At 41.7% G+C, this 121,896-nt stretch overlaps 1 protein-coding gene across 4 annotated transcripts; it reads left to right on the forward strand.

The window, feature by feature from the left end:
• The first annotated feature begins 15,437 nt into the window (after positions 1-15,437).
• PRTFDC1 (phosphoribosyl transferase domain containing 1) lies at positions 15,438-117,893 on the forward strand. 4 transcript variants are annotated; one of them, XM_081227734.1, is made up of 10 exons: positions 15,438-15,464; positions 16,432-16,497; positions 26,896-27,002; positions 32,698-32,881; positions 99,244-99,309; positions 108,640-108,657; positions 110,004-110,086; positions 110,566-110,612; positions 114,945-115,021; positions 116,645-117,893. In XM_081227734.1, exons 3-10 carry the CDS (start codon positions 26,899-26,901, stop codon positions 116,690-116,692), a joined length of 627 nt encoding a protein of 208 aa, XP_081083860.1. In that variant the 5' UTR covers positions 15,438-15,464; positions 16,432-16,497; positions 26,896-26,898; the 3' UTR covers positions 116,693-117,893. The 4 variants fall into 4 exon arrangements, with proteins under 4 accessions (XP_081083860.1, XP_081083859.1, XP_081083862.1 ...); XM_081227733.1 differs by lacking the exons at positions 15,438-15,464; positions 16,432-16,497 and adding an exon at positions 18,508-18,626; XM_081227736.1 differs by lacking the exons at positions 15,438-15,464; positions 16,432-16,497; positions 116,645-117,893 and adding exons at positions 18,508-18,626; positions 115,144-115,221.
• Positions 117,894-121,896: the final 4,003 nt, after the last annotated feature.

Raw genomic sequence — 121,896 nt, forward strand, 5'->3', positions numbered from 1 at the left:
TGCACGTCCGGAGCCTGTGCTCCGCAATGGGAGGGGCCACAACAGTGAGAGGCCCGCGTACCGCAAAAAAATAAAATAAAATAAAAATAAAACCCAGCTCAAACCCAGCTCTTTGTGGAAGCATCCACGATTATTACACCACTCAACACATCCCATTGCTCACAAAACCCCGAGTATCCACTTACGCAGTGGTATGTCACATTTGCTCCCTTTTTCAGAATAATTCTTAGGAACCAGGCTGTAAGAATCCTCTTTGATATTGCTTAGCATGGCTTTCAGCTGAGAGCTGGGGTGATGCCCTCCTGGGAAACTAGAGCAGAATAAAAAGCAGTGGGCATCAAAGTGCCCACTTTGATGGTTAGTTTAGCAAACTTACAGTTTGATCATTCGATGTGCAAACATTTCCCCTTATATTTAGAGCTCTTATCCTCCCTCTGTAACACCTGCCTGTTAAATCCACAATCTGTTGGATTTGACTCCTAACCGATGCTTAATTTGTGTAGCTTAGATATTTCTGTGAAAATTTACTACCATGATTACTCTACCATCTAATGGGGGGGAAAGTTTTGTTCCTATGGTAACTGTTGTAGAACAGTGCATACTTACTATACTTCTAAAATATGCAGCCCAACCTTGTGGGAATACACATCATCTTGAAAGAATTTTCTCCCTTCAATAAAGATTGATATTTTCCCCCATTTTCACCTGATTTCAGAATAAAATAAAACTTTGTAAGAATTGCTAAGGAAGAGCTTGAGGAAATGAGAAGCATGGATGGGTCTTGCCCCTGCAGCTGTCAACGGGAGAACAACACAGTCCTCAAGTGATTTCTGGGAATACATGTCCAATCCCTCTATGGCTGTATTCCTCCCAGACTCTTTCTGTTTTCCATGTCTCATCATGTTTGCTGTGTTTGGGATGTTGCTATGCAAAAATGATATAAAAGAGTGGGTTTTTTTCCTAAGGCAATCAAGCTTAGAAAATGCAAGTTTAGGATGATGCAGAAGTTTCTCAGAAAAATTATAGCGTTCCTTGGGGAATGATTTAAGAATGCTCATGATAAGAAAGGATAAATGTCAATAATGGCCTAAAATGTCCTTCCACATGAGAAAATTAATCAGTTCCAGGGTTTTTGTAAGTATTGATATCACTTAAACCCCAGTTCTTATTTGTATTTTTGCAAACGAGACTTTCTCCATCTTTTTTCTTCAAATTAATTACCCTCTATGAGTTTTTTCCCTTTAAAAATTATATGCTACAGGGACTTCCCTGGTGGCGCAGTGGTTAGGAATCGGCCTGCCAGTGCAAGGGATACGGGTTTGAGCCCTGGTCTGGGAAGATCCCACCTGCCGTGGAGCAACTAAGCCCGTGCGCCACAACTACTGAGGCTGTGCTCTAGAGCCCGCGAGCCACAACTCCACAACTACTGAAGCCCGCACACCTAGAGCCCGTGCTCTGCAACAAGAGAAGCCACCGCAATGAGGAGTAGCTCCCGCTTGCCACAACTAGAGAAAGCCCACGTGCAGCAACGAAGGCCCAACGCAGCCAAAAATAAATACATAATTTATTTAAAAAATTATATGCTACAATCTTATTAAAGCAAAGAAACAAATACATCAGAACTACAATTTTTAGTATTCGCTAGAAGATTTTGCATTATGGTCTCCTTTTTGTTTTATCTTTCCTTTTGTGTGTGTGAATTTTGGTCCAGAGCTTACTTAGAGATCTGTGGATTCTATAGTTCTGTGATAGAAGAGGAATTAGGAAAAATGTTCATAATATCTTAAGCACATAACCCCATCCTCAGCAAACATGACTTATAGACAGTAATGATGAAGGTAGCAGTCCCTGAGTACAGGTCAACCCTGTGGAAGGTGCAGGATTCCTAGGTGATATTATGGGTTTCCAAACATCCTGCCCTCTCATCAACATGTGACAGTGTCTGAAATTCCACCATCATGGTTTATCGGGTACTTCAGAATTAGATTATCCAAACAGGGAGGAGGGACCCAATAGAAGGAGTCAGAAGGCACGTTAAGAGAGTAGGGCAGCATAGGGGACTGAAAAAAAGCGCGGGTGCGCAGTTATACCATACAGGGCAGGTCCAGGGGAAGCGTGGACGGCAGAGGATATTATGAAGGATATTAGCTGCTTGATGAGTGACAGCGTGTCAGCATCTGTGTAAAGAGGTTGGCGGAAGACATAGAAAGCATTTCCTGCTTTCTAAGTTTGCCGTGTTGGCTCTGCAAGACCTCAGTTTTGTGCAGTCTCAGACCTCACAGGCAGGATCACCTCAGAACGGCTCAGCTTATGCTTTGTTTTCCTTGTTCGTCAGCCCCGGAAAAGGATTGTTGTCAGAGAGAAAGAAAACGGAGTTCTTCTTCCTCTTGGGCCTGGGAACACCCTGCTCCCTATATCCGGATAAGAAGGAAGAAGGAATGGGAGCCCAGGATCTTAACAGCATGTGGGTTTAAAAATCTACCAGGTAAAAACATTTTCCACCAATATTTTCCACTCTTTCAGTGTCCCAGTGATGATGTAGCTGATGGCCAGAAATACTAGAAGCCTGATCTCTGGTTAAAATCTTTTTTAGAAGACTATATATTACTTTACTACATTTTCTTATATTTTTAGGCTGCAGCTAATTTCTTTCAGTCTTGGGTGTGTGAAGCCGTAATTATTCAGTCAGCTGAGATATATATAACACACATATATACATATATAGATATTTACACAAAGGTATACAGACGTCATTACTCTAGGGCATAAAGAAGGGTCAGGATCATAGACTGCTGAAAAGTCTCTTGTAAAATTTTTGTTCAAGGATCTAAATGTAGAATTAAGCAAAGAGTAATGCAATGAGAAATACTAGGGCTTAACTGAAAGAAAAGACAGAATTCATGATCTTTCATGCCCTACCTCCATGATAAGTATTCAGTTCATTTGGAGGTTTATTCTCCTTTGTAAGAGCCAAAGCCTTTCATCATATCTGGGCATGGCATACCTCAGAGGCAGACAAGGTGGTACCAGCTGCACATGATGAAAGAAATCACAGGATTTCATTGTGTAGAGTAATGACAGGAATGGGCAGTTCAGACCAACTGGATCCATTTCTGCCACTTTTTCAAGCATGCACATGTGCACACACACACAGAGCAGAAAAAGAAGACTCTGAATTTGTGGAGGCAGGAATTGAACGCAGTACCCAAGGAGTCTTAAATCTTAAATCTTCTGGGTCTGTTATGGTGGGCAAAGCAGCAGGTCTTGCTCACAGTAAAGAGTAAATTTGTTTATTAAATTATCCCCCCCAAAAGCTAAATTATTACATGACTTTTCAAAGCCATGAATAGCCAGTAAAATGAGAAACAGATATTGCCACATTTGCTTCTCTAAAATAGTAATGATAGCAAACATATATAGCAGTTACTAGTTAAGTGCTTAAATAAATTCACTTAATGCTCATAATAACCTTATGATTATGGTTAAGTATGATTTTCCTCCTCTTCAAGTAACTGGAAAACTGAGGCACAGAGAGGTTAGGTAATTGTCCAAGAATGCACCATTACTGATTGGCAGTGGAAGTGTTGACAGGGGAGAGTGTGGATGCCCATTAATAGAGGCATCCCCTCAGGCACCTGAAGGGTAAATGACGTACACCTCGCCAAGATTCCACTTCAACTCCAGCATCTTTCTTGAACCATAGTCCATCCACTTGAATGCCAGTGTAAGTGAAGTGGCACATTCTAACAGAGCGAGATTGCACCATATGGAGAAGGCACCCAGGAACCAGGCTGGCAGCATAGGCTGCTCAGTGGGTGCTGGAAAGTGTCTCAGAAGAAAGTGTCCAGAAAAAGCCCCAAGGCACTGGGAGAAAAAAGGAAGGAAACTGGAGGGCATTACAGCCTACGAGAAAGTCGGCACTGCTTTCAAAATTAATGAGAAAGTTGCATATACCACACGCAATGGGGTCTCTCCTTTATTAGCCAGTTAAGTATTAAGGATTTTGCATGTTTCATTTTTCTTCTCTAATTACAAAGGTGGTTGTGCACCTATAGAATTAGTTTCATTGCTTTGTATTTGATAAATTCACATATCAAGTCTTTAAATGTAGCAAATGTATGACTTGCTGAGGGCTGTGTAGCTCATTAGTGGATAAAGAAGGAGATGCACTCGATGTTTTTCAGAAGAAAACCCAAAAGAGACAGGTTCAGGCAAGATCAGAACTTTCCAGTAATTAAAACTTCTCAAAAATGAGATGGGGTGCCTGCAAAGGGCTGAGTAGCCATCAGTAAAAGCATCCTGACCATAGGCCAGGAATCCCTGCTGGACCAGATGACTTCTAATATTCCTCCTGCCCCAGTGCTAAGACTTTGGTGATTATTTTCACAGAGAACTTGATTTTTTATATTCATGGACATCTAAACATTTGGAAATTTAATGAAACCATTTTAAGTAGTAAGAAATTGAAAGACAGAGCTCTCAGTTAATTTTATGAATCATGCAGTCTTCGTTTTCTAAATACCCTGGATAAGTTGGCAAGCCCTCTGCAGTGCTGGGGCTCAGAATCGGGGCTGACCAAGTATGTGAGGGCTGTGGTCCCTGAGGGCCTGAGTGCAAGGAATAGATACAGCGGAGAGGAAGGAAGGGGATGGAGGAAAAGAAGGATAATACAAGTGATAGTGATCCTGATACGAATGTAATCATTCCAACAGTCACATCAGAGAATCATGGCTGTTCTCATCTTTCACGTGGAGGAACTGAATCTCAAGGTCGTGAGTCCCAAGGCCATGCGGTAAGTGGCAGAGGCAGGGCACAAACTGCAGTGCTGTGACTCACCTGTGCAGTAGCTTGCTCAGCCTAGCATGGGTGGCTCTGTATTAAAGACAGGCCTGGGACTTCCCTGGTGGTCAAGTGGTTAAGACTCTGCACTCTCAGTGCAGGGGGCCTGGGTTTGATCCCTGGTTAGGGAACTAGATCCCGCATGCCACAACTAAAAGATCCCACACATGGCAACGAAGATCCCATGTGCTACAACTAAGACCCAGGGCAGCCAGATAAATAAATAAATAAATAAATAAATAAATTTTTAAAAAGAAGAGAAGAAGAGAAGCTTATTTCCGTATCCTGCCATAAGCCTCATGAATTTAAAATAGCAGTACTTTGGGAAGTCTTTATGTTGCTCAGCCTCACCTGAAACTCACCTTTCTTTACATGAGATGGAAATAATATTAATGAATCCTATAAGTCTATTAATTTTTTTTGCCATGCCACGTGCCTTGTGGGATCTTAGTTCCCCGACCAGGGATTGAACCTAGGCCACAGCAGTGAAAGTGCCATGTCCTAACCCCTGGACTGCCAGGGAGCTCCCTAAGTCTATTAATATTATAAACTCAAATTTCCATTTTGAAGGACTAAGAAAAAATGGAAAATGATTGAGTCCATAATAAAGAGAAAGTGTAGAAACCAAGTTTTGATTTTGCTCTTTGACCCAAGCTTTGATTTATATTTCTCTATGTCTGAAACATAATCAATGTTTTCTTTGTGTTTGGTTATGTTTCTCTATTCCAGAAAGCATGAAAGAAAGAAAACCCTCCCACAAACTTTTCTCACATTATTCCATTGAGAGAGGGCTACAGACTAATTAGCTGTGGGTCTACTGGCTATCAAACAAACCTTTTCCTTTATCTCTTCAAAATAGAGTAGAAACAGTTGAGACCAGCATAAGATCTATTACTCTAGGACAGTGATTCCTAACTAGAAATGATTTTGTCCTTTCCTCCCCTCCAGGAGGACATTTGACACTTTCTAGAGATATTTTTATTACCACAACTGGGAGTGGTACTGGCTTCTAGTAGGCAAAAGTCAAGGATGCTGCTAAACATCCTACAATGCACTGAACAGCCCAACAACAAAGACTTATTTGGCCCCAAATGTCAATATTGCTAAGGTTGAGAAACCCTGGTCTAAGACCTGGTAAAATGCTTGGGAGTTACGTACCTGGGCACACCCCTGGCAAAATCTTCTAGGCCTCCAAACCTAGGGAATCTCAGCACAGTGGAATTGCCTAGAGCTTTGTGGGAAGAGAACATTTTCCCTGTATTCTCTGTTAATTTTCACAGGTTCATAAATTGGGCTTAGATAATTATTTCCACTGTCTTCTTTCTCTATTTTTTCTCATTATGCAAAGGCAAACCAGATTTTGAGATTTTTGCTTGTCTGTTATTTTACATCATTTTTCATGGTTTGATTTTTAGGCCAGATTTTTCCTTTTCGTTAATTTTATTTTTTTTTACAAAGGGAAGAAAATGTGGAAGAAGATTTGGAAAACAGACTTTTAAATGTCTGATCTCTCTAAGAATAAGAACAATCATTGGAAATTTATGTTCCAAGTTTTCTGAATTAACACAAAATGGTTTCTGAACAACTACTCAAATGACAATTTCAGTAACCATTTTCAATATTTATAATTTTTTTTTTTTTTTTTTTTTGCGATACGCGGACCTCTCACTGTTGTGGTCTCTCCCGTTGCGGAGCACAGGCTCTGGACGCGCAGGCCCGGCGGCCATGGCTCACGGGCCCAGCCACTCCGCAGCATGTGGGATCCTCCCAGACCGGGGCACGAACCCGTGTCCCCTGCATCGGCAGGTGGACTCTCAACCACTGCACAACCAGGGAAGCCCTTCAATATTTATAATTTTTAGAAGTCTGCTATTTTTAAAAATTCAATCTAATTAGACAACTGGCCTGAATCCAAGAAGTATGCTGAAAGCAAGAACTCAGAAACACAAACTAGTTTTAAAACTTAAAAAAGAAATGTTGATAAAGAATGCAGAAAGTTCACAGGTAAGAAAAAAAGAAAACATAATACAAAAGGTGATAGAACTTGACTATCAAGGTGAAAAGGTAAAGAGTACAAAGTCCAGGTATGACATTTATGATTTTTGAGACAGTCTGTCTATATCACTTAAGCTTTGGCAAAATCCCCAGACTCATAGAGAAGACTGAGTCATCCCTCATTCCTTTATTCTCTGTAAAAAAGGTGACCTGGGTGTATATTCTGTGACTGACTGTGCTGAACATGCTGAAAATCTGAGAATAAAAAGCCATTGACATCAGTTGTAAAGTGAGAAAGAAATTATTTCCTGGTTACGCATTTGGCCTTATCATACAAACTAGATTTTTCTGGCCGCCTGTTTCTTTAAATGATCTTAACTTAAAGATGTGTTGAAAATATCTCACCTGTGCGACTTTTAGGGTTGTTGCTATGTGTGGGTTTGGTATGAACCAACAAAAATCTGAAGGTTATTTCTCAAGCCAAGAGACAAACTCAGATAATGACAAAGTTGGCCTGAGCTTTGAGTTCAAAAGGATCATGATAGTTTTGCTGAGCTCAGAAATAGTGGAGAATTTGAGGTAAAGTGAGTGCTAAAGCAAGAAAACCACTGACCACAGCAACCAAATAGCATCTAAAAATGGCCTGTAGAAACAGAGCATGGCTTCACCCAAATACTAATGCAATGCCCAGTCCTGCATTGAGGGGGGCAACTTTCCACTAAAAGACTTTCCCCAATTGCTCCTTACAGAGAAAATTAGAAAAATGTTAAGTGATTTTAAAATTTGATCCATTTATACTTGTTCCTTAGATGTAAGTTATAAATATTGAGATTATCAATGTATTTATGTTTGATGGAAACTTATCTGAAGTATATTCATTAATTTTGAAGTTAACTTTTATTGTTGTCCTTCATATTCCAAACATGAAGAGCATTAAGTCAAACTAATTTTTTTCTTTCTAATATAAAATAAAAAATAATAAAGCAATAAATTAAAAAATAGACCTCTTAATTAATTTGGATTCCATTACTATTTGTGCTAATTATACAGAGGCTTTTCTTGTAGCTTACTTTTGTTTTACATAGATGACATATATATATAGATTATATATATATATAAAGTTGATAACACAAGAATTATAATTTCATGGAAAATATTAGCTCATTTACATAAAGAAACTATAAATGATATAGAGTGTAGGTTTATTTATTTAAAACTTTTCGACTGATCTATTTATTAATGCAGAAATTCTAACTGACCAGGAATTCCATTTAAAATTATTCTTTTTTAATAATAGATAAAATGTATTGTGCACTCCTTAAGTATTTGGTACTCTGAATACATTATTTTATTTAAGACTCACAATAACCCTAAGAAGCAGGAACTAACATTATCTTCACTGAACAGGTGCAGAAAATAAGGCAAAGACGTTAAGAAACTTGCCCAAGGTCAGGTGGTAGGTAGTGGAGTCTGATTTTAAAGCTGAGTCTGCCTGACTTGGAGCCAAAAGCCTAAAACAGAGTACCATAAACTTTTCATTAGTCTAGGTATTACTTTATGGACTACAACAATAAAAGCACATTGTTTTTATAGTAGTCTATAGTTAAGAATTAATCACAAATTCAAACAGACTTTTCTTATTAGTTCCAATTACTAAGCTTTTAACATATGTTAGCTAATACTCTTCCCTCAAACCTCAAAGTATTTTTGCAATAAAATTTTATTCATGTTCAGTTAAAAATCCCATGGGATTTACTATAATTTTTCCATTGAAGAAAGACATTAATATTGCAAGCTAAATTTAGAACCATATATGAAGAGCCTTAAAATATTTACCTCCTATAACTTAGGAATTCAATTTCTAGAGAACTTATCCTCCAGAAATAGTTAAAATACATATAAATATTTTATTACAAACATAGTTATATGTTTTTATAAAATCAAAATTTGGAAGTAATAAAAATATATTGAGGAATGGTTAAATAAATGATGGCATTGCCATTCCAAGTGATATTTATAAAGAGCTTACTATACCATGGAAAACCACTTGAGTTATATGTTTATTTTACTTGGTGTGTGAAGCAGAGAAGCAGGGCATTATAGAGTAAGCATTTAGTCACAACCGTGTAAGATAAACTTCCCAGAATCGCAAAATTAGAAGATACCAAACATGTTTAAAATGCCTTTATATTGTACTCTTATTTTTCTGTATTTTCCAGTTTAAAATAATCTGTACATACTAATTTTCAAATGAAAAAACACATTTTAATTTTCTTTTAAAAAAGTTATAGGCCAGTAAGATGGCAGAATGAGAGCTCCCCAGCTTGTGTCCCCCACAACAACAGTAATTTGGTCATCCTCAGACAAAAGTGCCTTTGTGGGAGCTTTGGATCCAGGTAAGAGGTTGTGAAAGCCTGATGGGGCCCAAGATTGTTGAGGGCCGTTTTAAGAAGGCACGCCCACACCCAGGCGGCAGGCCCACGGACCGAGGTCCCAGTGACAGGCCCAGAAACAGCCTCTTCTCCCTGTGGACTTGCTACAGCCCCATTTGGCCTTGGGCCTGCCAACAGCACCATTCCCCAAGGGACTCAGGAGGATAACTGGCCTGCCAACCTCAGTCCCAGTTGTGGACCCTGAAGTGGCCTGTGACCCAGCTCCAGTCCCTCTGGGCCACAATCGAGAAGTAGTCCTGCGCACCCAGGGACCCATGCCCATCAGTGACCCTGGAGGAAGGCCCACCAACCTTGGTCTGATGGTGGAGCCTGAAGTGGCCCTACAGCTTGGCTCCAACCCTTCTCAACCGTGGTCTGAGAGGAGTCTTGACAACCCAGGGACATGATGGGAGACGTGGTCCTTCACATTCCTGATGGTGGGCCTGCTGACCTTGCTTTGTTTACATATCCTGAAGCAGCCCTGTGACCTCGCTCCAGCCCTACTTAGCCATGGTCCAGAGGCAGTTCGGGTCACCCAAGAACCCAGCAGGAGACATGCCTCCCCAGGCCCCTGGAAGCAGGCCTGCAGACCTCAATTCCAGCTGTGGATCATAAAGCAGCCTCTCATCTCAGCTCAGTCCCTCTCAGCCATGGTCCAGGGCAGTCCTGCATGCGCAGGGATCTGACCAGTGACCCAGCAGGATCTCTCCCAGGAACCTGGTGGGAGACACACCTGTCTGTGTACATGACAACAGGCCAGCTATCTGCAGACCCAACTGCAGACCCTGAAGTGGACACTTGTCCCAGCACCAGCCCTACTGACCAAGGTCCTGGAGCCATCCACCCAGAGACCAAACAGGATCCATGCCCACCTGAGCGCCTGGTAACAGGCCCACCAAAATCATGAAACACCACTGCGGACCCACACCCCTGAACAACCAATGGATCAAAGAAGAAATCAAACAGATCTTGAGACAAATGAAATGGAAATGAAAATGGAAACACATACCAAAGCTTATGAGATGCAGCAAAAGCAGTTCTAAGAGGGAATTTTTCAGTGATAAATATCTACATTAAGAAAAAAGAAAGATCTCAAATTTACACCTAAATTTATACCTATAGGAACTAGAAAAAGAAGAACAAACTAAGCCGTCAGTTAGCACAAGAAAGGAAATAGCAAGGAAGAGCATAAATAAATAAAACAGAGACCAGAAAAACTTTAGAGCAGATCTATAAAGCTAAGAGTTGGCTTTTTGAAAAGGTGAACAAAATTGGCAAACCTTTAGTGAGACTAACCAAGAAAAAAGAATAAATACATAACATAAATAAAATAATAATTTTATAATACAATAATTTAACAAAATTATAAATAAAATTATAAATGGAAGAGGGAACATAACTGATACCACAGAAATATAAAGGATCATAGGAGACTACTATGAATAATTATATGCCAACAAATGAGATAACATAGAAGAAATGGATAAGTCCCTAGAAACATACACCTCTCAAGACTGAATCATAAAGAAATAGAAAATCTGAAGAGTCCAGTAATGAGTAAAGAGATGGAAGCAGTAATCAAAAATCTCCAAACAAAGAAAAGCCCACGACCAGAAGGTTTCTCTAGTGAATTCTACCAAACTTTTACTGAAGAATCAATGCTAATCCTTTTCAGACTCTTCTAAAAAATTAAAGAGATGGAAACACTTCCAAACTCTGGTTATGAGACTAGCGTTACCCTCACACCAAAGCTAGATAAGGACAGTACAAGAAAAGAAAATTACAAACCAATATCCCTGATAAACATAGATGCAAAAATCTTCAACAAAATACTAGCAAATAAAATTCAACAGCACATGAAAAGTATCATACACCATGATCAAGTGAATTCTATGCCTGAGTTGCAAGGATGGTTCAACATACACAAATCAATGAATATGATATACCACATTAGCAAGGTAAAGGATAAAAATAATATGATCATCTCAATAGTTGGAGAAAAAGCGTTCAACAAAATTCAACATCCTTTCCTGATAAAAACTCTCAACAAATTAAGTATAGAAAGAATGTACTTCAACATAATAAAGACCATATATGATAAGCCCACAGCTAACATCATACTCAGTGGTGAAAAACTGAAAGCTTCTCCAAGATCAAGAACAAGAAAAACGTTCCCACTCTCACCACTTCTATTCAAGATAGTACTGGACATCTTAACCAGAGTAGGCAAGAAAAAGAAATAACAGGCACCTAACTCGGAAAGAAAGAAGTAAAACTGTCTCTCTTTGCAGATGACATGATCTTATATATAGGAAACCCTAAAGATTCCACCAAGAAACTGTTAAGAGCTAATAAACAGATTCAGTAAAATTGCAGGATACAAAATCAACATACAAAAATCAGTTGTGTTTCTATGCACCAGCAATGGACTATGTGAAAAAGAAATGAAGAAAACAATCCCATTTACAATAACATCAAAAAGAATAAAATACTTAGGAATAAATTTAACCAAAGAGGTGAAAGAAATATGTACACTGAAAACTATAAGACATTGATGAAAGAAATTGAAGAAGACACAAGTAAATGGAAAGATATCCCTTGTTCATGGACTGGTAGAATTAATATTGTTAAAATGTCCATTCTACCCAAGGCAATCTATAGACTCAATGCAATCTTCATCAAAATGTGAAATACCTTTACCTATATCTAATGGAATATAATGTAATATTATATGTTATCGATTATATTTATGTATTCCATTATAATATACAACATATCCTGTTTTATATATAAATTATATTTTATTTCATATATATGTATAATATTCCACTATATACATATAGTAGAATATTATTCAGCCATAAAAGAGAAGGAAATCCTCCCTTTTCTGACAACATGGATGCATCCGGAGGACAGTATGCTAAATGAAATAAGACAGACAAGACAAATACTGTATACTCTCACTTACATATAAAATCTAAAAAAGTAAACTCACAGAAGCAGAGAATAGAGTGGTAGTTTCTAAGGACTGAAGGTGTGGAGGTGGAAATTGGGAAATGATCAAAATGTACAACTCTCAGTTATAAGACAAATAAGTTCTGGCCATCTAATATACAGCACAGTGACTACAGTTAATAATACTATCTTGTACACTTTACATTTGCTGAGAGAACAGATCTTAAGTGTTCTCACCACACACACACACACACACACACACACACATACACACACACGAAGATAACTATGTGGATGTGCTAATTAGCATGACTATGGTAATCATTTCACAATGTATATCTCAAGTTACCACGTTTTACACCTTAAATATACACAATTTTTATTTGTCAATTATACTCAATAAAGCTGGAACAAAAACAAAAAATTCAAATTAAAAGTTATGAACAAGAGTAACTAAAACTTAGCAAATTCGACCGTCTGGGAGTCAAGTTCAACTTGCCATGAATCCCACTGGTGCAGCTGAGGTAGTGAGTGTAGTTAGAGATCCCGAGGTAGAAAACACAGAGAGAACTCAGCTCCTTCAAGTACAAACCACAGGACTATTAACGTGGGCATGGCAATAGATTCCCCTTGTCCTGGGTGTGATAGCTCCTTAGAAGCAACCACGAGCCCAGTATGCCCAGGCCCTTGTATGACTCGCTATATCACATCCCAACTTTGCCACTTGGTTCATCTGGATACCCTGTATGCTGGCAGTGTCTCAAAGCAATGGCCTTTGGAAGCCACCGCACTATCACTGAAGGAGACCAAAGGGAATTGCCACAATGAGATACCTTGCCTCTTTCTTGCTACTCTGAAGGCTGATCTTGTTCATAGCTGGGGGGAAAAAGAAAGTATGCATGGCAGAGGGAATGGGGGTGGGCATGGGGGTAAGTTCCTTGTCTTTTAGGACAAGTTCCATGTCAACTGGGAGGATGGCATAAATTGCAAAGTCATGGCCTTTCAGAGGTTGAGAAAGGCCTTAGCCGTGTCCATTTAAGTTCTTTTTGCATATTTTTAAAGAGAAAAAAAAACCCAGTGCATAGTTGGAAAACAATATTTTAAATATTTAGTCCTCTCAGATGTATCTTTAAGACCATATAAATTGCTTACTTCAAGATAACAAGTATAAATTTAAATAATTTATAATAATGAAATTTTTAAAAACTTTTATAAAACACCCTCTAAAAAGGTTTGCATGGCACAAAAAGTTTGGGAAACACTCCATTTTGCTACGGCCTTCTTGGATATTGACAGTGCATGTTGGCATATTAAAGGCTCCCAGGCATTCCACAAGATAGAAGGGTTTAGCTTTGCTTATCTCATTGTTTCTCAAACCTAATGAGTCACAACATCTTTTTCAAGCATAAAGAAAAGTGAATCAAGGACTTCTCTGGTGGCCCAATGGTTAAGAATCTGCCTGCCAATGCAGGGGACATGGGTTCGAACCCTGGTCCGGGAAGATCCCACATGCTGTGGAGCAACTAAGCCCGTGTGCCACAACTACTGAGCCCACGTGCCACAACTATTGAAGCCCACGCGCCTAGAGCCCACGCTCCCCAACAGGAGAAGCTACCGCGATGAGAAGCCTGCGCACCACAACGAAGAGTAGCACCCGCTCACTGCAGCTAGAGAAAGCCCGCGCGCAGCAACGAAGACCCAGCGCAGCCAAAAATAAATAAATAAATTTATTTTAAAAAAAGAGAAGTGACTTGAAACACACTTTGGGAAGTGTTTCTCTAGGTATGTCCGTGTCCAAATCTCTTTTTCTTTCTCAGTCTCTTTTCCCATGTGAGACAACATCAGACCTCAAACTACTTCTCCCCAGCCTCTTTCTCAAGCTCCCCCCACCTCGACCCTAAAATACCACCCAGAACCTGGCAAGAACTGGATCAGTTCCTGGGATATTGCTGGTGGGTTTCATATATCAACTCTGACCTGAAGAGAATCCATGTTCAGCCAAGAGAACATTCAGTTCCCATTCCACTTGGTCCTTAGTCTCCCCACACCAGCAAAAGTTTTCATCAACTAAGGTCTCCTTGTTTTGTGTGTGTGTGTGTGTGTGTGTGTGTGTGAAGTGGACATCTTTCCATTAGAAACTTGGCACTGGCTGAGGCACCAATTAATTTTGCATAAGCTGCCACTGCACCATTAGAGGCTAATCCGTTCATTCATAACCACAAGGTATTGTGTTAGGGTCATGTACATGACTTGTGCCTCCAGCACTATGGATTTATTTAGTCCTTAGCCTCTAGTTCCTGCAGCTGTGTCCTTTCAATGACTGCTTTATGGTGGCCAAGAGAGTTGAGGTCGCCTGCCAGGACTCTGAGATCTGGAGGAACACATGGACACATTATTCCTCTACTCTGAAGCTATCCAATTCCTGTTCCGGTCAGATGGGGAGATAGTGGGAGGATATCTCTGAAGCAGCCCAGCACTTACTGTTGATGATACTACTCATGCCTGACATTACTGCAGAAGAACAGGCAAATTTATCCTCCTTGTTCTTCAGTGGTTAATTACCAGTGAAAGTGTAATAATGCAAAACATAATTCTGAATGTAGCTCCTGGGTTTCTTTGTAAGAACCGTTATGGAGCCATTATTTTTTTTACTCTAAGACTACGCATGGGATCCAGTCTGCTTCAAACAAGAAGCCAGGAAAAAGGGCTTGCTATGCTAATTGAATATTAATTAGGCTTTTGCTTAAGTTATTGTGTGTTACAATTATTTGCAACTATATTTTTTTCTGTATTTATGTTGAGGGGGAAAAAAAGTACCTGAAAGGTAGCAAGATTCTTACTTAGCCTGAATATCTGGAAGAAAGTATCTTGCCACTTCTTTTTTTGTACTTGTAACATTTGTAAAGGGTTTTGTTCTGCACTAAGAAAAAGCAAAATATCATCATCATTATTACTGGCCTTTGTTCACAATGGATTTCATCCAGACTCTAATCAGTTACTCTGTGACTAACAATCTGAGTCACTAAGTTTCACATGTTTATGGATTTCAACACAATTCCCAGGCTGAGCATTTTTTTGTTTATTTTCATGTTTCAGGACTCAAAAAACTAAATGCCCTTCCGGATTTCAAATCTGGTGTCACTGAGTGACTGGCTCTGAACAACTCAGCACATAGACTGAATCACTCCTTCAACAACAGATTAACATTGGCAAAAGGTCAAGAACTGACCAAACTGGCAAAAGGTTAGTATATACTTTTAGGGCAAAGTCTTTAGCCTGGTGGAGAATTCAGGTAAACATAAATATTTGTGTTTACACCATGGTAATGGTACTAGACAGTTTCGGAATTGAAAATGCAGGAACCTCCAACTAAAAGGGGATTAAGAGAAGGACAAAAAAATGCAAGTATATTTACTGGTTATTAACTCTGTAAAGATCTACATCTTTATGCTTACAGCTTCTTCAAGGGAGTATCAGAAAATGGACAATCTGAGCTAAAATACCCTTTTTTATGGAAAATTCCATTATTTTAATAATTTTCTCTTTCTACTGTATCCATTCTCATACCAGTCCCATCTTGTCCCTAGATTATAACTGTCCGTGGTTGGTCACCCTACACCCATCTTAAAAAGGCAATTACCCTGTCATTTTCCCATCAAATAACTTTATAAACATTTGGTCACACATTGTCACAGCATCTCCAATTAATAACACCTTACAGTTTTATAGCACTCTTCAAAGGATTCTCTTGCATGTTAGCTCATGTTAATCTCATCTTCATATGCAGTAGAGCAGAAATGTATTGCCCCTCTTACCGATGAGAAAATTGAGGCATATTGATGGATGTAATTGGCTTAGCCTCAGTGGCTCACGTCATATGGATTAATGCTAGAAAAATCAGAATCCTGGTCTGAAGCCATTGCACTAGACACATAACAGAAATTTGAGATTTAAAAAGAATTTTTGCCTCTGAGTCCTCATATGCAAGATTAAGAGTAAAGTCTGGACAAATGATTTGTTATTCTTGGGTATCATCCGTTCTTGCAAATGCTATTTGTGATATCAAATGTATATTGTATTACATTAATGCTGTCCAAAGTATAGAAGTATAACTAGATCACACAAAATGTTACCAAAATATAAAAAGATAATAAATAAAATGAATTGAATTTTAAAAAACGATTTGTGCGTCATTCTGTATCCTTCACAGGATGTCCTATGGGTCTCTACGGGATGTTCTTGAGTGTGCATTCTTAAGATTCCTGTTGTCATTCAAGTAAGTGACTTTTTTTTTTTCTTGTGAAACTATTGGATTTTACATTTAATTAATGGCCTTTCTAAGAAAAGATTTATCTACCATATCCTTTACATCTTCCACAGTGCCTGGGCTGGGCACACAGTAGTAGCTTTTTTTTGTTTTTGCGGTACGCGGACCTCTCACTGTTGTGGCCTCTTCCGTTGCGGAGCACAGGCTCTGGAAGCGCAGGCTCAGCGGCCATGGCTTACGGGCCCAGCCGCTCCACGGCATGTGGGATCTTCCCGGACTGGGGCATGATCCCGTGTCCCCTGCGTCGGCAGGCAGACTCTCAACCACTGTGCCACCAGGGAAGCCCAGTAGTAGCTTTTTGATTTCAGTAGAGCAGCTACATCTGTAACCTAGTTTGAAGTTTCTTGTCCCTAAGGCCCATGTACCAACACTGAGCCTCCTATGGGTAAATTTGATTTTGCAGTAGTAAGACAGTGGGATTCCTTAAGGCATGGTTGGTGAACCATTGCATCACATTCACCTGAGTGTCTTGGTGCAGATGTCTGAGTCTGAACACAGAGCTTCTCCACCAAAACCTACCGAGTAGGCGGGTGGCTGCCTCCCCAGAAGAGTCTTCGGAACTCTAAAGTTGGATCACCACTTTTCAGTTTCTGGAAGTTTTAATGACTTTGGTTGTGAAGATGCTTCCTGGGCCTGGTCTTTGACAATGAAAATAGAAGATGGTCCCTCACCTTTGAGAAAAGAGGTCAGACTATAAAAATGGCCCGAAACAAGGACGTCTGACACTTACTGAGAGAAAATGTTTACCTGTGCAAGAAACACTGTCACCCAGTTTATGGGAGCCAGTCCACAAGCACAGCACCTAATTTCAGCAATCCACGAGGCTGCCTTCCTTCCACGTGCTGGCACTTAGGAGAGGACAAACAGGGCTGAGCACGGCCATGTCGGAATGACTAACATTTTTCCAACCCAGAGTGACATTACTGATTGATAACCATTTTCCCCTCAAACCAAGCAAAATAAGCATTCCTCTCCCTCCCTTGTGCCAGAACCCGAAGATGAACAAGATAGTCTTTCGGAGGGGCCCGAGTTCAGCTCGGGGCTTCAAACCTGAGCGGGGCTGCAAAGGATGAGGCGGGAGGGAAAAGACCAGGGCAATGAATGCATATAAAGGGAGAGCAGGGCCCTTGAGGAACAGACAAAGAACCGGGACCCTCATTCCGGGGAAGGCTGGGATCAGGGGATGAATTAACAAAAGATTCATAAAAGAAGGCTTCTGAATCTTAGAAGAGCGATGGCTTTAAGCTGCAACCTGAAACAGTTAAAATCTGACCATACGTTCCTACAAAAGTGGGAAAGTAGATGATGTGTCAAAACTTCTCTCTTTTTTCGCCCTGAAAGGGGTAAAGGAAAGGCCCTATTTCCCAGTCCACATCCTGTAACTGCGGGCATGGTTCAGGGATAAGCCACCGCACGGCTCTTTCAAACTCCTCCTGGCTGGGCAGTTCGAGGATTTTAAAAGCACATCATAGCTTCGCCCACAGCCGTACTTCGAGAACATCCTCTACCGCAGGCTCTTTCGCGGATTTACTTGGGATAAACAGCGCCTAAAAGCAGGAAGGATTCAAGGACCTTGTCAGCCTGAAAGCTGGGACGACAGACCTAGGGAGGCGGGGGAACTGGGCACGCCTTATGTTCCTGTAAAAACCGAGCCACGGGCAGCCCGGGTCTCGCGGGTCCCCGCGGGGCTCGGGCTGGGGGCTCGCAGACGGGCGGTGGCCGCAGGGGGACCCGCGCGGACGCCCGGGGGACGGCGCTCAGGTGGAGAAGACGCCGCTCCGCAGCTGCGCCCCGCGCCCCCGCCCCCGGCCCCAGCTCCCCGCCCCGCGCCCGAGGAGCCGCCCGGGTTGGGGGCGCGGGCCGAGGCGCTGGAGCCGCGCCAGGCGTGGGGTCGTCGGCGCGCCGCAGCTTGGTCGCCCGGCGGCCCGGGGCAGGCCCCCTCCCACGCCCTCCCCCCACCCTCTCCCGGCCCGTCACCGTCCCGGCTTCTTCCCGCGCGCTTCTTTCCTTGCCGCCTACCCCGGAGAAACATGGCCGGGAGCCGTGAGGAGGCGCCAGACTACGGGCGAGGCGTCGTGGTAAATGCAAACTCCGGTTTCGGGGCCGAGTCGCGCGCTCCCCGCCCCTCCCTTGTTGGCACCCCCGCCTTTTAGGTTAAAAGCTCGAAATGCATTCGGGAGAGAGCGGGCCACGGCTTTGTTCTTCCCTCCCGACGGGATCGCTTCCATCCTCCCCCTCCCCCAGTCTGACCCCGCGCTTAACATCCCTTCACCCCGTGTCCTCAGTGTCCCCCCCGCTCCCCCACCAGGAATCCGCTACTCCCGCGTTAAGTCTGGGTGGCGCCGGCTCCTCACTCTCGCTGGCCACCGGGAGTCACCCCCGGGCGCCGGGCGGGCCTGCGAGGACCCCCGCGGGCCGGTCTTGTGGGCTTCCTTCGTCTCGCGCTCCCTCCTGACTCCTCCAGCGCGGGCTTCACGTGCTGTTTTCAGAAAGGGTACTGAGGTCGCTCCGGGGCAGCCAGGAAGTAAAGGAGCTCTAGTGGACGGAGCTTGAGCTTGGAAACCCGGACGAGGGCTCTTTCTGTGGGGCCCCTGCGCGAGCTCGGGACACGCTAGCGCCGTCGAGCGAGCCTCCGGTTCGGCAGAAGGGAAACAGCACGCTGGGCCCGCTGAGCCAACTAGAGGGTGTGTACAGAGTAGCTAGTAGTGTGTCCGAATGAGAAGGTGGGGGAGGATGGGGTCCCAGGCCAGAGCCTCTTTATCCCTGGGGATCCCTCGAAGTCAGCCAGTGCCCGGTGGGTACCCATCGCTCGGTGTCCTGGAATGGCCGCCGGCTTCGGCTTGGTTTAGAATGGTCTCTATGAAAGGTGGTAGTTTTTTGGTTTTTAAAATTATTTATTTATTTATGGCTGTGTTGGGTCTTCGTTTCTCTGTGAGAGCTTTCTCTAGTTGTGGCAAGCGGGAGCCACTCTTCATTGCGGTGCGTGGGCCTCTCACTATCACGGTCTCTTTTGTTGAGGAGCACAGGCTCCAGACGCGCATGCTCAGTAATTGTGGCTCACGGGCCCAGCTGCTGCGCGGCACGTGGGATCCTCCCAGATCAGGGCTCGAACCCGTGTCCCCTGCCTTGGCAGGCAGATTCTTAACCACTGCGCCACCAGGGAAGCCCGAAGGGTGGTAGTTTTAACGCGGCAGGTTTAAAGTGACCTGCGGGTGCGGTGTGGGCTAACTTGCTACATTAAGAGTCTTTGTTCAGGGATCAGCCTGTAATGCCCAGATAATCTGTGTGTGACCGGGAAGAGACTACAGAAGTAGGAACGTTATGCTAGGAAACACCTCACAGCCTAACCGATCTGTTCAGGTTGAACCGTCTTGCCCAGTATTAATTTCAAAGCTGGGCCTTTCCTTCTTAAAGGAGGAGTTCATTTATTTATTCATTCCGCTCATGTTGACTGTCTTGCTGTGTTCCAGACCGTGTTCTAGGCTCTGGGGAAACAAAAAGCCCTGTGTTGGTGGAGCTTACATTCTAGAGCAGAACACAGGCAAGCAGTAAGAAAGCAAATACACAAAGAAGATACTTTCAGAGAGTGATATGTGCAGTGAAAAGACAAGAGCAGTGAGATAGAGAGTGGTTGGCGGAGGCCTGGGGATGCTGCTTTAGCTCAGGCAGAGCAGCCCCTCCGTGACATCAGAGCCGAGACCTGAAGGCTAAGCAGGAGGTAGCCACGTGAAGACTCTGAAGAAGGGTCTTCAAGACAGCACCTGCCAAGGGCAAAGAAATCATTACATTCTGAGAAGGAATCATGACATCCAGTTTATGCTTTAAAAAAAAAAAAAAAGGTCATTCCAGTTTCCATGGAGAGGATGGTCAGGCCTAGATTTGGGGTGAGTTGGAGGGGGATGAACATGTAAAAGGGGACATCACTAAGTTCAGTTCTGGACAAGTTGAGTCTCTAGTGCCTGTAAAGCCTATGGGTCAGTATGCACCGGAGGCAATTTGAAACTCCTGTTTGGAATTCAGGAAGGTGATTGGTTAGATTTGGAAATTGTCAGCAAATAGAAAAATATCTGATGCTTGGCAGTGGATAGGGATGCCCAATTGAACATGGAGAAGAAATGTGAAACTATTGTTAAGGGTAGAAAGCCCCAAATGTAACAGGCCGAGTGTCTGGGAGAAGCCAGATAAGGAGACCAAGAATGAGTAGCAAAGTAGGAGAGAGCAGACGGGGTGGTAGGTGCCTAGGGGACAGAGTTTTGTGGAGGTGAGGATAAGAGGTCAGCAGGAGGGGCAGATGCCTCAGGAAGAGCAAGTGGCATCGAGATAGAAAAGACGAAGCCATCGGAAGTGAGAATCTTTTTTTTTTTTTTTTTTTTTTTATGGTACGCGGGCCTCTCACTGTTGTGGCCTCTCCCGTTGCAGAGCACAGGCTCCGGACGCGCAGGCTCAGCGGCCATGGCTCACGGGCCCAGCCGCTCCGCGGCATGTGGGATCTTCCCGGACCGCGCACGAACCCGTATCCCCTGCATCAGCAGGCGGACTCTCAACCACTGCGCCACCAGGGAAGCCCAGAAGTGAGAATCTTTTAAACAACTATTCCATCAGTAGAACGGTTAAAATATAGTACTAGTATCTAATAATAGATAGTCTTAAAAATGAATGAGGTCAGTCGATATGACTAATAGGAACGGTAGATTGTTAAAGTCTAAAAAGCAAATGATGGAACAGTAAGTAGCCCGATCTATCACTGCTAAAAGAAGCTTTCTCAAAAGCAAGGTAATTTGGTGAAAGATGCAGGAAGGTAGTGAGAGGGTCCACCAAGGTTGGGAATAACCAAGGTATAATGGAGATCATCCCTGCATTTATGTCATTCTCTCCAGTAGAATTAATTACATTAATATCAAGTTGGATATGGGCAGGCAAGGGAAATGCAGAATGAATTCAAAGTGCTGATGGAAGGGTCTAGAGGAAAAGGAAAGCTCAGGAGGGTAGATATACTGGGAAAGCAGAGAGTGCTCAAGGATGGGTTGGAAAAAATCAAAGGGAAATTTTAGTACCAGTGGATAAGGGGGCAGGTAGTAATGGCAAGCATTTATTGAGCACTTACTATGTGGTTTTCCTGTATGATTCATTTAATCCTCACAAATCTTTGAGGTAGGGATATTATAATCCCCATTTTACAGAGGAGGAAACTGAGGCAATGATAAGCAATCGCCCAGGTCACATGATTAGCAAATGGCAGAAGCAGGAGTTGAAGCCAGCTTTCTAGCACTGTGCTACATGGGAAGCTGTGCTTCTGGAGAAGAATGTCAAAGTTGGGGAGGCTGCTGTGACGGACAGGATATGGCTAAGGTGGACTAGAGGCGAAGTCGTTTGAGCTAAGGTAGGTGAAGTTACTACAAGATGGAGTAGCTAGAAGGATCATCAAGGCGTGTATTGGAGTGTCCAGAAATGAGGTGGAGAAGAGAAGTCTGAGTTGGTAGAAACTTGGTGATAAACATGGCAGGGGACATAGAGCCAGATGACTTGAGCCTAAAACGAGAAATACAGTTCGTGCAAGAGAAGGGAAAATGAAGAGACTGAAGATGGCTCTTGCCTACAAATGGCTTTCAGCATACTCGGGGAGGTAGGACATTAGTAGATTATTAAAAGTAAATGGGAGCAAGTGCTAATTACCAAATTGGAGGTGTAGACCCTGAGTTCGGAAACTTTGCTCAGGGTAGACTGGCTGCCAGTGTCCCCCCTACCAGCTGCACACACACACCTCAGTTGGTATATCTTTGTTGCTTCTCAGGGAGAGAAAAGATTTCTCTACCTCTCTGGTCTTTGGGGATCAGGTTATTAGATATGGTTTACTTTTACAGAACCATTATCAAAGAAGCATAGTTAGTGCCTACACATGTGAGTTTGGTAGGAGTAAGGAGAAGAGAAAATCTGAAATGATTGTGCTTCTGTTATGGCATCTCCCTCCCCCTCCCCCCATGGAAACGTCTTTACTAGATGTGATGAGTTTCCCCTTCTCGGTACAGAACCCCCCACAGAAGAGGAAGGCCTGCAGGATACAGGGTGTTATTTGGTCTGTGGAGACCCCCCCTTCATTCCCCTGGGAATGAAGCAGAACCTGGGACCCTTCTTTGAGGACACAGCTTCGACTCAGTTTCTCAACGTGTGGCTCTGAGGCATCCCTCACAGTGCACCCCCTTCCCTGGCTCTGGGGCTGGACCAGTGACCCCAGCTGGGCCAGTTGACGTTCTTGTCTGGGATTCCCAGAAGCGGAGCTGTGGGACAAGACTCCCTTCCTCTCTAACAGTGGACGGGTGGATGTGAACCTGAAATTGGCGGCCGCCATGGTCACTGCCTGAAGGAGAGAGTAGGGCCCAGGCTTTGGGGCTTAGCAGCAGAGAGGAGCTGAGGTTAGCTTTTTTTTTTTTTTTTTAAGATGTTGATGCAAATACTTTTTAAAAAATTTAAAAAATTTTTTTGGTTGCTTTGGGTCTTCGTTGCTGCGCGTGGGCTTTCTCTAGTTGTGGCGAGCGGGGGCTACCCTTTGTTGGGGTGCGCAGGCTTCTCATTGCGGTGGCTTCTCTCATTGAGGAGCATGGGATCTAGGCGTGCAGGCTTCAGTAGTTGTGGCACGTGGGCTCAGTAGTTGTGGCTCGCGGGCTCTAGAGCACAGGCTCACTAGTTGTGGTGCACAGGCTTAGTTGCTCCGCGGCACGTGGGATCTCCCTGGACCAGGGCTCGAACCCATGTTTCCTGCATTGGCAGGCAGATTCTTAACTGCTGCGCCACCAGGGAAGTCCCCCCAAATTAGCTTTTTGTATGTGTTTCCGAACTATTTTTCTGCCTAGGGGATACAACTTGAAAAATAAGGCAAGAAATATTCTAAGCAAAAAATTTATTTCTGATGACTTAGAAAGAAGGTCTTCAGTATATCTTCCAATGGGGAAAAGAGAGTCCGAAGGAGTTCCGGGGTTTGGATGTGGTATAAAATGGCTCAGTGTGTTTGTCACTTCCCCAGCTTGGCCATATTTTGCGTCTTTGAACAGAGAAGGCATTGTTCTGAATAAACTTAGAGCATATTATCGTGATACTGAAACTATTTAAAGACTTCTTGTTTTGATTTTTCAAAAAGCAGATGAATAACATAATTATCTGCAGTTCCTAGCAGCCTCCATTCCTTCAGGTCTAGGACACATTTACAATGCAATTTGTATGCACTATTAAGGATAAACCAGTGGTTCCCTCATTTCTAATTGTCTTTTATCTCTACAGTGAAAACTCACTATTTCAGACTCATTGGGAAATAGTCTGGTTTGGCTTATAGGATAGTTTTAGAGAAACACGTTTCTTCTACTTTGAAATTTACAGCTTTAACTAGGGTAATAAGACTTTGGCAGATAGGTTTAAAGCACTTCTTTAAATTAATTAACACATGTAATTTGTAAGTAAACTATTGATGTTTCAGTACATCTAACTGGTTAACATTTACTGCAGCGTTCTGTAGACCAGATACTGATGTAAGAGTTTTATATCCATTATCTATCTTCTTTAATCCTTGAAATAGCCATATGAGGTAGTCATCGGCTCCATTTTATAGATGAAAACACTGTGACCCAGAGAGGTTAAAATGCCCAAGGTCCAACAGCTAGTAAATTCACCCCCGGGTGTGTTAGACTTCTAATCCATGCTCTTAATCATTACTCCGTGCTGCCTCTGAGCTACAGATAACCAGTACAGTTTTTATATGTAGGTTTGTTTTGTCATTTTATCATTCTTTTCTTTTTGGGGGCATCATTTATTAAGCATTTATTATATACCTGGAGATGTGCTAGGAACTCTAAGTACATTATCTGCTCTATCTTTTTATCCTCAAAACAACCCTGTCTGTGGGTTTTATTGTGTCTTATTTAAAGGAGGGGGAAATGAGTCTCAGGTGTAATTTTCCTAACATCATAGTAAGTGTCAGAGCTGAGCCCTAGAACATGGACTAGAGAATGGTCTCTGAGATTCAGCCAGGCAGGGGGTACTACAGGATTTACGTGGTGGGAGGAGTGGCCACTAGTTCATGCCGCTACCTCTGGGAGGGCTGCGAGAGGTAGGGTGGGTAGTGTGTGTGGTCTGGCAGGGGAGCCAGAAAGTGCTGTGCCCTTGGGTGATCTCCCTGGGGCCTGGTGCTGGTCAGGCTTCTTGTCTGGTCTTTGTCGTGGTCTGCCAGTGCATCTTCTGGAATCTCCTCATGTTCAGCTGGCGGTTCAGGCTCTGACCAGCCGTTGTGGTGTTGATGGTGACCGCAGACCCCAGGAGTTCTCAGGGTAGAAGCCAGAGTTACTCTGCGGATTCAACAGTTGCCACCAGCTGATTTGCTGGTCAAGGCAGAGCAGATGTGATGCTCTTCAAAAACGCAGATGACACATCATTTGACTGTCAGTCGGCCAACGGCAGATAGGAATTTCTAGAGCCATGAACGGTGGTGCTCTTTATCACAAGGAGATAAACTGAGGGTTTGGTAACGTGTGGATGTAGACTGTGTCATTTATTCACTCACTTAACATTTTTGAGCTCCTACCATATTCCAGGTCAGGGTTCTGAGCACTGGCGTTTCAACAATGAATGAGATAGACAAAGTCTCTACCAAAAGGAGCTAACATTCCAGTGGGAGGAGACAAGACAAAACACACATGCAGACGTACATATGTCACAAGCAGTGGGAACACACCGAGCTCTGAGGGGCACCAGGAGTTTGGGAGCCGTGATCAGAGCAGGAACAGTCAGCAAGGCCTCCAGAAAGAACTGGGGCCTGACCTGAGCTTCTGTGGAAGACGCTGAGTTTGGGATGCAGAGGTAGGGGGGACAGAGAGGGAGAGGGCATAGGTGCAAGACAAACGAGCAGAACACAGAGCTGGGAAGGATCCTGATTTGACTGGAGACCAATCTGAGGGCAGGAAGGGCTGCTATAGGCAACTGGGCTGGGAAATGAGGATAGGTCTGCATTATGAAAGGCCCCGGAAGCTTACAGCTGCATGGAGGAGTCTGGTGGAAGTGTACGGGAGTAACCAGAAATCCAGAGCCCATTCAGCTATGGCTTGTCTCGAGTGTCTAACACCTCCGTGTCACAGCCTTTCTGGAGGACCTGAGAGTAAACGTAACTTGGTCTTCACCGTCATTTCCTCCCCTGCCTCTTTGCTGTCTAACCATCAGACTTGCACATCCAGTCCTAAGCAAGAGGAAGACTTGCTAGGAGTCTGTCCGCTCTCTGAATATACCAATTTTCTGGAACAGTCAGCTCCCAACAGGACTGACTTAGGTTTCCACCATAGCACAGCCTTTTGCAGTCTTTACTGTAATGACCCGACCACTCAGAAGTTTGGGTCCACGATAATCCCAGGACACATGTACTTTTAGTAAGTAACCTTTCCCAGGCAGATGAGGCGATCACAGTGCACAGACATGTAGTAGTATATATAATAATATATTGTACTAAGGTGGGATGAGCCTGTCTCTATCAGTAGACAGCCAGACCTTGGAGGTACGGTGGGTTCGGCTCCAGGCCACCAAAATAAAGCAAATATCACAATAATGAGTCACAAATTATTTTGGTTTCCCAGTGCATATAAAAGTTATGTTTACACTATACCATGGTCTATTAAGTGTACAATAGCATTGTCTAAAAAAACAATGTACATACCTTAATTTAAAAATACTTTATTCCTAAAAAATGCTGAGCATCATCTGACAACACAAGGTTGCCATAAACCTTCAATTTGTAAAAAGCATACTATCTGCAAAGCGCAATAAAAGGTGTGCCTGTAATTACAAACATAATTTTACTTATAATATATTCGTGATAGTATTTGTAATTTAGATATAAATTGTATATTTACATATGTGCACTCTTACAAACAATGCTATCAGGTTAGCTGTATGGCATTAAATTGGTATTTTATCTTGTGACGCCAAAAGTCAGAAATGGAGTTCCCTGTTCACTTCAGTAGGTCCTTCGTCAGGTTACGTGAAACAAATTACCTTGTCCCACCTGGCTTCTCGTAGGTTGACAGAATATAACTTTTAAAAAAAATTTATTTGACTGTACCAGGTCTTAGTTGCGGCTTGCGGGAACTAGTTCCCTGACCAGGGATCGAACCCAGGTCCCCTGTGTTGGGAGCGTGGAGTCTTAACTGCTGGACCACCAGGGAAGTCCTATGAAATATAATTTAATGCCATATGGATTATCAGACCTAGTCTGTTTTCAATATTATTCTTTTTTTCAAAGGATGCTCTTGTTTATTTATGTTTCTTAAAATAAATTTCCAATGAAAAATATTGTAACCAAGATAATTTGATTTACAGATTATGGACGACTGGCCAGGCTACGACTTGAATTTGTTCACGTACCCACAGCACTATTACGGAGATTTGGACTCTGTCCTCATCCCTCACGGCATTGTTGTGGACAGGTGAGTGGTCTTTGCCGTGTAAGTTTTGTCTAGCCCTCTCTTGTGTGAATCAGACGGTACACTTGGGGACCCTACCCCGGAGTCTCTTCTATATAATGGTACACAGAACTTTTATACTACAGAGAATGTGGAATAAAATAAATCTGTGCTTTACATGAACTATTTCCTGGGATATTTGTGCAAGGGAAATGGTGAGAAGGCCATGCATACGGAAGGTGTTACATCACACGTAACAGCCTCAAAATAACAATGTCCTGTACAAACTGATGAAAATGAGGGTTGGGAAAGTGTTTGTCTCACGTTTTTCACAGACTCTTAACCAGGGACAGTTAAGAGGTGACCTTTGCTTTCACGGGCCACACCCCTGAAGGCTTTTCCTGCGACTTGTATTTATCTCAAATAAGTCTTTTCTCACAGGTCGGTCAGTCTGTGCACAATTACGTTTTCAGTGGTGATGTTTTAGAAATAGCAATATTTGCAGCTTAAAAATAGCAGCACAGAACTGTTTCTCAAGTAGTGTTTCTAGTTCTTTTGGACCCGTCGACATAGATATCCTCTGGCTCCTTCCTAGCCGACTGGCTTTTCGAAAGCCAACATTTTCTCTCCTGTTCTAAGCCCCTAAGTCACCCTCACTTGTTTTTTGGTTTTCAGAGAGCCCCCTCCAGTTCAGCCTACCACAGGCTTCAGGACAGATAGGTCCTATCCCTTTAACAAAGCTTCCTTAATGCCCTGATGCTTGCCTTTCCATGGACCTCTGATTTCTTGTACAGAGATCAAGTACTTAAGCCTTCACATTTATATGAAAAGCAAGCTTCCTGGATTTCAGACTCAGAAATTGGGGCAGGAGAGGCTCTGAGAAGCAGGAGAAACTGAGACTTCGGGCTCCCCGCTCTACCCTTTTCCTTTAGCCGTTGTATTCCTGCCTCTATTTTTTTATATTCTTCTGAGTTAAAATTTAACTTGTAAAATAGATCCTCAGCCAAAGGAAAGTTTGAAAAGCACTGGATGGTCACTATTCCCAGGATATTATCTTTCCATCAGTGCCTGTCTGTAAGCAAAAGGAAATGTCATTCTCTCACTCACATTCTAAGATTTTCCATTGGATAAGATCTGCACATTGTGTATTCTTTCAAACTATAGTTTATTATTAAAATAAGGTCTAGTTTGTGGTTTCTCACAGCCTCAGGTGGCCTTCCATGGTATACAAGTTTTGATCCTTGAAGGGAAAAAAGGTTCTGTGATGAAATAAATGTAAGAAATTTGGCGTCTCCCAACTTGATAAACCTCCGTGTTGGCAATTCATATTAAAGATACAGATTCCTGCAAAGAAAAAGGGAGGGGTAGGGAAGAAATCTGCTTGACTTTAGCAGTTAAAGCACCTTTTTTGTGTAGTGGGTGTCTTTGTACTCAATTCACTTCTTAATAACTCTCAGAAGCGTTTTCTCTTCACACGAGTTTGGGAACCCCTGGTTTAAACAAATTCCTGCTTTTCTGATCTGAAAATTAATGTATGACTTAAGTTAATTGCATCCTGATTTAGTACACGATTGAATCCTGGTAAGGGTACCAGTTCCCTCTACAGGAGACTTACCCAGTGAACTTGTAAAAATGCATAATCTTAAACTTTATGTCTAGAAATTCTGATTCAGTGGTCTGGAGTGGCATCCCAAGTATGCCCTTTCCCACCTTTAAAATGAATTTATTAAGATATAATTTACATACTACAAAACTCACCCATTGTAGGTAAATGACTCAATGATTTTTGGTGCATTTTTATGGTTAGGCAACCATCACCACCATCGTTTTACAATATTTCTATCATCACCAAAAGTTTGTTGTCAGTTTCTGCTCCTACCCCCACCATCAGGCAATCACTAATCTGATTTCTTTCTCTATAAATTTGTCTTTTCTGAGCACTTCATATAAATTAAATCATACAATATCTGATTATTGATTCATCAGTTGATGGACGTTTAGATTTCTAGTTTTGGGCTATTGTGAATAATGCTTCCCTGAACATTCACATATAAGTCTTTGTGTAGGCATATCTTTTCATTTCTCTTGGAGAGGAATTCTGAGTTTCATGGTAAGTTTAAGAAACTGCCAGTTGTTTTCCAAAGTGGCTCCACCATCTTACATTTCCCACCAGCAGTGTTTGAGGGTTCCAGTGTCTCCACATACTTGCCAACATTGAGTATTGTTTGTCCTTTTAATTATAGCCATTCTAGTGGATATATAAAGGTATTTCATTGTGGTTTAAATTTGCATTTTCCTAATGATTAGTGTGCTTGTTAGGTACTCATACATCTTCTTTGGACAGATGCCTATTTAAGTCTTTTGCTAATTTTGCAGTTGGGTTGTTTCTCTCCTTATTGAGTTGTAAGAGTTCTTTATATATTCTGGACACAAGTCCTTTATCAGACATATGATTTGCAAATATTTCCCACTAGTATGTGGCTTGTCTTTTCATTTTATTATTGATATCTTTTAAGGAGAATGTTGGGTGAAGCATTCTACAAATGTCAGCCAGGTCCAGTTGGTATATGGTACTGTTCCTTTCAACTGTATCCTTACTGGTTTTCTGCCTTGTTGGATCTGTCAAGTACTGAGAGAGGGGTGTTGAAGTCTCTAACTGCAATAGTGGATTCATCTACTTCTTACAGTTCTATAAGTTTTTTGATACTCTGTTGTTGGGTGCAGACGCATGAAGGACTGTTACGTCTTCCTGGAGAATTGACCTCTTTTTAATACACTAACGTCAGTCTTTATTCCTGACAATTTCTTTGCTCTGAGGTCTGTTTTGTCTCTAATTGATACAGCTACTCCAGCTTTCTTTTGATTATGTTAGCATGGTACATCTTTCTCAACCCCTTTAATCTATCTGTGTCTTTATATTTAAAATGGATTTCTTGTGGACAACATATATTAGGGTGTTTTTTTTTTTTTTGCAGTATGCGGGCCTCTCACTGTTATGGCCTCTCCCGTTGTGGAGCACAGGCTCCAGACGCACAGGCTCAGCGGCCATGGCTCACGGGCCCAGCCGCTCCACAGCATGTGGGATCTTCCCAGACCGGGGCACGAACCCATGTCCCCTGCATCGGCAGGCGGTCTGTCAACCACTGCGCCACCAGGGAAGCCCTAGGGTGTTTTTTTGATCCACTCTGACAGTCTCTGCCTTTAATTGGTGTATTTTGACAATTCACGTTTAAAGTGATGATGATTGATATACTTGGCTTAATCTCTACCATATTTGTAACTATTTCCTATTCATTGCCCTTCTTTTTTTAAAAAATAAGTTTATTTATATATTTATTTATTTCTGGCTGTGTTGGGTCTTCGTTGCTGTGCGCGGGCTTTCTCTAGTGGAGGCGAGCAGGGGCTATTCTTTGTTGCGGTGCGCGGGCTTCTCATTGCGGTGGCTTCTCTTGTTGCAGAGCACGGGCTCTAGGCATGCGGGCTTCAGTAGTTGTGGCAAGTGGGCTCAGTAGTTGTGGCGCACGGGCTTAGTTGCTCCATGGCATGTGGGATCTTCCCGGACCAGGGTTCGAACCCGTGTCCCCGGCATTGGCAGGCGGATTCTTAACTGCTGCGCCACCAGGGAAGCCCCTGTCCTTGTTCTTTGTTTCTTTTTTTGTCTGCCAGTCTGTGAAAACTGTCTCCCCCACAGTGTGTAGCCTCTGATGATGTGCAGTTTATTTTTCTTGTTTTTCCTTTTAAGTTTTTCTCACCAGAGTTCATGCTTGTGTCTGAACAGCTTAATCTTCAGCCTAAGATTGGGTAGAGATTGTACTCAAACACCTTGAGCCAGGGAGGCCTCCACTCTTTGCTGATGAATGTGTGTGGGAGCCTGGCAAGCATATTCAGATTTCCAGCCTTTGTCAAGCCTTCCCTGGCTTTTACTTTCCACTGAGCTTTCCTGTGTCTCTGCCGCACGGGTTTACAGGCTCCACCATCCAGGGATGTGTGGTGGCCTGAGCCCACACTAGTGTCTGCAGTGCATATGCACAGCTTCTGGTCAACTTGGGATATGTGGAGAGTTTATTATGTGCCCCTCTCCCGTGACTGTAACCTCACAGAACTCTCTATTAAATCTGTGACTAGTCTGCCAGGTAGTTGCTCAAACAGGACTGCAACTTTAGGATAACGGGGCCCCTGGCCCTCCCTGTTCTCATGCTACCAAGATGGCCGTGTTAACTGACGGTGCTCCCCATTGGGTGAGCAGTGCCCCACCCTGCTTGACTACCTGGTTGAACAGTAGAGCAGATTGGGGGCCAGGGAGAGGGGACCATTCTCAGACAAGAATACCACAGATCTGTGCTGTTTCTAGCCAGTGTTCAGTGTTTTCATGAATAAATGATTCTCAGTTTGGTGCATGCCTTTGGTTGATTTCCAGAGTGCTGAAATGGTTGCTTTTGACAGTTTTGTCCAACTTTCTACCTTCTTTTTGTGAAGAGGATGTGTTGACCTCCTCACTGCATCATGCTGGAAACAAGTGTCCCTTTTTATAGAATATCTGGCATGCTGGGGACTTCCTGGCGGTCCAGTGGTTAAGACTTCACCTTCCAGTGCAGGGGGTTCAGGTTCGATCCCTGGTTGGGGAGCTAATGTTCCACATGCCTCAGGGCCAAAAAACCCAAAACATAAAACAGAAGCAGTATTGTAACGAATTCAATAAAGACTTTAAAAATGGTCCACATCAAAAAAAATCTTTAAAAAAGGAATATTTGGCATGCTGATGTACATGTTTTGTTGATCATATTTTGAGACACATTACCTGAAACCGTGGTTGTCATTTTATATGTATATGTATGCACATATACACACACAAATAAAAAACCTATAAAAATACATAAAGTATATATATTATACATTTAGAACATATATGATATAATATTTTTTTTCACATCATTCACTTCATCTGTTTTAAATCTAATTCAGTTTGAGGTGCCAGTGGGAATATTTTAAAAAGTGTGCACCTTAGATCCTACCTCCATTCAAGGTTTTACTGTTGTATGGGTGTATGGGCAATGGACTTATACATAAGAAACAATGAGAAAAAATACAGTGACAGTTCCACATTAGGTGTGGGATGCCAGCCGAAGGCTGCATCATGGTAGAACTTCAGGAGACACCATTCAAACTGTGATCTGTGGAGATGGTGTCCACTGAGATTGTCCGGAGCACCTCTCATAGAGGTAACGTGTTATCTTCATCTAATATAAGTCTAATATTATTCTTTCGATAGTTATTATGGTCTTGACTTTTCCTCCAGTCTCATCTAACGTGGTCAGGTGGGTGAGTCATTCTCCATTTCCTTCTTCTCTGCTTTAAAGGGAACGTAATATCACCACATACCATCATAGCCTCGTTAAAGCTGACAACTAGGCTCTGTAGTGATCCAATAATAGCCTTCGTGATCTTTGACATCATATTTTACACCTTAATCATTTTTTGTGATGCGGAGGAGCAACAATGTAGGATTGACGATGTGGTTATATCAGAAGTATGTTTTGAGCACTTTGTCTTTGTCCAACTTTAACAAAGCTTCTTATCTGTAAGCTTCTGTCTCCCAAGCCCTTCTCCACATTCTCCTGCGTAATCTAATATGTAGAGTACATCATGCATTTTTTGGGAAAGGAACAAAAATGCTCAGAAGTAGTCATGCTTTAATATATCTTTTAATCCCTTCTTTCAGAATTGAACGGCTGGCTAAGGATATTATGAAAGACATAGGATACTGTGACATTATGGTCCTATGTGTACTTAAAGGAGGCTACAAGTTCTGTGCAGATCTGGTAGAGCACCTTAAGAACATCAGTCGAAATTCCGATAGATTTGTCTCTATGAAGGTTGATTTCATCAGACTGAAGAGTTACAAGGTAAGTTATGATTTACTCCATTTTCATTCTATGATGTTCAGAATGAGCAGTGCTATAAATCAACGAACTAATAATATTATGAAGATGAAGCATGTATTTTATTTTAATTTGCAAGATACTACAACCTGTAATTCAGATCATATTCTTGGGGCAGGGGGAACCCTCCTATTATATTTCCCATACAGGGAAAGATGGTTCAGGAATGATTCGTGCTTTTTTATGGTTATAAAGTTGAGTGGTTATTTCCTGGTGCCTAGTCTCACCGATGACCGTGTTAAGAATGAGTGTTAAGGAAGTCCAGTGAATACAGACGTGTTTCTGCTCTGGATGTCCACTGTTGGCCCTGGAGACCCGTGGGAAGGTGTCCCCCCGCCCAGAGAGGAGTGTTAGTACTTGGGTGACTGCAGTCAGGACCCGGAGGTAGAGAAGTAAAACCTGTAGGGACAGTGAGTCATCAAGAGCAATGAGACAGGACCAGGGAACCTCCCCCAGTCTGTGCTGGGTTTCCTTAGCCACCACTGGATGGAATTGAGAGAGATTATTCTCCAAAGACATCTGCCCTTAGCCTTCCCCTCTTTTCTCTATGCTGTTGCCTTTTGTGATGCTTTAAAGAAAATAAATAATAAATAAATAAATAAACTATTTATTTATTTATTTATTTATTTATGGCTGCACTGGGTCTTTGTTGCTGTGCACGGGCTTTCTCTAGTTGTGGCGAGTGGCGGCTACTCTTCATTGCAGTGTGCGGGCTTCTCATTGCAGTGGCTTCTCGTTGCAGAGCACAGGCTCTAAGGCACGCTGTGTCAGTAGTTGTGGCTCACGGGCTCTAGAGCGCAGGCTCAGTAGTTGTGGCGCACGGGCTAAGTTGCTCCGCGGCACGTGGAATCTTCCCAGACCAGGGCTCGAACCCGTGTCCCCTGCATTGGCAGGCGGATTCTTAACCACTGCGCCACCAGGGGACCCAGATAAATTCTTTTTTATGAACTCAGAGTCGATTGACTAATCGCCTAAACATGGGAGTGAATTCCTATTATGTCTACAAGTCACACCCACACGTAAGCGGAGGAGATTATACACAAAAGGTGTGTACACGGGGGATAGGGATGGGAGGGCATCTTAGAATTCTGCCTACCATTCTCTTTCTTTGACTCAGTTGCCTCAGCTTTTGAGTATCTGGCAAATTAGTTCTTATTTCTTAAGATACTGTATTTTCCTGATGACCTCTCAGGGCAGGATGAAGCTGGGGTTTTTTTCTTTTTGTTTTTTGTTTGTTTGTTTGTTTTTGCAGACATCTTAAGCCTAATTTATTGGTTTCATCTTCTCTTAAAAATCTTTTCTCTCTTGAGGTGTCTTTCATCCTGATTTAAGTAGCTGTGCTTCCTTCTTTTTTTTTTTTTTTTGCTGTACGCGGGCCTCTCACTGTTGTGGCCTCTCCCACTGCGGAGCACAGGCTCCGGACACGCAGGCTCAGCGGCCATGGCTCACCGGCCCAGCCGCTCCACGGCATGTGGGATCTTCCCGGACCAGGGCACGAACCCGTGTCCCCTGCATCGGCAGGTGGACTCTCAACCACTGCGCCACCAGGGAAGCCCTGTGCTTCCTTCTTAGAAGACATTTTTTTCTTTTTTATTTGACTCTGATTCTTACTGTATTTTTCCCCAGCAAACAGCTTTTTAAAAAAAATCTTTAAAAAATTAAAGAGAGGTTTATTGAAGCATAATTTATGTGCAATAGAATTGACCTCTTTTAGTTTGCAGTTCTGTGAGTTTTGACAAATGCATACAGTCATGTAAGTCACCACGATCAAGACATAGAACAGCCCTTACCACAAAAAATGCCCTTGTATCCCTTGGTAGTTAATCCTTTCCCCAGGCCCCAGGCTCTGGCAACCACTGATATATTTTCTGTCCCTAGAGTTTTGCTCTTTGCAGAATGTCATATAATGTAATCAAATATCATGTGGCCTTAGTAAATCTGTAAAGCTTAGCATCATTCATTTGATTTCATCCATATTGTTACATGTCCCAGTGGTTCATTTCTTATTGTCAAGTAGGATTTCATTGTATGGATATGCCAGTTTTAAAATCATTCATCAGCTGAAGGATATTTGGTTTGTTCCCTTTTTGGGGTGATTATGAATAAGGCTGCTATAAATATTCACCTGCATGTTTTTGTATGTACTTATGTCTTTGTTTCTCTTGAGTAAATTTGTCTTGAGATTCCTAGGTCATACGGGGAGTATACATAAGAAACTGCCAAACTGTTTTCCAAAGTGATTGAATAATTTTGCATCCCCACCAGTGTGTATGAGAGTTCCAGTTGCTTCACATTTTTGGCAACACTAGGTATTGTCAGGATTTCTTTATTTTCTCTGTTTTTTACCCATTCAGCCAGCTGATAGTATCTCACTGTGGTTTTAATTTGCATTTCCCCAGTGAATAATGATGTTGAGCATCCTTTCATTGAGTAATCTTTGCTTAATTCAAGGTCATGAAGATTTTATTCTCTATTTTCTTCACAAAGTTTCCTAGTTTTAAATTTAGATCTAGGTGTATGATCCATGTTGTGTTAACTTATTAATATGGTATGGATCAAGGTTTCTTTTTTTTTTTTTTTTTGGCAAGTGAATGTCCACTTGTTCCAAGATCATTTGACGAAAAGACTGTTCTTTTCCATTGAATTGCCTTTGATCTTTGACTGAAAATCAATTGACTGTATATGCATGGGTCTATTTCTGAGCACTCTGTTCAGTTCTGTTCATCTACGCGCTTATTCTTTGGTTAATACCACACTGTTTTGATTACTCTATCTGTACAGAAGTCTGGAAATCAAGTAGTGTGTGTCCTCCAACTTTGTTCTTCTTCATAACTGTTTTAGCTATTCTAGTTATTTGTGTTTCCATATAAGTTTAAAAATCATGTTGTTGATTTCTGCAGCATAACCTGTGTACTGCACAGGTGTATCTGAGTTGCATGCTTCTTCCTGGGACACATGTTCAGAAAATGACAACGTTAGGATGATCTGAGGGTGGAATTTTTGGTCCTATGACGTCAAATGGTCATCCATCAGATATTTGCACAGGACCAGTTTAATGGTTGGGGGTCTTGACTGCTGTGACCTGGGCAAGACTTACTCCGTGTTCCTGAAAAAACAACTGTACTATAGCAATCCATATGTCATCGGTGTTATCTATAGGGGGTGATGAAAGGCGTCTTGTGATATATTGTCTAAGCTACGTGAAGCTTGGAGTGTATGCAGTTTTTGAAAAGAAAGCAAGCTTCGTCAGTGAAGGCAAGTTACAGGATGTTATTTATTAAGCAAGTTATAGTTTAAGGGATCTAACTGATGACTGCCCTTGGTTTCACTATTATATATGGTAAGTTTTTCTTTGAATTTCAATTTCCAGTTGCCTATTGCCAGTATATAGAAGTACTACTGATTTTGTGCATCAAATACTATGACTTTTCAAAACTCTCTTATTAGTTTGAATAGCTTTTTTGTAGATGCTTTTGGATTTTTCTATGAACACCATCATTTCTTCTGTGAATAAAGATGGTTTTCCTTCTTTCTTTCTAATTTGTGTATTTATTTCTTTTTATTGCTTTATTGCACTGGCTTGAACTTCCTGTATAATTCTGAATAGAAATAGTGAAGGAAAACATTCTTGCCTTGCTCTCAGTCAGTATGATATTAACTGTTGCATCCTCAAATTTTTGATTTATTGTTTTCATTTTCATTCAACTCAAACTATTTTCAAATTTCCTTTGTGACTTCCTCTTTCACTCATGGATTATTTCTTGTTGTTTAATTTCCAAATATTTGGGGATTTTTCCAGAGATAGTTCTATATGATTTCTAGCTTAATTCTGTTGCAGAAAGGATACTTTGTATGATTTCAATTCTTTTAAAGTCTTTGAGTCTTGTTTTATGGTCCAGAATTCATCTATCTTGCCGAAACTAAAAGCATTAGGATCCATGTGAGAGTAAACAATGTTGCTAACTCTCACTGTCCATTTCTCTAAACATCCTCTGTTTCATCAATGTTTTAACCTAGAGGCACACATTCTAACACTTATTATCTCATGTTTATGTAATACTAGTTCTGAACAAGCATTTGCATTTGTATAGCTCCAAGACTATTGTGATCATTTTTGCTGCATCTCGACAGATATTTTCAAGTCAACATATTTTATTCCCTGGGGATAGGGCTATGGGGGCGCCTGCCCAGGATTCTGATGAAGGAGGAAGGCAGTAGTAGACTTTATTTATTATTTATTTTTGGCCGCGTTGGGTCTTCCTTGCTGTGCGCGGTCTTTCTCTAGTTGCGGGGAGCGGGAGCTACCCTTCGTTGCGGTGCGCGGGCTTCTCATTGCAGTGGCTTCTCTTGTTGCGGAGCACGGGCTCTAGAGTGCAGGCTCAGTAGTTGTGGTTCACGGGCTCTAGAGCGCAGGCTCAGTAGTTGTGGCACACGGGCTTGGTTGCTCTGCGGCATGTGGGCTCTTCCCAGACCAGGGCTCGAACCCGTGTCCCCTGCATTGGCAGGCGGATTCTTAACCACTGCGCCACCAGGGAAGCCCTAGACTTTCAATCTTTACCACCAGCGTCCGTTCTCACACACAGCACATTTTAGTTTTTGTCCCACCCTTAAATCCTGTAGGAGCCAAGGATAACTGTGGTGTCTCTTCTCTTCCCTTCTTACAAAATGTCCTTCCTCTTGTCCAGTACCAAGGTGACACAGATCATCTCCTGAGAGATGACCTCACATAAAAGCCTATCTGCTCACTCAGAGCCAGCTTTTCCCCTGATTAAATTTCTCAGAAATGGGTGGAAAACCAAATTGATAGACCAGGCTATGAGGTGAACAGCCCAGCTCTCTGCTCATAGAGCATAAGCTGTCCTCATCCAGAGGTGAATTCATTGCCCTCAGGTTAGTCTTGAGCTGACCATCCCTTTACACACTTGAGCTCTATCAACATTCCCGAGGACAGAGACCTATTAAGACACCACCAAACAAGGGGAACAGGGCTACAGCTCATTTTCCTCTGAGGGTGTCTGGTGCTCCTCCATACCTCCAAACCGACTCATCGTGAGCAGACATCTTGAAAACGTCTTAGCAGAAACAGTGGCCACTAAGGTGTTCTCTTCATTCCTTTAGAAATTCCTGGAGGGCAGTCAGGACTCTGGGCTGTTGTGAGTGCTGGTCAGAAGCATCATGTAGTTTTACTCCCTCCTATCCTTCTGCTCTGTGATTGTTTTTAATTAATTTTTTTTTTTTTTGAGGAAAAAAGTTGAAAGTTCAGTTTACTGAGAGGCAGTGTGTCTCCTGGTCACAGCCATCAGCATTCATAGTTCACTTTAGGGACTCTTTTCCCAGGAGGGGTCCCAGTTGTTTGAGCCCTCCACTGTTTACTAAGGGACCTTCCTGAGGGATGGATGGTCCAGATATCTCAAGGCTCTCGGCAATTTGACTTGCCTTTGTTTTGTATTAAACTTCCCATAAGACATGAAGTGAGTTTGCATGAGTGATAACCATCTAGACGAAGATTACTTAGAAATTAGCATTAGGCTAATTCATTGGAGAGCATGGCCTCACATACTCCCGTTCTTTAAATGAAATGAGAGGCACTGGCTGCCTGAATTCCTGAACATTTCAAGTTTTCCTTCCTCCTTCCCTCCGTTCTTTTTTCCTTCCGTCCCTCTTTCTGTCTTTTCACTAGCGTTCATTTAGCATTTGCTAGATGAATTCATTATCTCAGTTAATCCTGAGTGTAACTCTGCCAGGTATCTCTCATCTCTTCTTTTATTGATGAAGAAAAAGAGGCTTAGAGAGGTTAATTAACTCACCTAAGGTCACACAGCCAATAAATAGTAGAGATGGCACCAGAGCCCAGACCCATCTGTCTCTCAAGCCTGTGCCCTTTGCAACATAACACATTTCCCACAGTTTTTTCTAAGGTTTTCCACAAAATTTTACTGTTTCACGAGATATTAATATGTTTGCTAACATTTATAAAGGAGTTGGTTTTTTTCCTAAAATATATGTAAGACAAATATTAAGTTCATATATACAATTATTATCATTATGCAATAATTTGCCTTTAAGAAACGGTGACCTTACTTGAGAAAATCTGGAAGTTGCAGGAAGAAAGAACTTATTACATGTATTACACCCCATATGCCCACAAATGGCTATACTTTGTAGCTTGTCTTATAAGATCAACAAAACTAGTGAAAGTATTCAGTGTTTATTTTATTTAACAAAGAATCAAATATCAATTATTTCTCATAAAAATTTTTTTGTCTATGGGGCCTAGTTTTTCAGCTGATCTAATAATCCAAAGATAACACTACTACATGAGCACTTATTTGTGTTACACCATTATGTTACACATTTAAAAAATATTTTCTTTTTCTCAAAGTAATACATTCAAGTAGGTTAACAACCCAAACAAAGAATTTGACTGTGGTAGTTTTATGGAATAAACAACCTGAAAATCCTCTTGCTACAGACATCTAAAAATGCTAGGTGAATGTAATAACTTTTAAAAAGCCTTTTAAATGCTTTTTGGAGCTCACAGGAAGGTAGGGAATATCCAAGGGGCAGAAATGAAGATCTGAAAATCAGCACATAAGTGTGAACTGGGGGCTCCCAGGAGGCAGGGTTGGGAGTTGTCTCAGTAATCTGACTTTAACCCCCATGGAGAGGCAGATGGTAAAGCCTTGGACCCATATAAAATGGGAAGTTAGATGAGACCCTCGTGCAAAGCCAGTGCCTTCAAAGGTATATGCCCTTGCTGAAAAAAAATCCATCCTTTAGTAATGGGAGACCCTAACAAACTAGCTTGTCCTTCTTGGCCTGGGCTGGGGTGGGAAAGTGAAATATCCTGTGAGAACTTTTAAACAGGAGTCTGTACCACATGTGAGTTTGAGGCTTTCGTTTACTTTACCTGCATCATCTGGGAAATTCCAACCAGAGAATTTAATATTCAAATTGGTCTCAGACCACAATACTCCCAAATTCCCTGGTAGAAGCAAGTGGAAAACCTCTCTGGAGGGAATATCTCAACCTCGGCAGGATTCCACGGATAAGCCTCACTTAACCTGAGCTCACACACCCAAAGCACAACAGATGCGTAGAAACAATCTACCATAGGCCAGACCGGCTGGCAAAGTAAATAACAAAAATAGGTAAACAAGCTGTGTGAAAGAGAATATAACATAATTATACTTAACATGACTAAAGACATAAATTTAAAGATTTAAAGGAAAGATAAGACAACATGAGAAGAAAAAATAAATGAGAACTTTTGGAAGGGAAATTATAGAATGTCTAGCAAGGAAAAAGATACTAATTGAATGAATAAGAAAGTAACTTGAATGATAAACAGATTGAATGTTGTTATGGGTATGAATTTTGAACTGGAAGATAGATCTGAAAAAACTAGAAGGTAGCATGGATAGAGGTGGAATATAAGAAAGAGAGGATGGGAGACATGAAAAATTGAGTGAGAATATCAAAAATGTGTCACCTAGGAATTCCATATGGAAAGACTAGAGAGAATTGAGGAGAGGCAATTTTTGATAAGATAATGCCTAATCATATTCTAGAGCTGATAGGAGATGCGAATATTCAGATTCAGGAAGCACAGTGACACCACACATAGACACATCCTGGTGAAACTGAAAGGCAAAACCCCAGAGTCAAAGAATGGATTGTAAAAGTAACTGGGGAGAAAAGGAAAATTGCCTTTAAAGGAATTACCACTATCCTGTCAACAGACTTCTCAAAGGCAACAGCAGAAATCAGAAGATGTGGAGTAGTATCATTATTTTGAGAGAAAATAACTGTTAACTTAGATTTTCATTCCCAGCTGATCTTGAACTCAAGCGTGAGTGCCAGATAAAGACTTCAGTAGTCATATTCTAGAAGAGTTTCCTGATAACAGATGCTGACTGAAAACATCTCCTAATTTATTTTAGTATATTTAGGGTATATTTTAGTAAAAAGGAAATTGAACCCAAATGAATAAATGTGATGCAAAGAGATTGACAAGCATGTAGGTAAATCAACAAAGTTTTGATTGGTTCAAATAATTGATGAAACAATAACACTATAACTCATTTTGGTGGTAAAACAAAGTGGAATTTAAAAAGACCAGAATAATAGCATTCTAAGGTTGTGTATGGTTTAGGAGAAGCATCGAGAGGTTGATGATTTACAAAATTTCAGTTAGTTATGCCTGTTAAAAGTTTAAGTGTAACACTGAAAGAATAAGAATATTATGTATATTATGTATAACTTTCCAGCAAATAGAAAGGACGAGAAAGAATAAAGAAAACTCCAAACTTGATTGATTCAATAGTAGACAGAAAATGAGAAACAATTAGGTAACATTGTTATACCCATTTTACAGATGAGGAAACTGAGACCTGAGCTGTTAAGTAATGTGTCCAAGGTCAAACAGCTTGTAAGTGGAGGACTAATATTCAAACCCAAGTTCAACTCCAGAGCCCAAGATTGTTACCACTAAAACATACTGTCAATCTAGAGATGTGTTGATGTGTTGAGATATATTAGGCTAAAAGGAGGAAAATTTCACCAAACATATCAGCATAATTTTTTCCCGAGGTTTATTTTAATATTTACCTTACTAGGTTAAGCCAGCTCCTGTAATTGCTAGAAGAATGACAGTATCCATAGACAATTAACTGCTTATTTTTCTGAAATGTCTTATATTTGATATTAATAAACTATGAAGACATACCCTCCAAAAAAATGGATAATAAGTATTCACAGCTGGTTTTCTTGTAAATGATGGGAAGCTATGATTTTCTTTTCCTCTTTGCCCCCTACACTATGGAGATTTTCCAAAAGATAAGAACATTCCCTACACCTGCTCTCTCTCTGGATTCACTTAGAGCTGTTGCTCTTGGGAAGCCAGATCTAGCAGAATTTCAAAGGAACCTTGAGCACCAAGCTCCCTACCAACTCTGGTGGGTATAGAGACTTGAAGCAAAAAGAAACAGGCATCATTCAGCTACCAGTTGAGCTCCCCAGTTTAGTGTGTTCTGAGAAAGCTCTGTAAGGGTAGGGGTGGGAAGACTTTTGGAATATCTGTTCTAAGGGGCTTGGGAATAGAGAAATGAGAGGATTTGAGAGAAGTGGGATGGAGTATTAGTAGGTGCCAGCAAGTTACTTCTCAGCCAGTTTTTTGTACATGGATGTATTGTTTGCCAAATGTTTTTCCTTTATTCCCTCTGAAAATGTTGCCTTGATTTAAAGCTTCGTTAATTTGTGTACAAGCCCATGTTAAGATAAAGTGTATTTCAGGGAGCTATACCCTGATTTCTTTGTTTTCCACCAATTTGGTTAACTAACCTGTGAGCAAAGTGAAATCTTCATCAAACTTCAAGTCTTTACAAACTGAGACTTTAATTTTAGGCAAGTTGTTGTTGTCCTGGATCCCTCCCCCATGCTGCTTGCACATGCCCTGCTTGTATTCATTAATAATTCCTGTGTGTTGGCAGCGCCAAGGGAAAGCTTTCTAGAGATAAAATGGAATCCAGAGTGTGGCTGCAGTGGGACTGAAACATTTGCCATGCAGGGCATGTGGGCCCCTGGGGAAGCTGGAACCTTTATTAAAGAGTCTCATTAGAGCCAAGGGTTGGCCACAGACCTATTCCCATGAAGGAAGGGGAAAGCTAAAGTACGTTTCTTCTCTCTCATTCCCAGAGTTCAGAACAAAGGCTTTAAGTCAGTCCTTTATCATCCATGCTAGTGAGGAATGGGGACCCGTTAGATAAACCAGATCCAGCATCCTGAGTGTTAGTGAGTACTTTTCACTTCACCCTGCAACAGCCTTTCACTGAAAGTTTTCCACATAGTAAGGGGACCTCATGTTGAATGCCCCTTTCTTTTGTTTTTTTTTTTCAGTTTATTTAAACAAAAACAAAAACAAAAACTGTTCACCCGTTTCTTCTACCTCTCACCACCCTAGCCCCACTGCCGCTAATAACCACCAGTCTGTTCTTTGTATCAATGAGGTTTTTTTTTTTAGATTCCACATGTAAGTGATCATATAATATTTCTCTTTCTCTGTCTGACTTATTTCACTTAGCATAAAGCCCTCATGGTCCATCCACGTTGTCACAAATGGCAAGATTTCATTCTTTTTTATGGCTGAATAATATTCCACTGTGTGTGTATACTATATCTTCTTTATCCATTTATTTATAAATGCACACTTAGGTTGTTTCCATATTGACTATTGTGAATAATGCTGCAGTAAACATGGGGGTGCAGAAATCTTTTCAAATTGGTGTTTTCATTTTCTTCAGATAAATGCCCAGAAGTAGAATTGCTGAATCATAGGGTAGTTCTATTTTTAATTTGTTGGGGAACCTCCATACTGTTTTCCGTAGTGGCTTCATCAATTTACGTTCCCACCAACAGTGCACAAGGGTTACCTCTTCTCCACACCCTCACCAACACTTGTTATTTGAAATAGAAAATATGAACAGACCAGTTACTATTAAGAAGATTGAATCAGTAATCAAAATCCTCCCAAAAACCAAAAGTCCAAGATTGGACAGCTTCACTGGTGAATTCCCCTTTTCTTTTGGAGACAGACAGTCCACCTTTAGCAGTGTCCCATATCAGGCTTTAGGTGAAGAAAAGGACCCCAGTTCGATTCTGTAGAGAGGGACAGGTGGAGAAAAGAGGTCCTCAGTTCTTGGGGGTGCTGGATGGGTCCAAGACAGAGAGGAGAGTATATGTGTGTGTACGTGTGTGTGTATCTATAGTATGTATGTATATGTAATTTGTATATATCTATATACATTTTACATATATATGTGTATATATTATGTACATATATGTACACATGCCTTTTTAAGCTAGAAAGGGAGGAAAACTAAAGGAATAGAAAAGTAGAAGAAAATAAAGGAATGAAAGAGGGAAGGTAAGAGAAAAGAAACTCCAAAAGTTACATTTTGTTAAATCTGAGACATCATTGATGGTAAAGAACACCGTTACTTTACGTACTACTAAGAAAGAAAAAAAATGCTATAAATTAAGCCATGACGTGACATGATTGTAAGATGCATCTTGATTTTGGGTATATTAAAATTTAAGGAAAATGTACAACTTGGAATTGATGAATTGGTAGTTCCCCCCTTCTGGGCAGTACCAAGTGTTTCAATAGCTGACATGTGGCAGAAAACATTGTCCTTACCCTTTGGTTATTCTTAAACCTCAGGTCCTGTAATGTTATTCCAATATTCTTTTGCAAATGGTAGGATATTTCTTTGAGACTACAGATTTCTTCCACCTTAGTATCTAAAATATTTTTAATATCCTCAAAACATTTAGGCAGACTTCAAAGGGAGAGTTATTTAGTAAAGAATTAGACCAGGGAAGGCCTGGGTGGTTTGATTCAATCCACATAAATCCTTACGCGTCATCAAAAGCACGTATGAAAACCAGAACATAATTTCTCTGTGACCTCGGGATAGAGATGCTGAAACATCTGTCTTGTTTATATGTTTACTGAAACAAAGAGCGTTGACATTACTTGTTTTGTCTTTGACCTTTGGTTCTTAAGATATATTTACTGCTGGCTTTCAGGATGCATGGATGAAGAAACTTGGCATGAAGCAAATATCTAGTTTGATCTTAAAAGAGATCATCTACTGTTGCTCTAGGGAAGTTTACTTGGAGATTTCTAATTCTATCAAGTAAAATATATTTAAAAAAAAAAGTGAAACCAAACTGTGTAATAAAATGGTAGGGATTATAGCAACATCTTTAGTTATCATTCCTAGTCTTTATTTTGTAAATATCTATGCATTTTCTTAGTGTACATTCTTTGTATTCAAATTTAATTTTCTATAGAGATGCTTATTAGGATTTGTCTTTCCTTAGGAAGAGCAAAAACTGAGAGGGCAAATAGGAGAGTAATGCAGAAGCAATGATTAAATTGTAGAGGCAACCAAGTTTTCAGAGAACACTGGGGACAAAGCTGGGCTTAACTCTGTATCTGCCTCAGGCTGGGGTTGGGTCCGGGACAAGAAATCAGACCCAGCCTGGAGGGGGGCGTGCTGGGGAGCGGACTTTGCTGCCAGTGCAAGGTGAAGTCCAGTGCCGCAGGTGTAACAGGTAGTAGAAGGATGGGCTGAAGGACCACAGCCTTTAGAGCTCCAAGCACGAGGCTGGTAGTATCCGCCAGCTCATACCCTACTGTTGGTTCTACTATTAATAAAGCTGGATATTCGCTGAGTACTTATATATTACGGCAAACTATTGTTCTAAGTGCTTTATATGTATGAACTCTTTAAACCCTCACAAGACCCCCATGAAGTGGGTGCTCCTAATACCCCTTTTTCACAAGTAAGGACACTGAGGCCAGAGAGGTTAGTTGGAACCCCAAGGACACATGGCCAGGAAGTGGAGGTCTGTCAGACTCCTGAACTAGGGCACCACGGCAGCCTTTGGAGCTGTGGAGGAGGCAAAGGACCCCAGGGCCTAGGAGGTAGACAGGTAGGAGAAGGGAGCACCCCCAGTTCCTTAAGAGTGCTGGGCAAGTTTCAAACAGGACAAGCCACAGATCCAGAGTACAGTGGGTGTTGAATCTTGAGAACAAGGCAGAATGCCAAAGCCAGCAGGAAACGTACTACTGAGTCATGGGGCATTAGGTTCCAGATGCCTGCTCAACAGTTCCAAAGAGTTCCAGTCCGCATCTGAGGTTGGGTTTGTTCCTAGAGATTTGATGAGGTTGCGCCAGTAGGTGAGGTGTGGGCGGGAGTCAAGTGACTTAGCTATTAGAAGAGAAGGCTGCAGCACCTGCCAACGGGGCAGGGCCTGGCCCACAGAAGGCGTATGTACTAGGAGTATTGATGGCATCACATGCCCCAGGGTTCCAGTTATATTTCATGTCCCTGCCTTGCCCCATATATCATACACAGGCATGCTGGACCCGTGAAACTCGGGTGTCCTGCCTGTATACAGTAAAAATGCTGAAAACCATTTAAATCCATTTGTACCTGACCTTTCCCCAAAAAGATACAGCGTGTTGTTTTATTAATTATGTCGAGACAGTTTCTAATTTTTGGCACAAAAATAATTGCTGGCAGCAAAAATCCTTGCCCTTATTTTTCAGTTACATTATCTTAATCAACATTTTGTTACTGATATAGAATATGAAACCTAGCATCAAGACCATAAAGCCTTGGGGCTTCCCTGGTGGCACAGTGGTTAAGAATCCACCTGCCAGGGGACACGGGTTCGAGCCTGGTCCAGGAAAATCCCACTAAGAGCAAGTAAGCCCATGCGCCACAACTCCTGAGCCCATGTGCCACAACTGCTGAAGCCCGCACACCTAGAGCCCGTGCTCCACAACAAGAGAAGCCACCTCAATGAGAAGCCCGCACGCCACAACGAAGAGTAGCCCCCACTCGCTGCAACTAGAGAAAGACCTCGCGCAGCAACGAAGACCCAATGCAGCCAAAAATAAAATAAGTAAAATAAATAAATTTATTTTTAAAAAAATCCTTTATGATGGTCATTGTGCTATAACACAGTTTGAATTTAATGTTTTGATTCCATTTTAGATTATAATATGGGTTACTTTATGGCATGAGTTTGCCATTATTAAACACAAGATGATTAATAACTTAGGTAGTTTCAACACATATTAAAATGCTTGAGATTCATAGCTTTCAAGGACAAGAATGATTTCACTTTCTTTTTGTTAATTTGGCATTCGTTTAGAGGATAGTTTTGAAAATACTTCTTTTTTTGTTTGCCTAACATTATTTTCTCCTGGAGAACAGAAATGGAATTCAAACAGACATTGACAAATGAGAGTCTTCCATGAAAACAGGATGACTCTCAGGGAGGGAAAGGGCACAGCAGTACGTCAAGGGCCCTGAAACTCACGCCAGAGACAGAAATGACTGGTCAGAAACGCCTCCGGAAGAGACTCAGCAGTCACTCTAGAGCAGTAGTCGTGATGAATCAGCAATGCTTTTGCTACAAATGCTAATCTAATACAGTAGTGGGAAGTATGGGTAGGCATGTGACACTTGGAAGCCAGGAATTACTCCTTCCTTTCTCATGAGCCCCTGCAGAAGTGCCGGCGTGGGCTTAGTGCCCTACTAACCTCTGTGGGTTGTTTTGGTTGTAGAGCCTCTTCTAATTAGGAAAGGCAGCTGGAAGAGATGGCTTCCAGAAGCTGCCCCAATTAGAATTCTGGTAAGGGTGCATGTCTGAAGTTCATCTTGGCCTGTGTTTAAGAAATCTGAGAAGTGAAAATGTACAGTGTTAGCCCTCTTCCTATGAAGATAATTTATTTTAAAAAATTATCTTGGGGCTTCCCTGGTGGTGCAGTGGTTGAGAATCTGCCTGCTAATGCAGGGGACACGGGTTCGAGCCCTGGTCTGGGAAGATCCCACATGCCACGGAGCAACTAGGCCCGTGAGCCACAGCTACTGAGCCTGCGCGTCTGGAGCCTGTGCTCCGCAACAAGAGAGTCCGCGATAGTGAGAGGCCCACGCACCGCGATGAAGAGTGGCCCCCGCTTGCCACAACTAGAGAAAGCCCTCGCACAGAAACGAAGACCCAACACAGCAAAAATAAATAAATTAAAAAAAATAAAAAATAAAAATAAAAAATAAAAAATAAAAAATTATCTTAATTGAAGTATAGTTGCTGTGCAATATTATACGTTACAGGTATGCAATATTATATGTTACAGGTATACAATATAGTGATTCACATTTTTTAAAGGTTATACTCCATTTATAGTTACTGTAAAATATTAGCTGTATTTCCTGTATCGTACAGTATATTCTCGTAGCTTTTTAAAAAAATTTATTTATTTTTGGCTGCATTGGGTCTTCCTTTCTGCGCACGGGCTTTTCTCTAGTTGCGGTGATCGGGGGCTACTCTTTGTTGTGGTGCGCAGGCTTCTCATCGCGGTGGCTTCTCTTGTTGCAGAGAACGGGCTCTAGGCGCGTGGGCTTCAGTAGTTGTGTTACACAGGCTCAGTAGTTGTGGCTCGCCGACTTTAGAGTGCAGGCTCAGTAGTTGTGGCTCACGGGCTTAGTTGCTCTGTGGCGTGTGGGATCTTCCCGGACCAGAGATCGAACCCGTGTCACCTACATTGGCAGGCAGATTCTTACCCACTGCGCCACCAGGGAAGTCCTATCCTTGTAGCTTATTTTATACCTAGTAGTTTGTACCTCTACATCTCCTACCCCTATATTGCCCCTCTCCCTGAAGATAACTTCTTAAAGATGAAAATAGGATTTTCCCCTTATTCCACTGCTTTCTGAGCCCAAGTCACTCAGGAAGATATTAATTATGCCTCTATTGTTCAATTCTTTAAATCACTTCTAACTGTTGTTGAATTGTAGGCAGGGAAATAATTAACTATGAAAGAAACATAGCCTGGCTTTATTTCTTTATTTGAAGCAAAATCCACTCACTTTTAATGCAGATCAGTTTGGATCAGCAAAAAAGGATAATTTTTTCTGATGTTTTAAAGGTAGTGTTCATGTAAGAATTAGAATTGTTAGTCATTTTAGATGATTACTGAGTATGTTTTAATTTGAAAACCATTATGTAATTCAGCTTGTTTCTTTTATTGGATAAATTTAAACATATTTCGAAAGGATGGGTTAATGCAGACTTTTTCAGGGATAATGGTTTTTCTGTCAGCAGTATTGTTAAGCTAATCTCTCCATACAGAACACATATACTAGAATAAATTAGCCCTAATATTAGTTGTACAAATTCTTAAATTAAGATCTCTTTCTACTATAATAGTATTGCAATAGCACTATGCCTGGGTTTTTTTGAAAGTTGAGTTAGATTTATCCAAACTAATAATAGTAATATTGAATAATTGACTACAGTGTAAAAGTACTATTTTAAGTGCTTTACAAATATTAATGCATTAATGCCAACCACAGCCTGCTGAGTTAGGTATAATTATCCCCATTTTACATTTGAAGAACACGTGCCACAGAGAGTTCAAGAAACTGTCCCAGATCATGGAGCTGGTAGAGAATGGGGCTGAGATGCAAAACTAGGCAGCCTGCTCAACAGCATGGAGGCTGGACCACGTCTCTTGCTGCTCCCAGGAGGACCCCGTCACTACAGATCACTGTGGCAAGGACCTCATCTCTCTGAGCTTTCCTGTCTTCTTTTGTAAAATGACAAGGTCAGCTTTCGAGATCGGTAGGGTTCCTGACAGATTTGAATTTATAGAATCTTTAAAATCCTGGGATGTCTGCATTAAAATGACAGATTGACCACACGTATTTGATTTACATTCTCCCCTGAAATGACAGTAATATATTTTATATACACTATATATAAAACCTCACATGGCACACTGAACAGGAGACAAGATAATAGTGCCAGGGATAATGGACCTAATGGCACAGGGTGAACAGGCCCCAAATGCCCACAGGAATGACACGGAGAGCCTTGAGAGACTTAGGGCTCCAAAGGTGTCAGTGCAGCAGACAGTGGGCTCATATCTGAACAGACCATTTGGAGTTCCTGGTTGCACTACCCCACCTCCATAGTTTGAAGTCATGTGACTGCTCTCTTCCCCTTCCAACCCACCCTCATCTGCCTCTTCCACTGTTGCAGAAAATTGAGGATTAAATTTTCAGAAAAAATGAACCAAAAGGTGTCCAAAGTGTGGACATCAAGTAAAGCAGAGGCCTGGGGGAATTCAGCTAAAATTTCTATATAAGATTTGGGGACCATCACTCCCTTCCTTGGCAGTCAGGCATATTACTGCTCCCACCCCCATCTAGTAAATCCACCTGTCGTCACTCTCTGCCCCCAATGGACACATAACTCCTTACAGTGGACTTTTCGTGTGTCTCACTTTTAAATGCACTTTTAAAAACAAACAAGCAAAACAGTCTCTAACATGAAAGAGAAAGACTACACAACACGAAACAAAATAAAAGCAAAAAAACATATAAAGGGAACTCCAAGAAAATAGAAGTAAAGCAGGGAATAGAAGAAAATTTCAAAATATTATGTTTAATAATATTGAACATAGGTCAAAAATGAGATACTGTATCTCCAAAGCAAGAGCAAGACTCTGTAACAGAAAAAGAGAAGACAAATAAAAGGGGAAGAAAAATTCTTGGAAGTCAAAACTATTTGCACCGTAGCAGACACTCTTGTTTGCCTGTCCAGAAACCATTCCTACCCCGACCATAACTTCTCCACCTCCCACTGCAGAGGCTGCTGGTGCCGGCATCTCTCTTTCTTAGCCTTCTTTGCACTTAAGAAGTGGGCATTTGACACAGTAAAAGGAAGCCCATTGTGAGTCTTCTCAGGGGGAATAGTTTGTTTCCCTAACGAAAGACAAACCATGGGAGGAAACTCTCTCTCTAGCAAGGTGGGATTTTGTCACAGAGTGACTCGTGGAACTGCAGCAGTCTTCTCGGGACCACAAGAAGTGTAAGGACTCATCTAATCACTGAGGATGGCGGGAAGGAAAGAGGGATAGGGCCTGCGTCCTCCATGGCGCCACTGAGCCAAGGAGCTAACCCTGATCTCTAGGGCAACAGCAAGACAGGACGATGCGGCAATTGGGCCATAAGAGGGAAGGTCTGAAGTTTAGGTGGAGGAGACGGCCTTGTCAGGAAGTGGGAGATGATGCTTTTGGGGGTTCTTTGAGCACAAGATTGCCATAGGCTAGTCATTCAACAAATGATTATACTATGGGTCAAGCCCTGTTCTAGGTACTAGGGAGACAGGTGTGAACAAAACAAATTTCTTGCCATTTGCAGCTAACATTCTAGGTAAAACAGACAGGAAATTTAAAATAAGACAAAAACAAGAAAATGTGAAATGTGTCAAGTAGTGAAAAATACTTTAGGGAAAAATAAAGCTGAATCAGAAAGATAGGGTGAGCTAAAGAGGGTCATGGGAGTAGTCAGGGAAGGTGGACTTTAATTGAGGGTCATTTGAAGCAGAGACTGGAAAAAAACAGAGAGCAAACCATATGGATAAGGGAGGTAAGCCCCCAGCAAAGGAACAGCAAGTGTAATAACTCTTAGGTGAGAATGTGCTTGGCACCTTTGGAGAAAAGCAAAGGGGGCCAGAGAAGTGTAAGTGAGGGGAGATTGACAGATGAAGTCAAAGAAGTAACAGAACTAGAGTCTGGCAGGCCATTGTATGGACTTTGCCTCTTGCTTTGAGCAAGTGAGAAGACTTTGTTGGGTTTTGAGCAGACACGATCTTACTTATATTTTAAAGGTTAAGTCTGTCTGTTGTGTTGAGAATAGAAAGAATGGGGTAAAGGTTGAAGCAGGGAGACATCTGGAAAGCCATTACAGTAATTTGAAAGATAATAATAGCTTGAATCAGACTGGTTTCAGAAAACGTGGGGAGAAGTGTTTGGATTCTGTGTACGTCTTAGAGTAAAGCCAAAACCATCAGCCAGATTTGCTGCTGTGATGGATTTGATGTTGCGTTTCAAGAGCGACTCCCAGGTTTGGGGCCTGAGCAACAGTAAGAACTGGGCTGCCATTTGCCTAAAATGAGGAAGAGTGTGAAAAGAGGAGGTTTGCAAAGGAAACCAGGAGTTTGGTTTCAAGCTGTTTTTCCTCTTGCACATTTGAGACAAGCAGCAGCTGGATATGCCAGTCTGGAGTTCAGGGAAAGGTTGAGGATGAAGAGGTCAATGTATAGAAGGAATTTAAAGCCATGATAAAGGATGAGGTCACCCAGGGAGTAGGTGGAGAAGAGATCCAAGGACTGAGCCCCGGGACATCCTAATATTTAGAAACTAGGAGGGCAAGAAAAAACTAGCACAGGAGTCGGAGGAGAAGCAGCCAGGGAGTCATGTCCTGGAAGCCGAGTGAAGGTGGGGCTGATCAAAAATGCAGCTGATGGGGCTTCCCTGGTGGCGCAGTGGTTGAGAGTCCGCCTGCCAATGCAGGGGACACGGGTTCGTGCCCCGGTCCGGGAAGATCCCACGTGCTGCGGGGCGGCTGGGCCCGTGAGCCGTGGCTGCTGAGCCTGCGCGTCTGGAGCCTGTGCTCTGCAACGGGAGAGGCCACAACAGTGAGAGGCCCGCGTACTGCAAAAAAAAAAATGCAGCTGATCGATGAGTAAAAGATTGAAAGTTCACCTCCAGATTTAGCAAGATGGAACTTGTTATTGGCCTTGACAAGAGCCCAAGTGTCTTAAGGAACAAAGAGAGAAGGACAGGTTCAGCAAACGATGCTGTCAGCAATAGCAGCGAACCTAGACAGCCAGTCATCAGAAGTGGGGCACAACATTGGAAATGACTGCTTGCCTAGGAGGTGTGTGCAATTCTAACATTGCCTTCGGGGAAATAGAAGCCAAATGTAGGACAGAGTCATTAAGAGGAAAATAATGGTAAATAGTAATGGTTTTACCTTTAAGTTGAGTAGTAATTCTCTCTGAAGCTCTTATTTATTTGGAAGCATGGCTAAGGAAGCTAGAAGACCCATTTCCCTGTCCAGATGTCAGAGGTCTTTGAAAAAGGCAAGCATAATAAAGAAGAATGTGGAAACCATAAGCATAAACTTTAGAATAAGGATGCATCTGATGCAAATTCCAGTATCCCATACTAATTTTTGGTACCAAGTTACTAAACCTTTCTGAATCTGAGTATTCTCATCTCAGGCTGTTCATGCCCATCTCATGAGAGGACTTTATGAGCAATAAATTAGATAGCCTGTAGAAGACCCCTAGTACAGATTCATGCAAATGGATGATCAATAAATAACAACTCTGATTTATTATTATCATCATTATTCTTATTATTCTTATTATTATATCCTAGTTAGGGTCTGAGGTAGAGGCCACTTGCTTTGACGTGGAAAAGATGAAGCATTTGTTGACATGAACCTAGTTGGAGAAGGAGTTGGCTGTGCCTGCAGTTTCAGTAGAATTCTTTGACAGGCATTTCTCATGGCCCAGACCTTGTAAGAAGCGGAGCAGGGCTGAGGGCCATATCTTCTCGATATTTTCCAAAACAAATTTCCCTGACTTCTCTTAAACTCTCCTCTTTAAACCAGATCATAGCCTGTGTTGAGGTTAAGATAATACCACCCCCCTGGGATGCTGAGGGCAGAGACCTTGAGCAGGAGAGAACACCTTGCTGCCTAAGGATGTTGCCAGGCCAAGAAGTACATCTTCGTGAAGCACTCGATGGCTGTAAACCTCCATTCTATGTTTTCCTCTCACCCTTACGCATTTTTACTTTAGAACACTGTGTATACATGGGTGTTGGTTCTATTCTCACTGGTTCACAAAATAGAAGGCAGATAGCAAATGCCTAAGAAATAATTCTGTGGAAGTACATTATGGCTTTCTTTTTATTTTCACAGTAACTCAGACCAAGCTGGAATCTTTATAGTAGAAAGTGTCACATTCCTCACACTTGAGTAAAATATTTAGAAATTTAGCAGATGGGTTCTATGTCCTAAAACAATGTTTACTTGTAGCTATTATTGACTTCATTTTCTTATTTAAATATGTAATTTTGAGTCCTGGCTCCATGATTTGTTTTTTCTAACTGACTTGACTCTGAAACTTTATGGCATTGAAACACTTGAGCCAACAGGTTCGTAAGGCTGTGTTGGTTTTGGATTTTGTTTTTGTATTACAGTTCATGGTCATTTCATTTATCAACATAAAAAAATTCAAACAAACGGATATTCCCAGAAGTCAAGTAATTTCCCCAGAGGGAAAATAAAATACCATTAATTCCTAAAGTTTAAAATCTCCTAACTCTCTTTAATAATAACCATGGAAATCCTATTTCTTCACATGTGACTCAAAGAAAGATGTGTTTGTGCATCTTGAATGCACAGCTGCTTTGTATGCTTCCTGACCTTCACTTACATGCATTCTAGTCCCTATATGAGAGGCAAATAGATTCTAAAAATCTCTTTAAAATCACTGCCCAAGTGACCTTTACCCTTAGTAGCATCTGACTATAATCTGAATGAAAATACATTCTAATAGGGGCATTGGAAATCATTTAAGTTAACTCAAAAGGGTCATTTCTGGCTGAAATGACACAAGTTTATTATAATTAAAAATTGAATTAAGCATCTCACAAACCTAACATACACACGAAGTTATTTAATGGGTCAAGCTTAAAGGAACTTTAAGATTGCTTGATGTTATTCCCTGACAGCTTTACACTCCTCTCTCTTTGCTAACCTAACTTGGAACTAACAAGAGGAAGACAGTTACAAGGTTATCTCTTTTTCAGCATAGCGTTCCCCTACTGGGTGACTCTGCCTTGGAAATTGGGCAGCCCTAGAAAAGATAGTGTTTTCTCCATAAAGTAGCTGAAATTTCAATGGCAAATCGTATTAGAACCATTCAAGAGGCCATACTTGAAATCTTTCCTATTTGATTTAGTGAAAAGATTTTATCATACTGTATTGTCAAGCCTAATTTTAAAAAAAGTAAATGGGTAATATTTTCTGAAATGAAAATGTAAACATTTTCTCTGTTTTTACAACTGTAGTTTTTGACTTAGTAAAGGGAAGACTTTGGAGGGTTTTGAGTGGAAAGTGACAGGATCTGACTTTTGGTTTAAAAGGGTCACTTAGGGGCTTCCCTGGTGGCGCAGTGCTTAAGAATCCGCCTGCCAATGCAGCGGACACGGGTTCGAGCCCTGGTCTGGGAAGATCCCACGTGCCGCGGAGTAACTAAGCCCGTGTGCCACAACTACTGAGCCTGTGCTCTAGAGCCTGCGAGCCACAACTACTGAGCTTGTGTGCCACAACCACTGAAGCCCGCACGCCTAGAGCCCGTGCTCTGCAACAAGAGAAGCCACTGCAATGAGAAGCCCGCACACCGCAACGAAGAGTAGCCCCCGCTCGCCGCAACTAGAGAAAAACCCACGTGCAGCAATGAAGACCCAACGCAGCCAAAACTAAAATTAATAAATTAAAAAAAAAAAGGATCACTCAGGATGCTATGCTTAGAATAGAATGAAGGGGCAAGGGAGACCAGTTCAGAGGTTACTGCAGTAATCCCAGTGAGAGATGGTGGAGCAGAGTGGGAGCAGTGGAGGTAGTGAGAAGTGTCAGATCCTAGATACATTTTAAGGTAGAGCCAGGAGGATTGCATTGTGAAAGGAACGAGTATGAGAGGTGTCAAGGCTGACTCTAAGGTTTGGGACTTCGGCACCAGTTGGAGGAAAATATTTGCAAAGCATATCTGATAAAGGTCTCGTATGCAAACATATGAAGAATTCTTATAACTCATTAATAAGAGGACACATAACCCAATTTTTAAAAATAGGCAAAAGGATTGAATAGGCCGTCCACCAAAAAAGATAAACGAGTGGCAAATGAGAACACAGGAAGATTCCCAGCATCATTAGCCATCAGAGAAATGCACATCAAAACCACGAGATACGGGCTTCCCTGGTGGCGCAGTGATGAGAGTCCGCCTGCCGATGTAGGGGACGCGGGTTCGTGCCCCGGTCCGGGAGGATCCCACATGCTGCGGAGCAGCTGGGCCCGTGAGCCATGGCCGCTGAGCCTGCACGTCCGGAGCCTGTGCTCCGCAACGGGAGAGGCCATAACAGTGAGAGGCCCGCATACCGCAAAAAAAAAAAAAAAAAAAACAAAACCCACGAGATACCACTTCACACCCACTAGGATACCTATAATCAGAGTCAGAAGATGATGTCGAGAAATTGGAACCCTCATACACTGCTGGTAGGAATGTAAAATGGTATAACTGCTTTTAAAAACTCTGGTAGTTTCTTATATACACTTGCCATATGACACAACAGTTCTGCTCCTAAGCACTTATTCAAGTGAAATAAAAACGTGTTTTACACAGAGACTTGTATACAAATAATCATAGCAACTTTATTTGTAATAACTAAAGGTAGAAATAATCTAAGTGTCCATGATCCAGAGAAGGGATAAACTGTGGTACTTCCATGAATAGAATACTACTCAGCAATTAAAAAGAATGAACTACGTGCAAAGAATAATACACACAGCAACCTGGATGAATCTCAAATGCATTATGCTAAGTAAAAGAGCCAGACTAGAAAAGTTACATACTGCATGATTCCATTTCAGTGAAATTCTAAAAATACCCAAAACTATCATAACAGCAAGCAGAACAACGTTTGCCAAAGGCTGCAGGTAGAGGGGAGGGGAAAAAAAGGGGCACAGGGAGCTTTCAGGGTGATGGAAGTATTCTATATCATGATTGTCATGATGGAGACATAGCTGCATACATTTGTCAAAACTCATTGAATTATATGCTCAAAATTGGTATATGTAACTGAAACCTTAAAAGAGCAAATTTTTTAAAAAGTAGCTTTAAATATCACTGTCTTTATTTTTGAGGTTAGTATATTTTAATTGTTTGAGATTCAATAAATAAATGCACAGGTGTACAGTGCATAAACAATCTTGAAAAAAGCTACTAAAGGGCTTCCCTGGTGGCGCAGTGGTAGAGAGTCCGCCTGCCAATGCAGGGACACGGATTCGTGCCCCGGTCCGGGAAGATCCCACATGCCGCGGAGCGGCTGGGCCTGCGCGTCCGGAGCCTGTGCTCCGCAACGGGAGAGGCCACAGCAGTGAGAGGCCCACGTACCAAGAAAAAAAAGCTACTAAACTCTCTGGCCATCTGTCTCCTTACCTGTAAAATGAAGACCATTGTTCCTGATTTAGTGGGGGTTTTTTAATCTGAAAAGTCGTGTATAATAACTATTTTTGTAAATGGTTTTGAATTTTAATTGTCTCAAGTTCAGTTTTTATTTAATGGATCCAGTAGTGATTCATAGGGTTGGTATCCTTTTGCAGTGAAATAAGTGGGCTTGAATTATTTTGTAGACTTGCATTTTTGAATACTCTATTTTATTGAGGCTGAATAGATCTATAATCAGATATTCCTGAGGGGAGAAAAAGGCTTTTGCTGTCATACAAACAACCAGAAATTCTAGGTTTTTAGTTGACTCTCACAGGGCTAACATAGATTACAAGATTGACTGTGATCATACACTGCATTTTCACATACATTATCTTAATCTTCCACAGCCTTTGAGACGGCTATCATCGTCCCCATCATATACATAACGAGATAAAAATATATGAGTTGTTAGATGACTTGCTCGTGGTCACCCAGCTTGTGATTGGTAAAACCAGAATTAAATCTTAGTTTTTTGGGCTTTATGCCCTTTCCTCGACCAAAGGTGTATTCTTCCCCTAGTCCTTAAAATATATGTAAGTTGTCACGCTAATAATGGTTCTTAATTTGCTGAGACCCCATCTTCTGCCATGGTTCAGCTCATTAGACAGATTTTTTTTTTCATTTTGTTGGACTGAATCTGCGTGGGAACCCAGCAATGTTGATAGAATCTGGCCATAGCATTGAGAAAGGTCCTTGCACAGCTAAATTAGCCCCCTGCCTAATTTCATTGAAGTGTAAGTGTTTCATGGACTTTCAGTAGGAGGCAAGATGAAACAAAGTGTCATTTTTCCATATAGAGGGTAAATGTGGAATAAGAACCTTTGAAACCTAAATTTAGTACCAGGAAGAGCATACTAGACTTTCACTATTGGAAGAAAGGGACGTACCGCCCCCCCCTTCACAAAGCGGTAAAAATTAAGAAGAAATATACACAATATTTAAAAATTCATCCATTCGACTGGCATTTGCTGAAAGTCCGTGCATCAGTGATTCTGCTAGATCCTGCGAAAACACAAGCCCTACACAATCCCTGTCCTTAAAGGGACCCACAGCCTAGTAATGGAGACAGTGCTAACAGTGAACGCTGAGCAGTGAGATCACAGGTGATGGATATATGATCCCAGCTACTTACTAAAAGTCCTGCAATCTCTCTCTAAGCTTTGAGGTAGATGTGCTTATCGCTACTTAACTTACGAGGTGACTGAGGCCCAGGAAGGTTAGACACCCTGTTTAAGGTCGATCGCCCCAGGGTGGGAGTTGGTGTTTCAAACGGATGCCCTCTCTCCTGCATCCTCACTCCAGCCAGAGGTCTGTTTTCCTCGGGCGTAGCTGGATTTGAAGGGCTGTTTGGAAAGGGGATAACTCCTGACGTTTGTCTGTTGCCTCCCGAGTGGAAATAGGTCTCAGATCCAGTGAAGGGCACGGTTGCACGTGGAAAGTTCTGGCACTCAGCCCTTCCCAGCCCCTTCCAGCCCTGGCTATGCCGTCATTCCTTAGGGGATAAACTGGACACTTTGTCACTTGGTATATTTCTTCCTGCCTGAGACTGTGAAATATATCAAAATATGTAAAGAAACACTGTTTAGGCATTAAAAATATTGCCTTGAAATACAGCATGGAGTCTTCCAGCCCTTTATTTGATGAAGGATAGAAGGCATGTTCAATTAAATGCAGTTCATCAAAAATGTATTGAGGGTCTTCTGTACCACAGGGGTGGGCATACAAGCATGTGATGTAGCCTTGGGCCTTGGGGGACTTTGTTATAGATGGAGCCACAGTCAGTGAAACTTTATTCTAAAAGGCCCTGTTCAACATTCATGTTAAATGTCTTGGACCATATCCTAGAAAGCAGTGTTACCCTCAAGTAAAATTTTCCCACATTTAATACTCAAAACACTTGGTGGCTAGAAAACTCTGTAAAGAAATTTTACTGAAAATCAAACTCTGAGGGCAAAGGTCATGACATTTTGTTGCCTGGCTCCAGAATGAAATAGTCTTTTATTCTGTATTCTCTACTTATACTGGGTTAGAATACTTCACTTTGAAATGTATTTGGATGCAGTTTTAAAACGAAAAAGGACAGAAAGAGAAAGAAAGAAAACAATCATTCCAAATATTTTTTTTACCAAATATTTTTTTTATTGTTAAACATTACATTTGAAAGACTATAACTTCTTCAGTGGTGTTGAAGCTTTTATGGATTTTCAGAGCTCAAGTGAAAGTGTAATAGCTCCAAAAATGATTATGTTTCTATTTTCATAGAAATGATTTTTTTTCTGAAGAATTTGCCTTGAAGTGATTCAAGTCAGATACTTTTATCCTGTGGGAATTCTAACTCATAAACTCACTATCTCTCTGTCTCCATTTCTTGGGTCATTTTCCATTTTTATACTTATCTACACTATCCCATTTTTCCCTAATGTGTTCATGTGACTTTTATATTCAAGAAAGTAAGACATAAGCTGCTTTATATGCTGAGTGGATATAACTATGACATAACTATATGCTCATATTCCAAAGAAATCCATTTAAGGAAAGATACACTAGCAGCAAAACCAGGAAAAGTGCCAAGATCGCCTGACATCTTGTCCATTTCTCTATTCCTCTGACCTCATGCCATTCAGAACCAGGGCCTGTGATTCTTAAATGGGAGCATGCAGCCAGGGGCCCTCAGGACAGCTCTGAGGAGCAGCAGGGGCAAAGCTCTTATATGTGTGGCTCCCATGAAATGAAGTCTTGTAGCAATCTCACTTTTATTTCCTTGATAAATAAAACTGTTTCAGTTCACTGGCCTCTTAGCAGAAATGCCAAGGATATCAAAGAATTAAAGAGAGCCTTTTGTGCTCCTTCTGTGTGGTCTATATTCTGGCCATTTACCAAGGGAGATATTATTCTGTTTGTTTCACATGGTAAGACAAACTCATTCATTCACTCATCCGAGTCATTAGTTCCAGGTATCAGCGAGGCCCATCTGCATCTAGGAGTTTGTTAGTGTGTGTGTGCGTGTGTGCGTGCACACACGCGCACGCATGCATGCTAGTGTTCTGTTGGCATCCAAATTATACCACGTTTTTGTAATTCTGAGTATTTCTTCATATCCAACATATAAGGATCCTCATGTGATAGGCGACCCAGGCCTCCCTTGACTTTGGAGAGGACCTGGCAGCCACGCTGTCATCAGGCATATACACAAAGCATGGGGAGCAGAGAGAAGGTTGGGGAGGCTTTCTCCGCTGAGTTATGAAGGCAGAGTAGGGTTCTCTTTGCAGACAAGAGGAGAAAGCAGCATCTACCGCTGCACAGGGGCAGGAGGAAGCCTGGTCTGGGATGGATGGATGGAGGACCAGGCACATGGGGCGTGCTAGGAAACAGGCCTGCAAAGATGGGCCTGGGCAGCCTCTGAGGAGTTAGCCCCGTTGCTCTGGGCCTAGAGGATGAGTGTTATGTGTAGTGAACTAAGTTGGGCAGAGAAAGACAAATACTGTGTGATATCACTTGTATGTGGAGTCTAAAAAAACAAAAGCTAGTGAATGTAACAAAAAGAAACAAACTCACAGATACAGAGAGCAAACTAGTGGTTACCCGTGGGGAGAGGGAGGGGGGAGGGCAAGATAAGGGTAGGGGATTAAGAGGTACAAACTATACAGACTACTATATATAAAATACATAAGCTACAAGGGTATAGTGTACAGCACAAGGACTATAGCCAAGATTTTGTAATAACTATAAATGGAGTATAACCTTTAAAAATTTTGCATCACTCTGTTGTACATCTGAAATTTATATAATATTATAAATCAACTATACCACAACTTAAAAATGGAAAAAAAGTTTGAATTTAATGAAAATCTTTTATCGAAGTGTAATTACATTCAGAAAAGTGCTCAAATTGTGAGTGTACAGCTCACTGAATTTTTCACCAAGTGAATATAAATACACTTGTGTAATCATTACCAGTTAACTACAAACAGAACATTACCAATGGGTTCTTTATTACTTTTCAACCTTTTTATTAGAGTATAGTGGATTTCTAGATAGATAGATATAGCTAGATATTCTTTTTCAGATTCTTTTCCATTACAGATTATTACAGGATATTGAATATAGTTCCCTGTGCTATACAGAAGGCCCTTGTTGTTTTAGTTTTCAACTTTTAAGAGATGCTCAATAAATAACAATTTACCTAGTCTGTGAAGATGATCCAGTCATTTCTCACAGAAGTCTCTATACCGTGTTATTCCATTCATAGAGGGAAACTCGTGCCAAATAATCTACTCAGTCTTTTATGGTCTTAGGGGAATCAGTAGATATTTGTTGAAAGACTAAATGAATGACTACCCAAGCCAACAATTATGGTGGAGCAGCAAGAAAATGAGGGAGGAAACAATCTAACTATAATCTGGTTAGACGACATTTGCTTACTTTCTCTCCTAGCTCCTATTCCTAAGACTGTATCACTGGGTGGTGAGAGGAGAAAGCTCTCTAAGCTTTATTGTCACTCTCTTTGGTTCCAAGTAGGAAGAAAAATGTGAAAGGCAACTTCCTCTAGGGCTTCTAGAAAGAGCCAGAGAGGCTGTTTGCACTGGATTGGGTTTACGAGGACTAGATTCTAGTCCTGGTTCTGATGTGACCTTGTGAATCACAAGGTCTCGGACAGAAGTTGACTGGGTCTCTCGTCTGTGAAAGAACAGAAGTAGACAATTGCTAGAAATTACTTCTGCTCTAAGGTTCCAACACCCACTCTTTCGCAATGACTGGCTGTAGCTCAGGGTGCAGCCTTTGGCCATAGAGCAGATAAAAATGACCTGGGCCCCGCTGTAGAAAGCCGTTGGCATGGGTCCACGGCTCTGTGAGTTGGCCAATCCTACTAACCAGGCAGAGCTTCATGCCTGACTAGAATGTGAGTTGTTGCTTTGCAAAAGAGCAATTTCAAGATTAAGGGTGAAAAAAAAAAAAAATCCTGGGCAGTCACATCCCTCTACCATCCAGCTAAATGGGCAGCTTTGATGAGTAATCCATCCATTGCTCCAAGCCATCAGCCTTCTTCTTCCATCCGGATTTGCTGGTGCCGAATTTTCACTGCCAAAAGCAGCTCCGACTGTGTAGGCTCCCCTCAGATTAATGGTGCAGGAAATGCAGTGATGTCCGTGGTGGGGACTCTGGGGCTTTGGACCTTGTGGATGGATACCTCCTGTGACAAGTTGTCATGCCCTTAGACCATCTCATTTGGGGGAATTGGATATTCATAGATGCTCAAGAAGAGAAATTCACTGCAAGTGCATTGATCTAATACAGTAAGACATTCTGGGTATGACTAGAACCATGACACCACGACATGGGGAAGATTAGAAATATTCTGTTTCAGCCTTTTTTCAAACACACTTCAGTGTGTATTAGTGAGGTTACGCGGTGGTAGTCATCTCTCTTCCATCGGTAACTTCTGTTTTTGTCTTAGTGTGACACCATGCACACGCTCTCACCCTTGCCAGTTTCCTTCCTCTTCTAACTGCTGACATTCTGCCAGAAAAGATGGTTTCTTTCTCACACAGTTGCAGGTTCCTTTTTTCATAGTGACTTGATGTTACCCTGCTCGGCCATTCAAGAAACGGGAGCCTGACAATTGAGAGATTTTAACTGTGGCTTGCAATCCACTACACATACGTAAAGGAACCAAGATACAATTTCCTATTAACTTGTGTGATGATGTTTGAGGCATATGATTCTGAAGAATTTTAGAAGACTAGACACATTTCTGATGATAAATTATGATTTCCATAATGATATTATTCCATAATGAAATTCCATTATGATAAATTATGATAAATTATGATTTAATTACTTTGTACTATGATAGTTTGAGGTTCAACTTTCAGACTAGAAATTTCAAATTCTCATTTCAAACACCAATTCATGACAGGTGGCCATGAGGTAATTTCCTTTCTTAAGGACATGCACAGGAAGCAAGGTTCTTCCTTTTTAAATGCAGCCTTTATGCATAGATTTTATTTATATAAAATGTGCATCCCAAGTCTTTGTAAATAGCACTCAGCCCAGTTATTTTGTTTTTTTATAATTCTGAAAATAAACATGTACAAAATTTAGCAACTAAAATCCAAACTCACTGGGCTTGCAAGCAATGTTATATAGATTTGTTGATTTGGTTTGTAGGAGAAATGACTGATTTTTTTTTAAAAATTCAATGAATGAATTTGAGGAGACAATTTAAAATAAAGAGCTATGTATCCCAAAGACCATTTTTTTGGTCACCAGATTAGCACATTCTTCTTTCTTTACATCCACTCAAGACTCTAGAAGGGTCTGAGGAATTGCCTGTCTGTTAATTAGCCAAAGTAAGAGGGCTTCTCAGGAGCGGCAGAAGTTAATGGGAAAAATTCCGATGCAAAAATACTGTTACCTAAGGCTATATAAAAAGTCAGCTGCAGAGAAGCAATTTCAGAGTTTCTGATTTTTTTGGTTTCCATTTGGACCAACACTACTGCCATGGTCTTCTTCTCATGTCCCCTTGATATTGGTTTAGGTTTTCACAAGAATTCGTATTTGGAAAGAAACTCTGAAGAGGCAAATATTTAAGTTCTCTAAACTTAGCAACATAAGAAATAAAATAAATGGCATGTTTTTCAAAAGAGAGAATTAGGTTGCATCAGGTAATTAGGTGAGCTGTGGAATTCTGCCTATTGATGGGCAGTAAGCAATGACTAAAGTTGTTTTTTTTTTTCTGATTTTCAAACCTTCACCAGCTAGCAATCTCTACAGATCCGTTCTCTTCATAAATAAAATCTGTGTATTCATTTCCAATTAATCTTCAACCTACTTCCTGAATCCCCCAATTTTAGTAGGTAAGAGTCCACAGATATCCACGTCTGAACAATAAAGAAAATCTGTAAAAGCAGCAATATTGTTTAATTTGGAATACTTCCTGCAACATCGTTGGCTGTTCTCTAATGGAATTAGAGCATTTCACTGTTGTGGTAACATGTTTAAATGACCATGATTTGTCATGTGATTTGTCTCTACTGTCTTGAAATCTTGGTTTTTTAAAGACTCATGTCGTATTTCTCTCTCTTTTTCTTTCTAAAGTATGTGGTTCAAACACGGCATCTCTAATGATAGCATGATAGAGTCCACTTGCTGGTTAGTTAGAAATCAGTATGTTTTAGAAATGCTAGATTTCAATGTAGTAGATAAGTTGCTGTTTCCCATAACCAGCTCTTACCCACTGTGTTTTGTGGAAGATATGAAGCCTTTCATCAGTTCATCTGTCTGGTCCCATTCAAACAATATGGCCGGGGGAGTCATGCACAGGGTAACCCCTATCCAGTGCCCTTTATCCCAGAGCACTTCCCAACCACCAGAGGAATCCCCTTACATGAAATAAAGGAAGACAAAGTTCCTCTCTAACCTCGTAAAAAGCTCAGGCCCGGCTACTGTGGAGAGGAAGCACTGACAAATAATAATCACCAACTGAACTTGTGGGAGACACACATGGGAGTGGCTCCCCAGGTCCTAGCAGCTGGCCAGGTGGCCCTGACTGTGCGGTCCTATCCTCTCCACACCTCTCCCGGGGGCTCCAAATCGCCCCCTCGATCACAGTGGTCGATTTCAGAGTGGTTATCTGAGACAAGGCAGGCTAATCCTTCCAGGTCACGTATACAATGATTGCAATAGACATGTGATCCAAACCAAACCAGTCAAGTCTTCCTTGGAATTTATTACAGGGGGACATTGTTTTCTCTTGGATGATGAGGTTGTTAGGTTGAGCCCAGAGATGGAGTGGAAGCAGACACGTGAGAGGGAGAGGTCCTGAGGCTACCTGAGTCCCTGGTTCAAGATGCCCTGTATCCATCCCGCTATCCTATAAGCTTAGTCATTCAACTCTTCCTTTAATCAATCACCTTTCTGTTTAAATTAATTCAAATGAGGTTCCTATCACCTGCACTTGAGAAAAGCCTGAGTTGCACACGTATCAAAATGAAAAATTTCGGACTTCCCTGGTGGCGCACTGGTTAAGAATCCGCCTGCCAATGCAGGGGACACGGGTTCAAGCCCTGGGCCGGGAAGATCCCACATGCTGCAGAGCAACTAAGCCCGTGCACCACAACTACTGAGCCTGCGCTCTAGAGCCCGTGAGCCGAAACTACTGAGCCCATGTGCCACAACTACTGAAGCCCACGTGCCTAGAGTCCATGCTCCGCAACAAGAGAAACCACTGCAATGAGAAACCCGCGCACTGCAAGGAAGAGTAGCCCCAGCTCACTGCAACTAGAGAAAGCCCACGCACAGCAACAAAGACCCAACACAGCCAAAAATAAATAAATAAATAAATAAAAATTTTTGAAAAGAATAATTTCAAACTCACAGAAAAAGAGGTCAGATTTGTGGTTTCCAGAGGCAGGGGTTGGGAGGTGGGGGGAGGGGGAGGGGAGGGGGAACTGGATGAAGGTAGTGAAAAGGTACAAACTTCCCGTTACAAGATAAAAAAAGTACTAGTAATGAACAACATGATGAATATAATTGACGCTGCTTTCTGTTATATGGGAAAGCTGTTAAGAGAGGAAATCCTAAGAGTTCTCATCACAAGAAAAATATGTTTTTCCTATTTCTTTAATGTTGTGTCTCTATGAGATGTTGGATGTTCACTAAACTTACTGTGATCATCCCTTCATGACGTTATGTGGGAGTCAGACCATTATGCGATGTGCCTTATATGCGGTGCGCCTTGTATGCGGTGCGCCTTGTATGCGGTGCGTCTTGTATGCGGTGCGCCAGTGCTGTATGGCAATTATATCTCAATAAGAATGGAAGAAAAAATAAAAATAATAAAATATTTTTTTAGAAGAGTAATTTATGATAGCACCTTCAGTGGCTGGTAAGCATCCCATCATATGCGTATATTTACAGATTTTTCAGGTAGCCCACTATTATTAGACACTTAGATCCCTTAAAGGAGTGCTCCCCAACATTTTTGGCAGCAGGGACCGGTTCTGGGGAAGACAGTGTTTCCACGGAGGGTGGTGCGGGCGGAGGATGGTTCATTCAGGTGGTGACGCGAACGATGCGGAGCGGCACCTTCGCTCACCTGCCCGCTGCTTGCCCCCTGCTGTGCGGCCCGGTTCCTAATAGGCAGCGGAGCGGTACTGGTCCGCTGCCCGGGGGTTGGGGACCCCTGGCTTAAAGTGCTCCTGCGTGGTAACTAAGGCTGTGATACACATCCTTATTCACAAAATGTTGGGCGCATCTCTGATCCTTTCAGTCGGCTAGCTATTGAAACCGTGTGCCCTTTGAAAGCTTTTGATACCTTATCGCCCGATTTCCCTGTCAAACAGTTGCATTTAATGTGTATTCCCAACGGCGGTTCACGAAAGTGTCTGTTGTTTTCAGTGTCACCACCTCGGGATATTGTCATTCTATTTAATATGTTTCTCAATTTCATGGGCAAAAAGTGCCAACTCATTGTTTTTTCAGTTTGTACTTCTTGGGAAAAACAGGTCATTCTTACAAAGAAGTCCTGGATTTCCCTCACGTTGTAGAGCCTCATGCTGGTGGCCCTGTTATCACTCCACTGGGCCTCCGTGGCTGACTGACTCACGCTATCAAAATGCTAACAGAGTTTCCTGCTGTCAGAGGGTTCTGTCAGAACATCACTTGCCTAATTTTGATCCAAAATGCCAACAACCCTCTTGGTTCTGAGAGGAGGGGAAGAGAAAGGGCATCAAGCAAACACAGAAGGTAGCAGGAGCATTTCTGCTTTCATTTGTCTGGATTTGTTAAGTTCAGACGTGGTGACTGAGGGGCAGATGGGAAAGCCCTTTCTCTGGCAGGGAAACGGACCCTAAGGAGACTTTCTTTTGACCCAGAGTGCTCCCGACTTTTTAACGCATTCACAGTAGTTTCTCCTTCTCGTTTGGAGTTGGAATGACCTGGGATTTCACAGAGGCACAGGGCCCCTCCTTGCAGGTGGAATGACTCACGTCTGTCCTTCCTCTGTCGCGGTTCCAAATAGGGTGCGTTTGCTCTCACGTTTTTCCCTCCCTTGCATTAGGAACAGACTAAATCTAGCATTACAGTGTCAGAAGTTGAGCTTAGTGAACTCCGGGATTCTCATGAAGGGGCTCGAGCGAAGAAAGGCCAGGTCTCGTAATTAAAGGCTTCAGGAAGCATCCTTCAGGGCACGTGCCATTGGCTTCTGTGCCTTTTTGTCCAGCCAAAGCCCCTTCTCTGCATATTGCATTGTGAGTGTGATGTGGCCAAAGAGAGCTGATGCTTGAGCTTTTTCACCGTGACAGCACAGAATAAGAAAGAAAGGGGAGGCACTCTTTTCATTTTACTTTTAGATTAAGTGTGTGTTGTCCTAGCGTCCATTGGTCTGAGAATTACTGTATGAAAATTTTTTTTAATAAAGTCTGTACTATTATATCATTATTATTAATGTAATGGGTTAAAAAGATTGCATTAAGCCATGTTGATTTTCATTTTTAACCAGTCTATTATAACTAATATACATCTATATATTAAATATTAAATACGTATTTCTATATTTAAATATATATGTGTATATATATATTTTGGCCAGCTTCAACTCTATCCCTCGTAGATTTTCAGGCTTTCTTTCACTTGTATTCCAGAACTACAGCTTTCCCCTAAGCTTACATCAGGTCCCCTCATATATAGAAAACTACTTTATTTATTTGAATAAGAAAGTTTAGAGATTTCCAGAAGAAAGGAAAAAAGGTTCATGGACATAGAAACAGAATAGTTTATAGAATATACGTTTCTAATTTAATCTTGGTATAAGTCACAACTTCTCTAGACCTCAGATTTTATAATTATAACAGGAGAGTTTTATCATTAGAAGACACAACACAGGTAAACTTTTAGCTTCAGACCTGTCTGGGGAGCCAGGCCCCAACTCTTTCACAAACCAGGAACTATTTCCCCTTCTCCTGAGTTTTAACCCACTTGCCTCTAGTTCTTCACCTACTAATAGGGCCAGACGGTAGAGTTAATAACAACCACTGATTCCAGTTCTGGAGCCAGAAGAGGTTTGAGGTTCAGAGAGTGGATGAACTTGCTCTGGGGGGCACGTAGTCCAAGAGTGGTTGAACCTGGACTTGAACCCACGTTATCAAGCTACAAAGCCATGACCTCAACCACTGAACTGTGCCGTCTCCCAGCAGCCTGGTGGTTCTCAAACTTTTTTTTCAGCACTGAAACTTTTTAAGTGATATCTTCCCTAAAACCTCAACAGTGGAGCTGCTCTGGGTAAGTGGGAACCCAGGTCTCAGCAGCTTTGTCTCATCTACAAGCCTAGGTTGGCACCACGGTGCTTTCACAGAGCCCTGAGCTGCAGGAGGTGGGAAAAGAAACCACTGTATTCCCGTGACTACATGCGACCGTGATGGAGCAAAACTCACCTTCCCTCCTCCGCAGAGACTCTGGGTGAAGAACAAGCAGTCAGGGTCCACAGAGGCAGAGGCCCAAGAGCATGACTCACAGCTTAAGCAGCAGTGCCAAGAGCCAAAGGGCCATCAGAGCTGCCGTATTTTGATGCTTCCTTTGAGGGCCGCAGAAATGTTCTCAGGAGACAAGCAGCGTCTGCGCTTCCTCCGCCTTGACCCTGGCACATCTGCAGTGGACATGATAAGGAGGGAGCCCTCAGGCCTTCATTTTGGAGCACTGCTACCACTAGCATTGTCAGCTTCATTAGTGTGAATTTGTATCTTTTTAAAATTTTTACTTTTGGCCACGCCGCATGTCTTGCAGGATCTTAGTTCCCCAACCAGGGATCAAACCTGGGCCCCGGAGTGGAAGTGCTGAGCCCTAATCACTGGACCACCAGGGAACTCCCAAATTTGTATCATTTTCATGAAGTTCACCATAATGGTCAAGTGTGAGAACTCTGCCATGGGCAGGCCTGGGTTCCCATTCTGGCCCTGCCGATAAGTAGGTGAGCTTGGACCAGCTATTTAACTAAGATGCCATTTTCTCGTCTAGAAAATGACATAAAGCAAGTAAAACACAGCACAGCATCTATCACAATAAAGGGTAGCTATTAATAATATTATAAGTTAACAAAACATGTTTCTAGTTATAAGAAAATAAGAATCCAAAAACTCTATTAATATATATGGTTATTATTAAGAGATGGACCCATGAAAACTTTTTTTTTTTTTTTTTTTAGTTTGGATACTTTCCTTCTGAATTGCATTTGCATTTTTTTTAGTGATCTCCACAATAAGTCCAGTTAATATCCATGGCCACACAGTTACAAATTTGTTTTCTTCTTATGAGAACTTCTAAGATGTACTCTCTTAGCATGACGTAACGTACAGCCTGTTGACTATAGTTAATAATAATACTAGTAATAGTATTGTATATTTGAAAGTTGCATTTGAATTTTAAGTGAGTTTTCTCTCATTATGTAATATAAGATGTGCTACTTCTATTTCGTGGCATTTCAGTCAGAAGTGCCATTATGAAGAGGGATGTTATATGATCAGAGTTTGGGTGGATTTTATTATCTATTGATAAGCTAAATCCCAGGGTTTTAAGAGACTTTGGAAACTCCTCCTTCCTGTTCTTCTTAGCCAAATAAAAACCAGAGTTATAAAAATTGAACATCCTATGTGGCAGGTTTGGGAATCATTAATGCATCCTTAATATATCTAGCCATGTCTGCCAGTGGTAGCAAAATCTGCTTTTAGGTCTTTAATGCTCCAGAAATAACTAGTGCTTTAACAGAATCTGAAATGTCAGTTTTCTAGTGAAGAAGAATATTGCTTTCATTGCCTCTTGCCTCCTGAAATACCTCAGTCCCTTTCCAGTGTGGACCAGTGTATTTATAACACCCACAATTTGTTATTAAATTTCAGCTGTTGAGTTAGGTGTGCTGGAAGGGCCTGTGAGCACAGAACCACAGCTACACTACCTAATTGGCCCTGGCGGCATTAATCATTAGATAAATGGGAGGAGAAGAGAATTTATTTTGACTGTAGGGGTAAAAACCATAGTGCACAGCCAATGTGAGCAGATGAGAATCAGGGGTGAACATGCAGAAGAAACAGATGGTGGTGAGTCAAGAGGAGGAGGCCAAAAGTTTTACATAAAATGTGTGACTTAATCAGAGCCCTGGCAACTTGAATGGGATTTAAAAGCACATCTGAAAGAAGTTGGCCTTGTTGGTCTCTATGGTGGAAGCGGAGTTAGAGCACTTGGAGCAGCTTCCTAGAACTTTTGGCCACAGTAGGGTGTAAATTATGTAACATTAATCAAAACTGTTGATTGATTTTTAATTTTATATTTTTTAATTTATTAATTTATTTATTTTTGGCTGTGTTGGGTCTTCATTGCTGTGCGCAGGCTTTCTCTAGTTGCGGTGAGCGGGGGCTACTCTTTGTTGCGGTGCACGGGCTTCTCATTGCAGTGGCTTCTCTTGTTGTGGAGCATGGGCTCTAGGTGCACGGGCTTCAGTAGTTGTGGCATGTGGGCTCAGTAGCTGTGGCTTGCGGGCTCTAGAGCACAGGCTTAGTAGTTTTGGCACAGGGGCTTAGTTGCTCCGCGGCATGTGGGATCTTCCCGGCCCAGGGCTCGAACCCGTGTCCCCTGCATTGGCAGGCAGATTCTTAACCACTGTGCCACCAGGGAAGTCCCTGATTGATTTTCTTTTTTTTTTTTCCTAAGGTTCTGTGCACTTTATTTATTTATTTATTTATTTATTTTTTTCTGCTTTATAACAAATTTAATCAGTTATACATATACATATGTTCCCATATCCCCTCCCATTTGTGTCTCCCTCCCACCCTCCCTATACCACCCCTCCAGGCAGTCACAAAGCACCGAGCTGATCTCCCTGTGCTATGCGGCTGCTTCCCACTAGCTATCTACCTTGCGTTTGGTAGTGTATATATGTCCATGCCGCTCTTTTGCTTTGTCACAGCTTACCCTTCCCCCTCCCCATATCCTCAAGTCCATTCTCTAGTAGGTCTGTGTCTTTATTCCTGTCTTACCCCTATGTTCTTCATGACATTTTTTTTCTTAAATTCCATATATATGTGTCAGCATACAGTATTTGTCTTTCTCTTTCTGACTTCACTCTGTATGACAGACTCTAGGTCCATCCACCTCATTACAAATAGCTCAGTTTCGTTTCTTTTTCTGGCTGAGTAATATTCCATTGTATATATGTGCCACATCTTCTTTATCCATTCATCCGATGATGGACACTTAGGTTGTTTCCATCTCCGGGCTATTGTAAATAGGGCTGCTATGAACATTTTGGTACATGACTCTTTTTGAATTATGGTTTTCTCAGGGTATATGCCCAGTAGTGGGATTGCTGGGTCATATGGTTCTATTTGTAGTTTTTAAGGAACCTCCATACCGTTCTCCATAGCGGCTGTACCCATTCACATTCCCACCAGCAGTGCAAGAGTGTTGTTCCCTTTTTTCCACACCCTCTCTAGCATTTATTGTTTCTAGATTTTTTGATGATGGCCATTCTGACTGGTGTGAGATGATATCTCATTGTAGTTTTGATTTGCGTTTCTCTAATGAGTAAAGATGTTGAGCATCCTTTCATGTGTTTGTTGGCAGTCTGTACATCTTCTGTGGAGAAATGTCTGTTTAGGTCTTCTGCCCATTTTTGGATTGGGTTGTTTGTTTTCTTGTTATTGAGCTGCATGAGCTGCTTATAAATTTTGGAGATTAATCCTTTGTCAGTTGCTTCATTTGCAAATATTTTCTCCCATTCCGAGGGTTGTCTTTTGGTCTTGTTTATGGTTTCCTTTGCTGTGCAAAAGCTTTTAAGTTTCATTAGGTCCCATGTGTTTATTTTTGTCTTTATTTCCATTTCTCTAGGAGGTGGGTCAAAAAGGATCTTGCTGTGATTTATGTCATAGAGTGTTCTGCCTATGTTTTCCTCTAAGAGTTTGATAGTGTCTGGCCTTACATTTAGGTCTTTAATCCATTTTGAGTTTATTTTTGTGTATGGTGTTAGGGAGTGATCTAATCTCATACTTTTACATGTCCCTATCCAGTTTTCCCAGCACCACTTATTGAAGAGACTGTCCTTTCTCCACTGTACGTTCCTGCCTCCTTTATCAAAGATAAGGTGACCATATGTGCGTGGGTTTATCTCTGGGCTTTCTATCCTGTTCCATTGATCTATATTTCTGTTTTTGTGCCAGTACCATACTGTCTTGATTACTGTAGCTTTGTAGTATAGTCTGAAGTCAGGGAGCCTGATTCCTCCAGCTCCATTTTTCGTTCTCAAGATTGCTTTGGCTATTCGGGGTCTTTTGTGTTTCCATACAAATTGTGAAATTTTTTGTTCTAGTTCTGTGAAAAATGCCAGTGGTAGTTTGATAGGGATTACATTGAATCTGTAGATTGCTTTGGGTAGTAGAGTCATTTTCACAATGTTGATTCTTCCAATCCAAGAACATGGTACATCTCTCCATCTATTTGTATCATCTTTAATTTCTTTCATCAGTGTCTTATAATTTTCTGCATATAGGTCTTTTGTCTCCTTAGGTAGGTTTATTCCTAGATATTTTATTCTTTTTGTTGCAATGGTAAATGGGAGTGTTTCCTTGATTTCACTTTCAGATTTTTCATCATTAGTATATAGGGATGCCAGAGATTTCTGTGCATTAATTTTGTATCCTGCAACTTTACCAAATTCATTGATTAGCTCTAGTAGTTTTCTGGTAGCATCTTTAGGATTCTCTATGTATAGTATCATGTCATCTGCAAACAGTGACAGCTTTACTTCTTCTTTTCCGATTTGGATTCCTTTTATTTCCTTTTCTTCTCTGATTGCTGTGGCTAAAACTTCCAAAACTATGTTGAATAAGAGTGGTGAGAGTGGGCAACCTTGTCTTGTTCCTGATCTTAATGGAAATGGTTTCAGTTTTTCACCATTGAGGACGATGCTGGCTGTGGGTTTGTCATATATGGCCTTTATTATGTTGAGGAAAGTTCCCTCTATGCCTACTTTCTGCAGGGTTTTTATCATAAATGGGTGTTGAATTTTGTCGAAAGCTTTCTCTGCATCTATTGAGATGATCATATGGTTTTTCTCCTTCAATTTGTTAATATGGTGTATCATGTTGATTGATTTGCGTATATTGAAGAATCCTTGCATTCCTGGAATAAACCCCACTTGATCATGGTGTATGATCCTTTTAATATGCTGTTGGATTCTGTTTGCTAGTATTTTGTTGAGGATTTTTGCATCTATGTTCATCAGTGATATTGGCCTGTAGTTTTCTTTGTGACATCCTTGTCTGGTTTTGGTATCAAGGTGATGGTGGCCTCGAAGAATGAGTCTGGGAGTGTTCCTCCCTCTGCTATATTTTGGAAGAGTTTGAGAAGGATAGGTGTTAGCTCTTCTCTAAATGCTTGATAGAATTCGCCTGTGAAGCCATCTGGTCCTGGGCTTTTGTTTGTTGGAAGATTTTTAATCACAGTTTCAATTTCAGTGCTTGTGATTGGTCTGTTCATATTTTCTGTTTCTTCCTGATTCAGTCTTGGCAGGTTGTGCATTTCTAAGAATTTGTCCATTTCTTCCAGGTTGTCCATTTTATTGGCATAGAGTTGCTTGTAGCAATCTCTCATGATCCTTTGTATTCCTGCAGTGTCAGTTGTTACTTCTCCGTTTTCATTTCTATTGATTTGAGTCTTCTCCCTTTTTTTCTTTTCTTTTCTTTTTTTTTTTTTAAAGAAGATGTTGTTGGTAGGAGTTTATTGATTTATTTATTTATTTTTGCTGTGTTGGGTCTTCGTTTCTGTGCGAGGGCTTTCTCTAGTTGTGGCAAGTGGGGGCCACTCTTCATCACGGTGCGCAGGCCTCTCACTATTGCGGCCTCTCTTGTTGCAGGAGCACAGGCTCCAGACGCGCAGGCTCAGTAGTTGTGGCTCACGGGCCTAGTTGCTCCGTGGCATGTGGGATCATCCCAGACCAGGGCTCAAACCCGTGTCCCCTGCATTAGCAGGCAGACTCTCAACCACTGCGCCACCAGGGAAGCCCCTTCTCCCTTTTTTTCTTGATGAGTCTGGCTAATGGTTTATCAATTTTGTTTATCTTCTCTAAGAACCAGGTTTTAGTTTTATTTATCTTTGCTATCGTTTCCTTCATTTCTTTTTCATTTATTTCTGATCTGATCTTTATTATTTCTTTCCTTCTGCTAACTTTGGGATGTTTTTGTTCTTCTTTCTCTAATTGCTTTAGGTGCAAGGTTAGGTTGTTTATTCGAGATGTTTCCTGTTTCTTAAGGTAGGGTTGTATTGCTATAAACTTCCCTCTTAGAACTGTTTTTGCTGCATCCCATAGGTTTTGGGTCATCGTGTCTCCATTGTCATTTGTTTCTAGGTATTTTTTAATTTCCTTTTTGATTTCTTCAGTGATCACTTCGTTATTAAGTAGTGTATTGCTTAGCCTCCATGTGTTTGTATTTTTTACAGCTCTTTTCCTGTAATTGATATCTAGTCTCACAGCATTGTGGTCAGAAAAGATACTTGATACAATTTCAATTTTCTTAAATTTACCAAGGCTTGATTTGTGACCCAAGATATGATCTATCCTGGAGAATGTTCCATGAGCACTTGAGAAAAATGTGTATTCTGTTGTTTTTGGATGGAATGTCCTATAAATATCAATTAAGTCCATCTTGTTTAATGTATCATTTAAAGCTTGTGTTTCCTTATTGATTTTCATTTTGGATGATCTGTCCATTGGTGAAAGTGGGGTGTTAAAGTCCCCTACTATGAGTGTGTTACTGTCGATTTCTCCTTTTATGGCTGTTAGTATTTGCCTTATGTATTGAGGTGCTCCTATGTTGGGTGCATAAACATTTACAACTGTTATATCTTCTTCTTGGATTGATCCCTTGATCATTATGTAGTGTCCTTCTTTGTCTCTTCTAATAGTCTTTATTTTAAAGTCTATTTTGTCTGATATGAGAATTGCTACTCCAGCTTTCTTTTGGTTTCCATTTGCATGGAATATCTTTTTCCATCCCCTTACTTTCAGTCTGTATGTGTCTCTAGGTCTGAAGTGGGTCTCTTGTAGACAGCATATATATGGGTCTTGTTTTTGTATCCATTCAGCCAATCTGTGTCTTTTGGTGGGAGCATTTAGTCCATTTACATTTAAGGTAATTATTGATATGTATGTTCGTATTCCCATTTTCTTAATTGTTTTGGGTTCGTTATTGTAGGTCTTTTCCTTCTGTTGTGCTTCTTGCCTAGAGAAGTTCCTTTAGCATTTGTTGTAAAGCTGGTTTGGTGGTGCTGAACTCTCTCAGCTTTTGCTTGTCTGTAAAGGTTTTAATTTCTCCATCAAATCTGAATGAGATCTTTGCTGGGTAGAGTAATCTTGGTTGCAGGTTTTTCTCCTTCATCAATTTAATTATGTCCTGCCACTCCCTTCTGGCTTGTAGAGTTTCTGCTGAGAGATCAGCTGTTAACCTGATGGGGATTCCCTTGTGTGTTATTTGTTGTTTTTCCCTTGCTGCTTTTAATATGATTTCTTTGTGTTTAATTTTTGACAGTTTGATTAATATGTGTCTTGGCGTATTTCTCCTTGGATTTATTCTGTATGGGACTCTCTGTGCCTCCTGGACTTGATTAACTATTTCCTTTCCCATATTAGGGAAGTTTTCAGCTATAATCTCTTCAAATATTTTCTCAGTCCCTTTCTTTTTCTCTTCTTCTTCTGGAACCCCTATAATTCGAATGTTGGTGCATTTAATGTTGTCCCAGAGGTCTCTGAGACTGTCCTCTGTTCTTTTCATTCTTTTTTCTTTATTTTGCTCTGCATCAGTTATTTCCACTATTTTATCTTCCACCTCACTTATCCGTTCTTCTGCCTCAGTTATTCTGCTATTGATCCCATCTAGAGTATTTTTCATTTCATGTATTGTGTTTTTAATCGATGCTTGATTCATCTTTAGTTCTTCTAGGTCCTTGTTAACTGATTCTTGCATTTTGTCTATTCTATTTCCAAGATTTTGGATCTTGGAAATAGAATCTTGGATCATCTTTACTATCATTATTCTGAATTCTTTTTCAGGTAGACTGCCTATTACCTCATCATTTGTTAGGTCTGGTGGGTTTTTATCTTGCTCCTTCTCCTGCTGTGTGTTTTTCTGTCTTCTCATTTTGCTTATGTTACTGTGTTTGGGGTCTCCTTTTTGCAGGCTGCAGGTTCGTAGTTCCCGTTGTTTTTGGTGTCTGTCCCCAGTGGCTAAGGTTGGTTTAGTGGGTTGTGTAGGCTTCCTGGTGGAGGGGACTAGTGCCTGTGTTCTGGTGGATGAGGCTGGATCTTGTCTTTCTGGTGGGCAGGTCCACGTCTGGTGGTGTGTTTTGGGGTGTCTGCGGACTTTTTATGATTTTAGTCAGCCTCTCTGCTAATGGGTGGCGTTGTGTTCCTGTCTTGCTAGTTGTTTGGCATAGGGTGTCCAGCACTGTAGCTTGCTGGTCGTTGAGTGAAGCTGGGTGCTGCTGTTGAGATGGAGATCTCTGGAAGATTTTCGCCGTTTGATATTATGTGGAGCTGGGAGGTCTCTTGTGGACCAGTGTCCTGAAGTTGGCTCTCCCACCTCAGAGGCACAGCACTGACTCCTGGCTCCTCAATTTGGGATGATTTCTTGTCTATTCATGTATTCCACAGATGCAGGGTACATCAAGTTGACTGTGGAGCTTTAATCCGCTGCTTCTGAGGCTGCTGGGAGAGATTTCCCTTTCTCTTCTTTGTTCTCACAGCTCCCGGGTCTCAGCTTTGGATTTGGCCCCGCCTCTGCGTGTAGGTCACCGGAGGGCGTCTGTTCTTCCCTCAGACAGGACAGGGTTAAAGGAGCAGCCGCTTCGGGGACTCTGGCTCACTCAGGCCGGGGGGGACGGAGGGGCACGGAGTGTGGGGCGAGCCTGCAGTGGCAGAGGCCGGCGTGACGTTGCACTAGCCCGAGGCGCGCCGTGCGTTCTCCCAGGGAAGCTGTCCCTGGATCCCGGGACCCCGGCAGTGACGGGCTGCACAGGCTCCCTGGAAAGGGGGCGTGGACGGTGACCTGCACTCACACACAGGCCTCTTGGCGGCGGCAGCAGCAGCCCCAGTGTCCCACGCCCGTCTGTGGGCTCCGCGCTTTCAGCCGCGGCTCGCGCCCGTCTGTGGAGCTCCTTTAAGCAGCGCTCTTAATCCCCTCTCCTCGCACACCAGGAAACCAAGAGGGAAGACAAAGTCTCTTGCCTCTTCGGCAGCTCCAGAGATTTCCCAGACTCCCTCCCGGCTAGCTGTGGCGCATTAGCCCCCTTCAGGCTGAGTTCTCGCCGCCAGCCCCAGTCCTCTCCCTGCGCTCTGACCGAAGCCCGAGCCTCAGCTTCCAGCGCCGCCCGCCCCGGCGGGCGAGCAGACAAGCCTCTCGGGCTGGTGAGTGCCAGTCGGCACCGATCCTCTGTGCGGGAATCTCTCCACTTTGCCCTACCCAGGTACGGGGGGAGTTTCTTGCCTTTTGGGAGGTCTGAGGTCTTCTGCCAGCGTTCAGTAGGTGTTCTGTAGGAGTTGTTCCACGTGTAGCTGTATTTCTGGTGTATCTGTGGGGAGGAAGGTGATCTCCACGTCTTACTCTTCCGCCATCTTCCCCGGAAGTCCCTGATTGATTTTTTTAACTGAGTTTTTCATTTTGGTTTTTTGTTTTGTTTTTGTTTTTTTTACATTTTCTAATACTACAACTAGATGTGAAGTCCTCTTTGAAAATGGCCAGTCAGCAAGCACTGTTACAGGCACACATGGGCACAGCAGACTTAGCACAGGATCCTGTTTGCACATCCACTCATCCACTTGCCAGTGTGAGGCATTTCCGTTTCCTAGTGCACAGCACCCCCTTTGAGCCCGCCTCCTTGGCACTTGTTGATGGACATGACGGCAGTTTTTACTTTGGTGGGGCTGTTACAGACACAGCTGCTATGAAAGTCTGTAACAGCCCTTGTGTGGACATGAGCTTTCTTTTCTCCTGGGTAAATACCTAGTGGTGAATGCCTGGACTTTATAGCAGACGCATATTTAACTTTCTTAAAAACTGCTCAACTGTTTTTCAAAGTGGCTGCACAGTTTTATGTCCCCTTCAGCAGTATGTGAGAGTTCCAGTTGCTCTACATTCTCACCAACATTTGGTATGGTTTTCATTTTAGCCATTCAAAGGAATAAAGGTATCTCATTGTATTTTAGTTTGTATTTCTTCTTGTTTTTTTTTTTTTGTTTTTTTTTTGCGGTACGCGGGACTCTCACCACTGTGGCCCCTCCCGCTGCGGAGCATGGGCTCCCGACGCGCAGGCTCAGCGGCCATGGCTCACGGGCCCAGTCGCTCCGCGGCATGTGGGATCTTCCTGGACTGGGGCACGAACCTGTGTCCCCTGCATCGGCAGGCGGACTCTCAACCACTGTGCCACCAGGGAAGCCCCTGTATTTCTTTAATGAATACTGATGTTATATGTTTCTCTTTCCTTTTGCTTTTAACCACTTTGTTTCTTAATTTGTGAAGTTGGTTGTGAAGGCAGCATATATCCAAATACCTTCTACTAACTTTGCAACTTTTCTGTAAGTCTGAAATTACTCCAAAATTAAAAGTTTATGTTTTTAAAAAGACTTAAATACTAAGAGAAAAAAATCTTTTATATTTACTCATGTAGTTGCCATTTCCAGTGCTTTTCATTTCTTTGTGCAGATCCACATTCCCTTCTCATAATCATTTTCCTCCTGTCTGAAGTTCTTCCTTTAACAGTTTTCGTAGTACAGCTCTGCTGGTGATGAATTATTTCATCTTTTGTTTGTCTGAAACCATCTTTATTCCACCCTCAGTTTTTGAATGATAATTTTGGGGGGTATAGAGTGCTAGGTTGACAGTCTTTTTTCAGTACTTTAAATGTGTTTTTCCATTATTTCCTCACTTGATTTGTTTCTAATCAGAAATATATTGTCATTAGTATTTTTATGCTTTGGTGTAGTTTTCTTCATGTTGCTTGTACTTGGATTGCATTGAGCTTCTTAGATCTGTGGACTTACACTTTTCATCAAACATGGAAGTTCTTTAGCCATTATTTCTTCTAATGGTTTTTTCCCCAATCCTCGTCTTCAGGGACTCTACTTACATGTCTATTAAGCCATATCCTAAAATTGTTCCACATGTCTTTGATGATCTATTTGTTTTGTTTTGTTTAATTCTTTTTTTTTTCTGTTCCATTTTGGATACGCTGTCGTTGTCATCAAGTTCACTAATCATTTCTTCTGCAATGTCCCAACTGCCATTAATCCTATTCAGTTGTATGGCTTCTCTATTGCTGCATGACAAATTACTACAGATTTAACAGCTTAAAACAACATACAGGCGTAAGCTCGTTTCACTGTTTCCCTTTATTTAGTTTTGCAGCTAGTACCCTTTCTGAACATTGAAGTTTGTGGCCACCCTGTGTCAAGTAAGCCTGCTAGCACCCTTTTTCCAACAGCATTTGCTCCCTTTGTGTCTCTGTGCCACATTTTGCTACGTCTCATAATTTTTCAAACTTTTTCATATCATTATACTTGTTATGGTGATCTGTGGTCAGTGGCCTTTGATGTTACTGTTGAATTATTTTGAAGCACCGTGAACTGAACCCATGTAAGATGGCAAACTTAATTGTTGAAATGACAGCACAGGATTTAGAATATTACATAAAGTTACTTGACACAGCAGCAGCAGGGTTTGAGAGGATTGTCACCAGTTTAGGAGGAAGTTCTACTGTGGGTAAGGTGCTATCAATCAGCATTGCACGCTCCAGAGAAACGGTGCTTGAAAGGAAGAGTCGACCGATGCGGCAGACGTCACTGTGGTGCCATTTTAAGAAGTGGCCACGGCCTCTCCAGCCTTCAGCCACCGTCACCCTGATAGGTCAGCCGCCATTAATGTTGAAATAAGACCCTCCACCAGCAAAAATATTACAACTCACTGAAGGTTCAGATGACGGTTAACAAGTTTTAGGAACAAAGTATTTGTAAATTGAGGTATGTACATAGTTTTTTTTTTTGACGTAATGCTATTGCACACTTAATAGAGTACAATACAGTATAAACATAGCTTTTATATGCACTTTTGTGTGACTTGCAAGAGAGTAAATCTGGTCTTTTTTATTCTGTCTTGACAAGAAACAGAAGTCACAGAGCCTTATCCAAAGTATAATGAAATTTTGAAGCTACAACAGTAATAAAAATCATTGCCTCAACGTTTTTTAAAATTAGGAAAGCAAGATGTATGAGGAAATAGTTTCACGAACTCCATTATGTTAAAGACATCGTGACTTTTACAGCAAATGAGTGTGGCATAGCCAGAGGAAGATTATATAAATGCCAAATAAATACCTGAAATTTCCAAAACCCAAATGTCATTTTCTATGTAGCTTTGACCTTGGGCATTACCAGTCGGTAAATACAAAATTGGATCCACTTATGAGTACGCCCAAAGTTCATTGAATTGGGGTTGAACGTTTCCCATCTGCCCAGTCAAGAATGTAATCTTCAGTGATTTCTGAGGGTCCCCAAATGGGTCCTCACATGGGTACACAAATCAGTCTGTCAGCTGCACTTACCACAACGCATCTGCCACCTCCTCTGTCAGGCCCTGCTCAGTCTGTGCCTGAGAAGCCTCTTCTAGCATCATTAGTGAAGCCTTCGCTAATGGGCCCTATTGTGAGAGTGCCAGCCCTCTGGGTCCCAGGGCCGGGCCAGGTTTCTCACAGAGGCAGGGCGCCCCAGACAATTCTGAGCCTACCGTGCCTCAGACCTCTCACCCCTGCAAGAATCTTACAGTCTATAATGAAAGCAGTTCAGTCCTTCAGCAGCAGGGCTCAAATGCAGTCCAGGGAGCCAGACAGGGAACAGAGGCCACATCACCCTCCAGCCTCCTCTTCTCTCTTCCCCACCACCTCTGAGCCAATCAGACTTCTCTGTCTCCCCTTACAAAACAAGGGCCCTTGTGCTCATCAGCCAATGACAGCAAATATTCGACAGGGCAAAGGTAGAGAAAAGTAGGTGTTTCGTGCATTAGCAATATCTGGATGCAAAAACCCGACAGCCCAAGTGCCCTGTTCCATCGTTGCTGGAGCTCAGTAGCCCATGTCATGGGGACATTGTGACCTTCAGGGCACAGAGGTCATTAGGTCTGGAGCTCAGTTGAATGTCTCATTGAGTTGTTCTTGGATCATCTGGCAAAAGCTAAGAGCAAAAGCCCCCTCCCGGGGTGATTTGGCATTCTCCTTGGCAGTCTAGAATAAGGTACCCTCCCGGAGCCTCTACACTCCCCATCTTTAGAGAAGGCACGGCCTCTCTTGCATCAGACACAGCTGTGGACTTCTTCCTCCTGTCACTCCTCCTCCAGGCTTCCGCCAACAGATCGGTGCAGCGGAGTCTCATTTCCTTTGGTGTCCTTGACCTTCCTCTCCACTGTGATTATAAGAACATTTATTAGAGAATAATTTATTCCTCAGGCACATTAATGGAGTCCAGATTCTGTTTGTTTTATATGGACAGGCAGATGTGCAGCATTTTGGGCTACTTTTAGTTGAGCAATGCTGTTTATACGGAATTTTCCCGAGACCACCCAATTTAGTTCACATGACCTCTTCAGCTACTTCCAAGCCCTGGCTTCCAGAGGAAAAGAAAAAAACTTCATAACTCAGCGCCCCACCCAGTTTTGAAGACATGACTTAATACCGAAGGAATTTGCAAGCCTGCACTGCCAATCAACATGCCTACATCAAATAAATACATCTTTTCTTATTCTGAAAAGGGGAAGGTGGCTCTGGAAGCATTCTGCTCTCCAGCCTCCTCACATATGACTCATGTCTCGTTTAGATACTTGGAGCAAAGACCATCGATCTAAAAAGTACTAATAGTAGATGAAATACCTAATACTTGGTCCTCCACAAGCCTTCTACTCTCTATATGTTGCCTTTCCCCTCAGCTCAGGATTATGTCCAAAGATACTGTAAATGATTTTTTGCACATAGAAAGTTTGCTATATTTTTCATAGCATTTGCATAAATTGGCAATTTTTTGCTCATCACATGAACCCTGAGAAGCGAGTAAGGCGGTTGATAGTGTGTGCGTTTTCCAGATGAAGTAACTGAGAAATCAAGTGAGTTTGCCAAGGTGTCCCAGTGAGTAATTGGTGAAGGTAATCACTCTGGTTGATCATAATCATTCATTTTCTCTTGTATGATCATGTTTAATCTGGAACCATTTCCTATTGCTAAATTTGGTTGTTTTGAGTTACATAGACATACCATTACATTACAGATGGATATTAAATATATTATGTTACTTTATTGTTTACCAGGATGTGAGGATACATCAATGCCTTTTATTTGTAAGCTCTGTCTGAACTCTAGCCAGTGAAATCGTACAGAAAATGTGAACCAGGAAACAATATTCTAGGTTTCTTCTGTAAATAGCGATAAACTTTAGTCACACGAATGACTGGGAGTTACTCACATAACCAAAATAGAGCTTGATACAGTGGAAAAATGACTAGACTAGAATAAAGGTTAAGATACCTGGTATCAGGCCTGGCTCTGTCATTAACTCACCTCCACGCCCACGTCCTTTCTTTATTCAGATAATAAAAGAGGAAAATCCAGTTCAATAAATACTTATCAGGAGCTTACTGTGGGTGAGGCATTTTACGTATGACATTTAATTTAAACCTCACAACAATCCAAATGTGTGGGTGTTATTGTCCTATTTGATAGAAGAGAGGTCGAATATCAGGAAGACAAGGAAGGGGGCAAGGGAGGGTCATGTTCCTTTCTGCATACAAAGCCCTGCTCAGTGTTAAGGAACCTATGAAGATGAAAGAGAGTCCCCTCCTCAAGATGCTTTCAAAACAGCAGAAGTGAACAGATGCACAGCCAATGAGCAGGGAGACGCCAGTTAACAAGGAAGAAGCAAGCGCTGCATGAAATGGTGCTGAAGGCAAGGGAAGCACATCAGAGGGAGAAATTGACTCTGGCTGTTGGCGGGGGGTGGGTGAGGGTCAGGTGATGATTCATCATGAGAGTAGACTTTAATTTGTATATCTAAAGGAGATTATGATCTTTGACAAGCAGAGATGTGGCAGAAAGACATTCTTGGTGGAGGGAGCATCAGTAAGACACTGGTGATGATAAAACGCAGGGTGTGCACTGGACTCAGGCAGCAGGTTGGTGTGGGTGGAACACAGACCCTGGCAACTCAGTGTCCCCTCTGGACCTGCCCCATCCCTGTTGCCAGGGAGCTCGTTAGAAATGCAAGCTGTCAGGCCGTACCCCAGATGGGATCACAACCTGCCCAGGTGATTCATGTGCAGAAGGAGTAAAGGAGCAAGTCACACAGAGGGGTCGCTTCTCTAGGACGTATTGGTTAGATGGAGGCCTTGGAGCAAGACACAGGGTCAATCTCTGCTCTGTCTTCAGCTCCATCACTTTCCAGCTGTGGGACCTTTGGAAAAATTACTTACACTTTATTTAAGTTACCTGTTGCCTCATAAAATTTTTTTTTTTTAAGATTTTTTTTTAGGGCTTCCCTGGTGGCTCAGTGGCTGAGAGTCCACCTGCCGATGCAGGGGACGTGGGTTCGTGCCCCGGTCCGGGAGGATCCCACATGCCGCGGAGCAGCTGGGCTGAGAGCCATGGCCGCTGAGCCTGCGCATCCGGAGCCTGTGCTCCGCGACGGGAGAGGCCACGGCAGTGAGAGGCCCGCGTACTGCCAAAAAAAAAAAAAAAAAGATTTTTTAATATTTTAGAGCAGTTTCAGGTTCACAGCAAAATCCAGGGAAAGGAGAGAGAGTTCCTGTATACCCACCACCTCTACACACACTTAGCCTCTCCCGTTTTCAACATCCCTGACCAGAGTTACACCTGGGTTACAGCTGATGAACCTACATTGATTTATCATCATCACCCAAAGTCCATAGTTTACAGTAGTGTTCACTCTTCTTTTTTTCTTTATGGTGTTTTATTTAAGAAATGCTTTCTTCACTCCGTATCATAATGATTTGCCTTTCAATTTTTTTTAACATCTTTATTGGAGTATAATTGCTTTACAGTGTTGTGTTAGTTTCTGCTGTATAACAAAGTAAATCAGCTATATGCATACATATATCCCCATATCCCCTCCCTCTTGCATCTCCCTCCCACCCTCCTTATCCCACCCCTCTAGGTGGTCAAAAAGTACCGAACTGATCTCCCTATGTTGTGCAGCTGCTTCCCACTAGCTATCGGTTTGACATTTGGTAGTGTGTACGTATCAATGCTACTCTCTCACTTCGTCCCAGCTTACCCTTCCCCTCCCCATGTCCTCAAGTCCATTCTCTAAGTCTGTATCTTTATTCCTGTCCTGCCCCTAGGTTCATCAGAACCATTTTCTTTTTAGATTCCATACATATGTGTTAGCATACGGTATTTGTTTTTCTCTTTCTGACTTACTTCACTCTGTATGACAGACTCTAGGTCCATCCACCTCACAACAAATAACTCAATTTCCTTACTTTTTATGGCTGAGTAGTATTCCACTGTATATGTGTACCACACCTTCTTTATCCATTCATCTGTCGGTGGACACTTAGGTTACTTCCATGTCCTGGCTATTGTAAATAGTGCTGCAATGAACATTGTGGTACATGACTCTTTTTGAATTATGATTTTCTCAGGGAAAATCATAATTCAAAAAGGGAATCCCAGTAGTGGGATTGCTGTGTCGTATGCTAGTTCTATTTTTCGTTTTTTGAGGAACCTCCATACTGTTCTCCATAGTGGCTGTATCAATTTTACATTCCCACCAACAGTGCAAGAGGGTTCCCTTTTCTCCACACCCACTTCAGCATTTATTCTTTGCAGATTTTTTGGTGGTGGCTATTCTGACTGGTGTGAGGTGATACCTCACTGTAGTTTTGATTTGCATTTCTCTAATGATTAGTGACGTTCGGAGCATCCTTTCATGTGTTTGTTAGCAATCTGTATATCTTCTTTGGAGAAATATCTATTTAGGTCTTCTGCTCATTTTTGGATTGGGTTGTTTGTTTTTTTTTTGATATTGAGCTGCATGAGCTGCTTGTAAATTTTGGAGATTAATCCTTTGTCAGTTGCTTTATTTGCAAATATTTTCTCCCATTCTGAGGGTTGTCTTTTCATCTTGTTTACAGTTTCCTTTGCTGTGCAAAAGTTTTTAAGTTTCATTAGGTCCCATTTGTTTATTTTTGTTTTTATTTCCATTTCTCTAGGAGGTGGGTCAAAAAGGATCTTATTGTGATTTATGTCATAGTGTGTTCTGCCTATGTTTTCCTCGAAGAGTTTTATAGTGTCTGGCCTTACGTCTAGGTCTTTTATCCATTTTGAGTTTATTTTTGTGTATGGTGTTAGGGATTGTGCTAATTTCATTCTTTTACATGTAGCTGTCCAATTTTCCCAGCACCACTTATTGAAGAGGCTGTCTTTTCTCCATTGCATATTCTTGCCTCCTTTATCAAAGATAAGGTGACCATATGTGCATGGGTTTATCTCTGGGCTTTCTATCCTGTTCCATTGATCTATATTTCTGTCTTTGTGCCAGTACCATGCTGTGTTGATTACTGTAGCTTTGTAGTATAGTCTGAAGTGAGGGAGCCTGATTCTTTCAGCTCCGTTTTTCTTTCTCAAGACAGCTTTGGCTATTCAGGGTCTTTTGTGTTTCCATACAAATTGTGAAATTTTTTGTTCTAGTTCTGTGAAAAATGCCAGTGGTAGTTTGATAGGGATTGCATTGAATCTTTACATTGCTTTGGGTAGTACAGTCATTTTCACAATGTTGATTCTTCCAATCCAAGAACATAGTATATCTCTCCATCTGTTTGTATCATCTCTAATTTGTCTCATCAGTGTCTTATAGTTTTCTGCATACAGGTCATTTGTCTCCTTAGGTAGGTTTATTCCTAGATATTTTATTCTTTTTGTTGCAATGATAAATGGGAGTGTTTGCTTAATTTCTCTTTCAGATTTTTCATCATTAGTGTATAGGAATTCAAGGGATTTCTGTGCATTAATTTTGTATCCTGCTACTCTACCACATTCATTGATTAGCTCTAGCAGTTTTCTGGTAGCATTTTTAGGATTCTCTATGTATAGTATCATGTCATCTGCAAACAGTGACAGCTTTACTTCTTCTTTTCCAATTTGGATTCCTTTTATTTCTTTTTCTTCTCTGATTGCTGTGGCTAAAACTTCTGAAACTATGCTGAGCAATAGTGGCGAGAGTGGGCAACCTTTTCTTGTTCCTGATCTTAGAGGAAATGGTTTCAGTTTTTCACCATTGAGAACGATGTTGGCTGTGGGTTTGTCATATATGGCCTTTGTTATGTTGAGGAAAGTTCCCTCTATGCCTACTTTCTGGAGAGTTTTTATCATAAATGGGTGTTGAATTTTGTCGAAAGCTTTTTTCTATATCTATTGAGATTATCACATGGTTTTTATCCTTCAGTTTGTTAATATGGTGTATCACATTGATTGATTTGTATATATTGAAGAATCCTTGCATTCCTTAGATAAACCCCACTCCATCATGGTGTATGATCCTTTTAACATGCTGTTGGATTTTGTTTGCTAGTATTTTGTTGAGGATTTTTGCATCTATGTTCATCAGAGATATTGGCCTGTCGTTTTCTTTCTTTGTGACAACTTTGGTTTTGGTATCAGGGTGATAGTGGCCTCATAGAATGAGTTTGGGAGTGTTCCTCCCTCTGCTATATTTTGGAAGAGTTTGAGAAGGATAGGTGTTAGCTCTTCTCTAAATGTTTGAAAGAATTCGCCTGTGAAGCCATCTGGTCCTGGGCTTTTGTTATTGGAAGATTTTTAATCACAGTATCAATTTCAGTGCTTGTGATTGGTCTGTTTATATTTTCTATTTCCTCCTGGTTCAGTCTCAGAAGGTTGTGCTTTTCTAAGAATTTTGCCACTTCTTCCAGGTTGTCCATTTTATTGGCATATAGTTGCTTGTAGTAATCTCTCATGATCCTTTGTATTTCTGCAGTGTCAGTTGTTACTTCTCCTTTTCCATTTCTAATTCTGTTGATTTGAGTCTTCTCTGTTTTTTTCTTCATGAGTCTGGCTAATGGTGTATCAATTTTGTTTATCTTCTCAAAGAACCAGCTTTTAATTTTATTGATCTTTGCTATCATTTCCTTCATTTCTTTTTCATTTATTTCTGATCTGATTTTTATGATTTCTTTCCTTCTGCTAACTTTGGGAGTTTTTTGTTCTTCTTTCTCTAATTGCTTTAGGTGTAAGTTTACATTGTTTATTTGCGATGTTTCTTGTTTCTTGAGGTAGGATTGTATTGCTATAAACTTCCCTCATAGAACTGCTTTTGCTGCATCCCATAGGTTTTGGGTCATCATGTTTTCATTGTCATTTGTTTCTAGGTATTCTTTGATTTCCTCTTTGATTTCTTCAGTGATCTCTTGGTTATTTAGTTGTATATTGTTTAGCCTCCACGTGTTTGTATTTTTTACAGTTTTTTTCCTGGAATTGATATCTAGTCTCATAGGGTTGTGGTCTGAAAAGATTCTTGATACAATTTCAATTTTCGTAAATTTACCAAGGCTTGATCTGTGACCCAAGGTATGGTCTGTCCTGGAGAATGTTCCATGAGCACTTGAGAAGAAAATGTATTCTGTTGTTTTAGGATGTAATGTCCTATAAATATCAATTAAGTCCATCTTGCTTAATGTGTCATTTAAAGCTTCTTTTTCCTTATTTATTTTCATTGTGGATGATCAGTCCATTGGTGAAAGTGGGGTGTTAAAGTCCCCTACTATCATTGTGTTACTGTCGATTTCCCCTTTTATGGCTGTTAGCATTTGCCTTATGTATTGAGGTGCTCCTATGTTGAGTGTATAAATATTTACAATTGTTATGTCTTCTTGGATTGATCCCTTGATCATTATGTAGTATCCTTCTTTGTCTCTTGTAATAGTCTTTATTTTAAAGTCTATTTTGTCTGATATGAGAATTGCTACTCCAGCTTTTTTTTTGATTTCCATTTGCATGGAATATCTTTTTCCATCCCCTCACTTTCAGTCTGTATGTGTCCCTCGGTCTGAAGTGGGTGTCTTGTAAGCACCATATGTCTGGGTCTTGTTTTTGTATTCATTCAGCCAGTCTGTGTCTTTTGGTGGGAGCATTTAGTCCATTTACATTTAAGGTAATTATCTCTGTGTATGTTCCTATTACCATTTTCTTAATTGTTTTGTGTTTGTTTTTTAGGTCTTTTCCCTCTCTTGTGTATCCTGCCTAGAGAAGTTCCTTTAGCATTTGTTGTAGAGCTGGTTTGGTGGTGCCAAATTCTCTTAACTTTTGCTTATCTGTAAAGGTTTTAATTTCTCCATCGAGTCTGAATGAGATCCTTGCTGGGTAGAGTAATCTTGGTTGTAGGTTTTTCCCTATCATCATTTTAAATATGTCCTGCCACTCCCTTCTGGCTTTCAGAGTCTCTGCTGAAAAATCAGGTGTTAACCTTGTGGGGATTCCCTTGTATGTTATTTGTTGCTTTTCCTTTGCTGCTTTTAATATTTTTTCTTTGTGTTTAATTTTTGATAGTTTTATTAATACGTGTCTCGGCATGTTTCTCTTTGGGTTTATCCTGTATGGTACTCTCTGTGCTTCCTGGACTTGTTTGACTACTTCCTTTCCCATGTTAGGGAAGTTTTCGACTATAATGTCTTCAGATATTTTCTCAGACCCTTTCTTTTTTTCTTCTTCTGGGACCCCTATATTTCCAGTGTTGGTGCATTTAATGTTGTTCAGAAGTGTCTGAGACTGTCCTCAATTGTTTTAATTCTTTTTTCTTTATTCTGCTCCCTGGCAGTTATTTCCATCATTTTATCTTCCAGCTCACTTATCCATTCTTCTGCCTCAGTTATTCTGTTATTGATTCCTTCTAGAGTATTTTTAATTTCACTAATTGTGTTGATCATCACTGTTTGTTTGCTCTTTAGTTCTTCTGGATCCGTGTTAAATGTTTCTTGTATTTTCTTCGTTCTGTTTCCCAGATTTTGGATCATCTTTACTATCATTACTCTGAATTCTTTTTCAAGTAGGTTACCTATTTTTTGTTCATTTATTTGGTCTTGTAGGTTTCTACCTTGCTCCTTCATCTGTAACATATTTTTTTGTCGTTTCTTTTTTTTTTTTTAAATGGGTGGTGCTGTAGTCCTGTCTTACTGGTTGTTTGGCCTGAGACGTCCAGCACTGGAGTTTGCGGGCAGTTGAATAGAGCTGGGTCCTGGTGCAGAGATGAGGACCTCCAGGAGGCCTCACTCCTATTGATATTCCCTGGGGTGTGAGGTTCTCTGTTAGTCCAACAGTTTGGACTCAGAGCTCCCATCGCAGGAGCTCGGGCCCAACCTCTGGCCTGGGAACCAAGATTCCGCAAGCTTGGCACGTGATGAAGCCCATGGTGAAGACCGCGTATGATGCCAGCCAGGCTGATTTCTTCACCTGTTGAAACTACTACCGGATCAGTGATGGGCACTGGTCTTGACCACCTTGATGACAAGGACCACACTTGTTAAAGGATGTCAATCAAAAACAGACCTGGAGGAGAAGAAATGGCAGCTCTCACCGGGTCCACTCCTGGTGCTGTACATTCTAATGGGTTTAGATAAATGTGTAATAATATGTATCCATCACTGTGGTATCATAGAGTATTTTCACGACCCTAAAAATCACCTAAAAAATGTGCTCTGCCTTTTCATCTCTTCCTCCCCCCGAATCCCTGGCAACTACCAATCTTTTTACTGTCTCCGTAGTTTCGCCTTTTTAAGAAAGTCGTTTAGTTGGAATCATACAATATATACCCTTGTCAGATTGACTTCTTTCACTTAGTAATATGCATTTAAGCTTCTTTTCATGGCTTGATAGCTCATTTCTTTTTAGTGCTGAATAATATTCCATTGTCTGGATGTATCACAGTCTATTTATCTCTTTACCCACTGAAGGATATCTTGGTTGCTTCCATGTTTGTCAATTGTGAGTAAAACTGCTCTAAACATCCAGGTGTGAGTTTTTCCTTATTTTTTTTTCAGTTTTAATATTTTTTATTGAAGTATAGTTGATTTACAGTGTTACATTAATTTCTGCTGTACAGCAAAGTGATTCAGTTATACACATATATACATTCTTTTTAAAATATTCTCTTCCATTATGGTTTATCATAGGATATTGACTGTAGTTCTCTGTGCTGTACAGTAGGTCCTTGTTGTTTATCCATTCCATATATAAAGGCTTACATCTGCGGACCGCATTCTCCCACTCCATCCCTCCCACAACCCCTTGGCAACCACCAGTCTATTCTCTGTCCGTGATTCTGTTTCTGTTTCATAGATAGGTTCATTTGTGTTGTATTTTAGATTCTGCATGTAAGTGATATCATATAATATTTGTTCTTCTCTAACTTACTTCACTGAATATCATAATCTCTAGTTGCATCCATGTTGCTGCAAATGGCATTATTTCACTCTTTTTTATGGCTGAGTAGTATTCCCTTATTTGTGTGTGTGTGTTTGTGTGTATGTAGATCTTCTTTATCTTTCCTCTGTCAGTGGACATTTAGGTTGTTTCCATGTCTTGGCTATTGTGAATATTGCTGCTATGAACATAGGGGTGCATGCATCTTTTTGAATTATAGTTTTCTCTGGATATATGCCCAGGAGTGGGATTGCTTTATCATATGATGATTCTATTTTTAGTTTTCTGAGGAACCTCCATACTGTTTTCCACAGGGGCTAGGGTGCAAGTTTTTGTATGCACCTAAGTGTTCGATTCCGCAGGTAAATACCAAATAGCACAATGGCTGGATCACACCTCATGGGACTTTGTTAGGATTCATGTAAGCAATGGCCTTAGCGTAGTGCCTGGCACTTGGTAAATGGTTCTCAAAGTTCATTTTGCCCCTACTGTGTATGAGGCCCAAGGCAAGAGAACAAATGGAGATTCACATAGCATATACCTAAATAGTTAAGGTTTTGAAAATTTTTACAGCTTTGTCCATGGCCAGGCTCATGTTTCTAGCCAGATCACCTGAGCTGGAGGCTGCAGGAGCAGTGCTCATCCCTGCAGCCTACAAGCCCAAGCAGAGCCGTGTACCTGCTAGGCAGGGTGGGGCACCAGCTGGGCCCAGGACCAACTCCTGGATGGTGACTGAGTCTGCCTGAACCCCTATGGGACTGGCCAGGTTAAGCTTTCCAGGGAGTTGGGGCAGCTAGATTCTTCATGCCTCTCTTTTCCAACTCAGATGCCTCTGAGACCCTACTTCCTGAGCAGAGAGGCGGGAGGGAGCCCAGTTATCTGGGGAGTCCAGTCTCTGAGGCATCTGCTTTGGGTGATTTAGGGCAGCCAACTGGAAAATAGACCAGTGCCTCTTTGTCTGGCTTCCCAAGGGAGGCCACCACCACCTGCCCCACCACAAATTTGGCCCTGTGAGGGTCAGGGGTGGGAGGAAAAGCCCAGTTCAGCACACATGTCCCTATTGCATAATTCTCATTAGCTCAAACTATTCCAGAATTTTCCCCCAAAACTTCCTTTTAAGACCAAAAAGAAAAAAGCAAATGTCTTTGTGTTTTGGTATTTGTGATGTGCAAGACCTCTGTTGCCTGGCTCTAAGGATGGCCCTGCCCATCACGATGACACAATGAGACTTCATTCTGCAGGCATGGGCAACTGCAGAAATATTTTGAGCTGAGAGGTCACACAAGGAAGCAGGACCCTTTGGACCCAGAGTACAATTGGGTGGGAGCAAAGGCAGATCCAGTCTAATGCCAGAAAGCAATGTGTGTTTTGGAGGTCTCCCTGGCGCGGGATGTGCTACCCATCCTCTCCCTTGGCCCTTCCTGTTCACCGTCCCATCCCCTGGCAATCTTAAAACAGGTCTGTGAGAGCTGGCTTAAGATTTCTTTACTGTTGAAAAACAATTTCCATTTGGTTCTTTTTTTAAAAGTTATAATTATGAATCTTCCCTGGGTTATCTAGGGAAAAAAAATTGTGTGGAGAAAATGACCTTTCAAGAAATAGTCACCACTGGGATATGGTCATCCACATTTGAAAACATAGATTTTACTGAAGTCCTTTGGGGTCATTGAGTTGTGTCAAAGGTTCAACTTGTTTTTCTTTCTGACTCATAATTTAAAAACATAATTTAAACCAAAACAACAAATCCATACCGAGGTTTAAAACAGAAGGATATCCTGCTTCAAGGTTTCAGGGTCCATGTAAAGCAAAGTCACCGAATCTGTTTTTAAACTGAGTTTCCTCTTTCCTGGGGTCTTTTATAAATAAATTGAAGTAAAGGTCCATTTTCTTCTTTCTTCTCCCTTTTTCCTTTTTCTTGGTGACCCTTTATTATTCCTACCAGCCTGTAGCTTCTCATCATTGTGGTCGCTTCTTCTGACCCAAGATCGCTTTATTTCTCATAAAGAAAAGAGCTTTTCTCTGTTGGGTGGGGATTACTCTGAGCTAACCAGTACCCCTCTTAGAGACTGGGTGGTGTGGAATACCAATCACAATAGAGCAATAAATCATTGTCATTACACAGAAGGCCATTTTGTCCTTGAATAAAGTCTCATCCTGCTTGCAAAGTTACACACCAAATTCAGGAAATGCAAAACGTATGTGTTCTTTCAAATGAGCTAAATTGTACATGCTAACATATACATATTTTTTTCTGGGCTAAAATGCTAGTTTGGCTTTAAAATGTATCCTTTACTAATCATGAAATGAAAGACTGATATTAACCTACCTTACTAATTCATATTTTCATATGTTTCATGTTCAAAATTCACATGGATTTTCACATTTAGATTTTTCAAAGTACTGAGAAGGCTCCTTGATAACTGAGACAATAAAATACTAGTAATAAGAAGAAAGAAACATAGTTTGGGTGGGAATCATTCAGACATCACAGAGGAGGTTCTGTATTCTGTCAGTCTTCCCATCTTGCAAGTTACTCAAGTCAGTTTCATTTGTGCCCCTTTCAATTGAGCGTTACAGATATTTTCTCATATGTGTTTGTTTATAGTTTTTATTTTTTCTCCGTCTCTAATGGGCAGTAAGCTCCTTCCGTCTCCTGGACAGCTGGAGAAAGAACTTAAAGCAAGAGAAACCAAGTGCTGCCTGAGAACACTTAGTGTCTCCCATGGGTAGAGGAAGAAGTATTAAAAATATAGCAAACACATGTATGCAGATGCTTCAGTATAGCTCAACAAACACTGGATGCCACAGTGTGCCAGCCACTGGGGGTGCAGTTAGGATGAAAATAAAGCTGTTTGTGCTGAAGTTCTCATGCCATTGGCAATTGCTGCATTCACAGAAAATTCCTGTTGGACGTGGTCTATTGACATGCAGATATGCATAGAGTGTTACGGGGACACATCACATCCAGGGGACTCCTGGAAAGCTTCCTAGAAGAGATGATGCCTGAACTGAGTCTCGAAGAAAGAGTAGGAATTAGTCCTGTGAAGAAAGATGGGGAGGTGTGGCAGGAGCAGCCACGAGCTAAGACATGGAGGAGGAAGCAGTACGTTGTGTGCCGGGAGCTCTAGGGTCTCATGCAGCACAGTGATGAGTGTCCCTCAGTGATGAGTGATGATGTGTCACCAATAAGCTGTCACTAATAATATTTATCATAATTTGCAAATATTGACTTCTCCTGTAAGTTGGTGTGAAACCTTAGTCAAGGTTCTGTTATTGACAAGTAGTGTAAATCTATTTTAAATTACCTTAAGCTGAGGTGGTGGATTAAAGGAAAGAATTGGGGTATCTCATGATCCCCAAGGCAAAAATGGAGCCAGGCCTGGGAAAATTATCAGGAAACCAGCCATCCATTCTCTTTTTTTTTTTTGCGGTACGCGGGCCTCTCACAGTTGTGGCCTCTCCCATTGCGGAGCACAGGCTCCGGACGCGCAGGCTCAGCGGCTATGGTTCACGGGCCCAGCCACTCCGCGGCATGTGGGATCTTCCCGGCCCGGGGCACGAACCCGTGTCCCCTGCATCAGCAGGCAGACTCTCAGCCACTGCGCCACCAGGAAAGCCCCATTCTCATGTTCTACTACAGATCTGCTGCTGCCATCTTGTAAAGCAATTTCAAGGGTAACTCTTTACTGACTATAAATGGCTCCAACAGATGAGAGCCGATAAGGACAAAAGTGGGTCTGAGCATCATCTCCAGGTGGCTTCTGTCTATTGAGAAGAAAGATGAAAACAGCAGAGTGGAATGATGCTTATTATACCCATGAAATGGTCTACTTTAAAGATTCAGACATCAGAGCTTGGGAACTGGGGAGAGGTCACTGAGAAACCCCAAAGGACCATACAACTGAGCTTGTTTTTAATCAAGACTGTAGCCATGATGCAAAGTGGCAACAGAAGGCCATGAGTCCTTCTTAACCACATGCCTCATGGGTGGCTGTCAGCCTCAGAAACCCTAACCTCAGAGCACGAGGCATTCACATAGCAGTCGTGTGCTCATTGAACTGAACGAAGAATCGTCACAAAGTCAATGTTAGGAAATTCAGGTAGATGTGCAAGTTTCTTAGACTAAAAGTAGATGATGAGAAGACAAGTCTTACTTTAGGAACTGCTTATTACATGCCAGGCACTTTCCTAAGTGCTGAATTCATATTAGTTCATTTACTCCTCCCAATAATCCTAGGAGGTGGGAACTATTGACATACTCTTTTTATAGACAGGGACAGTGGAGCACTGAGGGGTTAAGTAGCTTCCTCAAAGTCATACAACTAAGAGAAGGTGGGGCTGGGACTGGAACCCAGGAAGTCTGGTCCCCAGGGGACCTGGGGACACCGGCTGCCTGTTCACCAGTCACCATGTTCCTTTCTCACAATTCACCCACATAGGTTGTAAGAATGAGTTTCTAAACAAAAATGATCCCAGAAACAAATGGATATTTAAATGAACAAGAACTGAAAAGAAGGCAAGTCCATTTCAAAGGAATAAAGTATTGACATGAGAGTTTTCAAACTTTTTGGCCACCACCATCTTACCTTGAACCCAGTTAATGTAACAGAGATAAGAGGAGCTGCTCTGGGTGAAGCAAGGGACAGGCACACAAGCCACCAGCTCTGACTGCCCTGTGACCTCTACTTTGACCCCAGGCTGCTTAAAGTACTCAGGGACCCACACCCTACATCAACAGCTGGTTAAAAAGAAAACACTGGAACTGATTCACCTGTCCTTGTTGTCTGACTTGGTATCAATGTTAGAGTTTTTGAAAATTTTTTCAACAGTTTGCAATATTTTCATTAGAAGCTCTCCAGTTTGATCATTAAAAGCTTCTTATAATGAACTGTTTTGGTTTGGGGTTTGCCTCTCTATCCATTTGATATAGCACTGATGGCCTTACTGAACACAGGAGAAGAGCTGAGAGGGAGGATGAGGCTGAAAAGAAGAGGGAAAAAGCAAAGTTAGGGCATCTGTGGAGGCGGAGCATGTTGAGAAAGCCTTTGCCTGTATAGATTCTGAATGAAGCAAGTTGCTCTGACTTTGGAAATGAATGGCTGAGAGAGTGCTTCTTTTGTTTATTTGTTTTCTTTACTTTTCCCCTTCCGGTTCCTCAAAAGGAATTCAGGATATTTATTCTTCCTCGGTTATGTTTTTTCCTAAACATTATCTAAACAGTCCACATTCTCTTGCTTGAGTAGTCACCATACCTGATGAGCTCTTTTTTGCACCTGGAGATCAGGTCACCTAAACTAGAAATTTCCAATATATTTCTTTCTGAGGATGCCTGAACTATACATCAGAGACTTCCTTTGCTATTTAAATAAATCCACACAACACCTACCAATATTTCTTTCAAGACGTAGATTTCTCCTAGCCATTTCAGCTTATATATTTTACTACATTAGTACAACCAGGACCCAATTTCTTCTCCATGTTACTCTCAGAGATGTACTATTACTTCTACCTTCTAGGAATATTGTGGAGGACGGGGGTGATTAACACAAGAATAATGTCAATTCAGGCAATTCTAGAATTGAACTGGATTCCTTCACTTACTAGTAGTACCTCTTTGGGCAAGTTACTCAGACTCTTGCTGCGTCCAGTTCCTTGTTTGTAAATTGGGGATTAAATAATACCTATTCTGAGCTCTACTGAACCTTAGCAAAATAGATAAATTCACCCATATACAGACCTTTCTAGCATATAGAAAAAAAAACAAAGAGTCACCCAACTCATATGTGGCTTGTATAACTGGCTTTAAAAATCCACAAAGGTAGCAAAAGAGAGGAAAATTGTAGGTCATTCTTACTTACGAAGATCAGGTGAACAATCCCAAAGAAAATAGTTTCAAATCAAAACCAGTGGTGTAAAAAAAAAATCAATCCTAGGAATATAAGGATGTTTTTGAACCACTAGAAAAATGTTATGGTTAAACACAGTGAATTGAATGCATTCAGTTAACTCCTTTTTTTCCTGAAACCCCAGCGAAATGACAGTAAAGAAATAAACAAGATATATGTACCCACAAGGATGAGAGGAAAGGGAGAAGACCTCAGTGGGCAAGAGATGTCAGTGTTGTTTCTTAGGTGATAAAACTGATTAAGGAAGGGCATTGACTCAGCAAAATAGAGAAAGTGAAAATCTGAATGTCTATGGAGGCTGATTTCAAAGAGTAGAGAGGAGTCATCAGGCCACAGGATTCCTGAAAGGCTTACTAGTTTGTCACCAGGTTCTTAGAAGGTAGAGTGAGGAATGGTCTGGACGCAGCAAGGCAATGGGAAGCATATGAATGGAGAAGTTGGACCTCTAATTGCCCTTCTCCATCCCAGACATATTTTCCGGAGTCATTAAACCAGGGAACTCCAGACTCCAGTGTACTAGGGAGGATTGAGGGGTGATTGTTTCCAGGGAGAGAGGGAAGGAAGAAAGAAAGGGAGGGAGGGAGGGAGGGAGGGAGGAAAGGGAAGAAATCAGTCACAGCTAGCATCTACTGAGTGCTTACGTATGCCAGGCTCTGTTCTAAATGTTCTGTGTGTATTAATTCATTTGATCTTCTTAACAACCCACCAGATAGGAGAATAAATGTGCAAAAGTAGCCAAGACAGTTTTTTAGAAGAACAAAAAATGAGGACTTGCTCTACCAGACACTAAAACATACTAAAAAGCTATAATAATTTAACAGTATGGTTTTGATGCTGAAATAGACATTTTCAGTTAATGAAACAGAAGTATATAGAAATTGATCCTTGCATATTAGAATGAAGGATATGATAAAAATGACATTTCAAATCAGTAGGGAAAAAAATAAACAATTCAGTAAATGGTATTAGGACAATTGACTGTATACACACTTGGAAGATATAAATTCCAGATGAATTAAGGGCAAATCTAATATTAAAAATATGTTATAAGCTTGGACTAAGTGAGGCCTTCTGAAATAAGACTTGCTTGAAAACACACTAAATGTGTGACTTAGAGCATTGTATTCAGCTTTCTGATGTATTGTGTTTTTGTTTCTGAATAGAGATGATAATAGTAGAATTATTATGAAATTTACTCTGATCTAGCAGAGTATAAATCTCATTTTTTACATCAAACTTTGTGGTTTAGTTGTTCCATCCAATTCTGCATACCTCAGTCCTCTGGAGACACTGAAATTTTACTTTTCTTGCTGCTATTACCATGTGTGAGTCTAATACACAGAAATTCTCCCTATATCAACTCCTCTTATCTCAGCGCCTCTAGAAGTGACAAGAAAATTTTCTCCTTTGACATTTTTGACAAGTTCTCAACCTGCTGACATGACTGCTTGTGAATATATGATTATAGACGCCTGTGCAAAAACAGCAAAAGATCAGCGAATTCTGGATAGTCTTTGATTTTCTCCTTTTAAGATCAGTTCCCATAAGAAGAAAATTATTGGTTTTATCTAACTTATGGGCCACTTCAAACATTGTCTCCACTCCTTTGCAGTAAGGAATGAATGCTTTCAAAGTGGAAGTAAGAATGTTTTAAGGTCTTTTTTTTTTTCTCTTGAGCAGGAAGGTGAAAAAATAAAAGGCTGCTTCCTTGGTAAAACTGTTATATTGGTTGGTTGGCTTTTTTTTTCCCTCTCCGGATGACCAGTGCTATGACAAAGTAACTCTAGGTCTAGACTCTCAGTTGCAAGTGACAGAATCCAATTCAAATCAACCCAAGGGAAAATTTCTTTGAGGGAATGAATTGGCTTAAGTAGCTGGAAAGTTCAGGGTTGGTTATAGCTTCGGGCATAGCTGATGTATACAGGTAAGGCCTGGCTCCACCTGATCCAAATGGAATGAACTCTCCCGGGAAAGAAGCAGGACCTTCTTGCCAGGATAAGGGAGAAAAACAGTGAACTAGCCAAAGCCACAGCTGTCCGCAGCAGTAACCAAAGATGTTTCCTGGTTCAGCACAGTGTACATCTGGTCCCTCTATTGGTGTCTTCTCACTTAGGTTATTGTTTGGATGAAGGGACCGCAACATCGCAGCAGTCTTGCTTGGTCATGAAACCAGTTGCCTGTAGGATATCTGCTTCGGTTCCTGTAATGCCTCTTTGCAAGGAGGCCAGAAAACAAGCCGCCTGCTCTCTGTTTCCCATTCTGCCCCCATGTTATTCTATTGTGATATTTATACTAAGGAACAATCCATATTTTGTTCATTGTGTGTGTGTGTGTGTATGAGGTTTAATTGGGACAGGATAATGTCCTGTATATAAATATTGTGAAAAAGAATGCTCCTAACCCCTAATAGGATTTGAGTGAAAAGTTTTTTTTTTAATTGTAGTATAGTTGATTTACAATGTTGTGTTAGTTTCTGGTGTACAGCAGTGATTCAGATATATATATATTCTCTTTCAGATTCTTTTCCATTATATGTTATTACAAGGTACTGTGATAACGTCTTCTGAATGGGGTTCTGGGTCTCATATTCCTGGAACTGCAGGAAGTTCCTAAGGCTTCATCATCCGTGTCTGAAGGTCTGACTGTAATAGTTCTTGAGCCTTGGCCTGTTAGAACTGCCCTCAACACCAGATGAGGGATTGGACCAGTGCTGGTAGGGAGTAGAGGGGGTCTCTAACCTCTCTGGGAACCAGTCTAACTGTTCCCCACTGCAGGGCTGTAACTGAGGCCCGTTGGCACAGCTGACAAATGCTAGGCCCCTCCTGGGGCTCCCGTAGCCACCCCCTCACCCCAGGGAAGTCCAGGAGCATGACTGTCTCCTCCAGTTCCATCTGTCTCAGAATAGGTTCAGGCACCTTCCGTGGTTTCTTTGTCCCCAAATTAGGTTTGCTTGTCCTCTCTCTACTCCTTCCACTCCTCTCCGCACAGACTCGCCCGCCAGCCATTAGAGTGCTTTGTCTCAAGCACAGTGGCAGGAGAGTGGCTCTTGGTAACCATAGGCAACCATGAATCTGTACCAGCTATTTGTGCTATATTTGTAAGGCGCAGTCTCGCCACTGGCCGGGTAGACAGGGAAACGTGCTTTAAAGGTTTTCTTGTGCAGTAAAATGTTGTCTCCCCTTTTTCTTTTAGAACGACCAGTCCATGGGCGAGATGCAGATAATTGGAGGTGATGATCTCTCAACACTGGCTGGAAAGGTTCGTTCATGTAACTATGCTCTGTGTACACTGAGGCATTGAGGTTGTGGGGAAATCCGTGACCTTCATTTCAGGTCAGCACTGGAGTCCATTTTAGGCACTCTCCCAGGTTTGCTAATTCATGCAAATGGATGTGTGAATCCTTTTAATGATTTCTTCTTTTATAAAACACTCCTTCTATCATGCTTCCAAGACCTGAGGCGAACCGAATCTTTCGTCTCCAAGCTTCCTTCCATTTTGTTTCAGACAACCTCACATTACAAAAGCTCTTCGCGTTCCTTCTTCTCTTTCCCTTTCTTTTCCTACTCACTTTTCCTTTATTTGTCTGCTTTTCTCCTCTCATCTCTGCCTCAGCACCTAAGCACTTCAGTAAGACATCAGAACAGGTTTGTTGAGATTTTAAAATTTAGGCAGGGAATAAAAAAAGGATATCTGGAGATTTTTTTCATTTTTCAGCACTTTGCCTTTTTTCCCCCCATTAAAAAGAATGTAGCCCAGGAGATTATGAGGCAGACGCCTCCGATGTTAACTTGGAGTTCCAGACCTGCCCGTGCTTAATCATAAAGTGAAAAACTGTTTGGATTCTGACATAAATCCTCGCATTTGGGAAGGAGGAGTTGTTTCATCAAGCAGATGGTCTTTGTGCAAATGTGATCAGAAATGCAAGTTTTGCCGTGAATGAAAGCGACACAGAATTTGTTTTTGTTCACCTCTGCTGACGTATCTTGTATTCATTATCCCTGAGCAACTTCAGCTTTCTAAGTAAAACGGATCAGTCTATTATACAAGCTTAATCTCTCACATTTGCGGTTGCTGTTGTTTTGCGATGCCCACATGGAGAAAGAAAGAGCAGCCACATTTAATTTTAAAAAAAGGTATAATAACACTAGGAACACTGCAGAGCCATAAGGACAAACTACAGAACCGCTTACTTCCCTCTCCTCGGAAGATAGCATAGCATCTGAGCGTTAAATTGCTATCCAGTAGGAAATTGGACCCCACAGAAATTGGAATTAACTTGTTGGTGTCACATGGCCACCATTTAATGTTACTACATCAGTGCATAAAATATTATTTGATATTTGAGTATTTTATCCTAGAAAGATAAAATACTCAAAGCAATTTCCAGAAATTCATAACTCCTAACAACCCTGGAGTGGTCTTTAAATGATAAGTCATTTTAGTACTTTGATGTATGACGCTGCCTTGTAAGTTTATTACACAAGACAATTATTGTACCTTGTGCATTTACCATGGAAGATGTCAACGTGGCAACTCTAAGAATCCCAAAGGAATGCCAAGAAAAAATGTGCTCAGAAAAAGTGTAGTCTTTCTCTCCTGCCTTCTAAAATCATCTTCTGTTTTGTTTTAAAGTGATTTCCCCTCTTAAGTGAGCACTGGATATTCCCTTCCTTTAAGACATAGGATAAAGGTTATAATTTTTTTAAAAGAGAGAGAGGAGATTGAGGAAAGGGTAGTTTCTTACTGGGGGTGGAGTGAGCAGAGGAGGTAACAAGGCTGTGCCTCAGTTTCCCCACCTACAATTACTGCAAAGACCACCCCCATCATGAGAAAGTAGAGGTCATGGAAGTTGAGGCAGGAAAAATGGAAACCAGCCAGCAGTAAGTCCGAGCAGGAGTGGGCTTCAGTTTTTTGCTAGCATGACAAATGATTCGTCCAGGTTACCAGGTGCTGTTATGTGGTGTCTTTCCACTCTCCGTGTGTGCATAGATGCATTTCTGTATACATTCAAAGGTATGCCGAGTAGAACCCCTTGGGCTTCTTGGGTAAATGTTTTCGAGATGAATCACCATTGATAACCAGGTTCTCAGCTGTCTCGACATGCAGCTCGAGGTCCCTAGGCTCATGTCAGAAGGGAATGTTTAATGAACCAGTGTAGACCACACTCTGTGCTTCAAATATATCTTGAATCTGCCTATGTCTCTCCATCTCCATGGTAACCATCCAAATCTAGACCTTGCTACTCAAAGTGTGGCCTAGGGCAGGCATCAGGTAAACTTTCCAGGTAAGGGCCAAATAGTAAATATTTTTCGGTTTTGTGGCCCATACAGTCTCCTGTTCAACGACTTCACTCTGCCGTCATAGCATGAAAGCAGAAAGCTGCCATAGATGAAATGGAAACCAATGGACATGGCTGTATTTCAATAAAACTTTATTTACAAAAACAGGTGGCAGGCCAGATTTGGCCAATGGGCCATAGTTTGCTGACCCTTGGTCTAGAAACCAGCAAGGTCAGCACCACCTGGAGGCTTACTAGAAATGTAGTATCTCAGATCCCACCTCAGATCTACTGAATTAAATCTTCATTTTAACAAGATCCCGGACATGATTTCTATCCACATTGAAGTTTGAGAAGACAGTCTCTAGGGCGAGACTAGCTCTGTCCCTCTTCTGAGCTGCTGTGAAAGCCTCCCCAGCCTCCCTGAGCTCACCTTCACTTCACTCGGCCACCCTGCAAACCATTCTCCAAGAAGCAGTCAAAGGGATCTTCTTAAAATACAAATTGGATCACATGACTTGCCTCCTGAAAACCTTTCAGCAGCCTGTCAATTACGGTTGTCAGACTTAGTAAAAAAAAAAAAAAAACAAAGCAAAACACAGCATGCCAAGTTAAATTTGAATTTCAAATAAACAGTGAATAAATTTTCAGCATAAGTATGTCCCATGCAATATTTGGAACACACGTAAACTAAAAAGTTGTTCTTTATCTGAAATTCAGATGTATCTGGATGTTCTGTATTTTACCTGGCAACCCAGTGCTCTGAGATTACAGTCCGACCTCCTTATCACAGCCTCAAAGACCCGCGTGATCTGGCCCTGTCTCCCTCCCAACATCGCGGTACAGTGTTCACCTCCACCTCGCAGTGCCGTAAGCACGCTGGCTAAGCTCCTTCCTGCCAAGACCTCGGACAAGCCGTGGCCTCCACCTGGAATCCACCTTCCTCCTATCCATCAGATCTCAGCCTAAAGGCTCCCGTGTAAGGGAGGCCTTCCCCGACTCTCCGTCTGAAATGACCACAAGCTCTTCCCCTCTAGCCGTCCCCCCGCCCCACATTCTTCATTAAGTCTCTATACCCACCCTGTTTCCACTGAAGCCCTTTCCATAATTTCCGGTGTTTATTTGGGGCTTTTTTTTTTTTTTTTTTTTTGCCTATTTCCCCCACCAGGATGTCAGTGTGATGGCGGCAGGGACCATTCTATCCCAGCATTGTGCATGGTTCCTAATCTGCAACAGGTCGGAATAAGTATTTGGTGATCGAGTGAGTGCAGGCTCCTCTTTCTCTTAGATAGAAATCAGAAAGACCTCTTCAATTAAGTTTGGGAACGGGCGGACACGGCAGAAGGAAAGGGTAAATAGAAGCCCACCTGGTCACACGGAAGGACGATCAACCAGCTGGTTTGGTTGGGAATTGGATGAGTGATGTCGAGTGAGGGGACATTCTCTCTGTAGAAGCAGAAAGGCTTCAGTGTCCCAAGAGAGTCCAGGCTAGACGGAGCTGGTGAGTGCTACACACCTGAGGGTGGAGGATGAAAGAAATTTCACTTAACCTTTGGAATTTCCTTTTCCTTCAAAGGATAAAGGCATTCATATGGCCTGCTCTGCTCATCCCTTCTTCAGCCTTTCAGAAAAGGCTATCCATTAAGAGTTTGAGAGAACTTTAAAAATAAATTTCAGGGATTTTGCTGGTGGTCCAGTGGTTAAGACTCCACGCTTCCCATGCAGGGGGGCGTGGGTTGGATCCCTGCTTGGGGAACTAAGATCCCGCCGGCCACGCAGAGTGGCTGAAAAAAGAAAAAGAAAAAAAAATTCAGAGGCCCTTCAGAGTTTTTCCATCATGCAGAATGTACACCAGCTGGGAAAAAAACTTAAAAGGACAAGGCACCCAACAATGAGTGGGTCCTTTTATTAATGGTGGTAGAAGAAAGTCTGAAACTGCAGTAAGTATCTGCCTGGGATGGAAGATGCTTTGGGTGAATATCTGCGTTGGAAGGGTTGTTACAAGCCATCAACTAACTTATCCCTTCTCACAGAGTAATCACAATTTCTCAATCAACAAATTTACATTGAAGTTATACTTATCATTATATTATTACTCTGCCATGAACTTATTCAGGCCTTCTTTTTTTTAATGCTCGGTACCCAGAGAAGAACTTTAGGGATTCTTTCCACACAAGACTGTTTCCTTGAGCTTAAAGAAATCCAAAGAAGGAATGATTCCTTGGGACTGTAATCATCTTAAAGAGAAGAGGGTGAGGTTTTACTTGGGACCAGAATGTCTGGGAATAGCACCGAAGAGGGAGAGAGATTAGCATGTGAAAAGGGGGAGGAAAGGGAGGGAATAGCAGAGCCAGAGGACAGGAGTGGCCCAGTGTGACTGAAGGAAATGAGTCAAAAATAGGAAAACGATAATTTGAAAAACTGAAAATGTCGACTGAATTTGGTTTATAGAATATGTTGAATAACTAGTGTAACTTGCTCGGAAAAACAAAGAGCCGCAAAAGTTGCTGAGCCATGGTGACATCATGAAGCTGTGTTTTGGGGAAAATGCACCTGACGGGAGGGTAGAATTAACTGAGAGAAAGGAGAGATTCCAGGTAGAGAAACCAGTTAAGAGACCACTTGATTGTCCACTTGATTGATTGGCTGATTGGAGCACTTGAACTACAGGAACGAAGTAGGGGGTGAAACAGAAGGAATAGCCCTCTCCAAAGGGGCAGGAAGGAGCTCAATGATTCCTGAAAGAGGGAGGGTTAGAAAGGATTTTTTAAAATCAAATTTGTTTATAGAAGGACTTTTAAAAACATGGGAAAATCACCTGTATAATTTTCCATGCATTGTAAACCCCGTAACTGTACTATGTAACTTCTTAAGTCCTCTATAGATGTGGAAGTTAAAATGTTTAGGAAAGGGAGGGCTTCCCTGGTGGCGCAGTGGTTGAGAGTCTGCCTGCCGATGCAGGGGACGTGGGTTCGTGCCCCGGTCTGGGAAGATCCCACATGCCGTGGAACGGCTGGGCCCGTGAGCCATGGCCTCTGAGCCTGCACGTCCGGAGCCTGTGCTCCGCAACGGGAGAGGCCACAACCGTGAGAGGCCTATGTACCGCAAAAAAAAAAAAAAAAAGTGTTTAGGAAAGGGAGATTCTAGAAAGCCCCTGTGCTCCTTTCTGTCTCTTGGCTTCTTTTATTACCTCTTCTTCCTTCCTTCCTCCCTCTCTCTTCCTTCCTCCCTCCCTTCCTTCCTTCCTTCCCTTCTCTCTCCTTCCTTCCTTCCTTCTTTCCTCCCTCCCTCCCTCCCTCCCTCCCTCCTTCCCTCCCTCCCTCCCTTCCTTCCTTCCTTCCCTTCTCTCTCCTTCCTTCCTCCCTCCCTCCCTTCCTTCCTTCCTCCTTTCTTCTTTTTAAAGCAAAAGGAAGAAAACTCCCAAGAAAGGCTGGCTGCGTCATGGTTCTAAGTAGGTCACAGCAGTTGAATACAGGGAGCCCTCAATGATTCAGTTCAGTGGCCCCTTCAGCTCACAGCATTAAAAGCATTTCACTTGGTGTGTTTAAGCTGTCTGCACAATGCGCTCTCTGGCTGATTTTTTTCAAAGTTGATTTAATCCTGGCACTTCATAAAATGTGTGTATCCATCAAAGCAAGACGATTTTATTCATGTTCAAGAGAAATCTCTGAAAGGGTGGAATAAAACCAAACTCATGGAAACAGGCCCAAATCCAGCAATGGAAAAACACAGATGTGTAGGTTAAGTGCAAGATTTCAGGAGACGTGCCACCCCACCCCAAATAAGTTTCTAATCAAATGCCAGAGTGAAGCATCGGAACCTGCCAACATTTCCTCCTTGGCTGCCTTAACTGTTTAAATCATTCCTTTTAAATTGCATCTGACTAGGCTGAGAACAATAACGGAAATGCCCACCGACTGATGATTCTGGCAATTTTGTGAATTATCACATAAAGTGAAATGCTGGACTGCATGCCTTTCTCCATGGGGTTTATATTCACACTCCTGTGCACACTCAGCATCCACGCTCAGCTCACCATCCTTCCTGCCATCATCCCTCTGCTGGGTGTGACCACAGCCGCAAAAATACATTACTGCAGATTAGACTGTGGTGTGCTGTTCATTTTGCATTTTGAAAGACTGAACGGAATAACCTATTTAAGAAAGCCATTTAGATTTGCATAACTCTTTCCTTCTTTCTTTTCTTCTTCTCTTTCTTCCTTCCTTTCTTTTTCTTTAGGAAACCCGATGGGATTAGCTTTGATCAGGATCATGCAATAGCAAAGAAAGGACGCACTCTGGAGAGTCCCCATAGGATTTTTGCCTGCGGTTCCCAAGCTACAGATTTTACTGGCTTTCTGGGAGGAAGTGAGCTCGGTCTGATGAGATGACTAAGATGGGGGCTGGTGAACATCTCAGATTCAGTGACTGGATTTAGCACATTGGAAGTGTTTAAGGGAAGCACAGCATGTTCTGAAAAATTCCCAAGGTTGCCCAGTCAAGAAAATGGGAATTTTAGAAGATTTCTTAAAGCAAAATTAAAAGCAATAAACATTAATAATAACTCAGTTAAGGAGGGATTATACATCTTTAAGGAGAAAATTGGAGGGGATGCGTCAAAAGTAGTATAATGAACTAGAGAAAGAAAGAAGGTCAGAATTGTTGATTTGTTCCACGGGCAGTTTTCTGAGCCGCGGCTACATACCAGTCTCCATGTTACATGCTGACCATATAAAGATGAGTTAGTCTTTGTCTCTTAGCTTGTGGAGCTAATCTTGGTCCATTAAAGTATAAAGAGATTAGTTCTCTTGGACAATACTGAAAATGCTTCCAAAGTTGGGGTAGTCACTTTCTCTCTACTCAAGGAGGGTTTTGCAAGGCAGAGCCAACCTTCCAAAGGTACTAAAAGCATTGCTGTTTTTGGAGGTGAGCTTTTCACACAACAGGCAGGCCACTAAAAATCCAGGAGTCAATCCATATACCACTAATGAAAGAGTTTGAAAACACTGTTGATGTTCTATAAAGGAAAATAAATATATATGTAAGTTCTACTGCTCTGTAGAACTCACTAAAGAACTCCAGTTTTCTGCAAAGTTCCCTTTCAAGAGCAGGTGGTTTTTCTATACTCGTATTCCCATGCCCATCATTTAGGAGCCTGCTAAATAATTTTACTTTTTTAGTACTCTGCAGAACTCAGAAAGTCCTTTGTATTGTTACAGACTATTCTAAATTAAAAGAGATTAAAGATCCAGTGCACGGTCTTAGATTAGACAAACCAACTACAACAAAAGCCATCTGAAGGACAACTGGGAAAATTTAAATATGTACTAGGCTTATATGATATTAAGAAATTATTGTCGAGGGGCTTCCCTGGTGATGCAGAGCTTAAGAATCTGCCTGCCTATGCAGGGGACATGGGTTCGAGCCCTAGTCCGGGAAGATCCCACATGCCGCGGAGCAACTAAGCCCATGCGCCACAACTACTGAGCCTGCGCTCTAGAGCCCACGAGCCACAACTGCTGAGTCCACGTGCCACAACTACCGAAGCCCATGCACCTAGAGCCCGTGCTCCACAGCAAGAGAAGCCACCGCAATGAGAGACCCGCGCACCGCAATGAAGAGTAACCCCTGCTCGCCGCAACTAGAGAAAGCCTGCACGCAGCAACGAAGACCCAATGCAGCCAAAAATAAATAATTTAAAAATAATAATAGTAAATAATTGATTTAAAAAAAAGAAATTATTGTCGAATAAAGAAGCGTGGTATACATATACAGTGGAATGTTATTAAGCCATTAAAAAAAACGAAGGAAATCCTGCCATTTTCAACAACACGGATGGACCTTGAAGACATTATGCTAAGTGAAATAGGTTGGACAGAGAAAAACAAATACTGTGTCATCTTACCTATATGTGGAATCTAAAACAAAATAAAACAAAACAAAAGCCAAACTCACAGGAAGAAAAGTCAGATCTGTGGTTACCAGAGGCAGGGTGTGGGCCCGGGGAGTTGGGGGAACCTGGTCAAAAAGCACGGACTTCCAGCTGTAAGTCAGATAAGTCTAGAGATGTAGCGTACAGCATGGTAACTCTAGAGTTAACACTACTGAGCGATATATGTAAAAGTTATTAAAAGAGTAAACCCTAAGACTTCTCATCACAAAGAAAAGATGGTTTTGCTTCTTTTGCTTTTTCTTTATATCACATCTACGTGAGAGGATGGCTGCCGACTAAATTTATTGCAGTAATCATTTCACAGTCTACCTAAGTCAAACCATTGTGCTGTACACCTTAAACTAACATAGTCGAGTATGTCAATTATATCTCGATCAAATGGAAAAAATGAAAAAGAAATAAATTATTGCCATTTTTGTTAGAGGCGCTAATACTTTGGCTATGCATAATGTGCAATGTCATGATAACTTTAATATAAAATACATAAGCATTTTTAAATACTTTTAACAGTTAGAAACACATCAACATCTAGAAAATCTTTAGACTTTTCTATTTGATTTTCATCATGTGTATGCATTACCTTGATTTTTTAAATGTATTTAATTAATTTTGACACTGTATCTCTGGATTTGTGCCTATACTAATCCCACTTCCTAGCCACCACTATATCTTGTAGTTAGTTGAAACTAATCACTTCAAGGATGACTCTTGTTTTGCAAGGCTCTGAGCTTTCAAAAAAACAGATTTAATTATGTTCAGTGCACTTTATTTAATTAGGCAAGAATGCAGACTAACAGTTTAAAAAGCGTTTTCATTATAAGATTGAAACAAAAAGAGATTGTGAACTAGGACATTAAATTAACCAAGTATTCTCCCAGTATTCTGGTTGGCTAATAGGCATGGTTGATAAGCCTCAGTCAAACTAAAAATGCACACCCTGACTAGCTGTGATGGGTTGATGGTTAAGAATATAGCAAATGCGTTCAGGATACCAAGGGGACTTCTCTGTCAGTGTGATCCACGGGGGATACCATGGGCATGACCTATTTTAAAAACGGACAAAATAATCTTATATTTTAATGATAAAATTAAGATTCATTAATGGATTTAATGAATACAAAGACTGTACCTGTACAGACACCAATATTGCAGCACTCAGTAATTCCAGAAAGACTGTTAAAATGAATCTGGAAGCCTAGGTTACCTCCAAACATTTGGGTTAGATGGACGGCGCAGGACCAGCTAAGCTGATTGTGAAATTCTAACTCTCAGCAAACTGTGTGTTTATCTTATGAGCCAGATTTGCCTCATATTCTAAATAGTTGTGTTTTTTGTTTTGTCTTGTTTTTTAATTTCAGAATGTCCTCATTGTGGAGGTAAGCTGACTTTTCTTTATCCATACTTGGAAGCTGAAAGAATCTAATGGTGAGTTTCGAAATATAGAACCTGTTATCAAACTGGCCAAGGATTTATTGAATTCCCACTGTGTTTAGGGCTCTTCAAATTTTACAGAATAGGAGTCAACTAGAATCACTGGCTTGAAATAACTGAGAATGGAAGCTTTGCAATAATAGTTGCATGGTACTTTATCCGGTTTTATATCTAATGCCACCCATGTCTAAATTGGTTCTTATACCTGTTTGTGAATCAGACATTTTCACAGAAGAGAAAACTAGCCCACAGAACCAAAATTTTTTAATAGTAAAACCAAGGTTAGAATTCTCTTCACCCTTAATTCAGTGTTCTTGCTAATGTCCTCTAATGACTTGGAATAATTCTCCCCTCGGCATCCAAATCATAAATAGAATTAATCTAAAAATTTGCTATCCAGGGGAAATCTATAATTTAATTTAATTTGTTTTTCTGTTTAAAAAATAAAAAGAAGAAAGAAAAGAAAGAACGGGTCCTATAGCCCAGCAGCCCTGTCTTATCAGCTGGCAAAAATTCAGGGAAGTTGTTTTCAAGCTTTGGTTACAGTTGCCTAAGTGTGCCACATGTATCTGCAGTTCTGCCTCAGACGTAACCCATGAAGTAGACCCTCTAGCCAAATGCATTGCCCAACCCTGGCTAAATTCAGACCCGTTGTTTTGATTATCAGCTCCTGACAGCTGATTTCTGTCCCATGGACAGTCAATTTCGGCTGCCCATTCTACTCTAATTATGCAGCAGCTCATCAGCGGGGATGAGCCCCAGCTCACAGCAGCCTTGCACCCTCAGAACTCACAGGCTGTCACCAGCTGCTGTCCAGACACATCTCACTTCCCAGCCATAGAATCTCCTATTAAGTGAGGAGAGCAAGGGGGGAGGCGTTTATCCATTCAGCGTATTCAGATGTACACCCCAAGTCCATGAAAATTCATGCGTCCTGTCTTGTGTTACATAACCTCAGGGCCAAATTTAGTCCTTGAATGCGCGTGCACGAATCCAAATGCACTCGATAAAGAGCCCCGCGTGCTTTCCAGAGGCTGAACTTAGCCTTTCAACACAGCTCAAGGATTCTAGGAGGAAATAGTCGCCAATATATTCCCCCCAAACCCAGCTTCCAGAAAGAAGCACCTGTCTAAAAAATATAACCGGCTCCGCCTCCTACTTTTACTCTGATTTGGTGGCAGTTCTAATTATGATGCATTGTTAATAAGGACTAGAATCATCTGTCTGGATGAGATGCCTTTTACTGCAGCCCGAAGGCATTTGGTTGAATTTGTCTGTCCTCTCTGCAAAGGATGTTGTCGGAACCGGGAGAACCATGAAAGCGTTGCTTGGTAGCATAGAGAGATACAAGCCCAAGAGGATTAAGGTAGCCAGGTGAGTGCCACGTTCACATCTTCGCTGTTTCTGTCTTTCCAGACCAGCACGAGAGGGATGCTGACACAGGAAGCTGTTTCCAATGAGTGCAGTCAATTCCAAACCACTGACCCTTTGCCCTGGAGTGTTGTGGTTCGACCATACTGAACAAACAGCCCATTTGACCGCTAGCCTGACAGAGAGGAAAGGGAAGAGGACATGCTTTGCTGTGTGTCTGAGCCCCTCTTTCCGATGCCTCTGTTAGTTGTTTCCAGGAGCAGCTGGCAGAGCCCCAATGCCCGCGCCCCTCTCCCTTTTATCCAGAATCTCACTGATGAGGTGCCGCAGGAGGGAATTTGAGGGCTGTGCTTGTGCCCCATGTGCCCGAGGGAAAAAAAATGCACGTTTCAAATATATATTTTAATGATGTTCAATTCTATTTGCAATTCACAAACGTTTCATCTGGATCACTAAAGCTTTTTTTTTTCTTTTAATGGTAGTTTGTTGGTGAAGAGAACACCTAGAAGTGATGGCTTTAGACCTGACTGTAAGTGTTTTTTGAGTTTTTGTTGGTTGGTTGTTGGCTGGTGGTAGTGTTTTGTATTTCAGAATCTTTGGTTTCCTCGTTGTTGGCATTCTTGTGAAACGGAAGCTATAAAGATTTGATGGTCCCATAAATGGTCTGTGGTCTCCCCAGCAATAGAACCCTCTACAACCAGAGGTTTTCATTTTCTGATTTTGCATCTTTCCCAGGAACTGTGTTGTGTACACGGAATGTTTTTATTTTTAGGTTTTCCGTAGTACCTTCACTCCTAAGAACTCAGCTAAATTGGTTTCTGGGGGTAGAGGGAGACGTGACCCCCTCCTGGGCTGACTTGGCTGCACAGGATTCCTGCCTTGGCCTCTGTCCCCACCAGTTGGACACCGAGAGGCACTGGGCAGGTTGAGAGGTGTTCTACTGGCTCCAGGAACTGTGAGCGGACAGTGCACAGTGCTGACCTCCAGCAAGCCTGAATTCTAGCGCAGAAGGGGAAATAGGAGACACCTCTCCACCACCTTCCAACACAAGTATAATAACACAGAGAATTAACAGAGCAAATATCTCTAGATACCATCTTCACACTTGGGTTCAGACACATGTTCTGAAGGACTTTCTTCTTCTAAGGCACTTTCCTCCCTCCTCCCCAGGATACGAATAGTTCTAATGCCAGAGAGGATAAACAAGCTGCTTGATTATTTATTATTCTAACACTAGAGGCGATTTTTTTTTTCACTTGCATAGGCAGACTTCAGCTTGATTTTTATGACTTACATTTGCACTCAAGCCTCTGGGATAATTTGGCTGCAGTTCTCATCAGCAAGCTGAACAAACATAAGCACAAGAAGCACACTATGGATGGGTAATGTGCCAGTGACATTGAACCAGTGATTCTTTATTCTAAAAACAAGTTTCATTCCTAGGCGGGGTGTATTAAATCTAGACAATGTCAGTTCTGGCCAGATAGACCCAACAGCATGTCCCTATCCAGTTATTGGCTTGGGGAATGTAATCTGGATATAGTTAAGGTCCAACAAGGTTAATAAACAGAAATCTTCTAAGGAAATAATGTAAGATACTGTATAGAGAAGATTTCAACTGAAGTTGAGAGACATGCACTTCAGACATATCCAACTAGTTACAAATGTCTTGTGTCACAGCAGCAGCATTAATAAAATAACAGCAGCTAACAGTAGTAAGAGATTTATTTTTTTAATTTTTAAATTTTTTTAAAAATTGAAGTATAGTTGATTTACAATGTCTTAGTTTCAGGTGTACAGCACAGTGATTCAGTTATACATATATATGTGTATGTGTGTATATATATATTCTTTTTTAGATTCTTCTTCCTTATAGGGGTTATTATGAAGTATTGAGTATAGTTACCTGTGCTATACAGTAGGTCCTTGTTGGGTCTCTCTTTTATATATAGTAGTGTGTATCTGTTAATCCCAACCTCCTAATTCATCTCTCCCCTCCCCTTCCCGTTTTGGTAACCATAAGTTTGTTTTCTATGTCTGTGAGTTTGAGTTACCATATGATCCTGTAATCCTGCTCTTGGGCATATATCCAGAGAAAACTATAATTTGAAAATATACATGCCCAATGTTCATTGCAGCACTATTTACAATAGCCAAGACATGGAAGCAACCTAAATATCCATCGACAGATGAATGGATAAAGAAGATGTGGTACATATATACAATGGAATATTGCTCAGCCATAAAAAAGAATGAAATAATGCCATTTGCAGCAACATGATGGACCTAGAGATCATCATACTGAGTGAAGTAAGCTAGACAAAAACAAATATGACATCGCTTATATGTGGAATCTAAAAAAAAAAAGATGCAAATGAATTTATTTACAAAACAGAAAGATTCTCACATAGTAAGAGATTATGATGTGCCTGACTCTGTTCTAAGGGCTACACAGAGATTAACACATTTAATCCTTGCAACATTCCTCTAAAGTAAGTGCTATTGCTGTGCCCATTTTACAGATGAGGAAATTGAACACAACCAGGTTAAAGAGTTTGCCAAGGTCACAAAGCTGTAAGTGTAGAGTCAGTATTGAACCCAGGCAGTCTGGTTGCAATCGTGGCTTTTACTCTTGCCCTGCATCTGTAAGTAGCATCTGCCATTGCAAATATAAGGGTAGGAACTGCAGCCATTTACCAGCTAGACATAGGTCACTCTGATTCCTGGCTGTTCTGTCCTGCTGATCCAGTGTTCTTCTTTTTTTTTTTTTAATTAATTTTTATTTATTTATTTTTGGCTGCGTTGGGTCTTCATTGCTGCATGCGGGGTTTCTCTAGTTGCAGCGAGCGGGGGCTACTCTTCGTTGCGGTGTGCAGGCTTCTCATTGTGGTGGCTCCTCTTGTTGTGGAGCATGGGCTCTAGGTGCACGGGCTTCAGTAGTTGTGGCTCGCAGGCTCTAGAGCACAGGCTCAGTAGTTGTGGCGCACAGGCTTAGTTGTTCTGTGGCATGTGGGATCTTCCCCGACCAGGGCTCGAACCTGTGTCCCCTGCATTGGCAGGTGGATTCTTAACCACTGCGCAACCAGGGAAGTCCCTGATCCAATGTTTTTTTTGTTTGTTTGTTTTTTTATGGCTGCGTTGGGTCTTCGTTGCTGCGCCGGCTTTCTCTAGTTGCGGTGAGCGGGGGCTACTCTTCGTTGCTGTGTGCAGGCTTCTCATCACGGTGGCTTCTCTTGTTGTGGAGCACAGGCTCTAGGCACGTGGGCTTTAGTAGTTTCAGCATGCAGGCTCAGTAGTTGTGGCTCGTGGGCTCTAGAGCGCAGGCTCAGTGGTTGTGGCACACGGGCTTAGTTGCTCCGTGGCATGTGGGATCTTCCTGGACCAGGGCTTGAACCCGTGTCCCCTGCATTGGCAGGCAGATTCTTAACCACTGAGCCACCAGGGAAGCCCCAACGTTCTTTTTCTCAGAAGGTTTGGCCTTGTGAATTGACTTTTCCCAGTCTGAGTTGCCACGCCTGTTTTAAGGATTGCATTGCTCGCTGTAAAGTCATCATTATCCTTACAACCTGGGGTTCCTGGGATTTGCTAATATTCTTTTAGCTAGCTCAGAATCTCTGTTCTCTCTTTCTTCCCGGATTTCTGAGGCTTTGTACTTTTTGGTCCTTTCTCGTAATTGACTTTTTCCTTTATGCTCAATGACACCTTTTATATCCTCTGACATCTTTTCTTCTGCTCTGCTTCTTCTCTTTGATTATTTTTTCTCAAGAAACCTACAGTTTGGAGGGGTCAAATAGGCTTCCTAACAGTGACCCATAATGGAATCCTTAGAAAAATAAGTCCCTCACCTCTAGCACTTTCTGCGAGCAAGAACCAGTGGAAGCATCTTCCATGTGGAAGCATCCTTGGTCAGAAGGACCAAAATGGTGGTGAATGGTCAATGATGGAGATACATTTCTCTGGGCTGTAAGTCCACTGGCTATGCCAAAGTACTGTTTCATAAAAGTAAGCAAGTACATCTCTCATTTGCAATACCGTAATAAACATAAGATTTCCCCAATACTGGAAAGAATTTGAAAAATCATTGGGCTATAGTTTCAAGACCTAAAGAAGAAGAGCTATTATATGTTCCTTAAGAATTCTTTTCAATAAAAATCATCTTTCTTTCAATATATTCATCCTCTGCTTAACCTAAGTGTCTCCTACTGCATTTCAATCCATTTACTCCCATCCTGCCCTCAGTGGAGACAGAGAGCTAATTACTATCATCTGCATTATGGACTCAAAGACTAGCATTAGAGTAACCCTTAGCATTGTCTTCCTCAGGCTGGACAGTCCCTTTTCCTCTCATCTTGTCTCCCGGGTTTTCTTTCCAGCCCTTTATCCGGCTGAGGACACTGAGTGCCGTGGGAGGATGGCTTCCTATTGCAACAGCCTGTGCCCCTATTCATGTATTACAGCATTGGAATACCTTCTGTTTGAACTGCACTTCATGCTTTGCAGTGTTTCCTTTGGCATATGATATCATTGGATACTGCTTGCTTTGGAACAGCAGGGCTGCATGCCTGACGCATGCACACTTCTTGATATCCACGGGGCTGCCTGAGCCCTTGCTCAGCTCTGTCTACCGGGACTGCAGTCATTTTTCACCGTCTGTTTGCTGGTCGTTCTGTCTCCCTGAGTAGAGTCACTCCGGTCCAGGTCCTACTGGGCTCATCCTATGCATTGTCTGTCACTTTTCTCACTTACTTCTGCCTAATGGAAAGTCGTCATAGGTTAAGTGCCAACAGTAGCATATGGTGGCTTTATACTTATGTTCTTTAAATTGTGTTCCTTTGATTTTTTCCTCCCTCTCTCTGCTCAGATGCTGGATTTGAGATCCCAAACTTATTTGTGGTGGGTTATGCCTTAGATTACAATGAATACTTCAGAGATCTGAACGTAAGTCTTGCATGCAAATCCCTAGCCCCCTTTTCACAAGAACTTAACAATGACATCAATTTAACAAAGTTTTGCGATAGCCGTAATGATGGCTGCCATTTATCGAGTGTCTTCTGTGTCAGGAATATCCTGGGCACTTGGCATTCATAATCCCAGTGAATTTCCACCATGGCCCAGCAAGGTAGGTATTAGGTTGATGGAAGCAATTATGATTGTCTCTATTTTGTATGAAGGAAATAAGGAAGTTAAAAGCAGAAAGATAGCTTGTTACTGATACTTCTCCATCGTCATCGACTGTGTCTCCTCTCAACCATACTAACAGTCAATGTTCAATAAACTGTTTAGTGTCAGTGCTTGAAATCTAGAAGGTTCCAATTACAGCAGCATGTAGCTCGTAACTATTCCCCACTTTGGGAGAAATCATTTTAACATGTAGACATGGACCCCCAAGTGTATGACCCTATCATTGCTGAATGATCTGGAGGTAAACGTCTTACCCAAAGTGGACCAGTCCGTGTCTCTCTCCTAGGATTTAGAAACCTAAACCAACGGCACGGAGACCAAGGGATTTTGGACTTAAGCCGTGGGCTGAGGTCTGGAGCTACCCCGGTTCCTGCCTTCCAGTTGCTTCATTGCTCTGCTCTTCCTCTACCTCTGCGAGCTACCCCAGTACCCTACCAATAACACCCCCCCTTTTGCTTACATTCACCCAACACCATTTGTGTTGCGTGCCATCAAAATATTTCTGACACATTTCTTGCTACCCAAAAAGGGTCAGAGGAGAGTCAGTACTGTGTTTAGCACAGCTCTTTCTCTATTCACCCTAGAAGGTGTAACTTCACCAGCCGGACACATCTATCTCCACCGCTGCTAACTGTACTCCACCACCCTCAGCATTTCTGGTTGTTACAGACCTACAGAGCCAGATTCAGAAAAGAGCTCAAAACTAAAACAATGAAGAAACTTTTGTCAAGCATTTTAGTGGGTCTCTTTAGATTTTATGTATATGTGCACGTATACATATATGTGTGCGTGTGTGTGCTTATACATATATGTATGTACATAAACATATAAATACATAGGTATGTATTTAAATGAGCAATAAGCAGGTAGGAGATGACATTCTGTTCTTACTGAATCCCATTTTCTGCAGTTTATACAGTAAGTCCCCTAAATATGAACCTTCAAGTTGTGAACTTTTGAAGATGCAAACATATATATATATATTTTTGGCGGTACACGGGCCTCTCACTGTTGTGGCCTCTCCCGTTGTGGAGCACAGGCTCTGGACGTGCAGGCTCAGCGGCCATGGCTCACGGGCCTAGCCGCTCTGTGGCATGTGGGATCTTCCCGGACCGGGGCGCGAACCCATGTCCCCTGCATCGGCAGGCGGACTCTCAACCACTGCGCCACCAGGGAAGCCCAAAGATGCAAACATATTATAAACCTATCACAATACAGTACAATATAGCCGATTGTGTTAGTTGGGTACCTAGGCTAACTTTGTTGGACTTACGAACAGATTGGACTTACAAACGCCCTCGGAATGGAACTCGTTCATATGTAGGGGACTTATTATATTTTGTTAAGAGGCTGATGCATTTAAATCCTTTATTGTTTCAGCACATATGTGTGATCAATGAACACGGCAAAGAAAAGTATCGAGTCTAAAGAAGTAATTTTCATCATCGAATCTACAGATAACATCCTACTTACGACTACACTCAGGAAGCCAGCATGTAACGTTTGTCTCCCAGGCGTGTTCACTCAACAGGATGTAAAAGGAAAAAAAAATTTAACGAGCGAGCTTTCTTTTCTGAGATTATAACATAACATGAAGAGTCCCAAAGGTTCTTAAGGAAAAGAAAGCAATTCTTTTATTTGATTTGTTCCAAATTAAACACTCTGCCTTGCGACTCAAACTGCCTTCACACCCCTGAGATACACCTTCTTTTGTTCTGATAAAGTCGTTATGCTTGATTACTATACCGCCACCTAGTTACTCAAATATTTTTCACTTAACTTTTTTTTTTAATACTTTACTTTGGTAATATTTTGCAATCTTAAAACCTGGAAGCCTTTTTATTGAACCTCTGAGCCCATGTACTGGAACTGCACGTAGATTCCCATCCTAATAAAGGAGGGAAAGGACAATTTAATATAAATTTCTGTTTGCGCACTTCTGACAGGCCATTATTATCTGCTTTGACAAAGTCTTTCTGAACAGCAGCGTACAATGAATCTTAATGATGTTATGAAATCGGCCTTTGCCCAGTGCTCTTGATTGGAGCTTCCGGTATGTGATAACGGTATGTCATGTATGCTTGGATGTACTCAACTGTGTTTAATACTCTGAATTTTAATTAGAAAAAATACAATGGCAGCAAGGCCCTGGTTTCTAAGCGGCATCCTTTTATTCATGCAGGACATGAGAAACAGCAAATCGGGGGTGGAGGGAGAAGTGTTTTCAGTGCTCAAAACTGAGCAAGTATAAATTTTTCATGTATTTCCATCAGAGGGCAAGACACTATTATGTATTATCCTAAAGAAGAATACAGAGGTTGAATTATTTTTTTAAGTGGCCTTATGAGACTGATCACACGACCCAACGTGCTATAGAAAACTAGGATACTTAAAGTTTTTTCTGAATAACAGTTTTTTCCATTTCCACTGTTTTATGAGAGGTTTTCTAATTTATGGGGGTTTTAATAGAAAATAAACTTGAGTGCCAATAGAGCTGTTTTTTCTCACTTCCTAAAAGGAGCAACTGCAAAATAAATAACTAAGCAGCCTTTGTTTGGTTCTGAACCGTATGTGGTATATTGTTATCGGGTTCCAGCTTCCTTTAAACTAATAAAGAATAAGAAAACTTGTTATGTCTCATAACTGCTTACTGTTGTTCTTCCGCCTTCATATTTTTTATATACTTTCAGCCATTAAACTGTGTGTGAGCCAGTAGCTTACATACATCTTCCCTGTGGCTTTAGTTTTGTTAACCTGGAAAAAATCCAGTATATGCACCAGTATAAGCAAACGATTAAGCCAGGCTTGATCCCCTGCTTTTTTTTTTTTTCTCCTTAAGCTTGTTTGTAAAAATGAGGAATTTTAGTTGTAAAAGAAGATTTTCCTGCATATCTTTGTTCCAGTCAGAGAAGAAAATAAACCACACCCAGCTATCCCAAGGGGCAAACCAGCAAAGGGAATTCCTTCTGGCTTTGTTCCACAGACAAATCTGTATCCAAGTTATAGGTTGATAATTTGGTCTAACTGGCCAATTTCTATCAAAATTAATCTTCTAAATGTAATTTTCCACTATGCCACATTTATATCAGAGGACCTAGAAAAATCCAAGGACATTTGATTTTAAATATAAAATTAGCCATAAAGTATGTATTATTGAAAGGTTTTCTTTAAAATGTTGAATTTTAGTAAGCATCAGTATCATTTTTGAGGACTGTAGGTTTATTCAGATTAGAAAGGAAATTGATCTACTTCACAAGATTTTGAGAAGGATTTGTGGGACTTAATGCTGAAAAAGAAAAATTCATTAAACACACAAGAAGTTTAATCATTCCTGAAATGTTTTCCTGTCAGACCATATTTTGACAGTGATATCCAAGAATATCATCTTGGGAAGAATAGTATTTCCTTTTCTCTTGAACACTCTAATCTTTTTAGTATCACTGAGTTTATTCAACCTAGACCAAAAATGTAAAAGCTTATCATCTGGTTAACAACCAGTGCATTTATTAATTTAGTGTTCCAAAGCTGATTAATAGGGGAGGAAAAAAAAGTGTGGCATGTGTCCCTGAAAAAATTTGTATTCAGTTATAATCAACATACTCAATAATACTTTGGCATCTTTCAAACAAATCAGAATCCCTCATTACAAACTGGCCCTTTCTTATTGGACTGAAATATATCACATATTGAACCATGTACTACCCCCAAGGTGAGCTGCGTGAAGGTCAGATCCTGATGTGCCTTGTTTAACCTTTGGATGTCTTTGGCTATCACTTGTTTTGCCATGTCTCAGGCCTCCGGAGACTGAAAACAGCCTTGCAGAGCACAAGCAGCCACTTCCTCAGCCTCCTGTGCGGTGAACTTGGATTTTCCCAATGGAGACAGAAGGTAACCCATCCCCCTTCTAAAGACCTGCTGTCGTGGAAATATTTACCCACTTCTGTAACAGAGTTACTGTGTTCTAGGAAATTGAAACCCTAAAACCACACTCTCGACCCAGATGTCTGGCTCATTTGGGCAAAAAATAGCATTTGGGAGTTTTACTTAGTTTACCATCGTAAATTTCCTTTGGATGCCCCGATGACATCCGAGGACCACCGGGCCGGCGAGTTTCACGAAGTGGGGAGAGGATCACGGAGGGACATCTGGGATTTGATGTGGGAGGTGTGCGGGGTAAGGAAAGAGGATGCACGTGGAGAGGCCGTGAGGCTCCATGGCCCCAGCCGTACCCCGTGAGTGGTTCTGAGCCCTGTGGAGAGAAGTAGGCAAAGACGTCAGCAGAAAGAGCTGTTTCCTTGTTGGCCTTCATGCCACACAGTGAAGCCGCCAGGCTGGTCTCCACATCTCACTGGGGATCTTGGTGCAGCTTTAGAGTGGGGAGAAGTCCTGGGAAAGCAGCTCCGTTTGAGGATCCCAAGGATTCTGCAGTTAGGGGAGTTCTTGGGCTGGGAAGAGTGTCCACATCCAGGGCGCTTCACAAGATGCCCTCTCCAGAGACTTCACAGGCCACAGGCTTCCACAGGGGACCAGAGCAGCCCATGGGAGGAATGTTGATGGCCACATGTGAGACAGCTCTGAGCATCCTGGACACACAACTACTGCATGGGTCATACCGTCCGTGCGGCTGGCACCCTAGGCAAGGATGCCTGGCTGAGGGGAGCAAGGAGGAGCTAAAATCCAGCCCACGTGCCACTTGTCAAGCCATGGACTGCATCAGCCTTCAGGTAGGCATGTCCTTTTCTTAAAGGGGTTTCTTTTTCTAGGCCACCAGAAAAGGTTATGTTTTTGCAATTTCTCATCCACAAAAGGGTGGCTTTTTCTGCCAGGGTGAGCTTTGCTCGGAAATAGGTAGGGGAGAACACGGAGACAGGGTGTGGGTTCTGAAGTCCTGCAATTTCCAAGTGATAGGAATAAGCCTGAACTAATGTTACTGTGACCTCATCCGTATCCAGATCCTAGTGGGTGTTGACTAGTGAATAAGCTGTGTGTGAGGATGGTAAAGTTTAGATGATTTGTTCAAGAAACCTGGCCATGAAGAGAAGCAGAGACACAAAACCATAGCTAGAGGCCTTTTAAAAGATGGAAGAGGCTTGTGCATCTTCATTCGCCGTAGAGCACAAAAAAAATCAAACAGAATAGTAGAATGTATTCATTGTTGACCGCTGTGTAACAAGTCACCCCAATACTGAGTGGCTTAAACCAACAATAATTTTATTATCTCGCGTGCTTCCAAGAGTTAGGAATATGGAGAGAGCACAGTGGGGATGGCTTGTTTCAGCTCCGTGATGTTTGTTGCTTCTGCAGGAAGATTCAAAGGCTGAGGGCTAAACTGTCTAGTGTGGCAGCCATTAGCCACATGCAGTTATTTAAATTTAAATGAAATAAAGTTAAATGAAATTTAAAATTCACTTTTTCATTCACACTAGCTACATTACAATTGCTCAATAGCCTCATGTGGTAGTAAGTTACCATATTAGCACAAACAGAAACGGAAATTTTCCATAATTGCAGAACGTTCTATGGGTAGCTCTGATCTGAAGGCCTGTCTAGTGGATGATGTTGGCTGTTAGCCTGAACCCTAGCTGAGGCTGAAATTCTTCTGTGTGGTTTCTCCATGTGGTTTGGGCTTCCTCACAACATGGTGGCTGGGTTCCCAAGGCAAGTGCAGACAGAGACAGAAGTAGGTGGAAGCCATATTGCCTCTTATCTGACAGACTCACTTCCACCATGTTCTGTGAGTCAAAGCAGATACAGGGATTTGTCTGAGTTCAAGGGGAAGGAACATAGACTGCCACCACTCAGTGGTAGATTAGCATAATCATCATACTGTAAGATGGTCAAGCGGTATGGCATATATATTGCTGTGGCCATCTTCAGAAACCTGCAGATGAAATCTGCCACAGAAAAGCGATGTGCCCTGCACATTTCCCTACTAAAAAGGTTAGTGAAGGAGTTGATTATCCACTGGTCATAATGCATAATTGAAAACAAGCCTGCTTGCACAGATTTTTAAAGATTACAAAATACTACCTAGCCACGTGGGAAAATATGAGATGATGAAAAGAACACCAGGCAGTAGCACATCTTGATTATAAAGATAGAAATACACGTCTTCCCACTGAGAGTATTTGGAATAAATTAGAAGACTTTGAAAGAGCAGCTTTATTTCTATTAAGGTGCTTAAGTTTGAAATATAAAAAACAGTAGAATAGTTTTTGCTTGGCAAATGCCCTATAGATGTAAGTTCATACTGAAATTTTGGTAGTTCCATTTTTATATGAAAAAAGTTGCATAATAATTTGGCCAAGAAAGTGATTCAGGATAAGGGCCCTTAAAACACAATGAATGTAACTAGGTGAACAATTACATATATATGTTACATACATTATCCTAGAGACAATACTCATCAAGTCAATTTTAAAAACAACAGATTACTCAGTGCTAACCTACAGGATTTTACAATGAAAACTGCTCTGATTTATCTAATCTCCTAATACTGAATGACAGAATTTGTTGACTGGAAAAAGAAATCAACGTAACTTGTCTTCTCTTTAGTAAGGGTTTTGGTTCTGCCATGTGAAGAATATTCATCAATAGCCTGAGAAAATGACTTATACTACACAGCTACTGGG

This window comes from Mesoplodon bidens (genome assembly GCF_964165515.1).
Source record: "Mesoplodon bidens genome assembly, chromosome: 3".
In the NCBI taxonomy this organism is placed as follows: Eukaryota; Metazoa; Chordata; class Mammalia; order Artiodactyla; family Ziphiidae; genus Mesoplodon; species Mesoplodon bidens.

What these genes read in the sequence shown, in the direction of transcription:
- PRTFDC1 (XM_081227736.1), top strand. Translation starts at nt 18,579, where the DNA reads ATGGCCGGGAGCCGTGAGGAGGCGCCAGACTACGGGCGAGGCGTCGTG. An exon ending in TCAGACTGAAGAGTTACAAG is followed by an intron (nt 32,882 to 99,243) that starts GTAAGTTATGAT and finishes TTTTTCTTTTAG; the next exon opens with AACGACCAGTCCATGGGCGA. An exon ending in TGATGGCTTTAGACCTGACT is followed by an intron (nt 110,613 to 114,944) that starts GTAAGTGTTTTT and finishes CTCTCTGCTCAG; the next exon opens with ATGCTGGATTTGAGATCCCA.